This window comes from Pan paniscus, chromosome X (genome assembly GCF_029289425.2).
Source record: "Pan paniscus chromosome X, NHGRI_mPanPan1-v2.0_pri, whole genome shotgun sequence".
Lineage (NCBI taxonomy): Eukaryota > Metazoa > Chordata > Mammalia > Primates > Hominidae > Pan > Pan paniscus.
This window is the reverse complement of record NC_073272.2, coordinates 153,929,874-154,050,450: the sequence shown is the minus strand read 5'-3', so window position 1 is coordinate 154,050,450 and position 120,577 is coordinate 153,929,874. Positions and strand designations below refer to the sequence as shown.

The 120,577-nt window shown below is 55.2% G+C and overlaps 6 protein-coding genes and 1 long non-coding RNA gene across 23 annotated transcripts; 4 read left to right on the top strand and 3 right to left on the bottom strand.

Annotated features, from left to right (window-relative positions):
- Positions 1-26,763: 26,763 nt before the first annotated feature.
- TMEM187 (transmembrane protein 187) lies at positions 26,764-33,359 on the bottom strand. Its single transcript, XM_003804821.6, has 2 exons — positions 33,007-33,359; positions 26,764-28,064 (listed from the first exon to the last, which is right to left on the bottom strand). The coding sequence occupies exon 2, from the start codon at positions 27,857-27,859 to the stop codon at positions 27,074-27,076; it is 786 nt and encodes a 261-aa protein (XP_003804869.1). The 5' UTR covers positions 27,860-28,064; positions 33,007-33,359; the 3' UTR covers positions 26,764-27,073.
- Positions 33,360-33,744: 385 nt separating this feature from the next.
- HCFC1 (host cell factor C1) lies at positions 33,745-58,313 on the top strand. Of its 9 annotated transcripts, none has more exons than XM_063601533.1 (26): positions 33,745-35,221; positions 41,152-41,300; positions 41,594-41,754; positions 42,445-42,653; positions 43,572-43,656; positions 44,230-44,336; positions 45,456-45,635; positions 45,709-46,068; positions 46,379-46,539; positions 47,105-47,302; positions 47,622-47,846; positions 47,985-48,089; positions 48,338-48,557; positions 48,811-48,953; positions 49,108-49,246; positions 49,460-49,680; positions 50,329-51,805; positions 52,101-52,264; positions 52,913-53,357; positions 53,713-54,030; positions 54,164-54,282; positions 54,384-54,521; positions 54,873-55,058; positions 55,326-55,626; positions 56,251-56,314; positions 57,418-58,313. In XM_063601533.1, the coding sequence occupies exons 1-26, from the start codon at positions 35,029-35,031 to the stop codon at positions 57,632-57,634; spliced, it is 6,285 nt and encodes a 2,094-aa protein (XP_063457603.1). In that variant the 5' UTR covers positions 33,745-35,028; the 3' UTR covers positions 57,635-58,313. The 9 variants fall into 9 exon arrangements, with proteins under 9 accessions (XP_063457603.1, XP_003804870.1, XP_034806350.1 ...); XM_003804822.7 differs by having other exon boundaries at positions 56,481-58,313; XM_034950459.3 differs by having other exon boundaries at positions 54,164-54,291.
- LOC134729766 (uncharacterized) lies at positions 35,483-37,183 on the bottom strand. Its single transcript, XR_010111188.1, has 3 exons — positions 36,811-37,183; positions 36,510-36,682; positions 35,483-36,096 (listed from the first exon to the last, which is right to left on the bottom strand). It is a non-coding gene; the product is annotated as an uncharacterized LOC134729766 (long non-coding RNA).
- A 2,658-nt stretch (positions 58,314-60,971) lies between the features above and the next one.
- On the top strand, positions 60,972-70,368 carry RENBP (renin binding protein). Of its 4 annotated transcripts, XM_055106701.2 has the most exons (12): positions 60,986-61,124; positions 61,290-61,399; positions 61,553-61,628; positions 61,738-61,813; positions 61,990-62,162; positions 62,629-62,853; positions 63,674-63,755; positions 64,046-64,221; positions 65,455-65,586; positions 69,520-69,621; positions 70,049-70,136; positions 70,221-70,368. In XM_055106701.2, the coding sequence occupies exons 1-12, from the start codon at positions 61,098-61,100 to the stop codon at positions 70,349-70,351; spliced, it is 1,398 nt and encodes a 465-aa protein (XP_054962676.1). In that variant the 5' UTR covers positions 60,986-61,097; the 3' UTR covers positions 70,352-70,368. The 4 variants fall into 4 exon arrangements, with proteins under 4 accessions (XP_003804871.2, XP_054962676.1, XP_054962677.1 ...); XM_003804823.5 differs by lacking the exon at positions 69,520-69,621 and having other exon boundaries at positions 60,972-61,124; XM_055106702.2 differs by lacking the exons at positions 63,674-63,755; positions 64,046-64,221.
- A 145-nt stretch (positions 70,369-70,513) lies between these two features.
- Positions 70,514-76,463, top strand: NAA10 (N-alpha-acetyltransferase 10, NatA catalytic subunit). 2 transcript variants are annotated; one of them, XM_034949575.3, is made up of 8 exons: positions 70,514-70,753; positions 71,162-71,260; positions 71,640-71,698; positions 73,073-73,118; positions 73,226-73,341; positions 73,542-73,586; positions 74,846-74,930; positions 75,818-76,463. In XM_034949575.3, exons 1-8 carry the CDS (start codon positions 70,733-70,735, stop codon positions 76,001-76,003), a joined length of 657 nt encoding a protein of 218 aa, XP_034805466.1. In that variant the 5' UTR covers positions 70,514-70,732; the 3' UTR covers positions 76,004-76,463. The 2 variants fall into 2 exon arrangements, with proteins under 2 accessions (XP_034805466.1, XP_034805464.1); XM_034949573.3 differs by lacking the exon at positions 75,818-76,463 and adding an exon at positions 75,470-75,772 and having other exon boundaries at positions 70,527-70,753.
- Positions 76,464-79,090: 2,627 nt separating this feature from the next.
- On the top strand, positions 79,091-98,314 carry ARHGAP4 (Rho GTPase activating protein 4). 5 transcript variants are annotated; one of them, XM_034949737.1, is made up of 23 exons: positions 79,414-79,567; positions 83,867-84,071; positions 84,149-84,311; positions 84,517-84,579; positions 84,869-85,051; positions 85,985-86,104; positions 86,388-86,516; positions 86,618-86,839; positions 91,805-91,906; positions 92,084-92,275; positions 92,382-92,466; positions 92,633-92,660; positions 92,883-92,985; positions 94,491-94,551; positions 94,681-94,758; positions 94,846-94,980; positions 95,070-95,175; positions 95,277-95,510; positions 95,596-95,669; positions 95,757-95,940; positions 96,155-96,247; positions 96,523-96,622; positions 97,730-98,314. In XM_034949737.1, the coding sequence occupies exons 1-23, from the start codon at positions 79,501-79,503 to the stop codon at positions 97,961-97,963; spliced, it is 2,961 nt and encodes a 986-aa protein (XP_034805628.1). In that variant the 5' UTR covers positions 79,414-79,500; the 3' UTR covers positions 97,964-98,314. The 5 variants fall into 5 exon arrangements, with proteins under 5 accessions (XP_034805627.1, XP_003804875.1, XP_034805628.1 ...); XM_034949736.4 differs by lacking the exons at positions 79,414-79,567; positions 85,985-86,104 and adding an exon at positions 79,091-79,114; XM_003804827.3 differs by lacking the exon at positions 85,985-86,104 and having other exon boundaries at positions 79,409-79,567.
- Positions 98,315-98,963: 649 nt separating this feature from the next.
- On the bottom strand, positions 98,964-100,982 carry AVPR2 (arginine vasopressin receptor 2). Its single transcript, XM_055106214.3, has 3 exons — positions 100,916-100,982; positions 99,276-100,160; positions 98,964-99,169 (listed from the first exon to the last, which is right to left on the bottom strand). The coding sequence occupies exons 1-3, from the start codon at positions 100,980-100,982 to the stop codon at positions 98,964-98,966; spliced, it is 1,158 nt and encodes a 385-aa protein (XP_054962189.1).
- Positions 100,983-120,577: the final 19,595 nt, after the last annotated feature.

Genomic DNA, 120,577 nt, shown 5'->3' with positions numbered 1-120,577 from the left:
ATGGCGAAACCCCGTCTCTACAAAAAGTACAAAAATTAGCCAGGCATGGTGGTGCATGCCTGTAGTTTGAGCTACTCAGGAGGCTGACCCAGGAGGATAGTTTGAGCCCAGGACGTTGAGGCTGCAGTGAGCCATGATTCCACCACTGCACTCCAGCGCGGGCAACAGAGAGAGACCTTGCCTCAAAAAAAAAAAAAAAAAAAAAAAAAAAAAAAGCGGTTGAGTTTGCATATGAACCATATATTCTGTGACCTTGTTTAAATTCTTTTTTTTTTTTTCTTTTTTTGAGATGGAGTTTTGCTCTTGTTGCCCAGGCTGCAGTGCAATGGCGCTATCTCAGCTCACTGCAACCTCCGCCTCCTAGGTTCAAGTGATTCTCCTGCCTCAGCCTCCCGAGTAGCTGGGATTACAGGTGCCCACGACCACACCCGGCTAATTTTTTTGTATTTTTAATAGAGACAGGGTTTCCACATGTTGACCAGGCTGGTCTCGAACTCCTGACCTCCAGTGATCCGCCCGCCTCGGCCTCCCAAAGTGCTAGATTACAGGTGTGAGCCACTGCACCTGTCCCTGGCTGTCTGTATATTTACTTTTTTTTTTTTTTTTTTTTTTTGAGATGGAGTTTCGCTCTTGTCACCCAGGCTGCAGTGCAATGGTGCGATCTCGGCTCATTGTAACCTCTGCCTCCCAGGTTCAGGTGATTCTCCTGCCTCAGTCTCCCGAGTAGCTGGGATTACAGGCGTCCGCTACCACGCCCGACTGATTTTTCTATTTTTAGTAGAGACGGGGTTTCAACATGTTGGCCAGTCTGATCTCAAACTCCTGACCTCAGGTGATTCACCCACCTCAGCCTCCCAAAGTGCTGGGATTACAGGTATGAGGCACTGTGCCCGGCTTTTTTTTTTTTTTTTTTTCTTCAGACAAGAGTCTTACTCTGTCACCCAGGCTGAAGTGCAGTGGTGCAATCTTGGCTCACTGCAACCTCCGCCTCCCAGGTTCAAGCGATTCTTCTGCCTCAGCCTCCATAGTAGCTGGGACTACAGGTGTGTGCCACCATGCCCAGCTAATTTTTATATTTTTATTTAGTAGAGACAAGGTTTCACCATGTTGGCCAAGCTGGTCTCGAACTCCTGACCTCAAGTGATCTGCCCGCCTCAGCCTCCCAAAGTGCTGGGATTACAGGTGTGAGCCGTGGCACCCAGCCCAGCCTTATTCTTTTAAACAATCTGACAATCTCTGCCTTTAGTTGGTCTGTTTAATCCATTTCCATTTAATGGTTGGAGTTAAGTCTATCATCTTGTTATTTGTTTTCTATTACCCCATCTGTTTTGACTTTTGGATTAATTACATATTTCTGGGATTCTGTTTTTTCTCTGCTATTGGCTTGGTCGCTCTAGTAATTCAGTGAGACTGCTGGTTCCGCTCAGGCCCCTTTGCTGAACCATGGTGTGAAAGTGCCTCCAGGCAGAAACTCAGGGTACTTGTAAGGCTCACCTTCTTTGTTTTCTCTCTGGTCACAGCCCTGCACAGCCTATTGTCCGATATCTAAAAATAGTTGCCCAGTGTTTTAGGTGTTTACAACTGGCATCAGTTATTCCACTGTGGCCAGAATTGCAAGTTTCTCCTCTTTTCTGAGGACTTCTTCACTCATAATGTCACCCGACATGATCAATTTCTTCCTTGCTTCTGGATCTATTTCTTTTCTTTTTTTTTTTTTTTTTTGAGACAGAGTCACTCTGTCACCCAGGCTGGAGTGTAGCAGCATGATCTCAGCTCCCTGCAACCTCTGCCTCCCGGGTTCAAGCAATTCTCCTGCCTCAGCCTCCTGAGTAGCTGGAACTACAGGCATGTGTCACCAAGCCCAGCTAATGTTTGTATTTTTAGTAGAGACGGGGTTTCCCCATGTTGGCCAGGCTGGTCTCGAACTCCTGACCTCAGGTGATCCGCTCACCTTGGCCTCCCAAAATGCTGGGATTACAGGCGTGAGCCACTGCGCCCGGCCTCTGGATCTATTTTCATCAAACATGTCCTGGTAGCTTCCGTTCTTGAAGAATAAAAATAAAAACTCATTTGACCCAACACCCCCTCCAACCACAACCCTAATTCTCTGTTCCTCTTTGTAGCTAAACTTTTCAGAATCCTTGTCTGTTTTCTCACTTGCCCATTCCCTGTGCAGTCCCTCTTCCTCTGCTTCTACCCCTGCCACTCCATCCAATCAGCGTTCATCCAGAACACCAGGGATCTCCGTGTTGTCAAATCCATCCAGTCCTCTTGGACTTTCTCTCGCCGGTGCCCACTCCCCCACCAACCGCTTGTCTCTTGTGACCTCTGTGACGCTGAAGTCTGTGTTCTTTCTCAGCGTGCGTGGGCTCTCTCTACCCAGCCTCTACAAGGTGTGAGTCCCTCCAGACACGCCTCTGCGCCCTCTTAGCTGCCTGCACTCATTCCCGACGGTGATCTTCCTCATTCTCACGGCTCTATCATGTCCATTCCCAAACGGCAGCGCCTCCGTCATGCTCTCTCTCCTGAGGTTTTGGCCTTCTGATTTTTCTCACAGGCACCGTAAACTTAGATGGCCAAGCAGACTTGGGATTCCCTTTCACCATGAGCTTCCCACCTCAGCGTGTGGGACTAGTTCCAGCGCCCACCCAGCTGCCCACACCAGAGCCTCAGGAGTTAGGCTTTTCTGAAAGACTTTGTTAGGGAGGTATAAGTTAAAGGTAGAAAAGTACACAAACCGTACTCGTACAGCCCAATGACTGTTTTATATGTACACGGCCATGTGGCAGCCACCACATAGACCCACATATGAACCTGCTCCAGTTATCTCTTGCTAGGTACCAAGCCACCCCAAGATGTAAGGGCTGAAAATAATGGCAATGTTTGTTTTGCTCGCGAGCCTGTGCTCTGTGAGGTCTCAGTTGGCAGAGCTCACCTGCTGCAGTCGGTTAGCCGGGGCAGCCCGATGGCCACGAGCTGGAACCACCCAGCGGCTCCTTCGTGTCCAGCGGAGGACGCTGCCGGGGTGAGGACACCTCCATGTGCCTGTGAGGCTGGGTTCTCCGGGGAGCATCTCAAGCTAGAAAGCCCAGCGGAGGCCACGTCATCTGATGGCCTGGCCTGGGGATCAGGTGCTGCCACTTCCCCGGCAGCCTGCTCACTAGACGCAAGCCTCTGAGGCCAGTGTATGCAAGGGGAGAGGCGCTGTGGGCCGCCTTTTTTGATGAGAGTAGCACCAGAGAACATCCAAACCTGGCTTTAAACACATAGATAGTTTTGCATGTTCTGGAATTTCATGTCAATGAGATTGTGTTGTGATTTAGTTTGGATGTGTGTCCCTGCCCCAATCTCCAGTGCTGGAGGCGGGGCCTGGTGGGAAGTGACTGGGTCATGGGGGCAGATTTCTCATGAATGGTTCTGCGCCATCCCTGGGTGCTGTTCTCATGATAGTTGTTTAACAGTGTGTGCTACCTCCACTGTCCGGCTCTTGCTCCCGCTGTGGCCATCTGATGTGCCTGCTCCCCCTTTGCCTCCCGCCATGATTGGAAGCTTCCTGAGGCTTCCCCAAAAGCAGATGCAGCCATGCTTCCTGTACAGCCTGCAGAACCGTGAGCCCATTGAACCTCCTTTCTATATAAATTGCCCGGTCTTGGCTATTTCTGTACAGCAGTGTGAGAATGGATTAACACACGTGGTACGAACTCGCGTCTGCCTGCTATTGCTCTGCACTGTTGTTCTGTTGCAGCCGTGAGTAGCGCTAAGCGATTGCTTTGCCTTCCCAGGTAGCGTTCCATTGTAAGAACGGGCCGCATTTGACTCTTTCTACTCTTGGGCGTTTGGATTGAGTTTGGGGCTGGCATAAAGCTGTTATGAACATTTCCGAATCTGTCTTGCTGCACGTACACACTCATTTCTCTTGGGTGTTGTACACATCTGTATACACATGTTGGAACATCTGATCAGGGAGACCTGATGGCCCCACACCTGAGTGTGCAGTAGGTCTCCCTGACCTACTGCGTCCCCTCCGCCTTCCAGATCCCAGTTCCGGCCAGTTTTTGTATTTTTTGTAGAGATGGGGTCTTGCCATGTTGCCCAGGCTGGTCTCGAATTCCTGGGCTCACACGATCCGCCCACCTCAGCCTCCCAGGTAGCTGGGACTGCAGGCGTGAGCCCCCACGCCTGGCCTAGTGTGTTCATTCTCGATTGTGTTGATGGTTTGGCAGATATAACTTTCAAACTGTTCACTCTAAATGTGCAGTTTATTTTATGTCAATTATACCTCAATAAAGCTGTTTTTGGCCAGGCGCAGTGGCTCACGCCTGTAATCTCAGCACTTTGGGAGGCCGAGGCAGGCAGATCATTAGGTCAGGAGATCGAGACCAGCCTGGCTAACATGGTGAAACCCTGTCTCTACTAAAAATACAAAAAATTAGCCAGGCGTGGTGGTGGGCGCCTGTAGTCCCAGCTACTTGGTAGGCTGAGGCAGGAGAATGGCGTGAACCCAGGAGACGGAGCTTGCAGTGAGTCAAGATGGCACCAGTGCACTCCAGCCTGGGCGACAGAGTGAGACTGTGTCAAAAAAAAAAAAAGCTGTTTTTAAGAAATAAAATGGGCCAGGCGCGGTGGCTCACGCCTGTCATCCCAGCACTTTGGAAGGCCGAGGCGGGTGGATCACGAGCTCAGGAGATCGAGACCATCCTGGCTAACATGGTGAAACCCCGTCTCTACTAAAAGTACAAAAAATTAGCCGGCCGTGGTGGCGGGCACCTGTAGTCCCAGCTACTCAGGAGGCTGAGGCAGGAGAATGGCGTGAACCCGGGAGGCGGAGCTTGCAGCGAGCGGCGATCGCGCCACTGCACTCCAGCCTGGGCAACGGCAAGACTCCATCTCAAAAATAAAATAAAATAAAATGCAGCCGGGCACGGTGGCTCATTCCTGTAATCCCAGGACTTTAGGAGGCTGAGGTGAGAAGATCACTTGAGGTGAGGAGTTTGAGACCAGCCTGGCCAACATGGTAAAACCCTGTCTCTAGTGAAAATACAAAAATTAGTGGGGTATGATGGTGCACGCCTATAATCCCAGCTACTCAGGAGGCTGAGGCAGGAGAATCACTTGAATCCGGGAGATGGAGGTTGCAGTGAGCTGAGATCACGCCATTGCACTCCAGCTTGGGCAGCAGAGTGAGACTCTGTCAAGAAAGAAAGAGAGAAAGAGAGAAAGGAAGGAAGGAAGGAAAGAAAGGAAGGAAGAAAGAATGTCTCTTTGAGGCAGCATATTGATTGATTGGTTTTATTTTCCCTCTACTCCAGCCCGGCAATCTTTGTGTGTTTATCCATTTTCATTTTAATGGATTTGCCAATATGGCTGTATGTGAGATCTTTTATTGTGATAAAATATATACAACATAATATTCATCTGTTTAACTATTTATAAGTGTACAACTCGGGGGCATGGGCTTTGTTTCTTCACCCTCCACATCCTCCTCGTCCTTCTCCACACCATTCGACCCTGACCCCCGCCACCCTCCTGCTCTGGCTGTGTGTGAGGACCAGCTTACCATTTGTTTTCTGTTGTCCCATCTGTCGTTGGTTACTTTCTTTCTCTTTTTTTGCCTTTTCTCAGTGTCACTTTTCATTATTACTCCAGCAGTTACCCTAGGGATTGAGTCTGCGGCGCAGTGGCTCAAGCAACGCCAGAGCCTCCCAGCAGCGAGACTGTGTTTCCGCCGGGCCTCGGGTGCTCTTGTTTTCGTATATTTTAAATCCCAAAGGACACTATTAGTGTTGTTCTAAACAGCCCATTTTTTACCCATGTATATACCCTTTCTAGTGCGTTCCATGCCTTCCTGCAGATCTGTTTTTCCACCTTAGATCTCGATCTCTCTCTCTCTCTCAAATTATTTCTTGGCAGAAAATAGGGTCAAGAAAATAACAAGTGGATAACATCATCTCAATAGGAGACATTGAAGAATACGAGTGAACACCCATTCTCAGCTCCGTTCTGATCCGGACTTATTCCTACAAACATGCCACAAACCCTCTCTGGGTCCCAGCACATAGAAGGCAGTGTATTTTGAGTGAAGTTTGAAATAACAGTATGTGTCTCTTTCATGTGTTTATTGAGACAGGATCTCATTATGTTGCCCAGGCTGGAGTGCAATGGCGTGATCATAGCTCACTGCAGCCTTGTTCTCCTGGGATTGAGTGATCCCCACCTACACCCTACCCCCTGCCCACAGCCCCCGCTTTAGCCTCTCGAGTACCTGGGACCTCAGGTGCATGTCACCATGCCCAGCTAATTATTTTTATTTTTAGTAGAGACAGGGTCTCGCTAGGTTGCCAAGGCTGGTCTCAAGCCCCTGAGCTGAAGCGATCCTCCTTCCTCAGCCCCCCCCAAAGTACTGGGATTACAGCTGAGCCGCTGTGCCCAGCTATCCTGGGCTTTTTAACAGCTGTGTTAAGACATCTACCTCACACGCCACAAGGTTCAGTTGTTTGAAGTGTGCAACTCCGTGTTTTTAATAGATTTACAGACTTGTGCAACCAGCACTCTATTTGAGCATATTTTCATCATTCCAAAAAGAAACACTGGCCAGGCGTGGTGGCTCACACCTGTCATCCCAGCACTTTGGGAGGCCGAGGTGGGTGGATCACCTGAGGTCAGGAGTTTGAGACCAACCTGGCCAACACGATGAAACCCCATCTCTACTAAAAATACAAAAATTGCCCAGTCATCGTGGTGGGCACCTGTAGTCCCAGCTACTCAGGAGGCAGAGGCAGGAGAATTGCTGGAACCCAGGAGGCAGAGGTTGCAGTGAGCCGAGATCATGCCACTGCACTCCAGCCTGGGTGACAGAGCGAGACTCCATCTCAAAAAAACAAAACAAAACAAAACAAAACAAAGAAAAAAAAAACACCATACCTTTTAATAGTCACTACCCATTTCTCCCCCATTTTCCCTTCCAGCTGAGGCAGTCACTCATCTCCTTTCTGTCTCTATAGATTCACCTACTCTGAAAACTCCATATAAAGGGGATAATACTCATGGGATCTTTCGTGTCTGGCTTCTTTCACTTAGCATTATGATTTTGGGGTTCATCTGTGTTGTAGCATGTCTCAGCACGTGATTCTTTTTTTTTTTCTGAGACAGGGCCTCATTCTGTCACCCAGGCTGGAGTGCAGTGGTGTGATCTCAGCTCACGGCAACCTCCGCCTCCCAGGTTCAAGCAATTCTCCTGCCTCAGCCTCCCGAGTAGCTGGGACTACAGGTGTCCACCACCATGCCCGACCAATTTTTGTATTTTAGTAGAGATGGGGTTTCACCATGTTGGCCAGGCTGGTCTCGAACTCCTGACCTCAAGTGATCCACCCGCCTTGGCCTCCCAAAGTGATGGGATGACAGGCGTGAGCCCCCGCGCCCATGCTGGGTTTTCTGTGTATTTTGCCCACATGCGTCCCTTGGCTTTTCTCTCAGTTGAGTTTATGAGCCACACTCGGTTCCACTCGTGATGTTTGGTTGGGTTTTTTACTAAAGATCTCCCCAAGAGCCATGCCTGTGGGCTCTAGGACAGCAGTTGCCGTGGCAACCCCCAGCAAGTGCTTGTGAGCGGAAGCTGGTTTCACCCTGTCAGCGGGAGGGGAGAGACAGGGGACAGGCTGGCAGAGGGACCGGAACCTGTGGTTTCTGAGGGACAGGGCAGCACAGAGACGCCACTCACCTAGTGAGAGGCTGGAGGAGCAGGCAGACTTCGTGCTACCGCCTTCACGGCGGAGCAGCTGCCACCCGATCGCAAATGTAACAGAAATGGCCTCGCCCATGCTTTTCTGGGAGAGAAGGAAAGTCAGTGAATGAACAACTCCCTCTTGGGTTGGGTTTTCTGCTGAGTCACTGCCTTAATGGCTACCAGAGACAACTGACACCCCCTCGCTAGGCCGGTTTCTAAGGCAACCATTGAGCAAGGTGGCCAGTGCCAACCAGCCTGGAATCAGAAGAGACGCCCATACCCGGCCACCATGTTGCCTTTTTTATTTCTCTCCAGAATTTTTAGAGCCTATTTTTTAAAAAGAAAAACAAAACAAGCTTTTCCTTTTAAAAAATACCCTCTCAAAAAAAAAAAAAAAAAAATCCAAACAGTACAGACACGTACGAAGTAAGAAAATCTCCTTCTCAGTCTCCCAGCCTCCAGTCCCCTGGCTAACACTAGCTGTGGCCACCAGTCCCTGGTTTAAGTCCCCTCTACTCACGCTTCTCTCATGATTCCACGCCTCGCCAGTTTCACTTAACAAGACAAATCGAGAGTGTTCCCTGGACACAGATGACCCTGACTTTTGTCCTTTTTTAGAGCTGTATGAATGTACTCCATGTCATTTATTTCACCAGCCTCCCCAAAGGGTCAGTTCGGTTGTTCCGGTTTCTGTGTGTGTGTGTTTTTGCACTTAGGCAAGATCTTTAGGCGAGATCTCTATGAGCAGCAGTCAGGATCTGGCTCTGTCACTCAGGCTGGAGTGCAGTGGTGCGATCATGGCTCACTGCAACCTCGACCTCCCAGGCTCAAGTGATCCTCCCATCTCAGCCTCCCGAGGAGCTGGGACTACAGATGTGTGCCACCACGCCCGGCTAATTTTTTATTTTTCTGTAGAGATGGGGTCTCACTATGTTGCCCAGGCTGGTCTCAAACTCCTGACCTCAGGTGATCCACCTGCCTCGACCTCCCAAAGTGCTGGGATGACAGGCGTGAGCCACCACGCCCGGCCGAAATGACCCTTTTAAATAAATGTTGGGTTAAGGAGGAAATTAAAATTTTAAAATAGTAAATATAACTTTATGGCAATACATTTGAAAAGTCTAGATTAACTGAATGACTTTCTGTGAAAAATAGAAATCTTCAGAGTTGTCTCAAGAAGTAGTAAAACTGCGCCAAGCACAGTGGCTCACGCCTGTAATCCCAGCACTTTGGGAGGCCGAGGCGGGCAGATCACTTGAGGTCAAGAGTTTGAGACCACCCTGGCCAACACGGTGAAACCACGTCTCTACTTAAAAAATACAAAATATTAGCTGGGCGTGGTGGCGCGCACCTGTAGTCCCAGCTATTCGGGAAGCTGAACCCGGGAGGTGGAGGTTGCAATGAGCCGAGATCGTGCCACTGCACTCCAGCATGGGTGACAGAGCGAGACTCTGTCTCAAAAAATAAATGAATAAAGAAGTAGTAGGCCAGGTGCCATGGATCACGAGGTCAGGAGTTCAAGACCAGCCTGGCCAAGATGGTGAAACCACGTCTCTACTAAAAATCCAAAAATTAGCCGGGCATGGTGGTGGGCACCTGTAATCCCAGCTACTTGGGAGGGTGAAGCAGAGAATTGCTTGAACCCAAGAGGCGGAGGTTGCAGGGAGCTGAGATGGTGCCACTGCACTCCAGCCTGGGCGACAGAGCAAGACTCCATCTCAAAAAAAAAAAAAAAAAAAAGCCGGGCGTGGTGGCTCATGCCTTTAATCCCAGCACTTTGGGAGGTCGAGGCAGGGGGACTACCTGAGGTTGGGAGTTCAAGACCAGCCTGACCAACGTGGAGAAACCCCGTCTCTACTAAAAATACAACATTAGCCAGGCGTGGTGGCGCATGCCCGTAATCCCAGCTACTTGGGAGGCTGAGGCAGGAGAATCACTTGAACCTCGGAGGCAGAGGTTGCGGTGAGCCGAGATCGCGCCATTGCACTCCAGCCTGGGTGACAGAGCAAAACTCTGTCAAAAAAAAAAAGAAGTACTAAAACTGAATAGACCATGAGTCACATATGAAAAGGAATTGCTAGGTGCTAAGCTTCTAAAGGGTCCCTCTAGGTCCCCAGGCTGCTCCATGTGACAGGCACAACCCATCCCCAGTGTAGAACAAATTCTTCTTGCCTTTCATAAGGAGAGGTGTTTGCATAAGATGGAGAGCCGAGTAAGCCCAAGTACAGCAAGAATCGAGTTTTCCCAGCCCTGAGAGGCCCTGGTTGGCTGCAGCCTGATGAGGTGCTAGGTGTGGCCGTCTGGCTTCCCACCCTGTTCTGCGTCTCTGGCTAATTAAACTAAGAACCAAATATGGTCTGTATTTCTACCCATCTGCAGCCACCAGGTGCTAAAAGGGATTCCCAGCTGCCCTGTCTATGGAGCAGCCATTCTTTTATTCCTCTATTTTCCTAATAAACTTGCTTTCACTTTACTGTAAAAAATAAAAACAAAAAACAAAAGGGATTCCCCACCCCCGCCCCGTTTTCCCAATTTCAGCTGTTGGCTGTAGACTCCCCAAAATCACCACCAGAAAAACCTGTTGTTCAGGCAAAGCTGAGTTTATTGGACTCACTGCAAAGAGGAAGAACACTCCCCCGACAGAGCCGGCCTCAGATCACTAGGGAGGAAAGGAGGAGAGAAAATGCCCGAAGTCCGAGCCGGCGTGGGGAGGGCCGGGTGGGAAGCATGGTCAGACTTGGACGGCTGGGTGCAGTCTCGGGCCGGGCTCTGCGAGTCTCATCTTTCAGGAGCATGGGTGTGTTGGTCCTGGAAGCGAATTGACTTGTGCTAGTTCTCAGGATTGTGTGGCAGAGCAACAGGTCCCAGAACTGTTTATCACGGGGATAGGAAGGCACCTCGCTCCCGGCATTGTTGAACACAGGGCTAGGAAACAATGCTGGGTTCAGGCTTCCCAACCAAGATCCCCAGCGGACAACAAAAGGAGGACAAAGGCCACTGCCCATTCCCACTCCCCTACGAGCCCACCAAGATCACCTGTCGGTAAAGTCATTGCTGCCTGCAGTAAGGGAGACTGCAACCTTGCCCATGCCTGAGAAGTTTCTGGAAGGGTGAGGTTAAGGTTCATGTTGGAAAATAAGTACCCTTGGGTTTAAGAACCAGAATGATGCCAGAGCGTGGTGCACACCTGCAGTCCAGCATTGTGGGAGGCCAAGGTAGATGGATTGAGTGAGCTCAGGAGTTCAAGACCAGCCTGGGCAACAGAGGGAGACCTAATCTCTACAAATAGTAATTAAAAAATTAGCTTGTGCACTTCAAAAAAAAAAAAATTAAGAGTAGGCCGGGCGTCGTGGCTCATGCCTGTAATCCCAGCACTTTGGGAGGCCGAGGCAGGTGGATCAGCTGAGGTCAGGAGTTTGAGACCAACCTGGCCAACATGAAGAAACCCTGTCTCTACTAAAAATACAAAAATTAGCCAGGCGTGGTGGTGCACGCCTGTAGTCCCAGCTTCTCGGGAGGCTGAGGTGGGAGGATTGCTTAAGCCCAGGAAGTTGAGGCTGCAGTGAGTCTAGATCTCATCAGTGCACTCCAGCCTGGGTGACAGAGTGAGACCCTGTCTTAAAAAAAAAAAAAAGAAAGAAAGAAAGAAAAGAAAAGACAACCAGGCCGGGCGTGTTGGCTCACGCCTGTAATCCCAACACTTTGGAAGGCTGAAGCGGGCAGATCACAAGGTCAAGAGATCAAGACCATCCTGGCCAACATGGTGAAACCCCATCTCTACTAAAAATACAAAAATTAGCTGGGTGTGGTGGTGCAAGCCTGTAGTCCCAGCTATTTGGGAGGCTGAGGCAGGAGAATCACTTGAACCCGGGAGGCAGAGGTTGCAGTGAGCCGAGTTTGTGCCACTGCACTCCAGCCTGGCAACAGAGCGAGACTCTGTCTAAAAAAAAAGAAAAGAAAAGAAAAAAGAACCAGAATAAGACTCATTACAAGCAACCTGACTGAAACATGATGGACTCGGGCCCCACGTCTTAAGGGGGATTTGGTACAACTCAATGGGGTGGGGGCGGGCGCAGTCGCTGGAAAAATAAAACCATTTATTGCATGTACTTCCAAGTACATGCAAGAAATGAGACTTACTACAAAGACTGGTTACAGGAGTGGTGTCTGACAGTAAAATCAGACAAGAGCAAAGCAAATGACACCCAGTCTCAGATAGGCCCAGTGAAGACAGCCAGAATCTCCTGACTCAAACCTGCCCAGCAGACCAGAGGACGTTTCAGTGGTGCAATCAAGTGATTTACAAAGAATGAGAACTTTGCTTCATCCTTCCAACACGTATTCCTTGTGCGCCACGTCCGGCTAACTTTTTCAATTGCATTGGCCAATTTAACATTGGGAAACGGGAAGAAACAGTGGTGATCCTGGGAATATTGTCTCATTCTTGACTAATGAAAATGCTGTGGTGTTTCACCATTAAGCACAGTACTGTTTGTGGCTTCATACAATCAGCTCATGAAGCTGTCATCTCTGCAGATTTCACTTTTTTTTTTTTTTTTGAGATGGAGTTTCACTCTTGCAGCCCAGGCTGGAGTGCAGTGGAACCATCTTGGCTTACGGCAACCTCTGCCTCCCAGGTTCAAGCGATTCTCCTGCCTCAGCCTCCCAGACAGCTGGGATTACAGGGGCCCGCCACCACACCTGGCTCATTTTTTGTGTTTTTAGTAGAGATGGGGTTTCACCATGTTGGCCAGGCTGGTCTCAAACTCTTGACTTCAGGTGATCCACGTGCTGTGGGCTCAAGTGATTCCCCTGCCTCAGCCTCAGGTAGCTGGGATTACGGGTGCCCACTACCACACCCGGATAATTTTTGCAGTTTTACTAGAGACAGGGTTTCACCATGTTGGTCAGGCTGGTCTCGAACTCCTGACCTCAGGTGATCCACCTGCCTCGGCCTCCCAAAGTGCTGGGATTACAGGGGTGAGCCACCACAGCTGGCCTTTTTCTACTTAGGAAGCTGACGTGGGAGGGTTGACTGGGCCCAGGAGGATGAGGCTGCATGAGCTGTGGTCATGCCACCGCACTCTAGCCTGGGTGACAGAGTGAGGTCCTGTCTCAAAAAAAAAATTTTTAGTGGGCAAAAGATCTGAATAGACATGGCCAACAGGTCTATGAAAAAATGCTCCACATCACTCACCATCAGGGAAACACAAGTCAAAAGCACCATGAGATATCATCTCACCCCAGTTAAAATGGCTTTTAACAAAAAGATGTTTAAAAAAATAACAAATGCTGACAAGGATGCAGGGAAATGGGAACCTCGTACGCTGTTGGTGTGAATGTAAAGTAGCACAGACAGTACGGAGAACAGTATAGTCCAAAAACTACAAACACAACTACCGTATTAGCCAGCAATTTCACTACTTGGTATATATTTAAAGGTATATATTTAAATTTGAAATCACCATGTCAAAGAGATACCTGCACTCCCGTGTTCATTGCAGCACTATTCACAACAGGTAAGAGATGGAATCAACGTAAGAGTTTATCAATGGGTGAATGGATAAAGAAAGTGTGATATCTGTACACAACGGAATCCCATTCAGCCATAAAAGAGAAGGAAATCCTGTCATTTGCAACAAAATAGATGAAACTGGAGAACACTATGTTAAATGAAATAAGCCAGGTACAAAAAGACAAACACCACACAACCTCACTGATATGTAGAAAATAAAAAAGCTGAACTCATAAAGTAGAATGGTGGGTACCAGGGGCTGCAGGGTGGTGGGTGGGGAGGGAAGGATGAGGAGATGTTGGCCAAGGGATTCAAAATTCCAATTAGGAGGAATTCCAATTAGTTCAAGAGATTTGTTGTACATCATCGTGACTATGGTTAATAACAATATGTTGTGTACATTTGGTTATAGTTTATTCACTTCTTTGCTTTTTTTAAGAGTCAGGTGTGAACCCTGAATATCTGAGAGAGGTCTCAGTGAATTTAGAAAGTTTGTTTTGCCAAGGTTGAGGATGGTCCTGACGACGACATGTGCCCGAGGTGGTCAGAGCACAGCGTGGTTTTATACATTTTAGGGAGACATGAGACATCAGTCAACATATGTAAGATGAACATTGGTTTGGTCCAGAAAGGGACAACTTGAAGTCGGGAGGGGGCTTCCAGGTCATGGGTAGATAAGAGACCAATGATTGTGTTGTTTTGAGTTTCTCATGAGCCTCTCCAAAGGAAGCAATCCAATAAGCATTTATCTCAGTGAACAGAGGAGTGGCCTTGAATAGAGTGGGAGGCAGGTTGGCCCTAAGCAGTTCCCAGCTTGAGTTTTCCCTTTAGCTGAGTGATTTGGGGGCCCCAAGATTTATTTTCCTTTCACACAGGTCTCCCTCTGTCACCCAGGCTGGAGTGCAGTGGTGTGATCATGGCTCACCGCAGCCTCAGACTCCTATGCCCAAGCAATTCTCCCTCAGCCTCCGAGTAGCTAGGACCACAGGCTCGCACCACCATACCCACCTAACTTTTGTATTTTTTTTTAGAGACAGACTCACCATGTTACCTAGGCTGGCCTCAAACTCCTGGGCTCAAGCAATCCTCCCACCTCAGCGTCCCACAGTGCTGGGATTACAGGCATGAGCCACCACGCCCAGCCTGGATATTCATGCCTTGATCTGCTTTTGGATGATATTAGCTAATGTTTTTATTTTAGAAATGCCTACCAGTGTTTAACAGCAGTATCGATACTTTTCCGTGTGTGCATGTGTGTGTGTGTCAAGTCTGCAACCAGATTCAGTGAGTCACCCAGGAGTACCTACTGGGTGCCAGACACCGCTGTGGACTCAGAGTGGAGAAGCAAGCAGGACCCACAAGAGTCTCTCTTTGTGACACTAACATTCTCCTGGGGGACAAAGGTTATTCTGGCTTCATAAAGCACATCTGGAAACTTTACTTTCTTTGAAACCCTGGAATTACCTCTTTTTTTTTTTTTTTTTTTTTGAGGCGGAGTCTCGCTCTGTCGCCCAGGCTGGAGTGCAGGGGCACCATCTCGGCTCACTGCAAGCTCCGCCTCCCGGGTTCACGCCATTCTCCTGCCTCAGCCTCCCCAGTAGCTGGGACTACAGGCGCCCGCCACTGCGCCCGGCTAATGTTTTGTATTTTTAGTAGACACGGGGTTTCACCGCGTTAGCCAGGATGGTCTCGATCTCCTGATCTCGTGATCCGTCCACCTCGGCCTCCTGAAGTGCTTGGATGACAGGCGTGAGCCACTGCGCCTGGCTGGAATTACCTGTCTCTTAAAGGCCAGGAATAATTCACTGGAGGATTCACTAGGCCTGGGCTGTCTGATAGCCACCATTTCTTCTCTGCTCAGCTGCTGGTGGGGTGCCCCTACTTCTCAAGCCGCCCCACTGTGGAAATGAAACTGTTCCTTAAAACCCTGAAGGCCAGGCACAGTGGCTTAGGCCTGGAATCCTAGTACTTTGGGAGGTTGAGACGGGTGGATTGCTTGAGCCCAGGAGTTCCTGACCAGCCTGGGCAACATGGGGAGACCCCGTCTCTGTGAAAAGTGACATAATTACATAATTAGCTGGGCATGGGGGCGTGCGCCTGTAGTCCCAGTTATTCAGGGGGTTGAAGTGGGAGGATCACCTGAGCCCGGAGGTCCATGGTGCAGTGAGCCGAGATCGCGCCACTGCATTCCAGCCTGGGAGAAAGGGTGAGACCCTGTCTCAAACACACACACACGCACACATGCACACATGCACACATACACACACACACACCCAAACCTCTGCAGCCCACAGCAGTGTCCAGGTCTTCTCACCTGGAGCCAGCAAGTCCAGGAGTGAAGACATGATGAGAGGCCCCTACAGTCACTCAGGATCTGGTGACATGAGGGCCAGACCCCTGCCCAAACCCTGAATGCACCTTGCTTGGGGTTAAAATGGTTCAAGAGCAAAGGGCCCACTTCCCCGTCCCCCTCCTCCAGCACTTGCCGCCCCCACCCAATGCTCTCTCCTCCGACCACCCTCCCTGCCTTCTCCTGCCCCTCTTCTGCTCCCGTCTGTGGTTCTCCCCACTGAGGCATAGGAAGAGATGCCCATTTCTCATGGGGAAATGCAAGATAAAATCGCACCCAGAATGACTGTCACTGAAGACTGGTCGCAGGGAGCTCTGGTGAGGAGGTGGAGTGCATGAAAGGTTCGCACGCGGCCAGCAGGAGTGTGAAATGGCACAGCCACTTTGAATCACTGTTCAGCAGTTTCTTATCAACTTAAAAACTTCTTTGCAGCAAGATGATCCTCAGTTTGAATCACAAAATAGAAATAAACATTTTAAAAAAGAAAACTGCAGGCCTGTAATCCCAGCACTTTGGGAGGCCGAGGCGGGCAGATCACGAGGTCAGGAGATCGAGACCATCCTGGCTAATGCGGTGAAACCCCGTCTCTACTAAAAATACAAAAAATTAGCCGGGCGTGGTGGCGGGCGCCTGTAGTCCCAGCTACTCGGGAGGCTGAGGCAGGAGAATGGCGTGAACCCGGGAGGCGGAGCTTGCAGTGAGCTGAGATGGCGCCACTGCACTCCAGCCTGGGAGACAGAGCGAGACTCCGTGTCAAAAAAAAAAAAAAAAGGAAAACTGCATCTACCCTAACCAGGGATGCTCATCAGCAAATGAACAGATAAACAAAACTGCGGGTCTCCACATTGTGGAATACTACTCAGTCATTAAAAGGAAGGGAAGGCCGGGCGCAGTGGCTCACGCCTGTAATCCCAGCACTTTGGGAGGCCGAGGCAGGTGGATCACGAGGTCAGGAGATCGAGACCATCCTGGCTAACGCGGTGAAACCCCGTCTCTACTAAAAATACAAAAAATTAGCCGGGCGTGGTGGCGGGCACCTGTAGTCCCAGCTACTCGGGAGGCTGAGGCAGGAGAATCCCTTAAACCCGGGAGGCGGAGCTTGCAGTGAGCCCAGATTGTGCCACTGCACTCCAGTCTGGGTGACAGAGCCAGACTCTGTCTCAAAAAAAAAAAAAAGAAAAAGAAAAAAAAAAAAGAAACCTCCCTCTACGATGCTTCATGTGCCTATTTCTCCCTAGAGTTCTGTCAACTTTTGCTTAAGATATGTAGAGCCTATTTTAACATCATTCCTAAACTGTTTTTGTTTTGTCCCAAAGCCTATTTTGTCTGATGTTAATATAGCCATGGCAGCTTGCTTTTGGTAGTAACTGCCTAGCATTCATTCTTTCACATGTAATATTTCCATGGACATATGTTTGAGGTGTGTCTCTAGTAAACAGCATATGCTGGAAGTGGGGGTTTCCATCCAATCTGACAATCTCCAGAATCTCTGACAATTCCCAATCTGAAGTCCTCGGCAGGGGACTACATCTGCTGTTTGTTATGTCTGTCCCAGCAGAAGCCCCCCCAGTGGGGCCGGCTCGGCAACCTGCACATCTCGGCTCCGTGTGGGTGCTGCGGGCTGAGCTTCTCCACCTGTTGGGGTTGCACCCTATACAGAGCCAGCGGGGAAGGCAGCCTGTCTGGACGGCGAGATGGAGAGCTTCAAGCAGCAGGGCCGGGGAACTCCCTGCGGAAGTTCAGATGCTGGGGGCTGGGTGCAGTGGCCTCCCTGTGTCCACATTTGACCTGTGGCACACCTGAAGGGTGGTTTCCAGGGGCTGCAGGAGGGGGACTGGGGAGTTAGCATTTAATGGGGATAGAGTTTCAGTTTAGAAGGATGAAAAGAGTTCCGGAGATGGACGATGATGTTGGTTGCACCATATTACGAATGTAGGTAACACCACTGAACTAACTAACCACAAAACTGGTTAACATGGTACATTTTATGTTATTATGTATTTTACCGCAATAAAAAACATTGGGCCAGGCACAGTGGCCTGTAATCTTGGCAACTCGGGAGGCTGAGGTGGGAGGATGGCTTGAGCCCAGGACAACTGGACAACATAGCAAGACCCTGCCTCTACAAAAAAAAAAAAAAAAAAAAAGAAAGAAAGAAAGAAAAAGGAAAGAAAAAAGAAGAAAAATTAGCTGAGCATGATGGTGAGCACCTATACTCCTAGCTACCCAGGAGGCTGGGATGGGAGGATCACTTAAGCCCAGGAGGTTGAGGCTGCAGTGAGCTGTGATCCTACCACTGCACTCCAGCCTGGGTGACAGAGCCAGACTCAGTTTCTAAAAAAATTTTAAAAATGAAAAAAATTGAAAAAATATATTTTCAAATGAAATTTGGATCCCAAGTCACAGCGGTCATGGTGCAAGAGCTTCCTGGAATGAGTGAGGAGCAGCTCCAGGCAAAGTCCAAAGCCCCACGGCAAAGCCCACCGCAGCCACTTCCTACTGCTGTGAACTTGGCCATTCAACTTCTCTAAACTGACTTTCGTCCACAGTAAGCCCTCGATCGCTGCTAGCCAGCATGGCCCGAGACAGCGGTGGTGAGGGAGTGGCTCTGCAGAATTACCCATACCAGATTTTATGATGTCGACCTAAAGGAACACACTGAGGTAAAATTAATACAAGGAGAGTGTATTTGGGCCAAATTTGAGGATTGCAACCTGGGAAACACATCCAAACTAAGTTTTGGTAGGTATTCTGAGTTGAGGTGGTTACAAGCAGATATTAAGGACAAAATGAGGAGGCTGGGCCCCGTGGCTCATGTGTGCCATCCCAGCAATTGGGGAGGCTGAGGCAGGAGGATCACTGGAGCCCAGGGGTTCAAGACCAGCCTGGGCAACATGGTGAGACTCCATCTCTACAAGAAATAAATAAGTAGAGGCCAGGCGCGGTGGCTCACGCCTGTAATCTCAACACTTTGGGAGGCCGAGGGGGGGTGGATCACTTGACGTCAGTAGTTTGAGACCAGCCTGGCCAACATGGTGAAACCCTGTCTCTGCTAAAAATACAAAATTAGCCGGGCATGGTGGTGCAGGCCTGTAGTCCCAGCTAATCGGGAGGCGGAGGCAGGAGAATCACCTGAACCTGGGAGGTGGAGGTTGCAGTGAGCCAATAGCGTGCATTGCACTCCAGCCTGGGCGACAAGAGCAAAACTCCATCTCAAAAATAAAATAAAATAAAATATAAAAAATTAGCTGGGCACAGTGGTGCATGCCTGTAGTCCCAGCTACTCTGGAGGCTGAGGCAGGAGAATCGCTTGAACCGGGGAGGCAGAGGTTGCACTGAGCTGAGATCGCACTAACCATTGCACTCCAGCCTGGGTGACAGAGTGAGTCTCTGAAAAAAAAAAAAAGAAAGAAAGAAAGAAAGAAAGAAAAAAAAAAGACTAACTCCAGGTTGGGTGGCTCACACCTGTCATCCTGGCACTTTGGGAGGCCGAGGCGGGTGGTTCACGAGGTCAGGAGATCCAGACCATCGTGGCTAACATGGTGAAACCCCACCTGTACTAAAAATACAAAAAAAATTAGCCGGGCGTGGTGGCGGGCGCCTGTAGTCCCAGCTACTCGGGAGGCTGAGGCAGGAGAATGGTGTGAACCCGGGAGGTGGAAGTTGCGGTGAGCCGAGATTGCGCCACTGCACTCCAGCCTGGGCAACAGAGCAAGACTCCATCTAAAAAAAAAAAAAAAAGACTAACTCCCCACCACTCTCCCCACCCTGTCGACCATCATCCTGTGGTGTGTCTCTGAGTCTGACGACGCCAGGTCCCTCCCAAAAGTGGAATCAGGTACTTTCTGTCCTGGCTTCTTTCACTAATTATGATGTCCTCCAGGTTCATCCATGTGGTAGCCTGCGTAAGGATTCCCTTCCTTTTCATGGCTGAATAATATTCCATTGTGTGGATAAAGCAGATTGTGTTTATCTATGTATTCATCCATGGACACTTGGCCAGCTCTCACCTCTTGGGTGCTGTGAATTGCATCCCTTCAAGCTCCTGCTTTCAACTCCTTTGTGCCTATACCCAGCAGTGGAACTGCTGGACCCTATGGGAATTCTATGTTTAATGTTTTGAGGCAACCTCGATTTTAAGCTGAAAAAGGCAAACAAGGACAAAATGAAACTGTCACTCACTCCTGTCAGATCAGCAGATCACCCCGGTGATCAAGTGCCGTTGAGGCTGTGGTGCAGTGGGAGCTCTGCCCCCAATCTGGCAAGGGATTTGGCAAATTCTACTCGAGTTGAAATGCGAAGCTCTCACACATAGGCACCAAGACGCGTGCACAGGAGCGTGAGACTGGGGACGTGTGCCATCGGTCACGTCCTGCAGCCGGGTGGGGAGGCTCTGCACAATGTGCACGTAGAGAAACACAAGGAGGCTGGGAGCAGGGCCTCAGGCCTGTAATCCCAGCACTGTGGTAGGCCGAGGTGGGTGGGTCAGCTGAGTTCAGGAGTTCGAGACGAGCCTGGCCAACATGCTGAAACCTCATCTCTACTAAGGATACAAAAATTAGCCGGGCATGGTGGTGCACGCCTGTAATCCCAGCTACTCAGGAGGCAGAGGCAGTAGAGTCACTTGAACCTGGGAGGAGGAGGTTGCGGTGAGCCGAGATCATGCCGCTGCACTCCAGCCTGGGTGACAGAGCAAGACTCCATCTCAAAAACAAAACAAAACAACAACAACACAACAAAAAACCCACACACAAGGGCGAGGGCAGCCACACACTACTGTGCATGGGCCACATGCAGGAGAGGCACCGGAGGGGCACAGAATCTTCCAAAGAAACAGACCTGAGCTGGCCGAGATGGTGGCGGCACACGCAAGCTAGCCCGGGCCCCAGTGGAGGTCAAGTGGGGCCGAGAAGAGGCAAGAGCAAAACCAGAAGTCAGCGGTTCCAAAGAGAAACAGACAGCAAAGATCAAAGTGAAAGGCCGGCAATGGAAGGAAAGGCTAGAAAAACATAGAAACAAATCACCTATTGGGTATGAGGCTTACTATTTAATACCTGGGTGATGAAATAATCTGTACACAAAACCCACACAACATGCAATTTGTCTATGGAACCAACCTGCACATGTACCCCCGAAACTAAAATAAAATTTAAAATAATAATAAAATAGGGCAGGCGTGGTGGCTCATGCCTGTCATCCCAGCTACTCAGGAGGCTGAGGCAGGAGAATCGCTTGAACACGGGAGGCGGAGGTTGCAGTGAGCTGAGACTGCGCCATTGCACTCCAGCCTGGGCAACAGAGTGAGACTCAGTCTCAAAAAAAAAGAAAGAAAGAAAGAAAAGAAATAATAATAAAATAAAAACATGAAAGGTTTGAAGGACCTGGCGTGCCACCACAGCAATCACGCTCCAGGGTCACTGAACAGAGAAGCAGCCCCCAGGACCAAGGCAGAGAGGGTTCCATAAACCCGGGTCCCCAAAGACCCCCTTTGAATGGGAAGAAGCGCTCCCCAATCACATGATGATCCGCTGGAGGATACGAACTGGCCAGTGGATATTTACCCGGTATTTCTATTCCCGGAGGCCTTCGGCGTGGGAGGGAAATGCCTCACCCACCTTCGTTCTCCCAGGCTGCAATGAGGCACCTTGCCCAAGCGTGCTGGCATTTCCCTCCCTCACCAAGTGCACTACTTCACTATAGTTACGTAAACCGTCATGTCAGCAATGTGACAGCCGCATTGTTTTCTTTATAAACATAATTTTTAACTATCTAATAATTTTATAATGAAAATTTTATAATAAAAACATCTGAAGCAGCTACAGGAGATGCTGAGATTTAACAAAGTTAGCTGAGGTACAGACAAGTGTTACCTAGACACTCAGAAAACTGCTTTAAGGAAGACCAACCCCAAAAGCTACGAAGAAAAAGACAGACATGCATGACCACATAAATCTTCAGAAGACAAACAATAGGCTGGGTGTAGTGGTTCACACCTGTAATGCCAACACTTTGGGATGCCAAGGTGGGAGGATTGCTTTAGCCCAGGAGTCCGAGGACAAAATGAGGAGGTTGGGTACAGTGGCTTATGCCTGTCATCCCAGCACTTTGAGGGCAAGGCAGGAGTGTGGTCCTGGGCAACACAGAGAGACCCCATCTCTAGAAAAAAAATTTAAGAATTAGGCTGGGCTCTGGCCAGGAGCGGTGGCTCATGCCTATAATCCCAGCACTTTGGGAGGCCGAGGCGGGTGGATCATGAGGTCAGTTCGAGACCAGCCTGGCCAGCATGGTGAAACCCCATCTCTACTAAAAATACAAAAAAATTAGCCGGGCTAATTTTAGCTGTAATCCCAGCTACTTGGGAAGCTGAGGCAGGAGAATTGCTTGAACCTGGGAGGCGGAAGTTGCAGTGAGCCAAGATCGCGCCATTGCACTCCAGCCTGGGCGACAGAGCGAGACTCCGTCTCAAAAAAAAAAAAAAAAAAAATTGTAACTTAATAACAAATAATACATTTCATAGTAATTTTTAAAAAATTTTCCTTTTTTTTTTTTTTAAGAATTAGCCAGGGAGGCTGGGTGCAGTGGCTCACACCTGTAATCCCAGCACTTTAGGAGGCCGAGGTGAGATCACCTGAGGTCGGGAGTTCAAGACCAGCCTGACCAACATGGAGAAACCCCGTATCTGCTACAAATACAAAAATTAGTCAGACATGGTGGCGCATGCCTGTTATCCCAGCTACTCGGGAGGCTGACACAGGAGAATCGCTTGAACCCGGGAGGCAGAGGTTGCAGTGAGCCAAGATTGCGCCATTGCGCTCCAGCCTGGGCAACAAGAGCAAAACTCCATCTCAAAAAAACAAAAACAAAAACAAAACAAAAGAATTAGCCAGGGATGGTGGCCTGCGCCCACGGTCCCAGTTACTTGGGAGGCTGAGGTGGGAAGATCTCTTGAGCCTGGGAGTTGAAGGCTGCAGTGAACCATGATTGCGCCACTGCACTCCAGCCTGGGGGACACAGGGAGACCCTGTCTCAAAAATGCACACACACTACTTTTGGCGGGGGGTCGGTGAGAGAGGGGAAGGGGTCTGAGTTAGTCACAATGAAATCTCATGTCACCCTCATCAGATTGGCACACCATGAAAAAGCACCCACCCTGACATTTGCTGGTGGGGGGCGCAGAAGCCTCTGACATTGCTGCTAGAAATGTGAATCAAGAACGTCACTGGGAAAAGCACTCCAGGGATTTGAAACTGAAGTTCCCTTCAGCCCTACAATCCCACTCCTGGGACCTAACTGGAGAAGGGCCTGCTCCGGGGTGCAGAGGCCAGTGTGTGCAGTTTCTAGCAGACCCTGGCACGTCACCAAGCCAAAATGGGGCCCAGAAAAGCGAATGCATGATAGTGTGTGCCCTATGCTGTATTTTTTTTTTTTTTGAGATGGGGTCTTGCTCTGTCACCCAGGCTGGAGTGCAGTGATGCCATCTTATTACAACTGTGTCACTGCAGCCTGGATCTCCTGGGTTCAAGTGATCCTCCCCACCTCAGCCTCCTGAGTAGCTGAGACTACAAATACACGCCATCAAGCCCAGCTAATTTTTTTTATTTTTGGTAGAGATGGGGTCTCCCTATGTTGTCCAGGGTGGTCTTAAACTCCTGAGGTCAAGCAATTCTTCCTTCTTGGCCTCCCAAAGTGCTGGGATTGCAGGCATGAGCCACTGCGCCTGGCCTAAAACTATTTTTGTTGTTGTTTTTGAGATGGAGTCTCACTCTGTTGCCCAGGCTGGGGTGCAACGGCACGATCTCAGCTCACTGCAACCTCCACCTCCCGGATTCAAGCGATTCTCCTGCCTGAGCCTCCCAAGTAGCTGGGATTACAGGCTCCCACCACCATGCCCAGCTAATTTTTGTATTTTTAGTAGAGATGGGGTTTTGTCATGTTGGCCAGGCTGGTCTTGAACTCATGACTTCAGGTGATCCACCCGCCTCAGCCTCCCAAAGTGCTGGGATTACAGGCGTGAGCCACTGCACCGGGCTTAAAACTATTTTTTTGTGTGTGTGTTTGTTTGTTTTTGAGACAGAGTTTCGCTCTTGTTGCCCAGACTGGAGTGCAATGGCGTGATCTCGGCTCACTGCAACCTCTGCCTCCCAGGTTCAAGCGATTCTCCTGCCTCAGCCTCCGGAGTAGCTGGGATTATAGGCACCCACCACCATGCCTGGTTAATTTTTTTGTATTTTTAGTAGAGACGGGGTTTCACTATATTGGCCAGGCTGCTCTCGAACTCCTGACCTCAGATAATCCACCCGCCTTGGCCTCCCAAAGTGCTGGGATTACAGGCATGAGCCACCGCGCCAGGCCCTAAAACTATTTTATGTGGGGAGAAAATACCCAGGCCATGGCAGCAGAAAGCAGGAAGAAGCCACGTGGAAGCCCTCCTGGCGCTTCTTCCAGGGAGGTGAGCAGAGAGCACCTGGGGCCAGGAGGCGGCATGCCTGGGTTTCTGCTCCTCCTCACTGTAACTTTCAGCCAAGTCAAACTGCTAGAGTTTCAGTTTCTTTATCTGTGAAATGACGGGGCTGGCACAGATGGTTTCTAAGATCCCTCCCAGGCCTGGAACTTCTAAACCGTTAGGTCAAAGGTCGGGGAGAGGCCCCATCTGGCAACCATTGGCTCCCCAGCTGTGCTGGGGGCGCAGTGGAGCAGCGAGACTGAGACCAAGACCGGTAACAGCAACGGTGGCCCTGACAGCCAATCCCCCTGGGCGAGGCCGAGCTCCTCCGCGGACTGCAGAGCTGGAGGGAGGCACAGCCGCCAGCCTCCTTCCTCCAGTGGCTCAGGGGTTGGTGGAATCCGCAAACCCCGGGCCAGGGCTGAGGCACTCTGAGGTCCCGGCCCCAGAAGGGGTGTTCGCCTGGGCAGGAAGGGATGCAGGAAGCTGTGTGACTAATGGCAACTGGCCATACTTGGAGAAACACTAATTTCAAAAAGGGCCTGGGGAGTGCAGGTTCCAGGCCGGGGCCTGCCTGGAGCCTTCTTTGCCACCTGCTCTGCCTCGCGCAGGTTCCAGGGCTTCTGGCTCTGCTTGTGTTGGCTCAGGACGTGGTTGTTGGATTTAGCAAATAACAATCAGAACACCCAGTGAAATCTGAATTTCGGGTAAACAATACTTTTTTAGTAGGAGAAATGTCTCGTGCAACATTTGAGACACGCTTGTGCAAAACCATTGTTCATCGCCTGGCGTATAATCTGGCAACTCTGGCAGGAGAGGGGAGAGCGGAGCCAGGCTTCCTGCAGTCCCTGCCCCTCTGGAGGTGTCCCCTCCACATAAGTCTCTCCTTTGGGTGGGGTCCACTCTTCCAGGTGTCCCACAAAACCGCCCTGAATCACCCCAATCTAGGCACACCACCTGTTTCCCGTGGGACCACGCCTGACCCAGGAGGCTCGCAGGGCTGTTTATTACACAGGTATTGGTAGGAAGAAAAAGTAAAATCGTGATGAGTGCTTGTAGCTGCGAGGTGTGGCATGAAGTCCCAGCAGTCCTCTGTCAATGAGGGAAACAGCTACTCACAGAGAAATCACAAAAGGGGGTCCCCGCACTGCTGGATGAAGAGCCTGCCCCCACCCTGTCTCTGAGCCTGCATGGAAGCCCGCCTTCTTTTCGCCCTCCCTCCAGCCTCTGTGAAGTAAGGGTGGCCTCTCTGGTGATGTGTGCAGCCTCTTCCCTCTTCTAGGGCACATGGTGCTTTCGAGACGACCTCAAATGGAACCAGGCTGTTTCCCAAGCAGGTGCTGTCCTTGCTCTCCCCTGCCAACCACGTGCCCCACCCCCAGGCCCCAAGCCCTGGGTCAGGTCCTGCCATTTGCCCCAGGTCCTTACCTGGTGGCAATGTGCTCAGCCAGCCAGGACAGAACATCCAGCCCAGGTGCCCAGTTCCAGAAACATCTCAGTCATCACAGTCGTGGGCCGAATGCCAACCTCGAGGGCACTGAGCAGGTGCACATGGGTGGCCCATGCTGAGATGCCATTTGGCAGGGACAGGGCATCCTCTCTCCTCTGCCCTCACCTTTGGAGCTGATCACTTCTCCATTTAATTTGTGGGCTTAAAGCAGACCCTCCTTAGTACTTAAGGCTCCAGGGACAAGACTATGGAGTCTGGGATGAAGAGCCCCTGAGTTAAATGACATTACCTGTCTTCAGGAGTCCCCTTTACAGGCCGGGCGCGGGAGCTCATGCCTGTAATCCCAGCACTGGGAGGCCGAAGCGGGCGGATCACCTGAGGTCAGGAGTTAGAGACTAGCCCGGCCAACATGATGAAACCCCGTCTCTACTAAAAATACAAAAATTAGCCGGGCGTGGTGGTGGGTGCCTGTAATCCCAGCTACTCAGGCAGCTGAGGCAGGAGAATCGCTTGAATCCGGGAGGCAGAGGTTGCAGTGAGCCAAGATCACACCATTGCACTCCAGCCTGGGCAACAGAGCAAGACTCTGTCTCGAAAAAAGGAAGTCCCCTTTACAGACCAGATGCCTTCAGATGAAAGGAGGTGAGGCAGGCCTCTAAGTAACATAGTGACCGGCAGGAAGGACTGTCCCGGGAGTAGAGAGGGTGGCACGGAGTCCTCAGTGCCTCTCTGGCTGCGGCTAAGAATGACCCAGCATCCTGACCACAAACTAGAGAGTCTGGGCCTTGGGCTCGAGGGCTCAAAAACTGTTGCCTGCATGAGAAGCACGTGCCGCCTCCAGCACAGTGCCTGATGATACTGTCAGCAGATTGGTTCGCAAGGACCTGGGTGACGGGCAGGTGGGGACTGCTCAGACTGTAGCCACTAAGGGCATCTAAGCCACACCCTGGGTCTGAGGTGAGACCCACAAAGCAACTTTCTGTTGAGAGTTCAACTTTTGACATTTGTGTGTTTCCTCATCTGGATGCACACTGCCTGGTTCCACAGACGATCTGAGGTGATGTGGCTCTCACGTGACCTGCCTACAGTTAACAGTCACAGATGTCATGGGGATAATTGAGTGATTTCCCTATCAGTCTGCTGGGCACGTATTTAGTGTGACTCAGTCTCCCTGAACCCAGCCGCCTCTAAGGACACTCACTGGTACCCCACTGACTGGCCTGCCTCACTGCTGCCAGTCCACACCCACAGCTGACACCCCAAAGATACTCCAGACGATCGCTCTCTGTCCAACCATGAGCATGAGGGGCTTCTTGGTGTCATTTCCACTCCCCTTGCCAATATTTATTTGGAAACATTTCAAACTACAGAAAAGTTATGCAAATTACATCAGGAACACACACATCCCCTGTGCGGAGATCTCAGCACTCCACCCCTCCACACCGAAGCCCGCAGCTTCTCAGGAAAGGGCAGTCTTGTGTGATCAGTGCATATCATCACACGCAGGATGTCTGACACTGGCACCACGCTGCCATCTCAGAGTCCATTTCAATGCTGGGGGTCATCGGTTTTCAGCAGGTTCTTCCCTGGGTTCAACGCGTCTTCCCGCCAGAGGGATGGAATCTTGGGTGAGTGTTGAAATGCGTCAGAAACAAAAACGCAAAGTGGAACTGGAGCACGTCACAGACCTTGGACCAGAAGTGGCCTGTGAGGCACTGGAAGAGACGCCACCGTGCGAGCTGATGGTCACACAGCTTGAGGACCACAAAGCCCAGGCAAGAGAGCACCCCCAAAGCTAAGTAGGTAGCCGAGGTGGTGCTGCCATAGTGCCTGTGGGTGCGCAGCGCCTGCCCCACAGCGGCCACCACGTGAGCACCCAGTGCGACCTCGAAGCCCTGGGGATGCAGCAGAGCGAGGCCATAACTGGCCAGGGAGACGCACTCAAGAGAGAGGAACAGCCAGGGCCGCCAGCCGCGGTCTAGGTAGAGGCACCAGGCCACGGGCCATGCAAAGATGGGCAGTGTGAGCCACTGGTCCAGCACCGCGGCACGGCGCCACTGCGTCCACAGGCGCAGCCACTGCACGGGGCCATAGAGCAGGGCCATGGCTGCGAACACGTCCTTCAGGTAGCGGGGACCCAGCCCCACTGCGCCGCCCCTGTGCAGCCACGACAGCCCCAGCAGCGTGTAGGCGATGTTCACGAGTGAGTTGAACGGCATGGCCAGGAAGGCAGGGAGGCCGGCCACTGGCGCCTCGGCATAGTGCTCATAGCCCACTTGCACGGAAACGCTGTCAAAAATGCCCGTGAACACAGCCACGGCACAGAGGCCACCGGCCACGGCCACGTGCACAAAGGCCTGCCTCCACTCTGGATTCATCTGGAACCGGCGGCGTGACCTGGGGCAGGGAGCTTCAGAGAGCAGCCTTCAATACGCAGCCTCTGTAGAACACTCTGGGCCTCCCGGCTGAGCCAGCAGAAAGAAGCCCCGTGATTTCCGAGGCAGATGCTGCGACCTTGCCCCGAAGGAAGGCAGGAGTCCTGCTGATTGGCTGGCGCCAGCGGAGGAACGTTCTGCCTTTTTCCTTTGTGGTTACAAAAGGAGTGTGGTTAGAAAACAAACCGTCCCCAGCACCGCCTCCATGTTCCTGACCCCCGGCCTCAGGAGCTACCAACCATCTTCACTGGAGAAGCAAATCAGAGTGAAACCGCTGCACACTGACTCTCTCAAGCCTCTAGAATCCTCTATCACCCCTTTCTCCTGGCACCTAGGAAAATCCTGCCCATCGTCCTAGTTTCCTTAAAGCCACTGCATCTACAGACAAGACCTGCCTAGCTCTGTCATTACAACTCAGAATGCGCCTTCCCATGTCAGTGTGTTATAAAAGTGGACGTCTCCAGCCCCAAAGCCCTTTTCACCAAATACCCAGCTGAACTAGAGACCATTAGATGGAGTCCGAGCTCTGGCCTCTGACACAAGGTGGGGGATGGAGGAGGAGGAGGATTCACCGTCTGCCACTCAAGCACCAGGCCGGGAGGCAAGGGGGTGACCCGCACGCTTCCCAGGCCAGCTTCCCTGGCTCACTCGCCTGCCCTCTCCTGAAGTGCCAAGCCCCAAATCACCTTCTTTCCTCAGGCCACCATAAAGCCTTCTGTCTCCTTCAGTCACAGAACCAGAGAGACAATTTAATTACCACTGACTGTCAACTGCTTTGGGGCCAGTGGTGCTGTAAGTGAGCCCTAGTAGCTGAGAAATACATTAATATGGAAGGGAGAAGAGCTTTAATGCTCTGAAAATGACTCCCATCATTAAAGCTCTTCTCCCTTCCATATTAATAAATTTCGCACTCAAGAGGGTGGGCGGGTAGGCGGGCTCAGGGAGAGAGAAGGGTGGGCTCCAGTTCCTGGTCAGCTGATGCCAGACTGTTCAAACCTTGGCTCTCCCACTTACTAACCATGTGATCTTGCACCTTAACTGTCTTGGGCCTCGGTTTGTGCACCTTTTTTTTTTTTTTTTTTTTTTTGAGACGGAGTCTCACTCTGTTGCCCAGGCTAGAGTGCAGTGGCACAATCTTGGCTCACTGCAACCTCCGCCTCCCATGTTCAAGCGATTCTCCTGCCTCAGCCTCCTGAGTAGCTGGGATGACAGGCATGAGCCACCACGCCTGCCCTATTTTATTGTTACCATGCCTGGCAAATTTTTAAATTTTTTTTGAAAGACAGGGTCTTGCTATGTTGCCCAGACTGGTCTCAAACTCCTAGGCTCAAGCGACCCTCTCACCTTGGCCTCCCAAAGTGCTGGGATTACAGGCGTGAGTTACTGCACCCAGCCAATAGTTTTTGTTTTTTTTTTTTTTTGGTTTTGGTTTTTTTTGAGACAGGGTCTCGCTCTGTCACCCAGGCTGGAGTGCAGTGGCACAATCTCGGCTCACCACAGCCTACGTCTCCCAGGTTCAAGCAATTCTCCTGCCTCAGCCTCCCAAGTAGCTGGGATTATAGGCGCCTGCCACCACACCTGGCTAATTCTTGTATTTTTGGTAGAGATGGAGTTTCGCCATGTTGGCCAGGCTGGTCTCGAACTCCTGATCTCAGGTGATCTGGCCGTCTTGGCCTCCCAAAGTACTGGGATTACAGGCTTGAAACACCGCACCCGCCAACAGTTTATTTTTAAATGGCTCAATAATATTCCATCATGTATCTATACCACATTTTCTTTACATATCAATCCACTGATGGACACTTAGATTGCTTCCATATCTTAGCTATTATAAGTAGTACAAAGGCACGAAGAACCTACATTGGGGAAAGGATGGTCTCTTCAATAAATGGCACTGGGAAAATTGGATAAGTATGTGAAGAAGAATGAAAACTAGGCCCCTATCTCTCACCACACACAGTAATCAACTCAACATGGATTAAAGACTTAAAAGTAAGACCTGAAACTATAAAGCTACTAGAAGAGGCCAGCGTGGTGGCTCACACCTGTAATCCCAGCACACTGGGAGGTTGAGGTGGGCAGATCACTTAAGGTCAGGAGTTCTAGACCAGCCTGGCCAACACAGTGCAACCCCATCTCTACTAAAAATACAAAAAGTAGCCGGGCGTGGTGGCGCACATCTGTAATCCCAGTTACTCAGGGGGCTGGGGCAGGAGAAATGCTTGAACCCAAGAGGAGGAGGTTGCAGTGAGCCAAGATCACACCACTGCACTCCAGCCTGGGCGACAGAGCAAGACTCTGTCTTTAAAAAAAAAAAAAAAAAAAAAAAAAAAAAAAGGCTGGGTGTGGTGGCTCACACCTGTAATCCCAGCACACTGGGAGGCTGAGGCGGGCAGATCACCTGAGGTCAGGAGTTCCAGCCCAGCCTGTCCAACATGGTGAAACCCCATCTCTACTAAAAGTATAAAAATTAGCCAGGGTGGTGGCATGCACCTGTAATCACAGCTACTTGTGAGGGTGTGGCAGGAGAATCACTTGATCCCAGGAGGCTAAGGTTGCAGTGAGCCGAGATTGTGCCACTGCACTCCAGCCTGGGTTTCAGAGTGAGACTGTCTCAAAAATAAATAAATAAATAAATACAAATAATAAAATAAATAAAATAAAACTACTAGAAGAAAATGGGGAAATGCTCCAGGAAAGATTTTATGGCTAAGACCCCAAAATCACAGGCAACAAAAACAAAAACAGACAAATGGGAGTATATTAAAGTAAAAAGCTTTTGCACAGCACAGAAGCAATCAACAATGAAGAGACAATATAGGAGAAAATATTTGCAAATGATTCATGCGACAAGCACTGTTTATTTTTGAGGTGCAATGTCCATCTGCCCTACTGCAATTTAGGCCCCAAATGGGTGGGACAGGGTCTGATTCCTTGCTCTTCCTCAGATGCCCAGTGAAGCCCTGCTCCATTTCAATTCAATTATATTAAAGAACAAAGCCAGCACCTCTGCTCCCTTTTACCAGTCCTGTTTGCTGTTTCACTTCTCAGGCAGGTCCTGGGGCCCACCGCATCCTCCTGGGCCTGATTCTCAGCCTTCTTGCCTTGGAGTTCCGTTGCTGAGGAGGGCCACCAGGCTTGGCATGTGGGTGCCCCATTGCCCTCTGAAGCATGGTGTTGCCACACATGAACCACAGTCCTCACTATCACTCCATACGTCCTTGCTTCACACAAGCCTGCCATCTCAGCATGGGGCACCCGAACTCCTCCTGCCCCCTCCTCCCAGTCAAAAAAGCCTCTGGGTCCAGGGGTGTGCACACCGCAGCCCCAGCATCTTTGAGCAGCCCTGGATGGGATCATGTCTGCCCTGGCTTTCCACCCTTCCATGACCAGCTTCCCATTCCACGTCCTGGATCATGTCCCAAAGTCTTGGCCAGATTTAAGGTGCCATCCCCATCCAGCCCTGTGAGCTCCTCAGGCCCAGCTCTGTCCTGGAAGCCCTTTGCCCACTTCGCCTGGCCATTGCCCTTGACTCAGCTGTCATTTCCTCTCAGGCACTTCCCCGTTCAGCTCCTGACTCCAGCTGAGACACCAGCTGAGGCCCCGCCTGGCGTCTACAGGTCCTTCCCTGCACCCACCTAGGGCCCCATGGCACCCATGCTAGTCTGACCCTCCTGCCTGCCAGCAAGCAGGGCGGAGAGCTGGAACAAGAGTCAAACACTGTCAACTTGATCGAGGAAGAACTCCAGGAAGGGCATGGAAAGCAACTCCTCTTTCCGGCTGCAGGGGTTCAGTCTATCTGACCCGGGGTACGGGCTGACAGTGACAATGTAATCAAAGCACCTGTCCAAGACCCCCAGGAAAACCGAGCTGGTTACCTTATAGCCTAGCTTCCCTGTACCTTTGAATTGCCATGATCCTTATTATGTGACACTCAAATCTCGTCACAGCTTCCCCCAGCGCCTGGCATGAGAAGGCCAACACCTCAACAGCACTGGCCCCTGGGTCTGGGGTCTTTCAGGGAAGCCCTGGGAAGCCTGACAATCTCCTGGCTAAAGGCCCCAGACTCTCCCGCACGCGTTTAAACAGCAGGCACTGTCACCTCCAGGCCTTTAGCATTTATGGTTAGTTATGTCCCCCGCTCCGCATGACCTTTCTTGCTGTCTTTCTGTGGATAAAGGAATATCAATTAACATTAATTTAGCTTCTGGACTGATTCCAGGCAAGGCCCTTGGAAACCAGCAGCTGCTTTTGTGTGTGTGTGTGTGTGTGTGTGTTTTTGAGACAGGGTCTTGCTCTGTCGCCCAGGCTGGAGCAGTGGCGCGATCTCAGCTCACTGCAGCCCTGAACTCCCTGGCTCAAGCCATCCTCCCACCTCAGCGTCCCAAGTACCTGGGACCACAGGCGTGTGCCACCATGCCTCCGGGGTCTCGCTATGTTGCCCCGGCTAGGCTCAAGCAATCCTCCCACCTCAGCCTTCCAAAGTGTTGGGATTACAGGCATGAGCCAACGCATCGGGCCTTAGTTTTCTCATTTACCATGGGTGGGGGACTTGGGGACATATGTGAGGTAACTAGCCAAGGTCACAAAGAGCAGGTGGTGGCACAGACAGGGAAGAATTCTTCTCTTTGTCCCTTCTCAAATGGATACTTCCAACTGCATGAACTAAAACACAGACGATTACAAAATACATGTAATATGTTGAGAGGCGACTTTAAAAATATTGTTGAAAATGTGTGAGAGGGTGACGTGTGCTTCTTTACTAACGCATTAAATTACAAGGTCTTCCAGCAGGACGCATAACTTCAGTAACTTCAAAGTAATAATTCTGCCCGCCGGTAGATCTGGTAGATCTTGTAATTTAACTGAACTTCTAGAAGTTTACAACAAAAGCCATAGGCTCTGACAGGACCTGTCTGTCCGTTTCTACTGGCGACTGCCGCTCCCGGGCAGCAGCTTGGGTCCCCGCGCTGCGGCCTGCGCGTGGCAGGGCGGATGCCGCCGCCGCCGCGCCCGGGCGGCCTCCTAGAGGAGGCGAAACGTGGGGGCGAGGCCGGGACCCACCTCCCAGGGCTGCGGTGAGCACTTACAGTATTGGCGCGAAAAGGCCAGCGATCACCATACGGGTATTTCGCCTCACTCGCCTCGCTGGGGGAAATTCAAATCTCCGAAAAGGGAGGACCCGAGCAGCGCCGGTGCGCCTGCGCGCAGGGCGGGACTCGAAGCCTGGGAAGCGGGCGGGGCGAGGTGACGCGAGATGACGCGGACGCCTCCCGCGGTCGCCCGCCCGGCTCATGCGCCACCGGCCCGACTGCGGGCCTCTCGGCAGTGGGGGCGGCCGAGCGCGCGGCGGTCTGGGGCGCTCGGCCCGGCTCATTTTGCTGCGGCGCGGGCGGAGGCGGTGGCGCCCGAGGGCGGGACCCGCAGCCTGTGAGCCTGGGAGCGGGCGGAGGCTCCACCCCCGGGCGCCGGCGCTCGGCTGCGTCGCCTCCCACTCTCGCCCCGCCCCCGGCTCCCCCGCGGCGCGCCTCGGGCCGCCTCTTGCGGCTGCTGGGTGTGCAGGGCGCGAAAATGCTCGCTTCCCGGCCGCAGGCGCGGCTGCAGTGGCTGTTCGCCAACCCCGGCCACCCGCGTGCCGCTGTCCCCACTGCTGGTTAAAGGCAGTTCCTCGGGCGTGCGTCCCTTCAGCAACCCGAGAGACCGTTCCCAAGGGGGGCGGGGCCGAGCGCGTCGGAGGGGTTAGCAGTCTCATCCGGGCATTTCCGAGATGCCGCCGCCGCCATCTTTGTTTTGTGCTGAAAGTCGCTATTGACGCCCGCGGACGGCCGGGCGAGGGGAAGTGGCAAGATGGCGGCTCCCAGGGCGGAGGCGTGGAGGCTCGCCCGGTGGGGGGGCCGTGGGGCGGGGCGCGCCTGCGCCTGCACCTGACCTGAGCGCGGCTCGAGCTTTAGCCCAGCGCGCGGCCGCGCCGACCCCCACCCCCGCCGCGAGGCAGCGCAGGGGTCCTTTAAGAGGCTTGGGCCCAGGGGCGAAGCGGTGCGAGGGCGAGTGGGGGTAAGCGGTGACGTCACCCGGCTCCGCCTCCTCGCCCGACCGCCGGCGCCGCTGCCGCCATGTTTAGTTGTTACTTCTTTACACAAGATGGCGGCTCCCAGGGAGGAGGCATGAGCGCCCTGCCGTTACTGCTTCTTCTGCCGTACAGTTGCCGCTTCGGGGCCTAACTCTAGCTCTTTGAAGCGGCTCCTGTGGGAAGGAGTCATAAGGCGGGAAGTGAGGATCGGACACCGCCTTGAGTTTGGTGTGCAGTGGAAGAACTGACCCAGGAGGAAGAGAATAGGGGGGAACGGGGAGCTAGTCTCAAGATGGCGGCTCCCACGGCGGCAGGCGCAGCCTGAGCAGCAGAGGCGGACTAAGGGGAGAGGCGCAAGACTTCACAAGCCGTACGGCGCGAGCCCCCAAACGGCCCTCGAGAGCTCGAGCTGGTTCCACCGGCCTCCGGCCCGCCTCCATTCGTTAGGTGTGTCGAGGCTGTTTCGGGAGCGGCGGCTGCACTAAGGCGCTGGGCGGGGAAGCGGGACGGTCTCAAGATGGCGGCTCCCACAATTGTGGTCTGAGCGCCGGCGGGGCTGCGACGACCGCGGCGCTTGTGGCTCCTTTCCACCCGCCCCGGAAGCCGGCCAGTGCTGGGGACTTGGGGGTGTGGGAACCGGGCCGGGGCTCCGCCATTTCCGGCGGGGGAGGGCTACGACTGAGGAAGGGAGGAGAGAGAGGCGGCTCAAGATGGCGGCTCCCAGGGCCTCCCGCCCGAGCTTGTAAGCGGGAGCGCCCGGACAAGTAGTCGGGGCGACGGGACTCAGCGGCCTCCAGCTTCTTGAGCCTAGGCGCTCGACAGTTTCGGGCGGCTCTTGCGGAGACGGGGTGAGCGAGAAGAAAGGGAAAAGCCAAAGGGAAGGAGGGCAGTTAAGATGGCGGCCTCCATGGAGTCGTCTACCGCTGTGTGAGAAACCGCTTCTCCGTGAGAGCTGCCTTAGACGAAAGGGGGTGTGTGAAAGGAATTGAGGGGCTCCCTTCCCGCTTGTTGACTTCTCCCCACCGCACCCTTTCCCGGAACTATGGCTTCGGCCGTGTCGCCCGCCAACTTGCCAGCGGTGCTTCTGCAGCCCCGCTGGAAGCGAGTGGTGGGCTGGTCGGGTCCGGTGCCACGGCCCCGCCACGGCCACCGCGCCGTGGCCATCAAGGAGCTCATCGTGGTGTTTGGCGGCGGCAACGAGGGAATAGTGGACGAACTGCACGTGTACAACACGGGTGAGTGCAAAGCCCGCTGGGTCTTCGGCTCTTTCCCTCCCTCCATCTCCTCCCTCTCCCTCCTCTTTCCTCCCTCCCTCCATCTGCTCCCTCCCTCTCCTCCCTCCCTCCATCTCCTCCCTCACCCTCTACCCTTCCCTCTCTCTCTCCCCTCCTCCCTTACCCGTCCTTCTCCCCTCTCCCCGTCCCCCTCCCCCTTCCCCCCTCCTCCCCCTCCCTCCCCACTGATCGGCTTGCCCCTCCCCTTTGCTGTGCCGGGCTTCAGTGCTTTTCTCTGATCTTCTCCCCGTTCCCTTGTCTCTCCCGTGTTTGAGGATTGGTTTTCGTTAGTTAAAAGAAAGCCCCTAGTCCGACTGGTGAGGGAGAGGGGCTGTCGCCAGCGGTGGTGACTTCAGACCCACACCGTTACCCAGCGGGCTGGGGCTGGGGCTGGGGCGGGCGGATGTGTCCCCTTGGCGCAGGCAGAACTCCCCTCCGTCCCTCCCTCCCTCCCTCCCTTCCTTCTCCTGCGCCTGCTCAGCTCTCCCTCATCTCGAGTGCCCATTCTGGAGAAATGACCATTTCTAGATTACAGATTCGTTCTCTGTCTCTCGAAAAAGGGAGGGAAGGGAAGCGCTCTTAGGACGCAGAGTTTAACATCCGCCGACCCGGGTAATGCCGGAGCCTTGGGGACCCCTAGGACGGGCCGGCGGCAGGGCTGCCTCTCCCTTTCCACATTTACTTCTGCAGCATTTCTTTCCAAGTCGCCCCTTCTCCTAATCTGGTGCCTTCTGGTTTACAAGCTGAATTCCATTTACCCCTCAGCGGCCTGCGTAGTCGTGTGTCTCCCCGCTTCTGCGGATCCAGGGGGTTACCCCACCCGCTCTTCTGCCTCCCTGCAAAACCCAAAGCCCGTTAGTTGGGAAGGGGAGGAACCTCTCTCTTCAGGTATGGCTGATGCACCACGGCCTTCGTGGGGGCCGTTTGTTGTTGCTTCTGCCTAGTAGCCTTGCCTAGTCTCTAGGGCAGAAAGCCTGCTGCTGTCCACGACAGCTTTGTGACATCCTTTTTCTTGGTGGCTACTTGGCCCGTTTTGTGCCCCTAGCACAAGGGTCAGTTCCCAAGTTGCCTACTGACTGCCCGTTGGCCCACAGGACCCCGGCCTTGCCCAGAAGGCAGGGTCAGGGTGAGTTCGGTCCCATGCAAGAGCTGAAAGAGTCTGGGTGAGGGAAAAGCCCCCTGCAGGCGGCTGGGGGAGGGCCTTGGGATGCCCTAGTCCTGAGTGGCAGGCACGGCTCCCAGCACTAACCCCTTGCTCCGCGGCCGTTCTCTCCTGGGGGCTCTGGCGATCCCCTGGCCTCGGTGGTGGCCCTGCAGACAAACCCTCGCTGAGTGGGCTTTGTGTCCTGAGCGGTGAGAGGCTGCTGTTCTTTGACTGAGCTCCAGTGCCTCGATGCTCTGGGGGTGGGAAGGTGGAGCTGCCTGGAGGGAGAAAGTTGGTTTAGGGAGTTGGGAAGGCTGGAGCTGGGCTCTTGGGTGCCGCTTCCTTCCCCACCCCCCAAGGCAGAAAGTGCTGGTTTCTCCACATCTCGGAGATTATCGCCACCTACCACGTTGACTTTGAAAGGCTGGTGGGTTGTCCGTGACCGTTTTTCGTTCCAGGTCTCTCAGCACCTGTTGCCTCCAGGGAGCAGGGCCTTTCTCAGCAGCCCCCGGGCGGGGGCGCTTGGTGGTTGGTGGTGCCCTGCGCCAGCCCAGGCAGCTGCAGTAGCAGGAATTAGCTCAGTAAGCTAAGGCTTCTCCAGTGGTGGGGCTGTTTATAGAGGCACCGTCACCATGAGCAGCACCTTCTCCACTCTGTGGACCGACTTTCTTCTCATAAGGCCTGGAGCAGGCTCCCTGGCAGGGAAATGCAATTTTAGAAAGTAGGGCAGGGGCCTAATTACAGTCGGCTCCAGAGTCCACCACCACTGCTGCCTTGGCTTCCTGGGGCCTCTGCATATTCATTAGTTTATTAAAATGAATTGACCACTTTGGCATGAATTCATTACCAGTCTGCAAAGACAGGTTGTGCATTAGAGGGGTAGCCTGCCTTCCAAAGGGCTGCTTAAAATGAAGCTCTGGGATCCTCCAGGGTAGCAGTTTGGAAACTGTCATCGGCAATTCCTCAGACAAGAGAGCAGCTGGCAGACCTGACACCCTCTTCCTCACCGGGGTTTCTGCCCCCTCCCGCCAGCCCGGCCTCGTCACCTTTGTCTTGTCTTCTTTTGTTGTGTTTGGGATGAGATCAGGGCATATTCTCACGCCTGTGCCCCTTGCACTTCTGCGGGATCAGTCCTCAAAAAGCCTTGTACCTTTGGAGAGAGCTGATCTGGAAGGGGTTCCCGTTGCTAGGATAAGAAAGCTTCAGGGGGTGTGTGCTTTGAGAGCTCTTAGGGTAGCTACTGTGCTTGTCCTTAGGGAATTTTAGTTCCATGTGGCAAGCCAAAGGATTCAGAGTGCTGCCAGGTGTGGGGGGTGGGGGAGCGAGAGCTTTGGCTACGGTGGCTCTGTAATGTCCATAGGTTCTTGGAGCTGGAGGGAGCCTTGGAAAATACCTAGTGGAACTACTTCCTTGTTTCTGCAGATGAGGAAATTGGGGTCCAAGAGGGGAAGTGACAGGTCCAGGGTCGCCCTCCCAGCTGGTGGCGGAGTTGGGCGGGAGTGCAAACCTTCATAGAGGCCGTTCTGCCACCTGTCTTTGGGGCCCATCACCTTTGAAATGCCTCCATTCTCTCCTCTGTCCCTGTATCTAATTGTTCATTGCGTTGGGCAGGCATCAAATGTGTCCCCTTCCACACCAAGCCCTCCTCTCCTCTTACTAGACTCTTGCAGTCACTTCCTGATTGGCCCTGCTAGTTTCATTTGTCGGGAAATCCTGTTCACCCTTCAAGGCCTGGCTGAAACGTCACCTCTTCTGAGAAGCCCTTTCCACTCCTGTCCTCCCCTCTCCAGCAGTCGCACTGCTCTGTGCTCCCAAGGGCCCGGCTTGGTCAGAGCTCTTCTAGGGTGTTTGTCTCATCGTGGGAGGGGGGCATGCAGCCTTCCTACCCCATTGGGAGTATGAGCACAAGATCGGTGTCCTCTGTGCCTCCCAGCACGTCGTATGCCACACAGGAAATGCTCTAATGTGACAGGTAGAACAGAGAGGAAGGCAGCTCGTTGAACTTGACCGGCCACCTCACTGCATGGGCACCAGTCTCTAGGTGGTGATGGGACAGTGGCAATCAGGGATGGAGCTTGCAGAGCATGAAGTGGTTGGGGGAGCTGATGAAACACAGAGAGGCCGGGGCACAGCCTTGCTCAGGAGAGGGGAGCTGGAGTGGTCTTCATCTAGTGCAGGGTCCTTTCCCCACCTTCCCCTCCCAGCTGAGAGCCAGCATTTCCAGGATGAGGGGCCCAAGGATTGGGTTACATGACACCCCCCAGATGATTCAGGGGTGACTGAGAGCAGCTGTCACATTGAAAAGCTGGGAGAAGGGAGGAGAGCTTGCTCGTGTGCTTTCAGGGGGCGGAACCAGGACTCGTGGGTGAGATGAGGAGCCGCAGGTTTGTCGTCACACCAGGAGCTGTGCTCCCTGACAGACCTCTCTTGACGGGGGTGGGGAGGGCCCCTGCCCTGCCTGGAGTGTTCTAGAATGAGATCAGCACCTCTTGGGTCCTGTAGAAGGATCTGGTGAGTGGGATCCCCAAAGATATCACAGGGCGCTTCTGGCCTGGCCCACCGGCTCACTGATCAGCGTGTGATAGGAAAGCTGCCCACTGACCCCATGTGCCATTTAGCTTTGTCCCAAACTCTGACCCGCAGCCCCATAGCTGTGGGCTTTGACCACGAGGGTGCTCAGGGGAGTGAGGGTGGCTGCCTGGACATGGGACCCTAGGGAAGGCACAGATCGGTTGCTTCAAGTCAGTGATGGGGCTCTTGTCTCTGTCTCTGTTTTACGCTGTGACCTCAGGTGTTGCTTGCCCTCCTGGGCTCTGCCCCTTTACCTACCGAGAGCAGTTGGCCCAGGCAGCCTTAGGTCTCGTTATGCGTTCACCCTGGTAGCTTGCATGGAGCTCCCTCCAGGGATTGGTCAAGACGGCTCTCCAGTGCGCAAGGCTGTTGGCCTTGGCAGCTCTTGCTTTTCTGGGGTGGTTTTTGCACTGGGAATGAGAAAGAGGCAGAGGGCCAGGATCCGAGCTTGCACATGCGGGCGGCACAGGTGTTGTCCCTCTGCTTTAGGGAAATGGCAGGGGAGCTCTAGTGCTCGGCATGTCCGAGGCCCAGTGACTCAGCTGAATGGCTGCAGAGACTGTCAGCCTGCTTGAAGCCTACCCGCAGAGTGGGTGCTGGAGAGCGGGGTGGGGGTGCTCTCGCCTCAGGAGGAGCGGTGGTGGTACAGTTGTGCTGTGGGGGGTTTTCTGGTTTTTTTGTTTGTTTGTTTTGAGGTTAGGTCTTGCTCTGTTGCCCAGGCCGGGATGCAGTGGTGCGGTCTCAGCTCACTGCAGCCTCAAACTCTGAGGGTCAGGCAGTCCTCCTGCCTCAGCCTCCTGAGTAGCTAGGACCACAAGTGTATGCCACCACACTGAGCCGGTGTTTTAAAATTATTTGTAGAGACGGGGTCTCCCTGTGCTACCCAGGCTGGGAGTTGTGCTTTGGATAAGGGCTAGCCTTGCACACGGTTCCGCATTGAGCCCTGGGGGTGACAGCGTGAGACTGGGTGGGACCAGAGTGCAGTGGGGCATGCATTCCCGACCATGGTCAGCCGCCTGGCCCTGGGTGCACACCTGAATATGGAAAAAAAACACTGTTTTTCCTCTTCTATGGTCTCACAACACTTTTGGCCATCAAACTGAATAGTCTGTATTATATCACAATATCACAGCATCCCTGTGTGGAAGCCTTCCCACCCCACAGGAATCCCCCCATGCCCTGTCACGTCCTGGGGGACCCATCTTGCGTCTTGAGTCATGTGGAGGGGCCTCAGTTCCTTCTGCCATCTGCTTGCCGAGATCTCACCCAGGCCAGCTCAGAGGCACGGAGTCGGGGTTGCACCTGGCCCCCAGTTTGGGGTTTCTGGAAAGAGTGTGGCGAATCCTCTGAGGGACCCCTCATAGGAGGAGTTTTTCGGGGAAGCCCTGGCCTGCCAGGTGTGAGGGGAGTCGAGTTTGAGGACATGAGGGAGGGGCCTGGTCCCAGCTGAAGGCTGGCTGTGCCATCCTGTGGAAGCAAAGCAGTGCCTAAGGTCTGATTTCCCTCTTTCTTGGTGGTCGCCTCACCCTCATGAGCTTTTGAGAAGCTTCTGTCACAGCTCTGCTGAGACTGCTGCCTCTGGCTTGCAAGAATGTTCTGGAGTACTATAGGTGTGGCAGCAGGGGCAGGGAGGGATGCTGGTGGACCATCACCTAGGAGACCAGAGGAAGTCCGGGAGGTCAGAGCAGAGGCCGGGTCTCATCCCCGTGGCTCTTCGTAGCCTGCAGCGGTCACTGTTTTGGCCACTTGAAAGTGCTGCTCTGGGCTCTGGCTGTCCTGACCCTGTGATGAAGGGACAAAAATGTGGGCTCCAGGGAGGAGGAGCACAGGCCCACCAAGAGGGTATTTTGGGGAGAAATTCATGTCTGATCACTGAGTGCTAGGGAAGGAAGGCAGTGGCTAGATTCCCAGTAGCTGATGAGGGATCTTGCACAGTAACTTCCCGCTCATTAAGATGACCTTGGCGAGAAGCAGGGTGGTCACAGGCTCTTTTGCACTGGCCTGAAGTCGAGGGGTTTGGAAGATGGCCCAGGTAGCGCAGCTGGAGTTGCTAGAGCGCCCGCAGGGATGGTGCTGGCTCAGCCCCTCTCACCAAGCTTGACGGCTGGCACATTTGGGGAATGAGAGGAATGGGGGCTCCCGGGTGTTCTGACTTCTGCCTCCTTCTGTTCCCCAGCAACCAACCAGTGGTTCATCCCAGCCGTGAGGGGGGACATTCCCCCTGGGTGTGCAGCCTATGGCTTCGTGTGTGACGGGACTCGCCTCCTGGTGTTTGGTGGGATGGTGGAGTATGGGAAATACAGCAATGACCTCTATGAACTCCAGGTAAAGCAGCCCCAGGTTCTCACTCTGCCTCCTTGGCCCCATGTGACCTGACGGTAGTGGCTTCAGGGTTGAGGCAAGCGGGAGGTGGAAGGGACGCTTGAGAGTCTGCCAAGGCCGCTCTGAACTTGGCCCACCTCAGAAGAAGGCAGCAAGGACCAACACCCAGGACCTTCTTGCTCCAGCAAGGCACCTCGCTCACCCCCGGCCATTTCCTCCTCCACCACAAGTTGCCCTGGGCCCCTAGTGGTGGCCTTCTCATCCCACGGTTCAGTCTCCAGGTCTTGATTTTGCAGGCGAGCCGGTGGGAGTGGAAGAGACTCAAAGCAAAGACGCCCAAAAACGGGCCCCCTCCGTGTCCTCGACTCGGGCACAGCTTCTCCCTTGTGGGCAACAAATGCTACCTGTTTGGGGGTCTGGCCAATGATAGCGAGGACCCAAAGAACAACATTCCAAGGTGAGGCTTGGTCCTTTTCTCTGGAACCCCCCGGGTGGGTGTGCTCTCACATGCACAGGGCTCCATGGTGTCCTAAAGAATGTGCGCAGCAGAGCCCCGTGGCCGGGTCCCTTTCTCGTGCTGGGTTGTAAATGAGAGAGCGGCACCGGATGCCCTCTCAGGAGCTTTCGGGCTCCAAAATCGCTACTGACCCTGAGCAGGCCTCGTGGGTGGAGGGCCAAGCTGGAGGTGGAAGCCACTTTGCCTTGGGCTGGCCCAGCTCTCGGAGTCGGCTTAGAGCTGCTCGCGTTCCTTCTTGGCCTCCGCTGCCTACAAGTTTCCTGATGGGTATTTTCCAAGGCCCGTGGCCAAGGACTCTCTGTCTGGAGGTAGTCCCAAGCCAGCGCCCCCTCTTGCTCTGCGGAGCCCTCATATAATACCCAGCTTTGTGTGCATGGCGGGGGCCTGCTGCTGGGTCTGGACTCGGGGCTGCTGTGCAGCCTCACCCACCCTGTGTCCCCTGTTCTAGTTGGACTCATCCTAGGGAGCTTCTGGCAGCCCCTTCCTCAAGAGCTAGGGCAGAAGAACTTCAGAGCTCCCACAGCCCTAGCCCCTTTGTGTTCTGGGGAGGCTGCCACTCACTGATAGCCATCCAGCGAAGCCTCTGGCGTGAGGAGTCGAGACTTGCCGTAACTGATCTTTCCTCGTCAGGTACCTGAATGACTTATATATCCTGGAATTACGGCCAGGCTCCGGAGTGGTAGCCTGGGACATTCCCATCACTTACGGGGTCCTACCACCACCCCGGGAGTCACATACTGCCGTGGTCTACACCGAAAAAGACAATAAGAAGTCCAAGCTGGTGATCTACGGCGGGATGAGTGGCTGCAGGCTGGGGGACCTGTGGACCCTAGATATTGGTGAGCAGGGTGGTAGCACCCCAGCAGCCATGGGACAAAGCGGGTCTGCCTCTTGGCTGGCCCCGTGGGTGGCGCTGTTGTATGGTGAGGTGGGGCTCTTAGGGAGCTGGAGCATGCCACTTCGTGCTTTCCTCTTGTCATGGTGGGCCAGGGTGGGGAACCCTGGATCGTCCCTAGGTTTGGGGCTGTTATCTCTGCCCTGTGCTGGCTGAGTGGGCTGAATTGGTCTGCGGGCTTATAAGAGAATAAGACATTAAGGCTTTCTAGAATGGAATTCTCTGGATCCGGGTAGCATTAGTCCCTCTTGACTCGTCAGTGGTCAGACTGTGTGGAGTGCTGCATCCTGGTCTGACTGCTGTGGTACCACTGGATGCCGGTAAACCGTGAGGCCTTCGGGGACTGCTTGGGCCGGTCACCAGGTGGTGGTATCAGGAGTGGTTGGGAAAGATTACTAACTGTGGATCTCCGGAGGCCTCTTCAGCTGGGAGAGAGGAGATGGCGATGTTGTCCTATAGATCAGAGTCGGCACTCCAAAGAAGCAGTTTCCCGTGAGAGAATTTTCCAACAGTTTGCCAAAATGTCTGTAGCCTAAGGTGGTTATGGCGGTGAACGTATTTCATGGAGAGTTCGGGGTGTGCCCACCACTCCTCCCCCAGCACAGAGTGCAGTCCTGGCTCAGGGCAGGTGCTCAGGATGTACCTGAAGGAGCGCTATTGCTAGCCTGGTCAAAACCGCCTGGGTAACACAGGAATCTAGCTACCATGACAACAGTCAGAGGGCCTGCCGTAGGCTATAGGGAAGCCAGGGATGGAATTCTCTCACTGAGACAGATCCTACCTTCCTGAGCTAGCTTGAATCCAGGGAACGACCTGTGTGCAGTCTAGCTTGTGTAACCCTTTCCCCTCCGTCTCTCTGCAGACACCCTGACGTGGAATAAGCCCAGTCTCAGCGGAGTGGCGCCTCTTCCTCGCAGTCTCCACTCGGCAACCACCATCGGAAATAAGTAAGTGGCTGCTCACCTGCGTCTCTCTTCTCTAGACTGGCGTGGCCCCTCCCCCGAAGGGCTCTCACTCAGTTTTGTCCTGTCAGACCCTAAGGCCTGAGGATGCCTCTTTCTGGCTGGGCTGGCATTTGGCAGCCCTGTTTTTCCATTACGACCCTGGGGGACCAAGGAAAGACAGATTCAGGGGGGAGAGGGCCACACACAAGCTGAGTCTGAGACCCTCCCCGGGCCTGTGAGGCTCCGCCCCATCAGGTGCAGAGTGTTCTAGGTCCTCTGTGCAAGCACCTGGGTGTCTTTGTGGATGTCCAGGTCCTAAAGGGAACCTAGAAACTGCGGACATGAAGGTGAGCTTTAGATGAGCTGAACGGCACTTTTATGTGGTAGAGGTGACACAGTTCTCCTGAGGGCTGAGCCACCAGGCAGGAGAGGGCCACGTCAGGAGGCTTCACGCATCCTTGGGGACTCTCCTGGGGAGAGCCAGAGGACTGAGCTCTAGAACTGGGGTAGCAGAGGTGGCCTCTAGCTTGGCACCAACTCTACAATCCTTTCCCACTCTTCCCTCCTCACTCCCAGAATGTACGTGTTTGGTGGCTGGGTGCCTCTCGTCATGGATGACGTCAAAGTGGCCACACACGAGAAGGAGTGGAAGTGTACCAACACGCTGGCTTGTCTCAACCTGGGTATGGCCTCCTCGGGCTCCGAGTGGCCTGTGGGAGGCTGCAGGAGGCTGGCCCTTCTCAGCCTAAGAGCTGTGTGGGGTGTGCGGGGAGCAAGCTGGGCCCCCGGCTCCCTTTGGAATCCACTGGAAGGATCCAGTGGGCAGAGCTCTCTGAAGCAATGTTCCGCCTCTGAGTTTTTTGAATGAGCTCTCCATCCAAATGGCCCAACATCCAAAAGTGCAAAAGCCTCTACGGTGCAGGGCCTCCTTCCCTCCTCCCGGTTCTGCTTCTCAGAGGCAGCCATGTGGGTGGTTTCCCGTCCACCCTGCAGGGGCTCTTCATATCTGAGCATTAGCCATAGGTCCCTTTAAAAACAAACAGTGGCAGCCTGGCGCATGCAGTGCCACACCTGGCCTTTCTCATCCGCCGTATCTTGGAGATCACTCCACGTCCCTGCCCCGCAGCAGCCTCCTTCGAGTTGCGGTTGTGCTGCTGTAACTTGTACAGGCGCCGCTCCGTGAGTATCCTTGCACCGTCTCCACCCGTGTGCAAGTGTATCCTAGGGGTGAAAACCTAGAAGTAGGGTTGCTGTCCAATGCGGCTGAACTGCCCTGCACAGAGGCTGTGCCCACGTAGGCGCCTCCGGTGGTGCCCTCACGGAATGGTCAGGCCACTCTTTGCCAAGCCTGATGGGTGGCCGAAGCTCCCCCTCCGGCTCACCTTGAGCCCCAGCTGCTGCGGGCCCGAAAATAAAAATGCCAGGCGCCGATGGTTGAAGTTTAGATTTCTTTTGCGTGAGAGTGTGTGTTTTTTCTTAAGATCGTTCTATCACGTTTTCCCTAAACCGCTTTCCCATTGCCGTCTCTTTCTGTGAGTTGTAGTGTTCTTTAACGGGCAAGGAGGTAAACCTCTGACTCTGTTTCTCATGGTTTTCTTAGTTGGCCGTTGGTGGTTTGTAATTTTATTTTTTGTGTTGCTTTTTGCCACAAAGGGTTTCTTTGTTTTGTTGTTTTTAATGTAATAATCCAATAACTTCTTGATTTTAATTCCCATCCTTGACAACAAAAGAACCAAGGGCAACCAGGGGTGGCGGGTTTCCTCCATCCTCCTTGCTGACCTCCCTTGTCTGCCCTCCCCCAGATACCATGGCCTGGGAGACCATCCTGATGGATACACTGGAGGACAACATCCCCCGTGCTCGGGCTGGCCACTGCGCAGTCGCCATCAACACCCGCCTGTACATTTGGAGTGGGCGTGACGGCTACCGCAAGGCCTGGAACAACCAGGTCTGCTGCAAGGACCTCTGGTACCTAGAGACAGGTAGGCCCGGCCCAGCCGACTCCCCTCCTCCCATAGCCTCCCGCCCCTTCTCACCAACTGCGTTCTCCCACAGAAAAGCCACCACCCCCAGCCCGAGTACAACTGGTACGCGCCAACACCAACTCCCTGGAGGTGAGCTGGGGGGCAGTGGCAACAGCCGACAGCTACCTTCTCCAGCTCCAGAAATATGACATTCCTGCCACGGCTGCTACTGCCACCTCCCCTACACCCAATCCGGTCCCATCTGTGCCTGCCAACCCTCCCAAGAGCCCTGCCCCAGCAGCAGCCGCACCTGCTGTGCAGCCGCTGACCCAAGTAGGCATCACGCTCCTGCCCCAGGCTGCCCCCGCACCCCCGACCACCACCACCATCCAGGTCTTGCCAACGGTGCCTGGCAGCTCCATTTCTGTGCCCACCGCAGCCAGGACTCAAGGTGAGCCAGGGGACCAGGGACGTTTGAAAGTAGGGGGCTAGTCTCCGGGGAGAGGCAGTGGCCAAGTAGGGGCTGCGAGACGGCAGCCTAGACAGCAGGCCAGCAGCCGGGAGCTTTGGGCTTGTCTCCAAGGGTTGTAGGGGGATGCTAAAGCCTGGCCCCACCTGTGGAAATGGTCACCCTCAGGGCACAGAGAAGAGCCAGACTCCCACACAAGCAGGCCAACAGAAGTGGCTCAGGGCTGCCTGCAAAGGGGCTGGGGACATCGTGCAGAAGGTGATGGCTGACGGCTGGCCCCTTCTCTCATCAGGTGTCCCTGCTGTTCTCAAAGTGACCGGTCCTCAGGCTACAACAGGAACTCCATTGGTCACCATGCGACCTGCCAGCCAGGCTGGGAAAGCCCCTGTCACCGTGACCTCCCTTCCCGCCGGAGTGCGGATGGTTGTGCCAACACAGAGTGCCCAGGGAACGGTGAGGAGTGGTCACTGGGGCGGGTGGGATTTCCTGTTGATCCAGTGGATTAAGTTGCAAGTGTACTGAGGGGTTCACGTCCCTCTCGGGCTCTGGTACCACGCACCCCACACCTTTCCCTCCTGGAACGTGCAGATGGGGAGAAGGCTCCTGCGAGGTCATGGTGGGAATTAATAGGTTAATGCCTAGAAGGCCTAACCTGCTGCCTGATCCTAAGAGCATTTGCCACGTGGACTTTCTTGTCCTGCAGCCTGAGAGGAGGATCTAGCCAGCTGGGCTTGCCACAGGCCCATGAGAATCAACTGGACCTGACTCTGGTCTTTAGAAAGGATCCAGAGCTCCCAGCTGCCTCTTGCCACGGGGGTTGCCGTGCATGGTGGGTGGTGGGAGCCCTCTGTGTCTGGGGCCAGGAGAGCGGGGTCTGGCAGTAGAGAAAGCTGAGCCATGCTGGCGGGATGAGGCTCCCAAGAGCAGGGCAGCCCCTGGGCAGATTCCGGTGAGGTCCACCAAGCAGGGAGGTGGGTGGCACCCGTGACCTGGCCTCACATGCCCGTGCCTGCTGCAGGTGATTGGCAGTAGCCCACAGATGAGTGGGATGGCCGCGCTGGCCGCTGCGGCCGCTGCCACCCAGAAGATCCCCCCTTCCTCGGCACCCACGGTGCTGAGTGTCCCAGCGGGTACCACCATCGTGAAGACCATGGCTGTGACACCTGGCACTACCACCCTCCCAGCCACTGTGAAGGTGGCCTCCTCGCCAGTCATGGTGAGCGTCTTCCGGGGCTTGTCACTGTGGTCAAACAAGCATAGTCATTCCCTCCGGGCTTTAGAGTTAGCCGTTGGACCGTGGGCTGCAGAATAAGCTGTCTCCATTAAGGGCGTCATGGCCTCAGGTGAGAGCTGCAGGCTTAGCCTCCTCCCTTGCCTGTTAAAGGAAGGGGGAACCAAGCTGTTCTTGGGCTTGGGAGCAGGAGGAGGAGGAAGGTGAGTGTTGAGGCAGGAGCTATGGGCCCACCGTGGACATCTTGGGTGGTTTCCCCATCTCTTTCTTTGCCTGGCCTGTCACTCGTCTCTGCCTCCTCCAGGTGAGCAACCCTGCCACTCGCATGCTGAAGACTGCAGCCGCCCAGGTGGGGACATCGGTTTCCTCCGCCACCAACACGTCTACCCGCCCTATCATCACAGTGCACAAGTCAGGCACTGTGACAGTGGCCCAGCAAGCCCAGGTGGTGACCACAGTTGTGGGCGGGGTCACCAAGACCATCACCCTGGTGAAGAGCCCCATCTCTGTCCCAGGAGGCAGTGCTCTGGTGAGTGATGGGTGCTGCCAGGCTACAGCCACTGCCAGTGGTGAATGGCCGCCCTGGGCCAGCTCCAGGAGAGTCTCAGCCAGGCCATGCCCTTGTTTGGTTTCCAGATCACTCCTTGCTCCATCCCTTCCTTTTTAGATTTCCAATCTGGGCAAAGTGATGTCGGTGGTCCAGACCAAACCAGTTCAGACTTCAGCAGTCACAGGCCAGGCGTCCACGGGTCCTGTGACTCAGATCATCCAGGTGAGCTCTCAGTCTTTGCACATACGCAAGAGTGGGGGCCTGGGTGCCAGGCCACAGGAAGAACTCATGTCCCTGCCCATGGAAGATCCCATGAGCACACATGGCTCAGCAAGTTCTGCTGCTCACTCCCCTCGCCCACAGCCTCCAGAACATTCCCTGAGCCGCCAAGGCTGCCAGCGGAGAGTAGCCAGACCACACTTCCCTTCCTGGCAGTGATGCCGGCTCATGCACCTGCTTCCCCCTTTCAGACCAAAGGGCCCCTGCCAGCGGGAACAATCCTGAAGCTGGTGACCTCAGCAGATGGCAAGCCCACCACCATCATCACTACCACGCAGGCCAGTGGGGCGGGGACCAAGCCCACCATCCTGGGCATCAGCAGCGTCTCCCCCAGTACCACCAAGCCCGGCACGACCACCATCATCAAAACCATCCCCATGTCGGCCATCATCACCCAGGCGGGCGCCACGGGTAGGGGCCTCCCCCGACATATGAGTGTCTGCAAGTCCTCACTGGAGGGGAAATGGAGTCCGGGTTATAAGGCGTGCTGTGTTTCTGTTTAGTTTACCCTTTTCTATCTTCTCCTTGCTGCCTTTTGTGTCTAAGGGTAGTGAGGAGATGGGCAGGGCTATGGCTGTGACTTGTGGATGTTCATTATAGTCTAGGGGCAGCAGGGGCAGCCCTCACAGAGCCTGTCTCCCCTGGGCCCCACTCTCCCATCCAGGTGTGACCAGCAGTCCTGGCATCAAGTCCCCCATCACCATCATCACCACCAAGGTGATGACTTCAGGAACTGGAGCACCTGCGAAAATCATCACTGCTGTCCCCAAAATTGCCACTGGCCACGGGCAGCAGGGAGTGACCCAGGTGAGGCACTCCCAGCCGTCTCTCAGCCCAGTGTCCTAGTGCAGTCCACCCCAGCACACCACGCAGGTCCTCCCGACGGGCCTGGGAGGGGCAGCATCGGTGGCATCTACCAGCCTGGTGGTGACGTTGGTGGCACTTTCCTCTGGTGTTCCAGGTGGTGCTTAAGGGGGCCCCGGGACAGCCAGGCACCATCCTCCGCACTGTGCCCATGGGGGGTGTTCGCCTGGTCACACCCGTCACCGTCTCCGCCGTCAAGCCAGCCGTCACCACGTTGGTTGTGAAAGGCACCACAGGTGTGTACCCGTAGGCCAGGTCCCCTGCCACCCCTAGATTATAATGAAGCAGGGCTGGCCTTCAATCCCCATGGCACAGCTGGGGGGCACAGCAGCTCCTCTCTCCCGAGCCTTCTATGCAAGCAGCTCCAGAGTGCCCCAGCCTGTGCAGGAGGAGCTGCTGGGAAGGAGACAGCAGCAGCCTTGGCCCAACTCTTGCCTCCTTTCCTTCAGGTGTCACGACCCTAGGCACAGTGACAGGCACCGTCTCCACCAGCCTTGCCGGGGCGGGGGGCCACAGCACTAGTGCTTCCCTGGCCACGCCCATCACCACCTTGGGCACCATTGCCACCCTCTCAAGCCAGGTGATCAACCCCACTGCCATCACTGTGTCGGCCGCACAGACCACGCTGACAGCGGCAGGCGGGCTCACAACCCCGACCATCACCATGCAGGTAGGGCAGGGCCTGAGGCCACGTGTGGGCGAGGGACCCCACACAAGTGGAAGCACGTGAGGCTCACGCCGTCCGTCCACAGGCCTTTCCTTCCTGGTGTCGCGCTGCTGCCGGGTGCAGCCATGGCAGGCCTTTCCTCACCTGGGGCATTTTCCCTGGTGTCACATGGTCCCTGTGTCATAGTCCGTGGTTTGGCTGTCATGGTTTGGCCATGCCTGGTGTTTGAACACCGGGTTCTTCCTCTCGCAGTGTTCTAGAGGACGCCGCAGCTCGTCTGCATGTGTGTGCAGTGTTCTGTTCATACATATTAAGGAAAATGGTGAAACGTTTGTTGTTGGCCTTTGAGCATTGAGGGGGATTTCCATTCTCTGACAAAGGACTTGACTTCAGCCAGCCTCCTGCCTTCTCCTTGCCCTGTCCTCACAGCCTCTTCCTCATCCCAGTTGCCTTTGAGGCAAAGTGGTGCCTCTTCCCTGGCCTCTGAGCAAGTCGGTGTCTTGGGGGCAGGGGTGAGTGGGTCTTACGTCTGCCAGGGCCGTTGAGAAGTGGTCAGTGGTCCCAGCCTGTGTGGTGACAGTGCAGGACAGTGGGAGGGACAGGCAGACAGCCAGCTGCGGCACTAACTCTCTTCCTCGTGTGTCTCCCCAGCCCGTGTCCCAGCCCACCCAGGTAACTCTGATCACGGCACCTAGTGGGGTGGAGGCCCAGCCTGTGCATGACCTCCCTGTGTCCATTCTGGCCTCCCCGACTACGGAACAGCCCACCGCCACAGTTACCATCGCCGACTCGGGCCAGGGTGATGTGCAGCCTGGCACTGTCACCTTGGTGTGCTCCAACCCACCCTGTGAGACCCACGAGACTGGCACCACCAACACGGCAACCACCACTGTTGTGGCTAACCTTGGGGGACACCCCCAGCCCACCCAAGTGCAGTTCGTCTGTGACAGACAGGAGGCAGCTGCTTCTCTTGTGACCTCGACTGTGGGCCAGCAGAATGGTAGCGTGGTCCGAGTCTGTTCGAACCCGCCGTGCGAGACCCACGAGACGGGCACCACCAACACCGCCACCACCGCCACCTCCAACATGGCCGGGCAGCATGGCTGCTCAAACCCACCCTGCGAGACCCACGAGACGGGCACCACCAACACTGCCACTACAGCCATGTCGAGCGTCGGCGCCAACCACCAGCGAGATGCCCGTCGGGCCTGTGCAGCTGGCACCCCTGCCGTGATCCGGATCAGTGTGGCCACTGGGGCGCTGGAGGCAGCCCAGGGCTCTAAGCCCCAGTGCCAAACCCGCCAGACCAGCGCGACCAGCACCACCATGACTGTGATGGCCACCGGGGCCCCGTGCTCGGCCGGCCCACTCCTTGGGCCGAGCATGGCACGGGAGCCCGGGGGCCGCAGCCCTGCTTTTGTGCAGTTGGCCCCTCTGAGCAGCAAAGTCAGGCTGAGCAGCCCAAGCAGCAAGGACCTGCCCGCGGGGCGCCACAGCCATGCGGTCAACACCGCTGCCATGACCCGTTCCAGCGTGGGTGCTGGGGAGCCCCGCATGGCACCTGTGTGCGAGAGCCTCCAGGGTGGCTCGCCCAGCACCACAGTGACTGTGACAGCCCTGGAGGCACTACTGTGCCCCTCGGCCACCGTGACCCAAGTCTGCTCCAACCCACCATGTGAGACCCACGAGACAGGCACCACCAACACCGCCACTACCTCGAATGCAGGCAGCGCCCAGAGGGTGTGCTCCAACCCGCCATGCGAGACCCACGAGACGGGCACCACCCACACGGCCACCACCGCCACTTCAAACGGGGGCACGGGCCAGCCCGAGGGTGGGCAGCAGCCCCCTGCTGGTCGCCCCTGTGAGACACACCAGACCACTTCCACTGGCACCACCATGTCGGTCAGCGTGGGTGCCCTGCTTCCCGACGCCACTTCTTCCCACAGGACTGTGGAGTCTGGCCTAGAGTTGGCGGCGGCACCCAGCGTCACCCCCCAGGCTGGCACCGCGCTGCTGGCTCCTTTCCCAACACAGAGGGTGTGCTCCAACCCCCCCTGTGAGACCCACGAGACGGGCACCACTCACACGGCCACCACTGTCACTTCCAACATGAGTTCAAACCAAGGTAAGTGAAGGTGGCCAGCCTGGCTTTCATGGTCTCCCAGCCCCCCAGGCTGAAAGGCCAAGACAACGATGGCGGGGGTCCGTCCAGAGTCCACCAGTCAGGCTCCTTGGCACCCAATTTACCAGTGGGGAGAGCTGGGGCATCCTGGCTGTACCTGAAGCAGACGGAGGTCTCCAGGAGCCTGTCCTGCCTTATCTGGCCCTCCCCTTGGTGGTAGAGGAAGCCTGTGGTGGTCAAGCCAAGTATAGGCCGGGGGGGCTCCTGCTGAGCAGCCGCCTGCCTGTCGCCCCCACAGACCCCCCACCTGCTGCCAGCGATCAGGGAGAGGTGGAGAGCACCCAGGGTGACAGCGTGAACATCACCAGCTCCAGTGCCATCACGACAACCGTGTCCTCCACACTGACGCGGGCTGTGACCACCGTGACGCAGTCCACACCGGTCCCGGGCCCCTCTGTGCCGGTAAGAGCCCAGGGGGCCGTGTTCTTCCCCGCCTTCCCGGCCTACGCCCGTGCAGTTCCACACTCAGACGCCAGATGTCGCTCTTGTACCAGGCATGGGGCCGCTCCTGGTCCCTTTTCCGGACCATAAAAGGGCAGCCTCGGTGCCTGCTGTGGCAGGAGGCAGGAGCCTCACCGTCCCCCGCATCTCTGGGGCGCTTTTATTTCTGTGACTGGTTCTCATCGCGTGTCACTTCACCGCAGCCTGTATAAGACATGGCGGGGGTCTGAGTGCCCATTTGTCCAGGCCAGGGTGACTGAGGACGGGTTAAACCTGACCGGGGGTCTCAAGGGCCTTTGTCCTCACGCTGGTCAGAGAACCACTGTCCCCTCCCTATTTAACATGGGCTGGAGCTGGCCCATCAAGAATGAAAACTTAGGCCCACAAGGAAAGGTGAAGGCTGGCTGGCTTCTCAGCCCTGCTGCCTGGCTCTGGCCCCTCTCCTCCCCTCTGACAGGGGCTTCTCTCCCTTTCTAGAAGATCTCATCAATGACTGAGACTGCCCCAAGGGCTCTGACTACTGAAGTCCCCATCCCGGCCAAAATAACAGTGACCATAGCCAACACAGAAACTTCTGACATGCCCTTCTCTGCTGTTGACATCCTGCAGCCCCCAGAGGAACTCCAGGTGTCGCCAGGTCCTCGCCAGCAGCTGCCGCCACGGCAGCTTCTGCAGTCGGCTTCCACAGCCCTGATGGGGGAGTCCGCCGAGGTCCTGTCAGCCTCCCAGACCCCTGAGCTCCCGGCCGCCGTGGATCTGAGCAGCACAGGGGAGCCATCTTCGGGCCAGGAGTCTGCCAGCTCTGCGGTGGTGGCCACTGTGGTGGTCCAGCCACCCCCACCCACACAGTCCGAAGTAGACCAGTTATCACTTCCCCAAGAGCTAATGGCCGAGGCCCAAGCTGGCACCACCACCCTCATGGTAACGGGGCTCACCCCCGAGGAGCTGGCAGTGACGGCTGCTGCAGAAGCAGCTGCCCAGGCCGCAGCCACAGAGGAAGCCCAGGCCCTGGCCATCCAGGCGGTGCTCCAGGCCGCTCAGCAGGCCGTCATGGGTGAGTGCCGGTGCAACCCTGGGGAAGCCAGGCCCCTCGAGGGAGCAATAGGCCGCGGAGACAGCCTGGGAAGAGGAGCCCATTTCCCTCGAGGGTGGCATGAGCCAGATGTGATGGGGAGGACGAGCGCAGGGGACCCCAGGCAGGCCAAGTAGTAGAGACTGCCGTGTAGAACAGGCTGGCTGGGGTTAGCGCCTGGGAAACAGGCAGGGCCCCTCGGCCAGGGCTTAGCCTACAGTGGAGCACGGTAGGAGGTGGACGGGGTCTCTAAGACAGACTTTGGGGGCCTCCGCCCGGGCTGCCTGCTTCTGGCCAGCCTACCTAGTAAGTAGTGTTTCTCTCGACCCTGGAGCAGGCACCGGCGAGCCCATGGACACCTCCGAGGCAGCAGCAACCGTGACTCAGGCGGAGCTGGGGCACCTGTCGGCCGAGGGTCAGGAGGGCCAGGCCACCACCATACCCATTGTGCTGACACAGCAGGAGCTGGCTGCCCTGGTGCAGCAGCAGCAGCTGCAGGAGGCCCAGGCCCAGCAGCAGCATCACCACCTCCCCACTGAGGCCCTGGCCCCTGCCGACAGTCTCAACGACCCGGCCATTGAGAGCAATTGCCTCAATGAGCTGGCCGGCACGGTCCCCAGCACTGTGGCGCTGCTGCCCTCAACGGCCACTGAGAGTAAGCGACTGAGGGCGAATTGGTGCTGGGGTGGTGGGGGCACCCAGGGAGGTGAGGGCAGGACGGGAGGCTCGGTCCCACTTGGGAGCCAGGTTTCCCGAGTCTTTCCCGCTGACACCTTCTTTCTTCCTAGGCCTGGCTCCATCCAACACATTTGTGGCCCCCCAGCCGGTTGTGGTGGCCAGCCCAGCCAAGCTGCAGGCTGCAGCTACCCTGACCGAAGTGGCCAATGGCATCGAGTCCCTGGGTGTGGTGAGTCGGGTGTGTTGGGGCTCCTGAGTCCGTGGCCTGGGGGGCAGCACTGCCTCTAGGTGCTGAGGGCCTGATCTCGTCGCACCGATTCTGTCTTGCAGAAGCCAGACCTGCCGCCCCCACCCAGCAAAGCCCCCATGAAGAAGGAAAACCAGTGGTTTGATGTGGGAGTCATTAAGGGCACCAACGTAATGGTGACACACTATTTCCTGCCACCAGATGATGCTGTCCCATCAGACGTAAGTGTCCCCAGGTGCTGATGTCCTCAGGTGGGTGGGTCTTGGCTCCACCACCCTGAGCGGGGCTTACAGGAAACTCCTCCATCTTTGGGCCAAGCTGAGTAGCCAGGAAGCCTGAGGAAGGTGGGCAGAGACCAATCCCCCCTGAAGCAGTAGAAAAGGAGAGCTTTGGTTCCTTCCCGCCAGTACCTGGCCACAGTCAGCCTCGCCACGTCCCTCCTTGCCGTGAGGGGCCAGCCACCGCTGACCTCTTTTCCCTCTGGCCCATAGTTACCATGGACCTGCAGTGTTCTGGGGTGGCCCAGAGCTGCCTTCTCCACAGTGGCGTTCATGCCACTCCTCTTTTCCTAGGATGATTTGGGCACCGTCCCTGACTATAATCAGCTGAAGAAGCAGGAGCTGCAGCCAGGCACAGCCTATAAGTTTCGTGTTGCCGGAATCAATGCCTGTGGCCGGGGGCCCTTCAGCGAAATCTCAGCCTTTAAGACGTGCCTGCCTGGTTTCCCAGGGGCCCCTTGTGCCATTAAAATCAGCAAAGTGAGTCTTGCTGTGGGGTGGCCGTCTGTCCCTGGTTGGTTCCTGCCTGCCTCAGCACATGAGGTGGCCGGGGGGGCATAGGAGAGCTAGGTTTTGAGTCCCAGTTTGTCTTAGTCCTTCCACTTGGGGGAAGATCTCTTTGAAGCTCCTTGAACTACCACATGGAATATCTCTACTGTGTTAGAAAATGGCTTATGGGAACCATGATTAGTCAGTTCTGGAAGCTTCTAGCCTGTTCTGTTGACCTTCTGACCCCCTGGGTTCTAGAGTCCGGATGGTGCTCACCTCACCTGGGAGCCACCCTCTGTGACCTCCGGCAAGATTATCGAGTACTCCGTGTACCTGGCCATCCAGAGCTCACAGGCTGGGGGCGAGCTCAAGAGCTCCACCCCGGCCCAGCTGGCCTTCATGCGGGTGTACTGCGGGCCCAGCCCCTCCTGCCTGGTGCAGTCCTCCAGCCTTTCCAACGCCCACATCGACTACACCACCAAGCCCGCCATCATCTTCCGCATCGCCGCCCGCAATGAGAAGGGCTATGGCCCGGCCACACAAGTGAGGTGGCTGCAGGGTGAGTGTCCTTCGTGGGGCTCTTCAGGCACAGGGAAGGCCCAGGAAGCCGGGTGCAGCAGGAGGAACTGTCACCATCTGAGATTTTTTCCCATGTGCGGCGTCTCCCTGCTTCCTTTAGCGCGCACACAGCCCCCCACGGGGGTGGCCATCGAGTAGAGCAGGGGACCCAGCTCCGGGCCTGGGGGTGCAGGGGACGCCACCCCAGGATGTTTGAGGGGACAAGCAGTGAGAGGGCTGGCGGGAAAGTGTAGGTTTCCAGGCCCGAAAACGGCACGTCCCAGGTCCCTGGAGTGCAGCAGGTGAGGGATGGAGGCCGGCCTGCCTCCTGTCAGGTCATGCTCCTGCTCCAGCTCCCCTGGGGCTCTGACCTGGGAGGGCAGTGAGAGGTGGGAGCTGAGCTGAGTGGGTTTCTAACCTACGTCCAGAGGGGAGTGAGTGGTGTCGTGTTCTGGTCCCAAGGAGTGGCGTAAAAGGTGACCACCCATAGGGCAGGCGCCCCACCCTTGCCAGCTGCGGGTCATGCCATGTGGCACCAAGAGACTCTGCAGGCGGGCAGGGCGCATGTGTTCCTTGCTCTTGTTCTGTCACAGTGCTGCTCACGCATCTCTCCCGTTCCTTCCAGAAACCAGTAAAGACAGCTCTGGCACCAAGCCGGCCAACAAGCGGCCCATGTCCTCTCCAGAAATGTAAGCAGGAAGCCCCTCTCGGGAACCTTCTGAGACTAGGGGTGGAAATAGCTGGGTTCAGCCTCTTGTCAAATGACTGGGGGCCCCTAACCGGCCCTGCACCAGCAGGGCCTCCAGTGGTGCAGGGCCCACACTAACTTTCTCTTTCCTTTTTCTGCCTTCCAAGGAAATCTGCTCCAAAGAAATCTAAGGCCGATGGTCAGTGAGAGGAAGCTGACTAGCCCCTGGATTCTTCTCCAGACCCCCCTGCTTCAGGAACACCCGCCAGGGCCCACCCCTCCCACCCCGTCCCAGCATTCGCACTTCACCCTCGCGAGCCGCTGTTCACTCCTCTCCCCTTTCTCTTTCTCTCTGTTTTTAAAATAATCTAAAGAAAGCACATTTTACCATTGCTGTTGGGAGGAAGCAGAGGCAGATGGGAAAGCAGAGAGAGGAGCGCGCTTCCTTTGCTCCCCGCTGCCGCCCACCCTGGGGAGAGACTTTTGCGGGGAGGGAAGGCGGAGCTGAGGACAGCCAGCTCCGCCCTCCCAAGGCTGTGCGTTCCTGAGGGCCAGGTCGGGGGCGGGCATGGAGGGGAGGAAAGGCGTCCCTCTTGGCCCTCCCCAGAGTGGCTTTCCTGGCACCCTGGCCTGGGTGTCTGGTTCTGTTTTCTTTTCTTCCCCTTGTGTTTCCAGTCACCTAACTTCCCTTCCTCAGGCTCCCCTGGCCCACCCTGCTCAGTGACCCCACAGGAAGCTTACACATTTTCTCAGAGGCCTTTGTGCTCCCACCTCTTCTACCCTCCCCCTCTTCTTTCCCATTTTAAAAAAGAAAAGAAGGAAAAAGAAAAAAGGGGCAAGGAGCCCCGCGGCGGCCTGGGCAGCGCCTGTGCAGACCTCCCTGCAGGCCACACTGCCAACTGCTGCATTTGTTGTGTTTTTTAGGTTGAAATTGGTGAAGTTCACACTTTCATTGTAATTTTAGCGTGTGGGGTTTTGTCCCTTTTTTGTTGTTGTTAGCTGTGTACAGAATGTGTAATCTTTTTTCTTTTCTCTTCTTTTTTTTGTTTTGTTTTGTTTTGTTTTTGTTTTTTTACTTTTTTCTTCTTGGCTAATTCTTGGCAGGGATCTTTCTGGAGGAAAAGCTGGGGCCAGCCAGGGCAGGAGAGGTGTGAAATCTGCCACGAGGGGCCTGCTGTTTGCCACCCAGCCCAACTTCCTGTTGCTGGCCCCTGCCCTCTGCCCTTTTGCCTGTCCTCAGGCCGCTGGAACAAAGGAAGGACAGCTCATTCCTCATGGGCGATCACTCCGCATCTATAGGGTCGAGCCTAGGGGAGCTTGAGGGAGGGCTGGGGCCTCCTTGTCCTGGATTTCCAGCTCTCCCCATGCCCCCTCCCTGAGCACCACCGGCACCGCCTCCCAAACAGGGCTGCTGCTTTCCGCAGCCACTGCTCCACCTCCCCCAAATCGTCATGGAAAGGGTGGAGAATGGAGGGGAACCAGGCGTCCTTGGAGGCAGCTTGGGAGGGTGACTGTGTAGTGTCACCCACAAGGGAGGCTAGGGCAATGGAGCAGGCCGCCAGCAGCAGCTGTGCAGCATGGAACTCAGGCCAGGCTCCGAGGCTGGGGGATCTGCTTGGAGTTTTCTGCCCCCCACCCCAAACTTCTGTCGAGGAGCAAGGCTTGCCAGCAAGTCAGAAGGATTTGAACCGAGCAGCCAATCTTTCCAGCCCTCCCCTACCGACCTCTGCCTGGAGACGCAGCAGCCTGTGTCCTCCAGGGCCTCTGGTTTGTTGTATTATAGTATATTTCGCTGTGGAAAATGTCACGTTTAGTCACCTTGGAGCCCACTCACCTGGTCCTGTTGTTTTACCCCATCCCTTCTCTCGCGCGCCTATTGATTTGTTTCTGAGGAGAGTACACCGTTCACTATTGTAGAGTAACCCCTGTGACTCAATATTACCATAGTGCGATGTCGTTTTGTGCTATTTTGAACAATTAAAAGACTTTTTTTGAAATAACCACTAGGTGTCTCACTGTGTCCCGGCATCCTCTCAGGAAGCCTGAGCGGGAAGGCTGAGACCTGCCCGAGGCTCACGGGAGCCCCCTGGAGGGAGACCTGAGCTCTGGTGAAAGTGTAGAAGGCCCCAGAGTGAGGCCTCTGCTGTGGCCTCCGGTCTTTGGACCAAGTCGGACCAGGTTCCAGCAGGTTGCTTGGTAGCTGCCTTGCAGGGCAAGGGCCAAAGGGCCCCTTGGGCAGCTGCTGCTGACTTCCTGTGTCTGGGGGCCAGATCTCCCTCCCTCCCCTCCTGCACTAGAGGATAGGATGGGGCAAAGGCCTGGCAGGTCACCAGCGGCAGCCTCCTTGGGTGGGTTGGGGGGAGGTGGGCTGAGTCAAGTACACCATGGGTACTGCAGAGGTGGATCCCTTCCTCTGGCTTCCTCTTAAATGTGAGCCATGCCCCCAAGGAGAAGAAGCAAGAGCTTGTGATCCAGACTGACCACCTAGCAGCTGGGTCGGTAGGACAGCTGGGATTCCGTGGGCTGAATTTGTACCAGGAGGCCCAGAAAGCTCCGGGGCAAGGTGGCCGGAGCAGCACAGGCCTAGGCGGGTCTGAGGGGAGTGACACCCTGCTTCTGGGGCCTGGTGCTCCTGGTGCACCTGCATTCCCCGCCCCCTCCAAGCCCCTGCCGCCTGCCTTTGTTTCCCCTACACACCTCTACTGCCCAGCCTTCCTCTCAGAGCACCCAGGCACTCCGCTACCAGAAGCTCCTGGAGTAACCAAAGCCTCCGTGTCTCCACCTGTGGCATGGGTGTGTGTGCAAGGCCCTGTCGAATGCGACCTCTTCTGGGAAGCCTCTGTCATGTGGGGTCTGCTGTGTCATGTGGGGGTGGGGGGAAGCAGACTGGCCAGGGCTTGACACCAGGAGCCATGGCTCTGTCTTACCCACCGCGCCAACTGTGACCTGCCTTGGAGCCTAGCCTCGCAGAGGCCCAAGGAGAGGGGTGGGAAAGTGTCCTTCAGAGCAGAGCGGTAGGAGTCATGGCTGGGGCTGGTGGAGGCCAGGGGCCACATGGGGCTGGCCCCAGAACCGAGGGGCCTTTCGGATTTGCCATACCTTTGGCAAATGGCTTTGTGGGCGCTTCGCCTGGTGGGGCTGGTACAAGGCTTCTTCCTACCCCACTTCTGTAGCTGGCACCTGTGGGGCTACCCACCCTCCGCATTCCTTCAGCTCACTTGTCTCACCGCGGCTGCATCACACTCCACAAGGCAAGGGCCACATCAGTCATGCCTCTGGTGTTTATCTGAAAATACCAAGTTTCCGTCTGAGGGCACCACTCAGTCTGGGGAGGCAGGAGGGAGGCTGGACATGAACATGAACATGACACGCCTGTGAGCAGGGCAGGTAGATACAGCCCGGCTGGGCACAAAGCTCATCCCCTGAGCATGAGCCGAGGCCGAGGGTGGGTGGGAGCACACAGAGGATGCCTCCCCAGCTGCCAGGGGCATCAGCCTCATTACCAAGCACCCCAAAGGGGAACTGTTTGGGGTTGGGTGGGTCAGCCTGCAGCAGGGACTGAGACAGCCACTGTGGCATCAAAGACCAGCAGTGCAGTACCACGCCCAGAGGCAGGAACCATTTTGTGCACTGTTGGCCTGGAAGGTAGGAACCACCTCAGCCCAGCTGCCTTGTAGCATCATCGGGTCAGTCATAGAGCTACAGACAGATCTGGGCAGCTGGAAAACAGGCCCAGAGAAGGGGGGTGTGGGCTCTTACCTGCAGTTACTGTCTGGCCTTAGAGCTGTGTCACTTGTGTAAAGAAGTCAGTGCCAAGGCCGAGCGCGGTGGCTCACACCTGTAATACCAACACTTTGGGAGGCCGAGGCAGGTGGATCACAAGGTCAGGAATTTGAGACCAGCCTGGCCAACATGGTGAAAAACCGTCTACTAAAAAAAAAAAAAAAAAAAAAAAAATTAGCGCCAATGGCTGCCCATTACTGACTGTTGAGGTAGTTGGTGACAAACTGATTCAAAAGAGAGGACTTGCTAGGCTGGGTGCGGTGGCTCATGCCTGTAATCCCAGCACTTTGGGAGGCTGACGCAGGAGGATCGCTTGAGCTTAGGAGTTCGAGACCAGCCTGGGCAACATTGCAAAACCCTGTCTCCACTAAAAATACAAAAATTAGCCAGGCATGGTGGCCCACACCTGTGGTCCCACCTACTCAGGAGGCTGAGGTGGGAGGATCGCTTGAGCCTGGCAGGTCAAGGCTGCAGTGAGCTGCCTGGGCGACAGGACACTGTCTCAAAAAACAAAGAAACAAACAAACAACAACAACAAAAAAAACAGAACTTGCCTCCTGTCTACCCTGTGTGGTGACAGGTCAGAGGGACCTCTGCATTCAGGCCCACTAGCTGTTCCCTGTCCTGCTGCACCCCTGCCCCACAGGCTTGGTAGGGCCAAGGCCCTCAGCCGCCCTGCCGGGGCCCCTGGTGTAGGGCGGGGTGGGTGGCAGCCCCGTTCCCCCTTCCCCCTCATCCCAGACCTTCCGGCCATCCCAGCTTTTCCCACCAAGCAGGATCTTGAGACCAGAGCTCCCAGCAGGGGCCCTGGAGGGACTGGCCCATTCGAGTGGAGGGTCGCGGCAGGAACAAGTGCGGGGGCGGGGCCTCAAAGCCCCGCCCCCAGGCCCAGCGGAACCCTGAAGAGGAGGGGGTGGGTGAGCCGGGCGCGGCTGTGTCAGCTGAGTGACAGTCACGGGACCGCGACCAACTCTGTCTGGCTTCCTAGAGGAGCAGGAGGGATGAGCAAGGGTCTCCCAGCGCGACAGGCCAGTGGTGGGGTGCTTGGGGGGAGTGCTGTCTTGGAGGGTCCCGGGGATGGTGACGTCTGAAGCCCCGTGCAGACGTGGGGAGATCCCTGAGGGCTGGTTCCCAAGGCTGGGGGGGCCTAGGTCCCATGTGGGGGCTGCGCCTTCAAGCCCCATTTCCCCTAGGACATGGAGAAAGAGCGAGAGACTCTGCAGGCCTGGAAGGAGCGCGTGGGGCAGGAGCTGGACCGCGTGGTGGCTTTCTGGATGGAGCACTCCCACGACCAGGAGCACGGGTACTCGGCGTGCTTCTGGAGTCCTCAGCAGGGTTTTTGCCCTTCCTGAGGCCCCTTCTCACTCTCAGGCACCTCACAGATTTGCTGGCCCCAGAGGGGCAGGAGGGGCTGGCAAGGCCCGTTCCAGACTTTGCTAACCCTGCCTTCCTACAGGGGCTTCTTCACGTGCCTTGGCCGCGAGGGGCGGGTGTATGATGACCTCAAGTATGTGTGGCTGCAGGGGAGGCAGGTATGGTGTTCCCAGCCTGGAAGCTCAGGCACACGGCCCATCGCCTCAAAGGTCTCCCCACCTCACCCCAGCCGGCCACTTAAGCCACTTTCCCTCCCGTACCCCGCAGGTATGGATGTATTGTCGCCTGTACCGCACTTTTGAGCGCTTCCGCCATGCTCAGCTTCTGGACGCAGCAAAAGCAGGTAGGTGCCCCCTTCCTGCCCATCTCCCAGTGACTCCGTCCATGTTTACTCAACAGGGCACATGTGCGGAGTTCCTAGAGGGGTCTAGAAGCAGCGAAGGACTTGGGGAGGCTCAAGGGTGGTGTGTGCGGGGCGTCCTGGCCTTACCCCTGGCATGCCAACCCCCCAACCTCCAGGTGGTGAGTTCTTGCTGCGGTATGCCCGGGTGGCACCTCCTGGCAAGAAGTGTGCCTTTGTGCTGACTCGGGACGGCCGCCCGGTCAAGGTGCAGCGAACCATCTTCAGTGAGTGTTTCTACACCATGGCCATGAACGAGCTGTGGAGGGCCACAGGGGAAGTGCGGTACCAGGTGTGTGAGAGGAGGGTGCCCCTGAAGACCCCACCCTGCGACCCTGCCATGGCCACCTGATGCATTCCCACTCACTACGCAAGTCCCCTCCCATGGACCCATCTGTGGGCCAAGTCCCCTTCACCTCTGAACGCTCCCCTACCCCCACAGGGGCGCAGACGGAGAGGGCCCTATCCACGCCCTGCCCCCAACTGGGAAAAGGCCCTTCCCTCCTCCCTGGGCTCCCTGTGCTGCCAGACCCTGACCCCACAGCCTGGAAGGGGCTGCACCCCCAGACTGGGAGCAGAGTGGGGCGGATCTGACTGGCCCCTACTGGACGCTGGGTGCCAGGTCCCAAGTAGGCCCTGGATGAAGGTGTCTCTGGGTTCAGGAGAGGAATTGGCTCTCCCACCCCAGGGCCGTGTCCAGGGGGATGGCACAGGATGTAGCCTCAGCCTGGGCCTCCCCTTGCCTCCTGCACCCCCAGACGGAAGCGGTGGAGATGATGGATCAGATCGTCCACTGGGTGCAGGAGGACGCGTCGGGACTGGGCCGGCCCCAGCTCCAGGGGGCCCCGGCTGCGGAGCCCATGGCGGTGCCCATGATGCTACTGAACCTGGTGGAGCAGCTCGGGGAGGCAGATGAGGAGGTGGCGGGCAAATACGCAGAGCTGGGGGACTGGTGCGCCCGGAGGATTCTGCAGCACGTGCAGGTGGGGGATGCCTGGGGAGCTGGGGTGGTGGGAGGCCTTCCACTCCCCCACTCCCCTGGGCACCCTGGGGCTCGACACACCTGGTGAGACAGAGATTCGGGGATGTCCCCACCTGGGGAAGGTGGAGGGCCTGAGGGCTGGAGGGAGGATGCGGAGCCCCAGGCAAGGCCTGACAGAAGGAGACCCCTCCTGCCCCACCCAAGTCCCTTCCAGGCCTCTGGGCCGTGAAACCCGCCCTGTCTGTCCCCATTCAATGTTTCACCCTCCCCTGCTGGAGAGGATCAGGCCAGAAGTGAGGATTACATCTTCCTAGGCCCGGGCTGGACGTGGTGGCTTATGCCTGTAATCCCAGCAGTTTGGGAGGCTGAGGCGGGCGGATCACTTGAGGTCAGGAGTTGGAGACCAGCCTGGCCAATATAGTGAAACCCCATCTCTACTAAAAATACAAAAATTAGCTGGGCATGGTGGTGCATGCCTGTAATCCCAGCCTCTAGGGAGGCTGAGGCAGGAGAATCTCATGAACCCGGGAGGTGGAGATTGTAGTGAGTCGAGATTGCGGCCACTGCACTTTAGCCTGGGTGACAGAGCAAGACTCTGTCTAAAAAAAAAAAAAAACAACAACAACAACTTGCTAGGCCCAAGGGAGTGAATCAGCCCCTCCTTAAATGCCCCTCTGAGCCTGGCCCACCCAAGCCAGCAGGTCCAGGGGCTTGGGTAAGAGGGAGGGAGGAAGGGATTTCTGGAGCTGGGTCTTTCTAGTTGGGTGGCTGGGTGGGTGAAAGGGCTGGAGGCAACATTCCCTTCTGCTCCTTCCCGGTAGAGGGATGGACAAGCTGTGCTGGAGAATGTGTCAGAGGGTGGCAAGGAACTTCCTGGCTGCCTGGGGAGACAGCAGAACCCAGGTGAGGGGCGGGGTGGGCTGGGGGCCACCCAGGAGGAGGGGAGCGCTGAGCCTTGTGTTCTGGGCTTCAGATAGGGGAGTGCCTGGCGGGGGTGCCTTGAGGAGGCAGAGGAGCGAGGATGGGCTTCCCAAGGCTGGGGGTTTCTGCAGAGGAGCAGGCTTCCAGGGCCAGGGAGCTCAGAGCCTCGCTCATTGTTAGGGTGGGAGCAGAGAGGTGCCAGGGGCTTTTGCTCCCTCTGTTCCCTCTCTCAACCCCACCCCCCCGCCCTTCCGTACTCCACCCCTCACCAGGCCACACGCTGGAAGCCGGCTGGTTTCTGCTCCGTCATTGCATTCGGAAAGGCGACCCCGAACTTCGAGCCCACGTGGTTGACAAGTTCCTATTGTTGCCCTTCCACTCCGGATGGGACCCTGACCACGGAGGCCTCTTTTACTTCCAGGATGCTGATAACTTCTGCCCCACCCAGGTGGGAGAGCGCCCAGGGCCATGTGTGACCCACGCTGTTCTAAGGCTTTCTGCCCAGGGAGGTGGTTGCTTCTCTAGAGGGTAACCTGGGGCTGGATTGGAACCTAGAGGCCTGCTCTCAGCTTCTGTGCCAGTGTTACAGGAAAGGGGTCGTGATCCAGACCCCAGAAGAGGGTTCTTGGATCTTGCCCAAGAAAGAATTCAGGGCGAGTCCGCAATGCAAAGTGAAAGCAAGTTTATTAAGAAAGTAAAGGAATAAAAGAATGGTTATTCCATAGGCAGAGCAGCCCTGAGGGCTGCTGGTTGCCTTTTTTTTTTTTTTTTTTTTGAGGTGGAGTTTTGCTCCTGCTGCCCAGGCTGGAGTGCAATGGCGCCATCTCGGCTCACCACAACCTCTGCTTCCCGGGTTCAAGCGATTCTCCTGCCCTAGCCTCCCGAGTAGCTAGGATTACAGGCATGGGCCACCATGCCTGGCTAATTTTGTATTTTTAGTAGAGACGGGGTTTCTCCATGTTGGTCAGGCTGGTCTCGAACTCCCGACCTCAGGTGATCCGCCCGCCTCAGCCTCCCAAAGTGCTGGGATCACAGGCGTGAGCCACCGCGCCCGGCTGGTTGCCCATTTTTATGCTTATTTCTTGATGATATGCTAAACAAGGGGTGGATTATTCATGCCTCCCCTTTTTAGACCATATAGGGTAACTTCCTGACGTTGCCATGGCATTTGTAAACTGTTGGAAGTGAGGACGAGCAGAGGTCACTGTTGTCGCCACCTTGGTTTTGGTGGGTTTTGGCCGGCTCCTTTACTGCAACCTGTTTTATCAGCAAGGTCTTTATGACCTGTATTTTGTGCCGACCTCATATCTCATCCTGCGACTTAGAATGCCTCAGCCGTCTGGGAATGCAGCCCAGTAGGTCTCAGCCTCATTTGACCCAGCTCCTGTTTAAGATGGAGTTGCTCTGGTTCACACACCTCTGACACCATGTCATATGGAGGCCACCAGGGAGCTGGCGAAACGCTGATGCTCAGACATATATGCCATTCGTCTGGGGCCCTGGTGTCTATTCAAGAATCTACAGGTCAGGAAGCTGATATCACTGGGAGGGGTCCTTCAGAACTTCCAAAGATGTCCCGCAATTCACCTCCAGTAGCTTGGGCCAATGGAGACGCAGCCAGGTCTGGAAAGTTGCGGAGGGGAGTTTCCTGCTGAGATGCCTGCCCCTGCTCTCCCCTCAGCTGGAGTGGGCCATGAAGCTCTGGTGGCCACACAGTGAAGCCATGATTGCCTTCCTCATGGGTTACAGTGACAGTGGGGACCCTGTGCTGCTGCGCCTCTTCTACCAAGTGGCTGAGTACACCTTCCGCCAGGTGAGAGCTGCCTCCTTGTCCCCTCTAGAGGCTGAATGGGGGAATGGGGGGAGTCTGGCCTGGCTGCGCTCTTGCCCCCTCGCTGAGCACAGTCGCTCAGCTGGTCTGAGAGTTTCCGGAGCCCCAGTGCTGTTTGTTCAGTCAACGAAGAAGCCTCTGCCCTCCTAGAGCTCGAATTTTGGTGGTGGGGGCGGGAGGAGCAGAGTGTAAGCAAGCAGACCTAGGTGGTGGTGAGAGTGACAGCTGTGGGAATAATACCACTGGAGAGGGTTGTGGGGGGGCTCTTTCCTATGGGGTGGCAGCAGGGAAGCACTGAGCAGGGGCCGAGTCAATCAGGGGTGTGTCTGAGGGACTGGGAGTCTGGGCAGGGTGGGGCATGTGGCACAGCAGGGGGGCCTGGCAGCCCGGGAGGATAAAGGCAGAGTGGGCAAGGGACGGACTCCAGCTGCCTGGTCTGATTCCATTGTTACCTGGGTCCTGGGGCTTGGAGGGGAGGGTGTTATGGGGGAAGTCTGTAGGGAACAGGGCAGAAGCTGGGACAGCAGAGGAAGCTGTAGCTGTCATCCCAGCCAGTGAGGGCTGGCCCAGGTGGGAGCTGGGGACAGAGGGTTCACAGTCTGGTGGAGCAGCAGTGGGATTCCTGAGTCTCTAGTTCAGAGGGAGAGATCTGGACTCACCATGAATGTTTTCAGTATCACAAGAATGTAGATGCTGCCTGGCACAGTGGCTCATGTCTATCATCCTAGCACTTTGGCAGGCTGAGACGGGAGGATCGCTTGAACCGAGGACTTCAAAACCAGTCTGGGCAACATAATGAGACCTGGTCTCTACAAAAAATTTAAAAAAATTAGCTGGGTGTCATGCACACCTGTAGTCCTAGCTACTCAGGAGGCTGAGGCAGGAGGACTGCTTAAGCCCAGTTTGAGGCTGCAATGAGTTATGATCACACCACTGCACTCCAGCCTGGGCTGGGCAACAGAGCGAGACTATGTCTCAAAAAAAAGGCCGGGCACGGTGGCTCACGCCTGTAATCCCAGCACTTTGGGAGACTGAGGCAGGTGGATCACCTGAGGTCAGGAGTTCAAGACCAGCCTGGCCAACATGGTGAAACCCCATCTCTACTAAAAATACAAAAATTAGCCAAGCGTGGTGGTGGGTGCCTGTAATCCCAGCTACTTGGGAGGCAGAGGCAGGAGAATTGCTTGAACCCAGGAGGCAGAGGTTGCAGTGAGCCGAGATCGCACCATTGCACTCCAGCCTGGGGGACAAGAGCAAGACTTGGTCTCAAAAAAAAAAAAAAAAAAAAAAGAGTACAGATGCTGCTGAGATCTATGAGGCAAAAAGGGAAATGGGGGCCCAGAAAAGGAGACAAGAATCAGTGGTGACGCAGGAAGAAAACCAAGCCAGGGGCTCCCTGAAGCCCAAGTGCTAGGAGCAGAGTGATAAGCTGTCTTGACTGCTGCCCAGGAGGCAACTCGAGCTGCTGAACACAGGAAAGGGCATGGCACCCAGTGGAAAGGGCATGGCACCCAGTGGTGGCAAGGCCTGGGTGGTGAATGAATGAAGATTCATCATGCGTTTCTAAAGCCACGACTCCGACTCCACTGGTGAACCCTGGTATTGCGAGGACTATAGCAGGGGATCTTATTCTGGGGTCTGTGAGCTTCGAAACCGGGGGCGGAGAATCACATCTTTATTTGTACTAACCTCTAACTGAAACTAGCATTTGCTGCCATTATGAGTGGAGGCAATGAACCACATTGGTAATAGAAGTGCCTGGCTTTGTCACCGATAGAAATCCAGATGTGTTTATATTGCATTGCAGTTAGAGAGACATCTGCAAGTATCACATATATTCATCACTACTTCCAAAGCAGCAGGGTTGTTAGACCTGCAGCTATATCTTAATATTTAATGCATTCATAGAGTGTGTGTTAGGGGCCACCAGTTCTAACTCAAAAATGAAATTGAAGGAATACATTTTAATAAGATATAGATGACATTAAACAATTACGAAAGTTATAATCAACAGGTAAATCAGCTGGGCATGGTGGCTCATGCCTGTAATCTCAGCACTTTGGGAGACTGGGGCGGGTGGATCACCTGAGGTCAGGAGTTCTGGACCAGCCTGGCCAACATGGTGAAACCCCGTCTCTACTAAAAATACAAAAATTGGGCTGGTCGCGGTGGCTCACGCCTGTCATTCCAGCACTTTGAAAGGCCGAGGCAGGCGGATCACTTGAGGTCAGGAGTTCGAGAACAGCCTGGCTGACATGGTGAAACCCCCATCTCTATTAAAAATACAAAAAATTAGCCGGGTGTGGTGGCGGGTGCCTGTAATCCCAACTACTGGGGAGACTGAGGCAGGAGAATCACTTGAACCCGGGAAGCACTCCAGCCTGGGCAACAGGAGCAAAACTCCATAAAAAAAATAAATAAATAAATAAATAAATAAATAAATTAGCCGGGCTTGGTGGCGGGTGCCTGTAATCCCAGCTACTCAGGAGGCTGAAGCAGCAGAATCACTGGAACCTGGGAGGTGAAGGTTGCAGTGAGCTGGGATCACGCCACTGCACTCCATCCAGTCTGGGTGACAAGAGCGAAACTCCGTCTTAAAAAAACAAAAACCAAAAAACCAACCAACAAACAAAAAAACAGGTAAGTCATTATGCATCAACCAACATAACAGAAAACAGAAGGCAAAAATCCAGACATTGAAGGAAATTCTTCTTTACCTTCCTGTGTCATGTCAAGCAGTCAAAAAATAAGTAAGGACTTGAACAATGTAACTCAAAAGATAGAATGAATACACACAGAACTAGTTTTTATTTATTTATTTATTTTGAGACAGGGTCTCTATCGCCCAGGCTGAGTGCAGTGGCACAATCATGGCTCAGTGCAGCCTCAACCTCCTGGGCTCAAGCGATCCTTCCACCTCAGCCACCCAGGTAGCTGGGACTACAGCTGTGTGCCATCACGCCCAGCTAATTCTTTAATTTTTTTTTTGTATAGACGGGGTCTCACTATGTTTCCCAGCCTGGTCTTAAACTCCTGGCCTCAAGTGATCCTCCCGCCTCGGCCTCTCAAAGTGCTGGGATTATAGGCGTGAGCCACTGTGCCCAGCCCAGGACTAGTTTTACTTCCTACAAAGAAGAATACACCAACTCTTATGGGCCACCATTTAAAGAGACATTTTCATAGTGGACTTCAATGTAATTGATTCCATGATCCTTTTGAGAAGGGGCTGAACTGACAAGCCTCCCTGAGACAGGTGCCCCATGGAATGCTAGTGGAGAGAGAAGGAAAGAGAGTGGAATGGGCACTGGGCAGGGGCAGAGGGAGGAGGAGATGAGTTTGGGACCAATGGTGAGCCAGCACAGGAGTCAGATGAGATTGTGCATCTACTGGAAGACAGGCCTGTGAAGCCGGGAATGGGAGCTCCAAGGGAGTCACTTCTTAAGAGTTTCATGACAGGTCGTCGCCTCCATCAGGGTTCTTTGTTTCTTTTCTTTTCCCTTTTTTTTTTTTTTTTTTTTTGAGACAGAGTCTGGCTCTGTTGCCCAGGCTGGAGTGCAGTGGCGCGATCTTGGCTCACTGCAAGCTCCGCCTCCCGGGTTCACGCCATTCTCCTGCCTCAGCCTCCCGAGTAGCTGGGACTACAGGTGCCCGCCACCACTCCCGGCTAATTTTTTGTATTTTAGTAGAGACGGGATTTCACTGTGTTAGCCAGGATGGTCTCGATCTCCTGACCTTGTGATCCGCCCGCCTCGGCCTCCCAAAGTGCTGGGATTACAGGTGTGAGCCTTTGCACCCGGCCGGGTTCTTTGTTTCTTTGAATCAACGTAACCACGACTACAATCATGATAGAGAACTTTTTTGTTTGTTTGTTTGTTCGTTTGTTTGTTTGAGATGGAGTCTCGCTCTGTCACCCAGGCTGGAGCGCAATGGCGTGATCTCAGCTCACTGCAACCTCCGCCTCCTGTGTTCAAGCTATTCTCCCGCCTCAGCCTCCCGAGTATACTGCTGGGATTACAAGTGCGTGCCACCACGCCCGGCTAATTTTGTATTTTTAGTAGAGATGAGGTTTCACCATGTTGTCCAGGCTGATCTTGAACTCCTGACCTCAGGTTATCCGCCCGCCTCGGCCTCCGAAAGTGCTGGGATTACAGGCGCAAGCCACAGCGCCCGGCCCGATAGAGAACGTTTCTACACCCCAGGGCAGAGTTCTTTCATTCCATCTAGCAGTGTCTCATCCCCTTGCCCAGTCGGTTATATAGTTGTAGCCTGCCTGCTGCGCCCACCCCTGCTTTCATCTTTGTGGAGGACGCAGTGTCGCGGTTAAGATCGCTGGTTCTGGAGCCACGTCACCTGGGGTCAACCCAGGCTCTGACCCCTGGTAGCGATGCAGTGGCATCTGGGCGGGTCCTGCAGGCGCTAGCTGTCACTGTCTCTGTTATTCCAGTTTCGCGATCCCGAGTACGGGGAATGGTTTGGCTACCTGAGCCGAGAGGGCAAGGTGGCCCTCTCCATCAAGGGAGGTCCTTTCAAAGGTGAGTGGGGGAGAGGGCGGGGCCGCAGGGGTTGCGCCTCTCGGCTGCCCCCGGCCCTCACTACCTGCCCGCCTCTACCCGCAGGCTGCTTCCACGTGCCGCGGTGCCTAGCCATGTGCGAGGAGATGCTGGGCGCCCTGCTGAGCCGCCCCGCCCCCGCCCCCGCCCCCACCCCCGCCCCCGCCCCCACCCCCGCCTGCCGAGGCGCGGAATAAAGGCTGAGTCCGCTCCACCTGCGGCTGTGCGCGCGTCTGTGGGCTCGCGGGAGGGGGGCTGCCGCGCCGAGGGAGGGGCCGGCTCCAGCTCCGGGGCAGCGCCCGCCCCGCCCCCAGGCCCGCCCCGCGCTGACCGGCTCCGCGCATTGGCCCGCCCCGTGCGCTGGCCTGTCCCGCGCATTGGCCAAGCGGCCGGGAGGACGGGCCCGGCGGCCGTGCACTTCCGGCCGGTGGCCGGCCCGGCGCGCACCGCCCCTTCCGCCGTCGCCCAGCGAGCCCAGCTCCGGTCCCAGCCCCGGCCGTCCCGGCGTCGCTTCGGAGCGCGGCGGCAGCTGACTGCGCCTTCACGATCCGCTGGGACCCGCGAGCCCCGCCGCCGTTATGAACATCCGCAATGCGAGGGTGAGCGCCCGGGGCGGGAGGCTGTCCGCGCCGCGTGGGCGCCGGGCCGGGTGGCTGCTGCGCATGCTCCCGAGGGCCCCGGCCGAGCCCGGCCCGGTGGCCCTGAGTGTGCCTGCGGCCGCTGGACCTATGGGGCTGGCCCAGCCCGCCGAAGAGGCCGGGGCGCGGGGCCGGGGCTGCGATTCCCTCCTGTTTGCGTGATGTCGGGCCTCCGTTGGGTGGGCTCCGGGGACCTCCGGGGCGCCCACTCCTGTTCCTGTGCTCCGGGCGTTGTGCAAAGTCAGATCGTCACAGTGCCTGCCCAGCCCCGAGGGAGGGGGGCCGAGCAGACCGACGGGGAGCAGGGTTCTCACCCGTGGTCACCGCCGCCTTAGACTGAGCGCGTTCCACTGCCCTCCTTCCCTGCAGCCAGAGGACCTAATGAACATGCAGCACTGCAACCTCCTCTGCCTGCCCGAGAACTACCAGATGAAATACTACTTCTACCATGGCCTTTCCTGGCCCCAGGTGGGCAGCTTCTGAATTTGGGCATGGGGGAAAGCAGGCTGAGGAAAATCCCATCTGGCCATCTTGGAGGGAGTGGACAAGTCTGTCAGAGCCCAGGGGGCTGTATGGTCGGTGGCGTCCCGGGTGTTTTCAGCTGGCAGACAGGGGCAAAGGAAAAGAAGGCGCCTGAAGGGGGCAGAGAATAGGGGCAGGATCCCCACTTTGCGTCTTCTTTCTGGGTATGGGCAGGGCACAGTGTGGCGAGGGGGAGACCAAGTCACTCAGCCCAGAGGTCATGAGCCATCACACAACTCGCCACTCGTCCAGTCTGTGTCCCTCTAAAGGGCTCTTCTAGCTCCGACATGAAGTTTTCTCACTCTGTTTTCCTCTCTGTCACCAGCTCTCTTACATTGCTGAGGACGAGAATGGGAAGATTGTGGGGTATGTCCTGGCCAAAATGTGAGTCACCAAGGAGGAAGACAGAAGCTACACGTGTCTGGTGGATGCCTCTGTGGGCTTTAAAAAAAATGAATAGGCTTCTTCTTTTCAGTACAGTTGAAAGTTTATAGAAAAATTGAACAGAAAGGACATGGAGTTCTTATAGCACCCCTCAGCATCCCCTCCCTGCCAGCTTCCTCTGTTAGTAGCATGTTGGATTTGTGTGGTCCACTTGTGACAAGTGATAAATGAATGTGATATGTTACTATTATTATTATTTTATTATTATTATTATTATTATTATTATTTGAGACGGAGTCTTGCCCTGTCGCCCAGGCTGGAGTGCAGTCGCGTGATCTTGGCTCACTGCAACCTCCACCCCCTGGGTTCAAGCGATTCTCCTGCCTCAGCCTCCTTAGTAGCTGGGATTACAGGCACGTGCCACCACACCTGGCTAATTTTTGCATATTTCAGTAGCAATGGGGTTTCACTACGTTGGCCAGGCTGGTCTCGAATTCCTGACCTCAGGTGTTTCCACCCACCTCTGTCTCCCAAAGTGCTAGGATTACAGGCGTGAGCCACTGCGCCTGGCCGATATATTATTATTAACTAAACCCATAGTTTACATTACTGCACTTCTCTTTGTGTTGTAAGCCCCATGCTTTTGACCAAATGACATGTGTCCACCTTCATATTATCGCAGGATAGTTTCCCTGTGTTCCACGCATTCATCCCTGCCTCTCCTTAACCCGTGGCAACCACTGATTTTTTACTGTCTGCATGGTTTTGCCTTTTCCAGGATGTCATAGAGTTGGAATCATACTATATACAGCTTTTTCAGGCTGGCTTTTTTTCACTTAGTAATACACATTTAAGCTTCTGCCTTGTCTTTGCGTGGGTTGACAGCTCATTTCTTTTTTTATTTTTTGAGACAGGGTCTCGCTCTGTTGCCCAGGCTGGAGTGCAATGGCATGATCATGGCTCACTGCAGCCTCAACCTCCCAGGCTCAAGTGATCCTCTCATGTCTGCCTACCAAGTAGCTGGGACCACAGGCATGCGCCACCACATCCAGCTAATTTTTTGATTTTTTTTTTGTAGAGACAAAAAAAAGTGTTGTCCAGGCTGGTCTCGAACTCCTGGGCTCAAGCAGTCCTCTTGCCCCGGCCTGCCAAGTAGCTGGAACTATAGGCGTGTGCCCCACACCCGGCAGGCATGGGGTTTCAGGCAGCAGAGGGTGGCAGGATCGGCTGCTCTGATCCAAGAGGCTCCCGGCTCTCCCCCAGCTGGGGTCTTAGGGGGCTGTAGTGCATGTCCACTCTACAAATGGCAGGGGGGGTGGAGGTGGCTGTGCCTACACTGAGCTCCTTTGCAGCCTCTCCTTTCTCCCTCTCCAGGGAAGAGGACCCAGATGATGTGCCCCATGGACATATCACCTCATTGGTATGTAAGGTCCACCCAGGCTCTCTGGTGGGGGTGGAAGTGGGGCTTAGTTGGGGCAGCCCTCAAGGTCCCAGTCCCTCACCCCATCTCTGCTCTTCTCCCACCAGGCTGTGAAGCGTTCCCACCGGCGCCTCGGTCTGGCTCAGAAACTGATGGACCAGGCCTCTCGAGCCATGATAGAGAACTTCAATGCCAAATACGTCTCCCTGCATGTCAGGAAGAGGTGGAAGCCAGGCTGAGGGAAGGGGGATTGAGGGGGAGAGATACTGCCTTGACGGGGGTCCTGGGGTACCTCAGCTTTTGGTGAAGATCCAGGAAGTGGGACTGGGGGGAAGGAGGGACCAGGAGGAGGGGCAAGACCTGGACGTGCTACCCCTCCCTGGCCAAATCCGTGCAGCTCAGCAGTGCCTTGTTCCCCTGCAGTAACCGGGCCGCCCTGCACCTCTATTCCAACACCCTCAACTTTCAGTAAGTAGATCTCGATTTTTCTAATGGGCTGGGGTTGATCCCAGGTCTGGCCCATCAGGGCACCTGAGACCGGCTGAGTTGCCTTCCAGGTCGGGGGTGGGCCGGCTGTGGGGAAGAGGCTGTGGACCCCAGCACTGCCAGGATACCTCCACATTCACTCGGCGGCTGATGGTTGAAAAGCCGGCATGGAGACAGCACCTGCCTGCTGAAACGTGCTCCGTGTGTTGTGATGGAGGAGCTCTGGCCCATGATGGCTGAGGCTGGCGAAGGGCACACGGGCTGTTTAGTAATGTTTGGGAATAGAGAGGTGTGGGTCCCTGGCGTGAGCAGATGCTGAGGAGCAGGACTCAAGCATGACCAAGCACCTAGAAGAATCCAAGAGAGAGCAGAATCAAGGAGAATGCACATTCAGGAAGGAAGGGCCAGTGGCCAGGCAGCCTAGTGGATGGGGGAGGTCTGCCTGAGGACCAGGAGGCCCCGTGTGCCTAGCACACTAGAGAGAACCTGGCAGTTGGCATGCCCAGTAGACAGTGGAAAAAAGTGCTTGCAAGTGAAGCTGGGGTGGGCTGCCTGTGGAGGGACACTAACTGCACTCAGCCCCTGTTTGGTAGGGGATGAAGAAGAGGGACTGTTGGGAAGGGCGGTGGCCTCTGGGCTGGATGCTGGCAAGAGGGATCTGTGACCCAGATGATGATGTCTGGTGGGAATTGCTTTATAGCTAAGTCAGCAATCCTCATGTCTTAGGCCTGGCAGGGCCAGCCTAGGCCATTGAGTCCAGCTCCCCTTCCAGGGACATGGCCACGCGAGTCTGCACACACACCTCCCCAGTGTAGTCACGGCCCCAGAGCTGCTCAGGCAGGGCCGTGCTGCCTAGGGATGACTCCCCCTAAACAGGGCTCACCATCTTTCCTGGGTTCTGATGGCTGTTGTGAGGCAGCTCACTAAGGGACAGGGCGCAGGGCAGGGAGGGAAGGGGAAGGCTGAATTCAGGGCTTCAGCTCACAAGAAACCACAGAAATGGATCCTTAGTATCCAGGCTAAGGACACAGAACGGGGGCAGGACGGGTGGGGCGGGCCGCTGTGTCCTGGAGCCTTTGCTGGAGAGAACAGAGGGCAGGTCACACTGGACTTGTTGTCTCAGGATGGAGCCTTCAGGGAGAAAACATGGCACCTTGCTCCAGTAGCCACGATACCAGGAGTGGAGGAGGGTGTCCCCGGGATACGGGTCTTCCTCCTTGCTCTCTACCCTCTGCCCCCAGGATCAGTGAAGTGGAGCCCAAATACTATGCAGATGGGGAGGATGCCTATGCCATGAAGCGGGACCTCACTCAGATGGCCGACGAGGTAAGCGCCTGCATGAAGCCAAGCAAGGCGAGCGGGGGCGGCACTCAGGAGCCCCGAGACAGTGGCTGCAGGCGAGACCGACTTTGGATGCCAGCTCTTGTGGCTACGTTGCCAGGAGTCACGACCTCAGTTTCCTAGGCTGGGCTTTAGAGGACGCCGTCTGCCTAGCAGCCTGGAGGGTGATGGGAGAGGCAGAGGGAGGAGGCTTTTAGAAGGGAAGTGGGGAGGTCTGGGGACCAGTGGGTGGCCTGCCTGCTCAAAGGTAGTTCTGAGTCAGGGTTCTGCCCAAGGCTCCTCGGGTGGCAGGGCTGGTCAAGGGGCAGCGCTCTGTCGTGGGGGCCTCCATGGTAGTCGGTAAGCCCAGGTAGCGGTGGACTGGGGCTCCAGCCAGGTGTCCCCACTCAGTCCCGCGTGTCCTGCCTAGCCCTGCTGCCTCACTATGCCCCTCTCCTCAGCCAGCGACAGGGCCAGGCTCCCTTTGTCTGGAAACTTAGGCCCTGTCTCTTTGCCCCCGCTTCTCCCTGGGTTCCTGGTGGCAGCTGAGGCGGCACCTGGAGCTGAAAGAGAAGGGCAGGCACGTGGTGCTGGGTGCCATCGAGAACAAGGTGGAGAGCAAAGGCAATTCACCTCCGAGCTCAGGAGAGGCCTGTCGCGAGGAGAAGGGCCTGGCTGCCGAGGATAGTGGTGGGGACAGCAAGGACCTCAGCGAGGTCAGCGAGACCACAGAGAGCACAGATGTCAAGGACAGCTCAGAGGCCTCCGACTCAGCCTCCTAGAGCCTGCCCCATCCCCTCCTCACCCCACGAGCTTTCACAATAAATTCGCTCCGTGGCACTGGGGAACTTCGTGTGTGAGCGTGCGCACATTTAGAGGGTGTGTTTCTCCAGGTCCTCTGGTGGGGATGTGAGCCTTGGCCTTTTGACCCAGAGCATCCTGCCAGGCCCGAGTACAAGGAAAGAGCTTTGGAGGTGGGACTCCCTAGTCTCATGACCTTCAGCAGCTGTGGCCCCGGGGAAGGAGGCCCTGGACTTATGGGAGAGACCCTGCCTTGGAGGTCTGCTTGGCCACGCTGAATGTGTTTTGTGGCACAAGCCTGGGCTGCTCAGGCTCAACGCTCAACAGCAGGGCTCCCACTCTTGGTGGCCTTCAGTTCTCTTCCCACCTTCACCTTCAGACTTTCTCTCCCTAATCACACCTGCTTCGGGCTACAGCAGCTCCGCAGCATACCCGTGGGCTCCAGATGTGGACATCCAACTGCTCATTGGGCTTATCTACAAATGTCCTGTCTGAGTAATGACCCAGCCAGATGCCCCATCAACAGTCCTTGAGTCCTCCCTCCCCTGCCACCCTAATGGTCAGTGAGTCCATGATACCTCTTGAGTCTACTCCCTAACCTGAGTTTGCATTTGAAAATAATTTATATTTAGTACAATTCCCCGCGTTTCCCCATTGACATTTTGTATTAGTTGGTGTATTTGTTATTGTTGATGCGCCAATACTGATAAGTTATTGTAAACTACAGCCCATGGTTTACACTAGGTTTCCTGTCTGTGTTGTACAGTTTCTATGGGGTTACACAAATGCATAAAGCCATGTATTCCCTCATTAACAATTTCATGCAAAATACAAAACTGGGCGGCTGTTGGGTGCGGTGGCTCATGCCTGTAATCACAGCACTTTGGGAGGCCAAGGTGGGCGGGATCACTTGAGCTCAGGAGTTGGAGACCAGCCTGGGCAGCATGGCGAAACCCCATCTCTACTAAAAATAGAAAACTTATCCGGGTGTGGTGGTGCATGCCTGTAATCCCAGCTACTCGGGAGGCTGAAGCAGGAGGATCGCTTGAGCCCGGGAGGTGGAGGTTGCTGTGGGCCCTGATCATGCCACCACACTCCAGGGACAGAGACCCGTCTCAAAAAAAAAAAATATATATATATATATATACATATACACATATATATCAAAATCCTGTTTTTCATGGAGTCACCCTAACCGTAACGCTCGTTTCTGTGTCTTTCCTCCTTTCCCTTCCCTCCCCTCCGGCTGCAAACCCATCACTTACTGTCCCTAGTCCCTGGGCGGGCCCTGTATACCTGAGCCCTCTCTGTCCTGCTACTGCAGGTGGCACACTGCTCCTCCGCCGGGTTGAAAACTCGCCACACAGGCCTGGAGCTCGGTTCTCTTTGGCTGGCGCCTCGCACGTGACCAGCAGGCAGCCGGCAGCTGTGGAAGCGGAGCCCAGAGCGCGGCAGGGTGGGGCCGGGGCCGGAAAGGCGCGTCTGCGCACGCCCAGAGCTCTCCGCTTCCCGGCTCGGGCGAGGCTGTGTTGATTGGCTTAAGACGTGGGCTTCCCTTTGTATGGGCCGGAGGCGGAGTCCTGTCCCGCCCCGCGCCTGGCGTCAGTGTCTTCCGGTTCGCAAGCCCGCGGCAAGCTTCGTTCCCAGGCTCTGATTGGTCCGGCGGCACTGGGCTCTGCGCGCAGGGTGCGGGGGAAGGGCGGGCTTGCGCACTGCGTCGGCCGCGCCCCGGCGCCGGTGGAAGGGAGGTGGCCCAGGCTCCCACGGCGCCCGCGGCGCCCTCCTTCCGCCCCGGCCCGGCCCGTGGGACCCGGCCCGCCCTCTGCCGTCCGTCCCCGGCGGGCCCGATGCCTGTCGGCCGCTGAGCCTCCGTCCCCATGCGGGCAGGTCCGCGCCTTCTGCGGGCTGCCTGGCTTTTGGATGCTTTGAAGGGGAACAATGGAGCGAAGGATAGAGCGAGCAGCAGGGGGCAGTTGCGTTCAGGGCCTTAAATGCCAAACAAGTGCCCTAAAAGCCAGGGCCCAACACTCAGGCCCTAAAGTACGGGCTGAATGGGGCATCCTAGGAATAGCTCTGGAGTAAAAAAAGGAGTGAAGAGAGCGTTTGAAGGCACCGACTGAGGCCTTTCCTGCCTGCCTGAGGCCTTTCCTGCCTGCCTGAGCCCTGTGGCTGGCTCTGCTGGGTGGAGGGACCTTTGGGGACCAGTCAGGGCTCGGATGGAGGGGCAAGATGTTTTGGGGCCAGCTAGTGAGAGGCGGGGCTCCCTGGTTCCCCTTGGCCTGAGGCAGCGGTGGGACGTGTGAGTCTCCCGACCAGGAGCAGGTTGGAGTGTGGGTGCGGCTGTGCGCGCTGTGGGCAGGGGCGCAGGCTCTCTAGTCTCGCTGGAGGACTCGAACATCGGTACTTCCGAGACCAGCTGCTGGAAGTCCAGGTCCTGGGTCTGGCTAGCTCCAGGCCTTGAAGCCCCAGGTCCTGCAGACGCACACGACGACGTGTTCGAGAAGGGCCTTGGTACTGGGAGAAGGGGGCGGGGAGCTGAGGGAGTGTTTTTTTCCTTCTGGGCAAGGGAATTAATTGCTCACAGTTGAAAGGCAGGAAGTACCCGCACAGCCTCCCCTCCCCAGATCTGCAGGTCAAGGTCATGTGTGCCCGCATTTGCACAGAGCCTGACTCTGACATCCGTGCACACACACGCCTAGTACCCCTGCACTAGTGCCCCCACGCCCGCCTTCGGAACACACGCCTGGTGCCCAAGTGCCTTGCCTCTCTCCCCACATCTATACCCCAGGGATTTCCCTCCCACCAAATTGAAGCCAGTTGTCTGCTTGGCTTGTCAACCGCCTCCCGCCTCCCGCCTCCTGCCTTCCCGATTTCCCGGAGAAAAGCTGCTGCCCTGTGGTAGAGGGTGGAGGAAAGCCCCACCACCCCTGGATGAGGGAGGCCCCAAGACTTGCCCCCAGGGTAGCTAAGACCTCACTCCGAGGGGGCTGCCCCCCTTAGGCCTATGACGGGCAGGTGCAGCTGCAGGGGAAGGGAGGCAGAGCAGTCTCTTCCGGCAGCAGGAAGTGGTAACCGCCTATGGGGAAATTGTGGGGCTGAGCAGAAGGGGAACAGGAGCTGAACTCTCCTCCCCTACCAGGGGGGCCTGGAGGGAACGGCAGCCAGCTGCTGAGGTTCTGCTCTCTGGTGCTGACCTTCCTTCCCCCTCCCCTCTGAACTTCCCACCCCAGCTCTCAAGGCTCCCTGGGCCTCTCTGGGGGCTGACTTGGGAAGGGAGGACCCCATCCGATGTCTGGGGGAAGGAGGCAACCCAGGGGGAGTCCAGAGCCTGGGGCAGCAATGGTGTTCATGTCCACTGGTACTGTGGGCCAGCGGCCCCGCTGTGAATGGTACAGTCTGGCAGTGGTGACCAGGGACAGCCTTCTGGAGGTGGTGGGATGGCAGCCTGGGATGCCAGCTTACGTTGGGGCTCTCACACCTGCTCCGGCTGCTTGGCAGCGGGGCTTTGGGCACAAGGCAGCCTAGGTGCAGGCCCAATGGGAGGGGACGGCAAGGCCGGGGCACAGTGGGGCTGGAAGGGGCGCCCTGCCCCCCAGGAGCCCCTCGCGGGCAGTGCCAGCCCTGGGCCGCCCCGCCCCACCGGGAGCCGCGCTGGGGGCGGGGCTGGGCGGAGCCCGCGCAGGGTGCTGGCCGCAGCGCCCCCAAGTCCCGGCGCCGGGCCCGCTCACGGCCGCGTGGGAGCAGTGGGGTTCGACGGCGCGGCCGCGAGGCCGCCATGGCCGCTCACGGGAAGCTGCGGCGGGAGCGGGGGCTGCAGGCTGAGTATGAGACGCAAGTCAAAGGTGAGAGGGCGCCGGGCGCTCCCAGCCCGTTTCCTGCGGAGAACCCAAGGTCGTGAGGGAGCTCCAAGCGTCCCCGCGCTGGCCCAGGGCCCGATGCTCTCCCCAGCGACCTCTGGAGCGGGGGTGGAGGAGGGAGCCTGAGCCCCTTGCCTGTCTCCCCACGCCCATTTGGCCTCAACCGCCTGCCATTTTCCCTTCCTTCTTTCCTGTCTTCCTTCCTTTGGTCTCTGTCCTCCTTGGGTCTACCGCTTCTCACCCAAGGTTCAGTGGAGACACTGGTGGCCGCTGGTAAAAGGGAGCCAGATGCACCAACCTGCCCCTCAGAAGGCAGTATTTTAGCTACAGTGAAGTCAACCACCTTAATTGGGCTGGGGGGTGAGTAAGGGAGTCCGGGTGAGTGGATTGGTGGAGATCACCTGGCCGTAACCCCACTGCAGTCCCTGGAGCTTCAGCACCTTTTGCCTCCCTTTAGCACTGAGGGGGAGCAGAGGCGAGGGCCACTGTCTCTGGGTCAAGCTGGCGCAGTGAGTCTTGGTTGAGAGATTTAACAGGGCTGGCTTCTCAGCCTTCTGAAATTGAACCTCTGGGTTCTGATAAACACCCATGTGCAAATCACATGCAAATCAGCTTTGCAAATTCTTAGCCAATAGCTTGTGCCCATCTTATTCAGGGCATGGTAACTCTTGCAAAGGAAAGAGGCAGCAGCTCAGTGCCAGCAGCTCGTCCATATCACTCTCAATCACTCCATTTTACCAATTACGGAAACAAGCTCAGAGAGGTGCAGTGACTTGCCCGTGGTCATACAGCACTGCAACTTCTAGGACGTAGAATGCAATGACCCTTGAAGTGCCTTTGAACCCAGAGATGTAGGTTCTAACATCATTATTCAGTGCAAGCAATTTATACCAAAGTATGCTCCAGTCCTCCTTTGGAAAAGGCAGCCTGTGTCCAGAGCCAGCTTGAGGTGACTACACAGGGTGAGCCAGCTTTCCAAGCCTCGCCATCATCTTGCTCAGATGGAGGTAATGATCTCCATCCTGCTTCCCCAAAATGCCATGAAGCTGAAAGACTTGGAAAACTTAAGTCAGCAAATATGGGTCAGTGATTTCACACTGAAAAGTTGGGGTTTCGAGCACGACTGTCTAAGGGTTCCTCACTTGCTCTGGGTCTGCATCCCACACCCTGGAAAAGCTTCCTACCATTCTACAAAACGGGGTCACTGTCTTGACACCCTAAATTCTCAAAGGTCAGCATAGCGGTGGTTTTGGAGACCATCTTTTCTTCTGTTTTGCTTGTCAGCAGAAGTGAGACCAAATGCCTTGCTCACAGGAAGTGCTGGTGGGGCCCGGGGCCCAGCTCTGTAATTCAGGCAGACATGGATTCCAGCTCTCCTTTTGCCAGATGTTTCCTATACATCTGTGCTGTCCCAGGCCCTGGGAGTATACTGCTGTACCAGAGAGAACCCCGACTCCAGCCCTGGCTTTTTACCCAGAGTAAAAGCAATGATTCAATGAGGACTCCCCTGATTTCAAATGGCGTCAGTGGCCACCCCGCCCTCACATGGCTCACGGGTCTAGTGGGGGAGACATAGACTTTACATTATGATAATAAGCACTACAAAGGGAAAGTGCACGGTGCCAAGAAGGGGTCGGAAGAGGGCCAGCCCTAGTTTAGGGGGAGGTCAGGACAGGGTGTGCTGACGAGTTTGTCTGAACTGAGATCCGAAAGCTCTGCCAGGAAAGCCACCAATGCAATCAATTTGCAATTCACAAGTTGCCTGCTCAACACTAGCCGGTGTGCATGCCCGGATCTGGACTAGGACATGGCTTCCAGTCAGCTTTTGCTGCCGGCAGTGATGAAGAAAGGCAGCGGTTCCCTCTGCTGGTTCCTTCTGCACTGTTCAGTTGTCATAAGTCCCCAGGGATTGTATTCCTCTGGGGGAAGCAGGGCAGGGCAGGCTCCAGAGGGCCAGTGAGGCGTGCAGTTGTCTAACACCTTTCTTGGAATGAAATGAAATTTACTTTTATCAAAAAATGTTAAACTGGGCCAGGCGTGGTGGCTCACGTCTGTAATCCCAGCACTTTGGGAGGCCGAGGCGGGCGGATCACCTGAGGTCAGGAGTTCGAGACCCAGTCTGGCCAACATGATGAAACCCTGTCTCTACTAAAAATACAAAAATTAGCTGGGTGTGGTGGTGCGCCCCTGTAGTCCCAGCTACTCGGGAGGCTGAGGCGGGAGAATCGCTTGAACCCGGGAGGCGGAGGTTGCAGTGAGCCGAGATCGCGCCACTGTACTCCAGCCTGGGCAACATCCTCCGTCTCAAAACAAAAAATCAAAACAAAACGTTAAACTGATTCAGTGAGGACTCTCCTGATTTCAAATGGCATTAGCGCCCACCCCACCTGGCCTTGGAGCTGACGAGTTAACCACAGGAGGCCAGCCTCAGATAGGATGAAGACACTCCCCATCTGTCTCAGTTGGCATCGTGGGCTCTGCCCTGCTCTGTCGGGAGGTCCCGTGCCCCAGGCTTCCACTTACCCAGCTTGATCTGCCGGTGGGAAGAGCTCTCCTGTTCAGTAATTCAATTGGAAGGATCAGGCTCCTGGGTCCCTCACCTGGCTAGTCTGGTGGGGGCAGGGAGTGGAGGGACAGAGGGATGGGTGACGCATGCAGCCAGGGCTGGGGCACCTGGAGTCAAGGGGGCTGAGACTAGGAAGGGGACATTCTCCAATAGGAGATCAGGGGAGGAGGTAGGGATGCTGGGCAGGCCGAACCCACAGGGTCCCCATGCAACAGCCCCTGGGAAGTCACTGGCGGAACAGAAATCCAATGGGATTGAGCTCTTCTCAGCGGAGTCCTCCCTCGCTGCTGCTGGTCTGAATCCTGCCGTCTTTTGCCTGGACTAGCACGGTAGCTGCCACCTGGGCTCCACCTGGCAGTGTGAGGGGGCCCTGAAAACGAAGCTGGACCACATCACCCCACTACTGTGGCTCCTCTCTCACTCGGAGTCCAGCTGGGAGCTCTGCCCAGACCCCGGGCTCTGTGCCGTCTGTCCCTACTGGTCTCTCGGACTCCCCCTACTGCCCACGTACAGCCAGCTCCAGCCTTCTGCTCCAACGATGCGGCGTGTTCTTGAAAAAAGAGGTCCTCCCTGTCCCCACCCACCCCTGGCTCTGATCTTGCTTTGTGGGTTCATCTTCTCCGCACCCATCACTCCTGGGCATTCTGATATGTGTTCGTGCCCCATTCCAATCCCAGCTCCAAGAGGGCAGACACTTGGTCAAACCTCTTTGCCTCTGTATTTAAAACGTGCCTGCCACAGAATGGGTGCATAATCAACATTCTGCTGAATGAGGAAATCAATTCATGTCCCTCCCTGGGGATGTGGATGGAGATGAGTAGGTGGGCAGCCTGCTGGCCAGAAGCTGAGCTAGCATCTTATTTACTCGGGACGGGCACTCAGGAGATGGCAAAAGTGTCTTCCGCAGGTTGCTTAAACTTGCTGGACAGGCACTTCTTTGCTTCAGGCCTGTGTGGGGGAAGCAGCGTTGCCAAATCAAGCCAGTGATAGGGTGTCAAAAGGCCGGCAGTATGGGGCCCTGGGTGTGACTCTCTCTGCAGGGTGGGGGAATGCACAGGTGGGGCGGGGGGTGATTGGGAGTGGGAAGTGGGGTCAGAAGACGGGGGCTAGCTCCCTGCCCCATTCTTTCACTTACAAGGCCGGATCAGCTCTCCCTGGCTCCCAGCCCTCACTGGACTGTCCTTTCCCCTGGGGCCTGAGGGCAGGCTTCCCCAGCCACTGAGACTGCGAGATCGCTGCAGCCTTGCCCTGAGCAGCACTGTGATCTGTGTGTTGTGTATCCGTGTGTTTGCAAGGGAGGCTGCCACCTCCCGGAGCCTGGGTACCGGGGGGAAAGGAAGTCGCAGGGGAAACCATTCAGAGGCTTTCCAGGAACGAGGGAGAGACAGGAAGCCAAACTGAAAGGTGCCTGGCTGGCGGTGGGGCGGCTCTCCCCTCTCTCTGGGACACCCTTCCCCTTCCCCCTCAACCGGGTGGCTCTGGCCATCTGTTGGCCTCAGCGCAGAGGTCGGCTGGACAGCTGAGGCCAGATCTGCCTGCAGGGGCCTAGCTTCTTTCCTCCCCTCTTAGCTCCTGCCCTCAGCCTAGGCTGGGTCCAAAGGAGCCCTCAGAGCGGACGGGACTGGGGTCTGTGTGCCTCTGCCTCTCCCATCCCACGCTGGCCTGGCTGACCCAGGCAGGGCGTGCTGGCCAGGCCTGAGCCATGGTTCCCCCCACAGAGATGCGCTGGCAGCTGAGCGAGCAGCTGCGCTGCCTGGAGCTGCAGGGCGAGCTGCGGCGGGAGTTGCTGCAGGAACTGGCAGAGTTCATGCGGCGCCGCGCTGAGGTGGAGCTGGAATACTCCCGGGGCCTGGAAAAGCTGGCCGAGCGCTTCTCCAGCCGTGGAGGCCGCCTGGGGAGCAGCCGGGAGCACCAAAGCTTCCGGTAGGTGATGTGCTGGCAGGGGGGCCACGGCAGGGCCCAAGCTCCGCTCCCAGGTCTCAGTGCCCCTCTACCCCCAGGAAGGAGCCGTCCCTCCTGTCGCCCTTGCACTGCTGGGCGGTGCTGCTGCAGCACACGCGGCAGCAGAGCCGGGAGAGCGCGGCCCTGAGTGAGGTGCTGGCCGGGCCCCTGGCCCAGCGCCTGAGTCACATTGCAGAGGACGTGGGGCGCCTGGTCAAGAAGGTGAGGCTCTCATCCTGGGCCACGGGAAGTGTTCGAGGCTTTGGGATCAGGAGGCACTGTGGCTGGGAGGGCACTGGAGGCCAGGTGGGGAGCAGGCAGAGCGAACCTGTGTGCCCCCCAGATGGGGCTTGAGCTGGGCAGAGCTTCCAGTGCCTGGCGGGGCCGCTCTGGGCAGTGCCGTGCTCACCCTTGCCTCTGCCTCTAGAGCAGGGATCTGGAGCAGCAGCTGCAGGATGAGCTCCTGGAGGTGGTCTCAGAGCTCCAGACGGTGAGGAAAGGGCTGGGGAGGGGCCTGCCCCAATGGTCCAGGGAGAAATGCCACTCACAGTGGGGGAGGAACACCGCCAGACCATCACATCACCCCAAGCCAGGCTCAGGGAGAAGCACGCACCTAGGGGCAAAGGCCCTCTCTCCCTAGGCACAGGGCGTTAGGCTAAGTGCTCACATGGGATCGCCCAGCTCTGAGGTCCAAGTTCCAGAGGGGCAGGGGTAGAGGGCTGGGGGCTGGCCCAGCCGTGGCCTTCACCAGCACCACCTTGCTTTGGGTCTCCCTGCAGGCCAAGAAGACGTACCAGGCATATCACATGGAGAGCGTGAATGCCGAGGCCAAGCTCCGGGAGGCCGAGCGGCAGGAGGAGAAGCGGGCAGGCCGGAGTGTCCCCACCACCACCGCTGGTGCCACTGAGGCAGGGCCCCTCCGCAAGAGCTCCCTCAAGAAGGGAGGGAGGCTGGTGGAGAAGGTGGGCCTGGAGGGCACCTCAGACGCAGGCCTATGGGCCATGGGCCCTAACTAGGACCTGCTGTGCTGAGGGGGAAGTCAGGGCTGGGTGCAGGGGAGGGCAGGAGTGGCAGGACAGTGCCATCAGGTTCCAGGGATTCCATACGGAAGGCTCCCAGGGCCTGAGAGAGCGGGGAAAACAGTCGCCTGGCCCTGGACAGCCCCATGCAGCCTCTCCACGCTCCGAGCGGGGCCCCTGCAGCTCTGCTGTTCCGCCAGCCATTCCGTAAGGTTTCAGAGGGGGCAAGAAGACACTTAGGGTGGGTGATGGGGTGACACGCACGGAGAAAGGGCCTTCGAGGTGAGCCCAGTACAGAGAGTGGGGAGGCTGGGAAATGCCTGGATGGAGCCGCCAGGCTGTGCGTGGCTGACAGTCATGGTCTCTGGGACTCTGGGAGCAGAGGAGGGAGTTGGGCATCTCAGGTGTTCTTAGGGGAAATGACAGAGTTTGGCTGTGTTGGGGGAAGGTCTCCCTGGCTGCTGTGGTTAGCGTGCCAGCTTTAGCCAGGTGCGGTGACTCACGCCTGTAATCCTAGCACTTTGGGAGGCTGAGGTGGGTGGATCACGAAGTCAGGAGTTCAAGATCAGTGTGGCCAACATGGTGAAACCCCATCTCTACTAAAAATACAAAAATTAGCCGGGCATGATGGCGGGTGCCTGTCATCCCAGCTACTTGGGAGGCTGAGGCGGGAGAATCACTTGAACACAGGAGGCGGAGGTTGCAGTGATCTAAGATTGCGCCACTGTACTCCAGCCTGGGCGACAGAGCGAGACTCTGTCTCAAAAAAAAAAAAAAAAAATAGAGTGCCAGTTTTAGAACCCAGGTGCCAGCAGGTTCTGTTTCATGGCTCTTGATGATCTGTCCCTACCCTTTGGGGTGCTCGTTCCCCCTCAGCTCTGGCCCCCGCAGAGGCCTGTGGCCGCTTCCAGCTGTGCACCTGTGTGCTGGCTCCAAGCTGGGTTTCTCGTGCACCCTCCATGGTGGGGTGCCATGTGCGCACCTTCCACTCATCAGGTATCTGTGAATAGTTCTGTGTCATCCCCCACTTCTGTGGGGAATGTTGTGGCTCGAACCAAGGCAAGTGGCGGGTGAACAGCCGGGGAATCAAGTCACCTCCTGGCACTGGGCTGAGCACACTGTGGACTGTGGCGTGGGGAAGGCAGCAGGACTTCTGGGCTTGACCAGTTCAGGTGTAGTTGTCCACAGTGGGAGGGGAGGCGATGGGCATTACATGAAAGGCTAGAGATAGGGGCTGGCCACGTGCGTGACCCTGGCACGCTTGCATTGTCTTGAGTAGCGGCAGGCCAAGTTCATGGAGCACAAACTCAAGTGCACAAAGGCGCGCAACGAGTACCTGCTTAGCCTGGCCAGTGTCAACGCTGCTGTCAGTAACTACTACCTGCATGACGTCTTGGACGTCATGGACGTGAGTCCTTGGTGGGCAGGTGGGAAAAGGTGCCTGGTGCCCCGGGGCTGGGAAGCTGTGGCTCCAGGACCTACCCAAGCATCTCCTTGTTTCCTCCTCAGTGCTGTGACACAGGGTTCCACCTGGCCCTGGGGCAGGTGCTCCGGAGCTACACGGCCGCTGAGAGCCGCACCCAAGCCTCCCAAGTGCAGGGCCTGGGCAGCCTGGAAGAAGCTGTGGAGGCCCTGGATCCTCCAGGGGACAAAGCCAAGGTTCTCGAGGTGCATGCTACCGTCTTCTGTCCCCCGCTGCGCTTTGACTACCACCCCCATGATGGGGATGAGGTGAGGGTCACCCCCTGCTGGCCTTGGCATTCTCTGGCCTTCACTGTAATGGTGGGCAGTGGAGTGGCATGACCAACACTTTGCTCAGGAATCCAAGTTCTCCATGGTCTCAGGCAGTGCGGCAGCTAGAGAAGTGTCCCACTTCCATTTGCAGCCTCACTCCAAGGGTGCACCCCCGCAATGGCCAAGGAGGGCAAGACACTAACTGTTCAAACCGTGCAGCAGGCAGCCGTGTAGCTGCCCATACATTGTTCTAGGCTGGTTTCTCTGTGTTTTTAAATTTCGTGACACAAACTTGGCAGTAAGATGGAATGGGGCTTCTTTATCCTTCTCTGTCGAGCTAGTTTTTCCTGCAGCAGTTTATCCTGATGTGCATTGTCAATGATCTGGGATTACATTGGGCCCCTTTCGGGCCGACTTGGAACTTTACGAAGAGTCCGGCATCACCAGGGCTTCCGATGGCGTCACAGCTGCTCCCTAACCCACCCCTCCCGTTCCCAGCTCCCACCCCCAGAAACAGCCACCCACCTCCCGGCGTCAAGCAGCCATTTTCCATTGGCCAATGATGACCCAGTGCCACCAGCATCTCTCACAGCCACCACACGCTTCCCTGCATCTTGTTCTTCCAGTGGGCTTATCCCAGAATTTTTGGCTAAATTAACATTCAATGTTTAAATCACCATGACAACAGGTACTGTTGGCAGCTGAGCCATGTACTGTATTAGGATCACATGTCCTTCCTTGGACAATTTTTCCTTTTCTTCTGGAATTTATAACTCTCTTGCCTCAGGAATGCTGCTTGCTAGAACATGCCCATTGCTAGGAGTTGATCGCTACCTCGTCCCAGCACTGTCCTCCACACCAGGCACCTGTGAGGTCAACCTTCTCCTCTGCACCCTCCCCCAGAGCCTTCCAGTCTGGAGTGCTTCACTTCTGCCCAGTGCTCTGTTTCCGGATTCCACGGCAGCAGCTTTCTTAGTTTGATACCCTTATTTTGGTGACGCCTTCACCAAGGGTTTCCTGACTTTGCACATCTGAAAATGTCTGTATTCTTTGTTTTGTTCTGTTCTGTTTTGTTTTTGAAACAGGGTCTCACTCTGTCCCCTCGGCTGGAGTGCAGGGGCTCACTGCAGATGCAACCTTCTGGTCCTCCCACCTCAGCTTCCCAAGTAGCTGGGACTACAGGCCTGCACTACAACGCCAGGCTAATTTTTCTATATTTTGTAGCAAGGGAGTTTCACCATGTTGCCCAGGCTGGTCTCAAACTCCTGGGCTCAAGCAATTGGCCTGCCTCGGCCTCCCAAAGTGCTGGGATTACAGGTGTGCCACTGTGCCCGGCCAACCCTTTATTCTTATTTCATGAATACAGTACTTCTTGAATCTTTCTGAAACTTTTATTTTTTTTGAGATAGAGTTTCCCCCTTGTCGCCCAGGCTGGAGTGCAGTGGCACGATCTTGACCCACTGCAAACTTCGCCTCCTGGGTTCAAGTGATTCTCCTGCCTCAGCCTCCCAAGTAGCTGGAATTACAGGCACTTGCCACCACACCTGGCTAATTTTTTAATTTTTTAAATTTAATTTATTTTATTTATCTATTTTTTGAGACAGAGTCTTTCTCTGTCGCCCAGGCTAGAGTGCAGTGGCGCAATGTCGGCTCACTGCAACCTCTGCCTCCCAGGTTCAAGCAATTCTCCTGCCTCAGCCTCCCGAGTAGCTGGGACTACAGGTGCCCGCCACCACGCCTGGCTGATTTTTGTATTTTAAGTAGAGACAGGGTTTCACCATATTGTCCAGGCTGGTCTTGAACTCCTGACCTCAGGTGATCCGCCCGCCTCGGCCTCCCAAAGTGCTGGGATTACAGGTGTGGGCCACCGTGCCCGACCCTTTTATTTTTATTTTTTAGTTGAGACAGGGTTTCACCATGTTGGCCAGGCTTGTCTCGAGCTCATGACTTCAGGTGATCTGCTTGCCTCAGCCTCCCAAAGTGCTGGGATTACAGGCGTGAGCCACCATGCCCGGCCTGAAATGTTTTTTGTTTTCTCCTGTTCCTGCATTTGCTCTATTTTCTTGCTTTTGTTCGTGAGTCCAAAATCCCTGCTATATCCTTTCCAGAGAGCAAATAGTTAGTTTTCTGCTGATCGTGTCTGTTTGGTGATTCTTGGCCATCAGTTCATATTTAAGAAGAGGCCTGAACACATACCCCACAAATGTGGGTGTCTGTGGTGTTTCCTCCTGGCCCAGCCAGTTTCCCCAGTAGAAACTCTTCTGACCCTGTCTAGGGAGGAGAGGGGGTGAGAGGGCTGGGGGCTCACTCTGCTGTGTGGATTTCCTTGGAACTACCTGGTTTTAGTTCCACACCCTCCAGCCAAAGCCTAGCAGGAACAGCCCTATAATCTCCATTGCTGGAGGGAGCCCTGCTCCGTGGGGAGCCTGGGGCCTCTCAGTGAGAGGGTAGTGGAAAGGCCTTAGAGGACTTGGGCTTGCTTTAGGGGATCTGGGGGAGGGCCCAGGTAAGTGGGGCTTGGTCCTGGATTGGATGCCTTCTGGAAGCAGGGTAATTGTATGATTGGATGTCTTGATTAATCTTATCTAGAAAGAGACAGTGATGGAGGCTGAAGTGATGCAAGGAAGTCACAGTCACTTACATTAGCCAGGATGGAGGGATGATTTTGTGGCTCGGAAGAAGTTCTTGATTTTGTCCTCACTCATGCGTGATCGCAGAGTGGTCTTGTTTCTGTCTTCGCCCATCAAGGTCACACAGTGGCCTTGCCTGATGTTGATGCTCTGGGTCATTTCCGGTGTTCAGCAGGACAGCACTGAGGCCGGGCTGATAGGACCAGGCCAGCTTCCGATGGTGGGGCTGCTGTGTTCTCTCATCTTCCTCATCTGGGACCAGTGTCCCTGAGTCCAAAATCCCTGCTATATCCTTTCCAGAGAGCAAATTGTTAGTTTTCTGCTGATCGTGTGAGTTTAGAGGAGGGATAAAATTTCAATATTCCCCAGAGTATGCATACACTTATTTTTTCTCTAGAGAGAGGGTCTGGCTGTGTTGTCCAGGCTGGAGTACAGTGGTGTGATCATAGCTCACTGCAGCCTCCAACTCCTGGGCTCAAGCCATCCTCCTGCCTGAGCCTCCTCCTGAGTAGCTGGGACTATAGGTGCATGCCACCATGCGTGGCTAAGATTTGTACTTTAAAAACAATTATTTTTAATCTACTTATTTATTTATTTATTTTGAGACCAGGTTATGAGACAGGATAATTTTTGTGTTTTTGGTAGAGTCAGGGTTTTACCATATTGCCAAGGCTGGTCTCAAACTCCTGGGCTCAAGTGATCCACCCGCCTCGGCCTCCCAAAGTGCTGGGATTGCAGGTGTGAGCCAGTCCAGCCTAGATGGACTTTTAAAAAAAGGTGTGGCAGAATACACATAGCATAAAACATACCACGTTCACCATTTTTAAGTGTGCGGCCCAGGGGCAGAAGCACATTCATGGTGCTGTGCAGCCATCACCACCATCCAGCCGCAGAACTTGTTCATCTTCCCAAACTGAAGCTCTGGCCCCGTTCAACCCCAACTCCCCACCCCCCAGCCCCTGGCACCCACCCTTCCACTGTCCGTCTCTACAGAGTTCACGGCTCTCCTTTGAGGCCCCTCACAGGAGTGGAATCCTACAGTGCGGGCCTCTCTGTGACTGGCTCCTTTCACTGAGTCCCATGTCCTCAAGGGTCAGCCATGTTGGAGCCCATCTCAAAATGGCCTTACTTTCTACTCTATGACTTGCGCCTTCATGCAGTCCTGTACGGCGGGGCTTGGTGGAGATGGAGAGCAGGGCACGTGTTTAGCCACAGCTGAATCCTCACTCTCAATTTTAAGTGTAATGTCAATTTTCTAGATGTTTACATGCTTAAAAGAGTAATTCCTTCCTTTCTAAAGCGTTGGTTCCCACTCTGCCCATGAGGCAAGCTGCTCTCATCTTGCCACAGGGAAATTTATGTCTGCCCAGTTAGAGTGAGCAGTTTTTCTGTCCACTCCTTTCCCTAGAAGACGTGGGGCTGGGCTCTCCCTGTTCTGTCTCAGACCCCAGTCTTCCTTACCATTCTATTTCATTTTATTTTATTTTGAGATGGCGTCTCGCTCTGTCGCCCAGGCTGGAGTGCAATGGCTCCATCTTGGCTCACTGCAACCTCTGCCTCCCGGGTTCAAGCGATTCCCCTGCCTCAGCCTCCCAAGTAGCTGGGACTACAGGTGCATGCCACTGTGCCCAGTTAATTTTTTGTATTTTTAGCGGAGACAGGGTTTCACCATGTTGGCCAGGCTGGTCTCCAACTCCTGAGCTCAGATAATCCATCCGCCTCAGCCTCCCAAAGTGCTTGGATTAGAGGCGTGAGCCACTGCGCCGGGCCACCATTCTGTTTTAAATAAAGAGTTTTATTAAGGTACGATTCATATACCATAAAATTCACCACTGTGAAGTGTACAATTCGGTGGTTTTTAGTATATTCAGAGTTGTGCAGCCATCACCATGTAATTCCAGAACATTTTTGTCACCCCCTAAAGGAGCCATTAGCCACTACTCCCCGTTCCCCTCTCCAGCCCCACTGGCACCCCACTACTCCAGCTGGCACCCACTCTGCTTCCTGTCTCTATGGATTTGCCTGGCTGGACACTTTACATAAGTGGATTCATTCCTTCTCGTGGCTGAATCCTCTTCCATTCTGTGGGTAGACCGCGCTGAGTTTAGCCATCCGTCAGTCGGATGAGTGGTGCCGCCATGAACCTCTGTGGACAAGTCTTGGTTTGGACGCGTGTGTTCACTTCTGCCATTCTTCAGCTGAGCGTCTGGGCTGGTGGTCCTGTGCCCGGCCGCCAGGCCACAAAAGGGTGCTTGCTTCCCTTATGCCCCGGGGATCTTGGCACCTACTGCCCAAGCCCAGCCCTTAGCCCCCTGGCCGCCGCCCTCTGCAGGTGGCTGAGATCTGCGTTGAAATGGAGCTGCGGGATGAGATTCTGCCCAGAGCCCAGAACATCCAGAGCCGCCTGGACCGACAGACCATTGAGACAGAGGAGGTCTGGGCAGCCCACCGGGGGTTAGAGGGAGACGAGGGCCTGGAGCCTGTACAGCCTGCTGTTGGAAGTGGCTGCCCTGCCTGCCCCCCTCCCTCTGGCCCCTTCCTTCTGACTTGGACTTCCTGTCTCCCTCCCTGTCCCCCACCTCTTACCACCCTGGTGTGGTCTCCTCTGCAGGTGAACAAGACTCTGAAGGCAACACTGCAGGCCCTGCTGGAGGTGGTGGCCTCGGATGACGGGGATGTGCTTGATTCCTTCCAGACCAGCCCCTCCACCGAGTCCCTCAAGTCCACCAGCTCAGACCCAGGCAGCCGGCAGGCGGGCCGGAGGCGCGGCCAGCAGCAGGAGACCGAAACCTTCTACCTCACGGTGGGGAGGGCTGGGCTGGTGGGCGGGACCCGTGGGGGCATTGCTGGGGCAGAGGGAGGGGCTCAAGCCAGGGCTAACACTTGGGGCTCTTCTTGGGGCTGCCCAGAAGCTCCAGGAGTATCTGAGTGGACGGAGCATCCTCGCCAAGCTGCAGGCCAAGCACGAGAAGCTGCAGGAGGCCCTTCAGCGAGGTGGGCCCAGTGCTGCCCCCTTCCCCGCCTCTCCCCTGCCCAGGACCCTATCTAGCCCACGGTCCTCCCCTCCCGCCTGTCCTTGGCTCTTATCCACACCTTTCTCTCTGGGATGCCTTGAACACCCCTGGCCTGAGAGGCAGACCAATGTTCTCCCACCCCACAGGTGACAAGGAGGAGCAGGAGGTGTCTTGGTGAGTCCTTCCTGAGGGGCTGGGGCCCTGCGACGGTCCGCCATCTCTTCTCTTCCTGGGGCCCAGCTCAGCTGCCCAATCCCCTGGGCCTCACTTTCCCAGTTTTCGCACTGGATTGTGGAATAACTTCAGAGAATTAGAGGCCTGCTTGGCTGGCCTGGGGGGTGGGGCACCCTATTCTCCACGCCTGGCCCCCTCAGAGCCAGCTCCCATTCACTGCAGGACCCAGTACACACAGAGAAAATTCCAGAAGAGCCGCCACCCCCGCCCCAGCTCCCAGTATAACCAGAGACTCTTTGGGGGAGACATGGAGAAGTTTATCCAGGTACTAGCTTTGCCCCACTTGCCAGCCCACCTGTACATGTTGATCTTTCTTCAGCTCTGGGTCACCTCAGTGGCCGGAGCAGCTGCCTGATCCCAGGGTCCTCCACTCTCAATCAGTCATCAACTGTCCCTTTCTGGGTGGGCCTCTTCCACGCCACTGTTGGGCTCCCCTATAGCCTCCGCTGATTGAAGGGAGCATCCTTAACTAGTAATGAGAACGTACAGAAAACCTGGGGCAGCGGCATTTTTAGGGGCGAGATATTGAGAGCTTCTCCCCTGCGACTTCTGGCCAGCATGGTACTGGGGGTCCTGGACAGTGAAATAAGGGGAAGCAAGAAAGATCAGAAAACTAATACTGAGATCAGAAAGCATCACAGGGGGCCAGGCACGGTGGCTCACACCTGTAATCCCAGCTCTTTGGGAGGCCGAGGTGGGCAGATCCCTTCAGCCCAGGTGTTCGAGACCAGCCTGGGCAACATGGTGAAACCCCGTCTCTACTGAAAATACAAAAATTAGCCAGGCATGGTGGCACGTGCCTGTAATCCCAGTGAAAGAAAGAAAGAGAGAGAGACAGAGGGAAGGAAAGAAGGAAGGAAGGAAAAGAGAGAGAAAGAAAAGAAAAGAAGCAAGCAAGCATCAGAGAGGGCCAGGCATGGAGAATACCAGAAGATCAGAACTGATATCGTCATTTTCAGTGATGTGGTTATGCATGTAGCATATTCAAAAGAATCAACAGATTCTTTAAACGAGCAGTTTGAGTTTCTTTCTTTCTTTTTTTTTTTTATTTGTTGAGACTGGTTCTTGCACTGTTGCCCAGGCTGGAGTGCAGTGGCACGATCTCAGCTCGCTGCAACCTTCACCTCCCACCTGCTGGGGTTCAAGCGATTCTCATGCCTCAGCCTCCCAAGTAGCTGTGTGCACCATCACACCTGGCTAATTTTTATATTTTTAGTAGAGGTGAGGTTTCACCATGTTGGTCAGGTTGGTCTCGAACTTCTGACCTCAGGTGATCCTCCTCCCTTGGCCTCCCAAAGTGCTGGGATTACAGGCATGAGCCACCACACCCAGCTTGAGTTTTGAAATGTTACTTGATTCAAGATTGGTGTACAGAATTCAATTGCATTTGTATATTCCAGCAACAATTTGCAAAGAAAACGTAAGGCACTGCCTAAAACCTCATCAAAAATATCAGACACCTAGGAGTGGATCTAACAAACGGTGTGCTAAGCCTCTGTGCCGACAATGATGATGTGTTCTTCAGAGAAAATAAAAGCACTCAGCCTGGTGCGGTGGCTCATGCCTGTAATCCCACCATTGGGGAGCTTGAGGCAGGAGTATCACTTGAGCCCCGGAAGCTGAGGCTGCAGTGAGCCGAGATCACGCCAGTGCACTTCAGCCTGGGTGACAGAGTGAGACCTTGTCTCAAAAAAAAAAAAAAAAAAAGCAATTGAATGACAACACAGGGCATGCTGTGTCCATGGTGAAGTAAACACCCTCTGTCCCCAGAGCTCAGGCCAGCCTGTGCCCCTGGTGGTGGAGAGCTGCATTCGCTTCATCAACCTCAATGGTAAGCAGGACCCAGCCCCTCCCGATGTCCTGGCACCCAGCACCCAGTTCCCAGCACCTGGCATGGGAGGCCATCCTGGAGGGGCTGGGGAAGATGCTCAGTGCCCACCAGCTCCTTGTCCTCCCACAGGCCTGCAGCATGAAGGCATCTTCCGGGTATCGGGTGCCCAGCTCCGGGTCTCAGAGATCCGTGATGCCTTCGAGAGAGGTGGGGACGGGCAGGGCGGGCGGGGGTGGGGGCTCGGGCAGATGTCACCAGCTTCCTCCCCCTACCGCACCACTCGCCCATCTGCAGGGGAGGACCCACTGGTGGAGGGCTGCACTGCCCACGACCTGGACTCGGTGGCCGGGGTGCTGAAGCTCTACTTCCGGAGCCTGGAGCCCCCACTCTTCCCCCCAGACCTGTTCGGCGAGCTGCTGGCTTCTTCGGGTGAGGCTGGGGCCTGAGGCTGGCGGGGGTAGGGCACTTGCTAGGGCAGCCCCGCTCACGCGGCTCTCTCTTGGCGGCTTTGGCCACAGAGCTGGAGGCCACAGCGGAGAGGGTGGAGCACGTGAGCCGCCTGCTGTGGCGGCTGCCCGCGCCGGTGCTGGTGGTTCTGCGCTACCTCTTCACCTTCCTCAACCAGTGAGTGCTGCGGGGCGAGTGCTGGGGTGGGGGCCAGGGGTCGAGGGGACAGGGGGACTCGGGGTGCGGGCTCTCTGCTTGTGATGTGCGTGTCCCCCCAGCCTGGCCCAGTACAGCGATGAGAACATGATGGACCCCTACAACCTGGCCGTGTGCTTCGGGCCCACGCTGCTACCGGTGCCCGCTGGGCAGGACCCGGTGGCGCTGCAGGGCCGGGTGAACCAGCTGGTGCAGACGCTCATAGTGCAGCCCGATCGGGTCTTCCCGCCCCTGACCTCGCTGCCTGGCCCCGTCTACGAGAAGTGCATGGCACCACCTTCCGCCAGCTGCCTGGGGTACACCCTTGGTGCTGCCGAGGGGACTGGGGGGTCCACTGGAGAAGAGCCCCCCTCATCTGCCTCGCTCTGCCCTGAACCTCAGGGATGCCCAGCTGGAGAGCCTGGGGGCGGACAATGAGCCGGAGCTGGAAGCCGAGATGCCCGCACAGGAGGATGGTGAGGGCGATGGGCAGAGAGCCCCACCCTGTCCCCACCCTAGTGTCCACACCCCCTCCCACAGCTTGGACCCCCTCTCCTCTCCAGACCTGGAGGGGGTCGTGGAGGCTGTGGCCTGCTTTGCCTACACGGGCCGCACAGCCCAGGAGCTGAGCTTCCGGCGGGGGGACGTACTGCGGCTGCACGAGAGGGCCTCGAGCGACTGGTGGCGGGGGGAGCACAACGGCATGCGGGGCCTCATCCCCCACAAGTATATCACGCTGCCCGCCGGGTGAGTGAGCGGCGCCCTCGGGCCCCAGGGCTCCCGGAGTCTCCGCACCTCCCCTTCATCCACCCCTCCCCCGACCCCAAGTTAGATTCTGAAGGTCTGGGCTGGGCCAGAGAACAGAGCCTCTCTGACCACTCCTGGCTGGCGCGGAGGCTGCTGGCCCTGGACCCCGTGCAGGGGAGGAGCACTCGAAACAGGCCGGTCCTTCCCACCGCAGGACGGAGAAGCAGGTGGTGGGCGCAGGGCTGCAGACTGCAGGGGAGTCTGGGAGCAGTCCCGAGGGCCTCCTGGCATCAGAGCTGGTCCACCGGTGAGCAAGAAGACGGGGCTCAGGGGGCCCACACATGTGCTGTTCTAGGCCAGAGGGGACTGGGGTCAGGCTTTGGCCCAGTGGGAGTGGGAGGAGTTGGCAGATGAGGACGTGACAGAATGACCCAGCTTGTGACAGGGAGAGGCTCTAGAGGAGCTTGGGGACCACTGGGCCAGCCTCCTTTCCTTGGCCACACCCCAGGATGGGAGGAGCCACTGCCCAGCTAGCTCAGGGACTTCCCAGGGCCCCCACCAGGCTCCCTGTCTGTCCTGCAGGCCAGAGCCATGCACCTCACCTGAGGCCATGGGACCCTCTGGACACAGACGACGCTGCTTGGTCCCAGCCTCCCCAGAGCAACACGTGGAGGTGGATAAGGTGAGAGTGGGTGTGTGGCAGGTGAGGGACATCTGTCCTGGGGGATCTCTGCCTCCCCTTGGAAGCCAAACTCCTCCCTCCTCGAGGTTCCAGTCCTTGCCCTCCCTGGCCTTAGCTCAAGGGAACCTGCCGCCAGACACACAGGCCCAAGGCAGAGCCTGTGGAGGGCAGGAAGGCAAAGATGTGAGGGCGGGTGGGGATGGAGAGGGATGGCTACGGAGGCAGGGATGAGAGGGACAGAAGACACCTGGCTTGCACGTTGGGATTCATGTTCAGCTTCAGAGCAGGGAGTGGCAGGGCTGAGTTAAGGCTGTTTACCTGGTAGAGGCAAGGGACTCCAGGGCAGATTCAAGGCTGGCATTTGTAGCTGGGCTAGGTAACAGGCGGTGCCATGGCAGGCGCTTGGCATGCCAGGGAGGATGAAAGGGACAGATGGCAGGGAGGCAGGAGGGGGTGGCTGGTTGGGGATTGGGGTGGGGCAGCAGCGGCTCTCGAAGGAGCAGAGCGAAGGCTCAAGATGTGGCCCTGGCAAGCGCACAACCTGGGGGACCCTGCTCCGTGCTCTGTACCATGGGCCCTGTGAACACTGTCGGGCTGAACGTGGAAGCCCGCGGGACAGTTGCTAAGCCCAAGGAGGAGAGAGCCCAAGAACATGCGGGTGTCCCAGGTGTGGCCAAGCCCCCAGGCCCAGGGAGCCCAGGGAGGGTCCGGTAGACACGGAGGAGCAGGAGCGGGAGCCAGGGACAGGGCAGCCAGGAGACGCCATGGGAGGACATTGACTGGGGAGTCCCCGCACGCTGGCGGTCCCTGAGGCCATGGGCAGGGGACTGTGATCTCTGCCAGGGAAAGAGTGGGGGCGAGAAGAGGGGGGTCCCCACTTCCGGGCTAAACCAAGGAATTGCTGTCCTCAGAGGAGACTGTGACAGAGACACCAAAAGGGACAGGAGGGATGCCAGGTGCAAAGTGGGGGAGAGTGACCTGGAGGCTGAGGGACTGGGGATGTTGGCTGAGGGCTTGCTTTGGGAGTGGGAGGAACTCAGGTGGGTCTTGGGCAGGGTCAGTGGGGGGAACTCACTGGTCACTCTCCCTTTCTTTCCCCTCCGCTAGGCTGTGGCACAGAACATGGACTCTGTGTTTAAGGAGCTCTTGGGAAAGACCTCTGTCCGCCAGGGCCTTGGGCCAGCATCTACCACCTCTCCCAGTCCTGGGCCCCGAAGCCCAAAGGCCCCGCCCAGCAGCCGCCTGGGCAGGAACAAAGGCTTCTCCCGGGGCCCTGGGGCCCCAGCCTCACCCTCAGCTTCCCACCCCCAGGGCCTAGACACGACCCCCAAGCCACACTGAGGTGCCGCTGCTGGAGATGCGTGCCCCCGGCGGCTACCCGCTGGACCGGCCACTCTCCCCAGCCCCCTTGCTTCTCTCCAGCCCTGTCCAGCAAGTGCAGGGTGCCTGCACTTCACCCTGTGCAGAGAGGTGGGATGGGGCCATGCACACAGGGATGCCCGCTCCACATCTTGCCTGCCCCTCAGCCCTGGCCCAGGCCCCTTTTGGAGGCAGCTGAGGAAGGATGCTGGGGAAAGCCCTCTTCTGCAGCTTTGTGGAAGGCTGATCAGTGGCTGCTGGGTGGCGGGTACCCTTGCTCAGATGCCTGGCAGGGCTGGGTGGTGATTCATAAAGACCTCGTGTTGATTCCCCGATGGGAGCCAGCTCTCTGTCTCGGGTGGGCAGGTGGGTGCTGGAGGTGAGAACAGCTTCCCCAGGGGTCCTGCAGCTTTGAAGACTTGGCTGCCTGTGCCATGGATTCCAGAGCTGTGCACGTGACTGTGGGTGTGTGTGGGGAGTCTGTGTATGTCTCTGTGCTGCCTCCACACCCACCGTTACCCGGATCCAAGGAGACCCCTTGCCATGTGGAAAATGAGCTCCAATTTTTATTAGGGAGAGAATGAGGAGAGAGGGATTAGAAAGGCGGAGACAGGAAGGTCCCCTGGCCCCAGCCTGGTCCTTCCTTTTCAGGCCCCTGGGACCGCTGTCTCACCTGGGGGCACCTGCTCCCTCTTTCCTGCCACTCCTCGGGCCTCTGCTGCAGCCCCTCCTACACCCAGCTCAGTGAGCTGACCTGTGGGGCCCCCACAGTCCTGGGGCCTGAAGCTCTCCTCATACAGCTGGGGATGTGGAGACCCAGGCAGGGGCTGTGGCTTGTCTAGGGCCACACAGTGTCCCAGCCTCGGGGCCACAGGCTCTGGCCAATTCTCCATGGGTCCCCCTCCCAGTGGCCCCCAGGACCAGCCCCAGGAAGGCAGCTGAGCTTCTCAAAGCCTCTAGAGGCAAGACACCCAACAGCTCCTCACGATGAAGTGTCCTTGGCCAGGGAGGAGCTGGCGGTGGTGCAGGACTCATCTTGGGGACCCAGGCTGGGTGGGGTGCGTCCCCGGGCACAGCAGAGCAAGCTTCGCAGCTCTGAGGAGACACTGCTGCTGAAAGATGCATAGATCCAGGGGTTGGTGCAGCTGTTGAGGCTGGCCAGCAACATGAGCAGCACGAAGGGCGCCCCTGTGGAGGTGGAGGATCTAGGCTGGGTTCAGGATGGCTGGTGGGGCACAGGGGCACGCGGCCAAGCCCAAGTGGCCCCATCAGCCCTAGCCACGGCTACACCCACCTTCCAGAGGTGCCTCCGGGTCCCACGCGGCCCACAGCTGCACCAGGAAGAAGGGTGCCCAGCACAGCACATAGACGACCACAATCACTAGCGTCATCCTCACAGTCTTGGCCACAGCTGCTGACACGTGGGCTCCCTCACCGGGGCTGCCTGTCCGGCGTCCCCTGCGGCGCCCCCCAGGCCTCTCTGATGGCCCTGGCACCAGACTGGCATGAATCTCCCGGAAGATGAGCACCTGGCAGGCGGCGATACCCAGGGTAGGTGCCACGAACACCATCAGGGCAATCCAGGTGACATAGGTGCGACGGCCCCAGGGCTCCGCAAAGCAGGCCCAGCAGTCAGTGACCCCGCTGCCACTTTCCACGTTGCGCTGGGCGAAGATGAAGAGCTGGGGCAGGCTGAGAAGGAGCGAGAAGGCCCAAGCCACTAGCACTGGCCGGTTCCAGTGAGCCCCACTTCCATGGCGGTACGCCAGCATGGGACGGCAGATGGCACGGTGGCGGTCCAGCGTCATGGCCAGGATCATGTAGGAGGAGGCATACATGCCCACCATCTGCAGATACTTCACGGCCCGACACAGGGCATCTGGCCCACGGAAGCGGTCGGTGGCCTTCCAGGCCAGCTGGGGCAGCACTTGGAACAGAGCCACGGCCAGGTCGGCCAGGCACAAGTGGCCAATGAAGACGTGTATGGGTGCCCAGTGGCCCCGCCGGCCCCGCCGAGCTAGGGCCGCGAGCACCAGGCCATTGCTCAGGGCCACAGCCACAAAGACTATGGAGAGCAGCGCCAGCTCCGCCCGGGCTAGCAGCGGGTCCCGGGTGTCCAGTGGCCTCTCCTGGCTGCTGTTGCTGGGCAGGCTGGGCAGAGAGGGATGCCCAGGCACAGCTGGGCAGGGGTCGGGAAGAGGGCCTGGTTAGACAGGGTGCTGTGCAGGGGGACTCAGGCCTGCCTCCCGTGCCCCCATCCGGACACCCACTTCCTGGCTCCTAGCAGAGGGGACTCCAGGAAAGCCATGTTATGAGGGATACACACCCCAGGTTCATGCAGTCCAGAAGGAAGGGCAGCCCCAGCCCCAGCCCCAGCCCTGGCGGGGAAGTGGGGCTGTGCTCCCCTCCCCACTCATTGGCAGCCTGGAGAGACACACCCAGAGGTGAGGGTGAAGGAGGTCTTTAGAAAGAGGGGCTTCCCTGAATCGTCAAACCCACTCTGCCCACCGGACTCATGGAAGGGCAAGCCTTACCGGAAGTGGTGGACGCCATGAGCATGGTGGGGCCGGGGCAGGTGTTCTGAGGGCCTGGAGGTGATGTGCGGACTCAGCCTCTGCCTGAGGAGCAAGTTCAATGGCCCAGGGTCTCTGGACTGGAGCCCTTATAGAGATGCCAGCATGGCAGGTGCCTGTTGGCGTGTGTGCACGTGTGCGGTGGCAGTATGGCCAGTCCTGGGCAGGGAAGATTGAGAGGGATGGTCAGACAGACGGATGCACAGAACCCAGGATCCCCCAGGCAGCCCATGAGTCCCGGGTTTGGGAGTGGGCACCCCACACAGACACGCAGAACTCCCCTGCCCCAACCGAGGCCGAGAGAGGCCACCATCCGAGGGCTGGGGACTGGGCAGGGGGGTGGGCAGGCGCAGCCCCTTACCTGGCTGGGCTCCTGGGCAGCTGGGCGGTGGCGTGAAGGTGGCTGGGTGCTCAGATCTGCTCTCCATCGGCTGCCCTGCCCTGGCCCAGCCCAGCCTCTGGGAGTGACCTGGCCAGGAGGGGACTTCCTCCCCCTCCCCCTTTCCCCCAGGCCTCCCCTGGCCTCCTGTTTCCCTTCCTTTCCCCAGGGCCTCCCTGGTCCCGGCCCAGGACTCCCTCCTCCCACTGCCATAGCCTCCACGCCCACCCTCACCCTACCACGCCCCCCTGGTTGGATTGTCTGGGTTGGCAGTGCTCTGGGAGGTCACTTAGTTCAGCATTCCCATTTTATAAGTGGGGAAACTGAGGCCAGAGAGCGGTGGGTCTGGCCCAGGACTGCGCTGCTTTTTCATGGGAGCTTCACGCCCCCTTCCCAAGTTGGGGTCCTCCTGCTCCTCGCTGGGCCCAGGCAAGGAAGGGGTGAAAACACTTTCGCTGGGCCCCTCCCAGGCCCACGCAGGCCCCTCCTCCTCCCCAGTTAGGGCCCAGTTGGCCGGAGATGAGGGACAGGAAAGGGAGGAGTGGGGCAGGGGCCAAGCCAGGCTTCATGAACCCCTGTGAGATCCAGGGACACCCCCACCCTCTTCCTCCTGCCCCACCTGCAACTACCTGTCCTAGGAAGAGGGGCTGGGGACCTCCGTGTGCTCACGGGCTCCCTCCCACCACACACAACCTCACATACATGATACAGCCACACAGCCACAAACACACGACACAGAGACGCTCGCTCATGTTCTTGAACATACCATGAGTATGGACGCACCTTCCCTGTACCTGAGCCCTCCTCCTCCCTCCCCCAACACCTCTCTCCTTCCCCTGTCCCCACACCCCCTCCAGCCCCCATCCCAGTAGTTCTCTTTACACTCCCCCCGCACCCAGGCCTGGCTTGGCTCAGCCGAGGCCAGCCCAGCCCAGCCCAGCCCAAGGCAGCTGCTTTCTTCCTGTTTGTCTGTCTTCTCTGTTGCCCTGTGAAGCCAGAGACCAAAACAGCCTCACGGACCAGGCCCAAGTCCGGCCCGCGGCCAAGGCCTCCTCTTCCTGCCCAGAGAGCCTGGCAGCACCCTAGCCCCTCCCGGCCCTGTTAGGGTGGTGGGAACACAGGGTGGGCATTTTCCAGAGACAGCGCACACACCACAGCACATACATACATGCACACAGCCACACGCCACACACACATGCACCCACCACACACCCGTACGCCACACCACACACACACCAAGCCATGCACACATATATTACACACCACACACATGCACACATCACACACTCCCATACGCCACACACCCACACATGCACCCACCACACAGCCATACACACCACGCACCTGCACGCACCTGCACACCGTACCACACCACATACACACGCACAGCCAACACCACACACCCACACGCACACACCCGCAGCACACACAGGTGCACATCACACCCCGCATCTTTGCCATGTTTTTGCAGAGCCCCTTGGGGGCAGGCTGCAGAGTGCTGGCACCCCAGGCCTGACGCTTCAGCTGCATCTCCTCAGCGCATGCACGTCCTCATGCTGTCCCCAATAACCGCATGCTGTCACTAATCTAGGAGCATAGAAAAGGCCTTCCTAATGCCACCCAGATCAGTGGAATAGGAGATGGCTTCCCTCAACTGGCAGAGAATTTGGGGACCCCGGCTGGGGAATAGGAAAGCAAGGCTCCAGCCCCTGCTTGGCCCCTGCCCAGTAGTGTGACCTTGAACAGGCCACGCCAGCTCTTGGCACCTCAGCTTCCCCTTCTGTGCAATGGGACTTGATGATTGAGGGGGACTACGGTGGTAAGATGGGCAGGGGTGGGGACTGGCAAGGCCTTGGAAAAGCCTTTATTCCCTCCGTCTAAAGCCGGCTAGGGCGAGGAATCCATGCCAACCTTTTGGGGTGAGCAGGCAACCATCTCCTTATCAGTTTCTCTGCCTGAACGAGGCTGTGCAGTGCCGGATCTCAGCAGCAGGTTGGGACCTCCCCTAGCAATGTGGCCAGGCCCGTGGCAATCTCTGCCCCCCTGGACTCCTCGCTTCCTGTTGTTAAACTAGGGAAGAATCTGGAGGAAGGGCCCGCATGGTGGTCTCCTCTGGGATGCAAGAAGCCAGATCAGGATCCAGTGCCATTCTGCTCAGCCAGGACCCCGGGGAGGAACTGGGAGCCACATGGGCAGGCACTACATGGAACTGTGCCAGGAGAGAGGCCCTGGGCAGCCACCCCTCGGGGGCCAAGAAAGATGGGGCTGGGCAGCAGCTCCCATGGGAAGAAGGGCAGACTGTGCTGATTCACGCTAGGCCCACATGAGTCACTCAAGCCCCTGCCCTTGGGCGTTAACGGGCAGGGCATCTACCTGGGGGTGTGCCAGGCCCCCACTCCTGCCAGCGCAGCTCCCGTGTGCACACCTCCCACTGGTCCCTCTAAGACTTGCAGAAAGGGCTCTGTGAGTGCCAAGGTGTGGCTCCTGATCTTTCAGCCTAGTGTCTGGGCAGAAGAGGACAGGAGGCAGATTGGGGGGACACTGTTTGTCCCTCTCTATCTACCGGTTCCCCATGATCAGAACCTTCCATTCACCAAACTGCAAGTGCCGCTGGCCTAGCACTGTGGCTGCAGAGATGGAAGGACCTGGGCTCTGCCCCAGGAGCACATGGGCTTCTGCAGAGAAGAGTGGAGGCAGGGAGGCTGGTGGAAGCTGTGCCTCTCACCCAGGAGAGAAATGGTGCGACCCACTTAACACTGGGCAGCGGGGCTAGAGGGAGCAGGCAGGTGGAAAAGGCATTTAAAGGGCCCTGAAGGATTTGTAAGGGGTGGAAGACAAAGAGGAGGCAGCCAAGGACGAGGAGAAAGAGGCCCCCGATTGTGTGGGAGGGGTGCATGTGCAGATGGCGGAGCCTGTGGGCAGTGGGAAGGACGGAGCCAAGTGCCTGTCAACAGGAACGGCCCTCACAGGGACTGTGACCCGAAGGAGAATACCTAGAGCCCAGGAGATAGGGAGGAACAACGGGTTGGAGGATGGGATTGAAGGGGACAAAAACAAATTTAATAAAAACTCAAGTGTACTTGTGTGAATGTGAGGGTGTGAGGGTGTGCGTGTGTGAGGGTGAGAGGGTGTGTGTGAGAGGGTGGGCGTGTGTGTGTGAGTGTGCCTGTGTGAGGGTGTGCATGTGTGTGAGGGTTTGCGTGTGTGAGGGTGTGTGTGAGGGTGTGTGTGAGTGTGCGTATGTGAGGGTGGGCGTGTGTGTGAGGGTGTGTGTGGTGTGTGAGGGTGTGCATGTGAGGGTGCGTGAGGGTGTGTGGTGTGTGTGTGTGGCGTGGGTGGTTGTGTGTGAGGGTTGTGGTGTGCGTGGGTGGTTGTGTGTGAGGGTGTGTGGTTGTGTGTGTGGCGTGGGGGGTTGTGTGAGGGTGTGCGGTGTGTGTGTGGCGTGGGTGGTTGTGTGTGAGGGTGTGGTGTGTGTGTGGCGTGGGTGGTTGTGTGTGAGGGTGTGTGGTGTGTGTGGCGTGGGTGGTTGTGTGTGAGGGTGTGTGGTGTGTGGCGTGGGTGGTTGTGTGTGAGGGTGTGTGGTGTGTGTGTGGCGTGGGGGGTTGTGTGAGGGTGTGTGGTGTGTGTGGCGTGGGTGGTTGTGTGTGAGGGTGTGGTGTGTGTGTGGCGTGGGGGGTTGTGTGTGAGGGTGTGTGCGTGTGTGAGGGTGTGTGCGTGTGTGAGGGTGTGCACGTGTGAGGGTGTGCGCGCGTGAGGGTGTGTGCGTGTGTGAGGGTGTGTGCGTGTGAGGGTGTGTGGTGTGTGAGGGTGTGCGCGTGTGAGGGTGTGCGCGTGTGTGAGGGTGTGTGGTGTGAGGGTGTGTGCATGTGTGGTGTGTGAGGGTGTGTGGTGTGTGAGGGTGTGTGCGTGTGTGAGGGTGCGTGGTGTGTGAGGGTGTGTGCGTGTGTGAGGGTGTGTGCGTGTGTGAGGGTGTGTGCGTGTGTGAGGGTGTGCGCGTGTGAGGGTGTGCGTGTGTGAGGGTGTGTGCGTGTGAGGGTGTGCGTGTGAGGGTGTGTGGTGTGTGAGGGTGTGCGCGTGTGAGGGTGTGTGGTGTGTGAGGGTGTGTGCGTGTGTGAGGGTGTGTGGTGTGTGAGGATGTGTGCGTGTGTGAGGGTGTGTGGTGTGTGAGGGTGTGCGCGTGTGAGGGTGTGCGTGTGTGAGGGTGTGTGGTGTGTGAGGGTGTGTGCGTGTGTGAGGGTGTGTGGTGTGTGAGGGTGTGTGCGTGTGTGAGGGTGTGTGCGTGTGTGAGGGTGTGGGTGTGTGAGGGTGTGCGCGTGTGAGGGTGTGCGTGTGTGAGGGTGTGTGCGTGTGAGGGTGTGTGGTGTGTGAGGGTGTGTGCGTGTGAGGGTGTGTGGTGTGTGAGGGTGTGTGGTGTGAGGGTGTGTGGTGTGTGAGGGTGTGTGCGTGTGAGGGTGTGTGCGTGTGAGGGTGTGTGGTGTGTGAGGGTGTGTGCGTGTGAGGGTGTGTGCGTGTGAGGGTGTGTGGTGTGTGAGGGTGTGTGGTGTGTGAGGGTGTGTGCGTGTGTGAGGGTGTGTGCGTGTGTGAGGGTGTGTGCGTGTGAGGGTGTGTGGTGTGTGAGGGTGTGTGCGTGTGAGGGTGTGTGGTGTGTGAGGGTGTGTGCGTGTGAGGGTGTGTGGTGTGTGAGGGTGTGTGCGTGTGAGGGTGTGTGCGTGTGTGAGGGTGTGTGCGTGTGCCAATGATGACAGGAAGACAGCCTGCGGATGATCATCTAATTGTGTCCATTCACCTAAGTGAATAATAACTGGGAACGCTGGACAGAGCCTGTTTATAGCTGCGGAAAGGCAGCCCATGGAACTGGATAGATTAAGAGCCTCGCGGAGTGGAAGGGAGGGCCAGGGTCTCCAGCAGGTGCTGGGGTGAGGGGCGGGGGGTAGAAGGAGGGTGAGCGTTGAGGGCTTGAGGGCCGTACCCATAGATGGCCTCCAGGTCATCATGTGAGAGTCAGGCAGGAGGCGGCTCCCTGGCAAAACTGCAGAGATTTTTTTTTTTTCTTTTTTAAAGGCAGTGGCCCCTCCCCCTTTCCTCCCCAGAGGCGGCCGACTGCAGTTGCTGTTAGTGGGCTGTTTGGGTAACTGCCTCGGGGTTTCCCAGTCTGACTTCCTCTTGCTCTCTCTGCCTGCACGTTCCTCCCCCAGATTATTGCAGCAGCTGCTCCGGGTGTCTTCAGTGCTCATGCACTCACCACCCTGGAATGGCCCCCCGCAGGCAATGATTTCTCTCCTCCAGAATGACTTTTTTTTTTTTTTCGGCTTTATTGAGGTATGATTAGCATACAGTAAAATTCATTAATTGTAATTGTGCTGTTCAATAAGATTTGACAAATGTATACAGTCGTGTAACCACAACCACAATCATGACATAGAATAAATATTTTCGACATTCCAGAAAGTTCCCTCGTGGCCTTTTGCAGTCAAGCTTCTTCCCCTACCTGAAAGCCTAGCAACCACTGATCTATCACTATAGATTTTCCTTTTCTAGAATTTTATATAAATAGAATCATAGAGTATGTAGTATTTTCAAAAATTAGCCGGGCGTGGTGGCGCACGCCTATAATCCCAGCTACTCAGAGGCTGAGGCTGGAGAATCGCTTGAACCCGGGAGGCGGAGGTTTCAGTGAGCCGAGATCTTGCCATTGCACTCCAGCCTGGGTGACACAGCAAGACTCCGTCTCAAAAAAAATAATAATAAAAATAAATAAATAAATAAAAGAGTACATAGTATTTTGTGTAACTTCTTTTTTTTTATATATATTTTTTGGTGGGGAGGAGGCATAGTCTCTCACTCTGTCACCCGGTATACTGAAAGCTTTTATCACAAGTGAGTATTGAATTTTTTTCTTTTTTTTCTTTTTTTTTTTTGAGTTGGAGTTTCACTCTTGTTGCCCAGGCTGCAGTGCAATGGCGAGATCTTGGCTCACTGCAACCTTCGCCTCCCAGGTTCAAGAGATTCTCTTGCCTCAGCCTCCCAAGTAGCTGGGATTACAGGCAAGCGCCACCATGCCCAGCTAATTTTGTACTTTTAGTAGAGATGGGGTTTCTTCATGTTGGTCAGGCTGGTCTCGAATTCCCGACCTCAGGTGATCCACCTGCCTCGGCCTCCCAAAGTGCTGGGATTACAGGCATGAGCCACCACACCCGGCCAATTTTTGTGTTTTTAGTAGAGACAGGGTTTCATCATGTTAGCCAGGATGGTCTCGATCTCTTGACCTCTGATCCACCCACCTTGGCCTCCCAAAGTGCTGGGATGACAGGTGTGAGCCACTGTGCCTGGCTGTTGTTTACCATTTTTACATCTGTATTAATGAGAGATGCTGGTCTACGTTTTCCCTTTCTGTAATATCTTTGGTTTGGGGATGAGTATAACGCTGACTTTATAAAATGAGTTGGGAAGTGTTCTCTCTTTTTCTGTTTTCTGGAAGAGTTTGTATAGAATTGGTATTATTTACACAAACCTGGAGTTTTCTTTGTGAGAATTTTTTCAGTTATAAATTCAACTCTTCTGACAGATACAGGGCTAATCAGGTTATCCATTTTTTTCCTAAATGAGCGTTGACCATTTGTATCTTTCAAGGAATTTGTCCATTTCATCTAAGTTGTTGGATGTATTGGAATAAGTTTTTCACAACATCCTCTTATCACTTTTTTATGTTTGTAGGATCTGTAATAATGCCCCCTCTCTTTTATTCTCCATATTGGTAATTTGTATCTTCTCTCCTTTTTTTTTTTTCTGATCAGTCTGGCTAGAGGCTTATCAATTTCATTGATCTTTTTGTTTTGTTTTGTTTTGAAACGAAGTTTTGCTCTTGTTGCCCAGGCTGGAGTGCAGTGGTGTGATCTTGGCTCACTGCAAACTCCACCTCCTGGGTTCAAGCGATTCTCCTGCCTCAGCCTCCCGAGTAGCTGGGATTACAGATGCCCACCACCATGCCTGGCTAATTTTTTGTATTTTTAGAATAGATGGGGTTTCACCATGTTGGCCAGGCTGGTCTTGAACTCCTGACCTCAGGTGATCCACCCATCTCGGCATCCCATGATCTTTTCGTTTCTTTTTTTTTTTTTTTTTTTTAATTTTTGAGACAGGGTCTCACTCTGTCATCCAGGCTGGAGTGCAGTGGTGAGATCTCAGCTCACTACAACCTGGACCTCCTGAGCTCAAGTGATCCTCCCACCTTAGCCTCCCTAGTAGCTGGGACTGCAGGCATGAGCCACCACACCTGGCTAATTTTTGCATTTTGTGTAGAGACAGGTTTTTGCCACGTTGCCCAGGCTAGTCTCAAACTCCTGGGCTAAAGCAATCTACCTGCCTCCACCTCCCAAAGTGCTGGGAATAGCGCCATACCCAGCCTGAGTGTTTCAAAGAAGCAGATTTTGTTTTGATCCTTTATTATTTCTATTTCTTCTTATTCTTCTTCTTCTTTTTTTGACGAAGACTCACTCTGTCGTCCAGGCTGGAGTGTAGTGGCACAATCTTGGCTCACTGCAACCTCTGCCCCCGAGGTTCAAGCGATTCTCCTGCCACAACCTCCCAAGTAGCTGGGATTACAGGCGCCTGCCACCACGCCCAGCTGATTTTTGTCTTTTTAGTAGTGACGGGGTTTCACCCGTGTTGGTCAGGCTGGTCTCGAATTCCTGACCTCAGGTGATCCGCCCACCTCTGCCTCCCAAAGTGCTCGGATTACAGAAGTGAGCCACCGTGCCCAGCCCCATTTACTCCTCATTTGTTGTTATGCTTCGTGGTATTGTTTGGGTTTTTTTTTTTTTCTAGTTTGTTTAGAGACAGGGTCTCACTCTGTCACCCAGGCAGGAGTGCAGAGGTGTGATGATAGCTCATTGCAGCTGCAAACTCCTGGGCTTAAGCAATCCTCCTGCCCCAGCCTCCCCAGTAGCTAGGATTATAGGTAGTTACCACCACACCTGGCTAATTTTTTTTTTTTTTTTTCTGAAATGGAGTTTCGCTCTGTCTCCCAGGCTGGAGTGCAATGGCGTGATCTCAGCTTACCACAACCTCTGCCTCTGGGGTTCAAGGGATTCTACTGCCTCAGCCTCCTGAGTAGATGGGACTACAGGCGCATGCCATCATGCACGGCTAATTTTTTTTTTTTTTGTATTTTTAGTAGAGAGAGGGTTTTACTATGTTGGCCAGGCTGGTCTCGAACTCCTGACCTCATGATCCATCCACCTTGGCCTCCCAAAGTGCTGGGATTACAGGCATGAGCCGCCGTGCCTGGTCCACCTGGCTAATTTTAAAATTTTTTGTAGAGGCCAGGCGCAGTGGCTCACGTCTGCAACTCTAGCACTCTGAGACGCTGAGGCAGGTGCATCACTTGAGGTCAGGAGTTTGAGACCAGCCTGGCCAACTGGTGAAACCCCGTCTCCACTAAAAAAAAAAAAAAAAAAAAAAAAAAAAAATTAGCCAGACATGGTGGCACACACCTGTAGTCCCAGCTACTTGGGAGGCTGAGGCAGGAGAACTACTTGATCCCAGGAGGCAGAGGTTGCAATGAGCCGAGATCGCACCACTGCACTCCAGCCTGGGCGACAGAGCGAGACTCTGACTCAAAAAAAAAAAAAAAAAAAAATTAACCAGGTGTGGTGGTGACTACCTGTAATCCTAGCTACTTGTAGAGACAGGGTCTCACTCTGTCGCCCAGGCTGGTCTTGAATTTCTGGCCTCAAGTGATCCTCCCACCTTGGCCTCCCAAAGCACTGAGATTATAGACGTGAGCCACTATGTAATGCCTACTTTTTTAAATTTTTTCTATTTTACTGATTTCTACTCTTTAACTTATTATTCCCTCCCTTATGCTTATTCTGGATTTAATTAGCCCTTTCTTTTCTAGTTTCTTTTTTATTTTATTTTATTTTATTTTATTTATTTATTTATTTATTTATTTGAGACAAAGTCTCGCTTCGTTGCCAGGCTGGAGTGCAGTGGTGCGATCTTGGCTCACTGCAACTTCTGCCTCCCAGATTCAAGCAATTCTTCTGCCTCAGCCTGCTGAGTAGCTGGGATTACAGGTGCACACCACCACGCCCAGCTAATTTTTGTATTTTTTAGTAGAGATGGGGTTTCACCATGTTGGTCAGGATCATCTCGATCTCTTGACCTCATGATCCGCCTGCCTCGGCCTCCCAAAGTGCTGGGATTACAGGTATGAGCCACCGTGACCGGCTCTAGTTTCTTAAAGTAGAAATTTAAATAATTATTTTGGGACCTTTCTGCTTTTCTAATATAAGTAGTTCCTTTTCCTCTAATCAGTTGTTTTGTTGAATTCCCAAATTTTCATGTTTTATTTTCATTTCTATTCAGTGAAAAATATGTTCTACCAATAATTTTACTTGTGGTTTCTTCTTTGGTTCTTGGGTTATTTGGAAGTAGATATTTTTTCATTTCAAAATATTTAGAAAATTCCTAGATGTCTTTTTGTTGTTGATTTCTAATTCAACATCATTTTGGTCAGAAATCGTACTTTGTATGATTTTGACCCTTTGTAATTTATTGAGGCTTGCTCGACTGCCCAGAAGTTGTCTGTGTTGGTTGGGGTTCCATCTGCACTTGAGAAGAATATGTGTTCTGCTGTTGTTGGATGTAGTGTTCCGTACATATCAATTGAGTCAATTAGGTTGATAGTGTTGTTCAAATCTATATTCTTATGATTTTTTTCCTATTTGTTTTATCATTTACTGAGAAAGGAATGTTAAAGTTGGCCAGTATGTTTGGAGATTTATCTGTATCTAGAACCCTTTAGTCCTATAAATTTTGTTTCATATATTTGGTAGATTAGGTGCTTATATATTTGAAATGGTTGTGTTTTCTTGATTATGTGTTCTTTTTTCATTATGACATGTCTCTCTTGATCTCTAGTAAACTCTTTGTCTTGAATTCTGCTCTACCTGATGTTAGTATGATGCCATGGCAGCTTTCTTATGCTCAGTGTTTGCTTGGTATATCTTTTTCCATACTTTTACTCTCAACATGTCTGTGTCTTTATGCTTCAAATGTGCTTCTTGTAAATAACATATAGCTATTTTATCTAGCCCAACAGTCTCTGCCTTTTAACTGGTGTGTGTGGCAGATTGTGTTTTTCAAAGGTAGCCCCAACAATATCTCCCATCCCACATGCTCTCCTGGAACCTTGCCACTTCCCCATCAAGAGGTGGAATTTAACCCTCCCCCCTATAATCTGGGCAGGCTTGTGACTTTCTTGTACTCAAGATAATATGGTAAAAGTGGTGCTGATTGATTTCTGAGGCTAGTGCAGAAAAGGTGATGCAGCTTCTGCCTTGTTAACAGGGACACTCACTCTTCAAGCCTTTAGCCACCATGTAAGCATTCCAACTTCCCTGATGCTATAAGGAAGCCCAATTCAGCCATCATGGAAGGACCACACAAAATGGCTCTGAGGCCAGGCACAGTAACTCACACGTGTAATCCCAACACTTTGGGAGGCTGAGGTGGGCGGATCAAGAGGTCAGGAGACAGAGACCAGCCTGACCAACATGGTGAAACCCTGTCTCTACTGAAAAACACAAAAATTAGCTGGGTGTGCTGGCGTGCGCCTGTAATCCCAGCTACTCGGGAGGCTGAGGCAGGAGAATGGCTTGAACCCGGGAGGCAGAGATTGCAGTGAGCTGAGATCGTGCCACTGCACTCCAGCCTGGGGACAGGATGTGACTCTGTCTCAAAAAAAAAAAAAAAAAAGGGCCAGGCATGGTGGCTCACACCTGTAATCCCAGCACTTTGGGAGCCGAGGTGGGCGGATCAGTTGAGGTCAGGAGTTGGAGACCAGTCTGGCCAACATGGTGAAATCCCATCTCCACTAAAAATACAAAAAATTAGCTGGGGCATGGTGCTATGTGCCTGTAGTTCCAGCTACTTGGGAGGCTGAGGCAGGAGAATCACTTGAACCCGGGAGGCGGAGGTTGCAGTGAGCTGAGACCCCGCCACTGCACTCCAGCCTGGGCAACAAAGTGAGACACCTTCTCAAAAAAAAAAAAAAAAAAAAAGGCTCTGAGGCAATATGAAGAGGGCCACCATCTGACAGCCACCACATGAAAGACCTGGGCCAGGACTGCCCAGGTGAGCCCTTCCCAAATTCCTTTTTTTTTTTTTTTTTAAGGCAGGGTCTCACTCTGTCAGCCAGGCTGGAGTGCAGTGGCATGATCACGGCTCACTGCAGCCTCGACCTCCCGGGCTCAAGGGATCCTCCCATGTCAGCCTCCTGAGTAGCTGGGACTATAGACATGTACCACCATACCCAGCTAATTGTTGTATTTTTATAGAGACAGGGTCTTTCCATGTTGCCCAGGCTGTTCTCAAACTCCTGGGCTCAAGCAATCCTCCCACTTCAGCCTCCCAAAGTACTGGGATTACAGGTGTGAGCCACCACAACTGGCCTATTTCTATTTTAAGAAGTAAATAATCATATATATTTATCCCTTCTGGGGTAAATATATGTAATAGAACAGTGGGGAAGATACACATAAAATTATGCCCAAAAAAGGGCATGACCCTTCTTGTCAGGCCATTAGTGTGTGCATGCGTGTGTGTGTATTAGAGGCTGGTGTGTAGTTAAGTGGAGTCTGGGGCTTCTTGTTGCTTTGCGTAGACTCAGTTTTCTGTATACTTCGAATGATTTCAGAGCAGCATCAGAACATTCTCTTTGGTGGGACTTGTGATCTGAGTGGCTGGGAGTTTCTTTGGTTCTCCTGCCTCACCCGTAGACTTCAGCAGATCCCTGAGCGCACATTCCCGGGTGCCTATTGTAGGTCTTTTGCCTCCACTCCAACCACAGTTCGCTTCTGGTTTGTACTCAGTGTAAGGCTTAGAATCAACCGGAAGGTTTGTTTCAGTTCTTCTGTCCTGCCTTAAGACTTCCTAGAGCCTGGGGATGAACTCTTCAGTCCTCCTGCCATGCTTCAGTCACCAGTTACAGCTGCTCTGTACTCAGTGGAAGGTCAGGAGCCTCAGGGGGGTTCCTGTCAGTTCCCTTGTCCTGCATCCAGACTTCAGCAGCCTGAGCACATGTCTACCTCGGAGAGTATCTTTCGGCCCACCTGCTTTGCCTTCAAACTTTCTTGGTGAAGGCCCATGCAAAAGAGTTAGTGGGTGAATGTAAGCTCTCTTGAATGGGAGGCATTAGAGAGTCTATAGCCTCATGCCGTCGCACACTCAGCCTTTTAAAATGTGTTCAGAGTTTCTCTGTTTCTTTTGTACACAAGTCTGTGGCAGCCTCCTCTTCCTGCTGCTGCTGTGCCAAAAATCAAAGCAGTTATGGGGCTCTTTTCTCCTAGAAAGGGCTTTTCAAGATTTTGATTTTTTTTTCCCCCAACCTCAGCTTCCCGATAGCCTTAAAAGAAAAAAAATCCTATGATTTGTAGGTTATCCAGCTTCTTGTAGCTAGGATGGGAGTGATGTTGTCTTGCAACTTTCTGTATTTTGTTAGAAGAAAAATATCCATCTATTGAATTTTTCATGTATGCTTCCACAAAAAACTCTTGTTTGTTCGCTGAATGTTCCTTTTTTATAGCATCCTATTCTTGATTCATGGATATTTTTACATTCTATTATCTCCCTGAGTGAGTTAATAGCTTTAAAAATTCTTTTTTTAAAAATTTTTTTATGAGACAGATTCTCGCTCTGTCGCCCAGGCTGGAGTGCCATGGCACAATCTCAGCTCACCGCAAGCCCCGCCTCCTGGGTTCAAGCAATTCTCCTGCCTCGGCTTTCTGAGTAGCTTGGATTACAGGCATGCGCCACCACGCCCAGCTAATTTTTGTATTTTTTAGTAGAGATGGGGTTTCACCATGTTGGTCAGGCTGGTCTCAAACTCCTGGCCTCGTGATCTGCCCCCCTCGGCCTCCCAAAATGCTGAGATTACAGGAGTGAGCCACTGTGCCCAGCCTAGTTTTAAAAATTATTACCTCTCATAGTCGTGTTTCCCAACAATTGTTTTCCTGTTTGTTTTGATTTTGATCTTTCCTGCTTTCATGCTAAAGGTTTTCCTCAGGTGTCTGGTGATCCTTGGTTGTCTTCTCATATTTAAGAATGGGGCAGGCTGGGCATGGCAGCTCATGCCTGTAATCCTAACACTTTGGGAGGCCGAAGTGGGTGGATCACCTGAGGTCAAGAGACCAAGTCCATCCTGGCCAACATGGTGAAACCCTGTTTGTACTAAAAATACAAAAATTAGCTGGGCATGGTGGTACGCACCTGTAGTCCCAGCTACTTGGGAGCCTGAGGCAGGAGAATCGCTTGAATCCGGGAGGTGGAGATTGCAGTGAGCCGAGATTGTGCCACTGCACTCCAGCCTGGGCAACAAGAGCGAAACTCTGTCTCAAAAAAAAAAAAAAAAAAGAATGGGGCACTAATGAGCTGACTGAAAAGGAAGGACATGTCAACTATGAGCTTCATCATAGGATGATGTAGCTGGGCTGGTTTTATTGGAGAACCCCAATTTTACTACCTTTTCGTTCACCTTGGGATGGCCAAATACCCAGAGATACATCTTTAGCCTGCTGCCTGAGGCTGGTTGTCAGCACTTGAGAAACAGAGTGGGCCAGGAGGGTCCAAAGTGGTCCAAATTCAGTAGGTAAATATTTATTTAACCCCCTCATTTTTAGTATGGTGCCATCTAAGCTGTTCCTGGTACTCCCCACTTGAAACACTCTTTGTTTCATCATCTCCAAAGAATAAACATTCTGTTCCGTTGGGATGGGGAAAAGCATGTGGAGATCTGACTGCCTCTTCAACAGACTTTTAATGGCACTTCCATACTCACCCCCATTTTCTGGCTCCTGTCTAGGATGTGTGTGGGTTCCGCAGTGAAATTCAGGTGGTGCTCAGCTTTCCCCATTGTCCCACTTTCCTGGGTCTGCTTCATCAGTTACTGTTCAGCTCCCATGATTTTGCTGCTGTTTTCTATTTTCCCATTATTTCTGTCCTTGGGAGTTTTTCTTTTTAAAAAGTCATTTACTGTCATTTTGGTGGGATTTCATGAGGAAGAGAAAGTGAATGTATGTGCTTAATCTGTCACTTTCTCCTTCCTTCCTTCCTTCCTTTTCTTTCTTTTCTTTCTTTCTTTCTGATGGAGTCTTGCTCTGTTGCCCAGGATGCAGTGTAGTGGCATGATCTCGGCTCACTGCAACCTCCGCCTCCTGGGTTCAACTGGTTTTCCTGCCTCAGTCTCCCGAGTAGCTGGGATTACAGGTGCCCCATCATGCCCGGCTAATTTTTTTTTTTTTAACTTTTAGTAGAGACAGGGTTTCACCTTGTTGGACAGGCTGGTCTCGAACTCCTGACCTCAAGTGACCCGCCCGCCTTGGTCTCCCAAGGTGCTGGGATTACAGGCATCAGCCACTGCACCCAGCCGGTGCACTGCGTGGAAGGGAAGCAGGGCTGGCTAAGGGCATGTGACAGGATTGTGATATTCATGGGCAGCTTGTTTGGAGCCCATAAGTCCCTAGGGATACCAGTCTACACAGTAACATGATCACCTCCAGGCTGTGAGGAGGAGTGGTGAAGGCAAACAAGCAATTCTTTTCAAAGCATGGGGTTTCGTGGGCCTAGTATAAAGAAAAACAAGGGAATGCATGACTTCAGTGTGGTTAGATACGAGAGGTCGAGCAAGATGCCCACCAAGACATACTCCCTGCTGCAGCAGCACCACTAGCCAGTGACTTACCCATTGGTGGTGTCTTAGTCAGCTCCAGCTGCCATCACAAAATACCACAGACTGGGTGGCTTAAACAATGGAAATGTATCTTCTCACAATTCTGGAGGTTGGAAGTCCCAGATCAAGGTCTGGCAGGGTCCACTTCTGGTGAGGGCTGTCTTCCTGGTTTAGAGACAGCCACCTTCTCACTGTGTCCTCACATGGTAGGGGCAGTGGTGGAGGGGAGGGAACAGTGCTTTTCTTGTGTTCTTTTTCTTTCTCTCTTTCTTTTCTTTCTCTTTCTTTCTTTCTTTCTTTCTTTCTCTTTCTTTCTTTCTCTTTCTTTCTTTCTTTCTTTCTTCTTTCCTTCTCTCTCTTTCTTTCTTTTCTTTTGAGGCAGGGTCTTACTCTGTCACCCAGGTTGGAGTGCAGTGGTGCAATCTCGGCTCACTACAGCCTCCCCACCAAGGCTCAAGTGATTCTCCCACCTCAGCCTCCCGAGTAACGGACTACAGGCGTGTGTCACTATGCCTGGCTATTTTTTTGTATTTTTTGTAGAGATGGGGTTTCACCATGTGGCCCAGGCTAGTCTCAAACTCCTGGACTCAGGTGATCTGCCCACCTTGGTCTCCCAAAGTGCTGGGATTATAGGCATAAGCCATCATGTCCAGCCTCTCTGTTCTTCTTTATCTGCTCCATCTGGGAGTTAGGACTTCAACGTGCGAATTTTGGGGGTACACACACATTAAGTCCATAACAGATGGCCATACTGCCTATCACACAGCTTGAACCAACCTTGGCCTCAGCTGCCTGGACCAGGAGCCCGCACCTGGCCAAGACTAGCTAGTCCATAGGCTGGTTAGTTGCCTACGAAGTTACCTGGCATGAAGGCTCCACCAAAATGAGGATAATGAGTATTTGGGCCCATAAGTTTCTCTCTCTTGGAATTGAAACTGCAGTGAGATTAGAAGCCAAAAGACATGTGCAGAAAAAGCCATGGGTATTTGTCACAAAGCAGGAGAATGCCAGGAGAAGCAAAGACATGAAGAAAAGATGGACACAGAGGAGAGGGGACAGCGGCTGGTGGGTAGTGACAGGCACCGTGGGGGCTGCAGCACCATAATAGCAGTTCAGGGGTGGGAGTGTGGGGGTGTGGGTAAGTCCCTAGAGCTACTGAAAACCAGGCTTCCCAAAGCTCAGACGGCTGACTCTGCCTGGGTTCCTGTCCACATATCTGAGCTCACTGCCTTCCTCATTCCTACATGATAATAGGGCCCACCTCATGTGGCTAGTATGTTATCCCAGGCTGTGCATTGTGTAGGAGGAGGGAAGATGTATTAGTGATCTGTGGCTGCAAACCAAATCACCCCCAAATGCAGTAATTCAAAATGACAGTAACCATTTATTATCTCATAATCTCTGTGGGTCAGGATTCAGGAGTGGCTTAGCTGGATTGTTCTAGCTCAAAGGCTCTTGTGAGGCTGCAGTGGGATTCTGGCCATGACTGCAGTCATGCAAAGGCTTGGCTGGGGCTGGAGGATCCTTTTCAAAATGGCGGAAGACCTTTGTTTCTCTCCATGTGAGCTCCTCCATAGGGCTGTTGAGTGTCCTCACGATGTGGCACCTGGCTTCACCCAACAGAGCAATCCGAGAGAGAGAGAGAGAGAGAGAGAGAGAGAGAGAAAACAAGGAGGAAGCAGCAGTGCCTGTGTGACCTAGTCCCCACAGCTGCAGCCATTGCTTCCGCTTTATTCTTTTCATCAGAAGTGAGCCAGGTGTGGTGGTGTGTGCCTGTGGTCCCAACTCCTGAGGAGGCTGAGGCAGGAGGATCACTTGAGCCCAGAAGTTCGAGGCTGCAATGAGCTATGAACATGCCACAGCACTCCAGCCTGAGTGACAGAGCAGGACCTCAACTTCTAAAATAAAATTTAAAAAAGAAATGAGGCCGGGCACAGTGGCTCAAGCCTGAAATTCCAGCACTTTGGGAGGCTGAGGCGGGCGGATCACCTGAGGTCAGGAGTTCGAGACCAGCCTGGCCAACGTGATGAAACCTCGTATCTACTAAAAATACAAAAATTAGCTGGGCGTGCTGGTGGGGGCTTGTAATCTCAGCTACTTGGGGGGCTGAGGCAGGAGAATCGCTTGAACCCAGGAGGTGGAGGTTGCAGTGAGCCGAGATCACGCCACTGCATGCCAGCCTGGGCAACAGACTGAGACTCCATCTCAAAAAAAAAAAAAAAAAGGCGGTGGCTCACACACCTGTAATCCCAGCACTTTGGGAGGCCGAGGTAGGTGGATCACTTGAGGTCAGGAGTTCGAGACCAGACTGACCAACATGGTGAAACCCCATCTCTACTGAAAATACAAAAATTAGTTGGGCGTGGTGGCCCACGCCTGTAATCCCAGCTACTTGGGAGGCTGAGGCAGGAGAATTGCTTGAACCCAGGAGGTGGAGGTTGCAGCAAGCTGGGATCACACCATTGCACTCCAGCCTGGGCAACAGGAGCGAAACTCCATCTCAAAAAAAAAAAGTGAGCCACCAAGTCCAGCCTATACTCAAGAGGAGGAGAATTAAGCACTACCTCTTGAAGGCAGGAGTATCAAATAATTTATGGACCTACATTAAAACCACCAGAGCAGAGGTATTAGTTAACTTTAGACTTTATTACGAATGCATGTTAAAATAGGTAGAGGAACTACTAAAAAATTCATAGAGCACTTCTAAACAAACAGAGGGGAAAATAGAATGAGAAAACAAATCCAGTCCATCTAAAAGATGACCAAGAGCAGAGCATCTGCCTGGGCATATTGACAGCTCTCGGCACTCACTCCCACCTTGTGGGCTCTGCATGGCAGAGGCTGGAAATGTTCCAGACTCCAGAGCAGCTGGACTTTGGGAAGCAAATTTAGTTTTGCCAATTGGCAAATTGGCAAATTTGCCAATTGCCAAATTGGGTGTGCTCACATGAAGTTTGGATGACTGAAGGAAGGGAAGCCACACTTCTGCTGTGTGGGGCTGCGTTTCTGCTGGACATCAAAGAATTTCTGGGGTCTAACCTTCACTTCTTAGTTGTTGAGGGGCACTTGTGGCAGCAATGGCTTCCTGGTCCCAGCTTGCTGATCCTCAGGTCATGACTTTGGTGGTGTCTTTTTGAACTCAAAGGTTACACTGGCCGCCTCCCAATCCCCCATCTTGTGGATGGTGGCAGAGGTAGCAGCTCCCTTGAGGAGCCAGGTCTGCACTGGTGTTATCAACACCTAGCCCAGAGTCCACTCCTTTGGCCCATCCAATGGTCAGGTAAGCATCTAATCCCTTCTACAGAATCCCTTTCTGTTCATGATCACAGGAGGAATTTCTGCTTCCTACCCTGAACCTTTGAGAGGTGAAGCCAGCTAGACTTCCTGGATGACGTGGGGACTTGGAGAACTTTTCTGTCTAGCTAGAGGATTGTAAACACACCAATCAGCACTCTGTGTCTAGCTAAAGGATTGTAAATGCACCAATCAGCAGTCTGTAAAAACGCACCAGTTTTCTGTGTCTAGCTAGAGGATTGTAAATGGACCAATCAGCACTCTGTAAAATGGACCAATCAGCACTCTGTAAAATGGACTAATCAGCAGGACATGGGAGGGGACAAATAAGGGAATAAAAGCTGGCACCCCCCCCCCGCCCCCCACAAGCAACGGCAACCTGCTTGGGTCCTCTTCCATGCTGTGGAAGCTTTGTTCTTTCACTCTTCACAATACATCTTGCTGCTGCTCACACTTTGGGTCTGTGCCACCTTTAAGAGCTGTAACACTCACCGCGAAGGTCCGCGGCTTCATTCTTGAAGTCAGCGAGACCAAGAACCCACTGGAAGGAACCAACTCCAGACACACCTTCACTGATACAAAGTGGGGGTGAGGCCAGGTGCAGTGACTCACTCCTGTAATCCTAGCACTTTGTGAGGCCAAGGCAGTGGATCACCACTTGAGCCCAGGAGTTCAAGACCAGTCTGGACAACATAGTGAGACCTCACCTCTACCAAAAAAGAAAAAAAAATTAATCAAGTGTGGTGGTGGCACATCTGTTGTCCCAGTACTTGGGAGGCTGTGGTGGGAGGATCACTTGAGCCCAGGAGGTCGAGGTTGCAGTGAGCCATGATCACACCACTGCACTCCAGCCTAGGGAACAGAGTGAGACCCTGTCTCAAAGTAATAACAACACTAATAAAAAATAATAAAGTGGAGGTGGGGGAGAGAGATGGGGAAAGCAGGACAAATAGAAAGCAAATACTCACCTGGCGTGACTACATCCAGAGATAGCAGCAGTCATCACCGTGTGACCAGCTGACCTGCACAGTTCAAAGACAAAGGCAGGTTCAACATCAATCTACCACTTGACTGAACAATCCACTCCTAAGCGGTTACCTTAGAGAAATGAAGACACACATTTACACAAGCTTGCATATAAATGTTTAGAGCTGCTCCATCATAATCACACAAAGCTGGAGACTACCCAAGTGTCCTTCAGTGAGTGAATGGCTGAACAAACCCTGATCCAACCCAAACAATGGAATACTACTTGGCAATCAAAAGGAAATGTACTGCTCTCTCTCGCCCGCACGCTCTCTCTCTCTCTCTCTCACACACACACAAACACACACACCAACATGGATGAAGCTCAAAAAGTATGCTGCGTGAGTGTGAAAGAAGCCAGACAAAAGAATATATACTGTATGATTCCATTTATAATAAAATTTAGAAAAGACAGAAATCAGATCAGTGGTGGCCAAGGGCAGGGGGTGGTGGGAGTGGTTGGCTGCAAAGGGCATGTGGGAATTTGGAGAGGTGATGGGATGTTCTAGAGCATGGTTTTGGTGATGGTTACACAACATTCACCAAAACTCCTTGAACTGTAAACCTCAAAAGGATGAATTTTACTGTATGTA

Excerpts from the sequence above, each read along its gene's own strand:
- HCFC1 (XM_034950458.3), top strand. The coding sequence starts at position 35,029 with ATGGCTTCGGCCGTGTCGCCCGCCAACTTGCCAGCGGTGCTTCTGCAG. Across the intron at positions 45,636-45,708 it reads CCTCTGGTACCTAGAGACAG|AAAAGCCACCACCCCCAGCC; the intron begins GTAGGCCCGGCC and ends GTTCTCCCACAG. Across the intron at positions 48,954-49,107 it reads GGCAGCAGGGAGTGACCCAG|GTGGTGCTTAAGGGGGCCCC; the intron begins GTGAGGCACTCC and ends CTGGTGTTCCAG.
- AVPR2 (XM_055106214.3), bottom strand. The coding sequence starts at position 100,982 with ATGGAGAGCAGATCTGAGCACCCAGCCACCTTCACGCCACCGCCCAGC. Across the intron at positions 100,161-100,915 it reads CTGCCCAGGAGCCCAGCCAG|CTGTGCCTGGGCATCCCTCT; the intron begins GTAAGGGGCTGC and ends ACCCCTGCCCAG. Across the intron at positions 99,170-99,275 it reads CCCGGAGGCACCTCTGGAAG|GGGCGCCCTTCGTGCTGCTC; the intron begins GTGGGTGTAGCC and ends CCACCTCCACAG.
- NAA10 (XM_034949573.3), top strand. The coding sequence starts at position 70,733 with ATGAACATCCGCAATGCGAGG. Across the intron at positions 71,261-71,639 it reads ATGGCCTTTCCTGGCCCCAG|CTCTCTTACATTGCTGAGGA; the intron begins GTGGGCAGCTTC and ends CTCTGTCACCAG. Across the intron at positions 73,587-74,845 it reads TCCAACACCCTCAACTTTCA|GATCAGTGAAGTGGAGCCCA; the intron begins GTAAGTAGATCT and ends CTCTGCCCCCAG.
- ARHGAP4 (XM_034949737.1), top strand. The coding sequence starts at position 79,501 with ATGGCCGCTCACGGGAAGCTGCGGCGGGAGCGGGGGCTGCAGGCTGAG. Across the intron at positions 85,052-85,984 it reads GAGGGAGGCTGGTGGAGAAG|CTCTGGCCCCCGCAGAGGCC; the intron begins GTGGGCCTGGAG and ends GTTCCCCCTCAG. Across the intron at positions 91,907-92,083 it reads AGACCATTGAGACAGAGGAG|GTGAACAAGACTCTGAAGGC; the intron begins GTCTGGGCAGCC and ends TCTCCTCTGCAG.
- RENBP (XM_055106701.2), top strand. The coding sequence starts at position 61,098 with ATGAGCAAGGGTCTCCCAGCGCGACAG. Across the intron at positions 61,125-61,289 it reads AGGGTCTCCCAGCGCGACAG|GACATGGAGAAAGAGCGAGA; the intron begins GCCAGTGGTGGG and ends CATTTCCCCTAG. Across the intron at positions 61,814-61,989 it reads TCTGGACGCAGCAAAAGCAG|GTGGTGAGTTCTTGCTGCGG; the intron begins GTAGGTGCCCCC and ends CCCAACCTCCAG.
- TMEM187 (XM_003804821.6), bottom strand. The coding sequence starts at position 27,859 with ATGAATCCAGAGTGGAGGCAGGCCTTTGTGCACGTGGCCGTGGCCGGT.